The 121,896-nt window shown below is 42.1% G+C and overlaps 8 protein-coding genes across 21 annotated transcripts in view; 4 read left to right on the plus strand and 4 right to left on the minus strand.

Moving 5' to 3' along the window:
• LOC133465435 (myosin heavy chain, fast skeletal muscle-like) overlaps nt 1-4,897 on the plus strand; it is a 10,600-nt gene extending 5,703 nt beyond the window's left edge. Inside the window, exons 24-41 of the mRNA XM_061748254.1 lie at nt 2-178; nt 310-455; nt 554-644; nt 738-1,127; nt 1,212-1,338; nt 1,417-1,535; nt 1,717-1,913; nt 2,026-2,209; nt 2,285-2,450; nt 2,637-2,761; nt 2,890-3,198; nt 3,267-3,470; nt 3,575-3,700; nt 3,884-4,054; nt 4,178-4,282; nt 4,367-4,462; nt 4,555-4,686; nt 4,788-4,897. Coding sequence (XP_061604238.1) covers nt 2-178; nt 310-455; nt 554-644; nt 738-1,127; nt 1,212-1,338; nt 1,417-1,535; nt 1,717-1,913; nt 2,026-2,209; nt 2,285-2,450; nt 2,637-2,761; nt 2,890-3,198; nt 3,267-3,470; nt 3,575-3,700; nt 3,884-4,054; nt 4,178-4,282; nt 4,367-4,462; nt 4,555-4,686; nt 4,788-4,805 — 2,883 coding nt within the window. The 3' untranslated portion in view covers nt 4,806-4,897. The remainder of the gene's footprint in view (nt 1; nt 179-309; nt 456-553; nt 645-737; nt 1,128-1,211; nt 1,339-1,416; nt 1,536-1,716; nt 1,914-2,025; nt 2,210-2,284; nt 2,451-2,636; nt 2,762-2,889; nt 3,199-3,266; nt 3,471-3,574; nt 3,701-3,883; nt 4,055-4,177; nt 4,283-4,366; nt 4,463-4,554; nt 4,687-4,787) is intronic.
• A 2,438-nt stretch (nt 4,898-7,335) lies between these two features.
• On the plus strand, nt 7,336-17,480 carry LOC133465442 (myosin heavy chain, fast skeletal muscle-like). Its single transcript, XM_061748270.1, has 40 exons — nt 7,336-7,391; nt 7,480-7,702; nt 7,889-8,032; nt 8,113-8,269; nt 8,353-8,380; nt 8,464-8,578; nt 8,639-8,731; nt 8,844-8,907; nt 9,037-9,135; nt 9,242-9,345; nt 9,445-9,583; nt 9,685-9,803; nt 9,894-10,043; nt 10,118-10,288; nt 10,382-10,688; nt 10,856-10,926; nt 11,011-11,098; nt 11,182-11,299; nt 11,380-11,503; nt 11,602-11,738; nt 11,865-12,120; nt 12,264-12,506; nt 12,599-12,775; nt 12,907-13,052; nt 13,151-13,241; nt 13,335-13,724; nt 13,809-13,935; nt 14,014-14,132; nt 14,314-14,510; nt 14,623-14,806; nt 14,877-15,042; nt 15,225-15,349; nt 15,478-15,786; nt 15,853-16,056; nt 16,154-16,279; nt 16,470-16,640; nt 16,764-16,868; nt 16,953-17,048; nt 17,141-17,272; nt 17,374-17,480. The coding sequence occupies exons 2-40, from the start codon at nt 7,499-7,501 to the stop codon at nt 17,389-17,391; spliced, it is 5,814 nt and encodes a 1,937-aa protein (XP_061604254.1). The 5' UTR covers nt 7,336-7,391; nt 7,480-7,498; the 3' UTR covers nt 17,392-17,480.
• Nucleotides 17,481-27,348: 9,868 nt separating this feature from the next.
• LOC133465434 (myosin heavy chain, fast skeletal muscle) lies at nt 27,349-39,014 on the plus strand. Its single transcript, XM_061748253.1, has 40 exons — nt 27,349-27,396; nt 27,531-27,756; nt 27,892-28,035; nt 28,143-28,299; nt 28,389-28,416; nt 28,509-28,617; nt 28,849-28,941; nt 29,033-29,096; nt 29,182-29,280; nt 29,357-29,460; nt 29,567-29,705; nt 29,779-29,897; nt 29,982-30,131; nt 30,206-30,376; nt 30,465-30,771; nt 30,845-30,918; nt 31,020-31,107; nt 31,193-31,310; nt 31,402-31,525; nt 31,606-31,742; nt 31,831-32,086; nt 32,220-32,462; nt 32,573-32,749; nt 32,820-32,965; nt 33,915-34,005; nt 34,113-34,502; nt 34,601-34,727; nt 34,819-34,937; nt 35,026-35,222; nt 35,333-35,516; nt 35,596-35,761; nt 35,857-35,981; nt 36,113-36,421; nt 36,563-36,766; nt 36,919-37,044; nt 37,128-37,298; nt 38,067-38,171; nt 38,255-38,350; nt 38,428-38,559; nt 38,638-39,014. Exons 2-40 carry the CDS (start codon nt 27,550-27,552, stop codon nt 38,656-38,658), a joined length of 5,817 nt encoding a protein of 1,938 aa, XP_061604237.1. The 5' UTR covers nt 27,349-27,396; nt 27,531-27,549; the 3' UTR covers nt 38,659-39,014.
• On the minus strand, nt 39,013-46,581 carry LOC133465438 (uncharacterized). 8 transcript variants are annotated; one of them, XM_061748263.1, is made up of 14 exons: nt 46,242-46,580; nt 45,416-45,553; nt 45,186-45,329; nt 44,950-45,109; nt 44,066-44,226; nt 43,791-43,952; nt 43,354-43,480; nt 42,423-42,589; nt 42,179-42,340; nt 41,459-41,549; nt 41,232-41,380; nt 40,740-40,913; nt 40,098-40,136; nt 39,013-40,010 (listed from the first exon to the last, which is right to left on the minus strand). In XM_061748263.1, exons 2-14 carry the CDS (start codon nt 45,515-45,517, stop codon nt 39,561-39,563), a joined length of 2,088 nt encoding a protein of 695 aa, XP_061604247.1. In that variant the 5' UTR covers nt 45,518-45,553; nt 46,242-46,580; the 3' UTR covers nt 39,013-39,560. The 8 variants fall into 8 exon arrangements, with proteins under 8 accessions (XP_061604247.1, XP_061604246.1, XP_061604243.1 ...); XM_061748262.1 differs by having other exon boundaries at nt 41,459-41,600; XM_061748259.1 differs by having other exon boundaries at nt 41,232-41,600; nt 46,388-46,581.
• An 11-nt stretch (nt 46,582-46,592) lies between these two features.
• stxbp2 (syntaxin binding protein 2) lies at nt 46,593-56,512 on the minus strand. Of its 2 annotated transcripts, none has more exons than XM_061748267.1 (19): nt 56,405-56,512; nt 55,431-55,480; nt 55,254-55,335; nt 54,982-55,058; nt 54,777-54,852; nt 54,589-54,692; nt 53,615-53,766; nt 53,456-53,540; nt 52,251-52,381; nt 52,057-52,164; nt 51,902-51,959; nt 51,733-51,798; nt 51,223-51,303; nt 49,979-50,120; nt 49,785-49,891; nt 49,126-49,224; nt 48,966-49,051; nt 47,904-48,061; nt 46,593-47,061 (listed from the first exon to the last, which is right to left on the minus strand). In XM_061748267.1, exons 1-19 carry the CDS (start codon nt 56,439-56,441, stop codon nt 46,946-46,948), a joined length of 1,815 nt encoding a protein of 604 aa, XP_061604251.1. In that variant the 5' UTR covers nt 56,442-56,512; the 3' UTR covers nt 46,593-46,945. The 2 variants fall into 2 exon arrangements, with proteins under 2 accessions (XP_061604251.1, XP_061604250.1); XM_061748266.1 differs by having other exon boundaries at nt 47,904-48,064.
• A 287-nt stretch (nt 56,513-56,799) lies between these two features.
• LOC133465440 (protein PET100 homolog, mitochondrial) lies at nt 56,800-59,226 on the minus strand. Of its 2 annotated transcripts, none has more exons than XM_061748268.1 (4): nt 58,899-59,226; nt 57,817-57,903; nt 57,666-57,698; nt 56,800-57,288 (listed from the first exon to the last, which is right to left on the minus strand). In XM_061748268.1, the coding sequence occupies exons 1-4, from the start codon at nt 58,989-58,991 to the stop codon at nt 57,199-57,201; spliced, it is 303 nt and encodes a 100-aa protein (XP_061604252.1). In that variant the 5' UTR covers nt 58,992-59,226; the 3' UTR covers nt 56,800-57,198. The 2 variants fall into 2 exon arrangements, with proteins under 2 accessions (XP_061604252.1, XP_061604253.1); XM_061748269.1 differs by lacking the exon at nt 58,899-59,226 and adding an exon at nt 58,040-58,845.
• Nucleotides 58,874-86,716, plus strand: brd4 (bromodomain containing 4). Of its 2 annotated transcripts, none has more exons than XM_061748255.1 (19): nt 58,874-58,980; nt 73,100-73,505; nt 74,238-74,375; nt 74,474-74,609; nt 74,694-75,034; nt 76,029-76,412; nt 76,503-76,631; nt 77,674-77,904; nt 77,997-78,223; nt 79,258-79,583; nt 79,654-79,749; nt 79,904-80,275; nt 80,509-81,303; nt 81,382-81,488; nt 82,044-82,197; nt 82,286-82,410; nt 83,001-83,206; nt 83,666-83,951; nt 84,982-86,716. In XM_061748255.1, the coding sequence occupies exons 2-19, from the start codon at nt 73,236-73,238 to the stop codon at nt 85,048-85,050; spliced, it is 4,392 nt and encodes a 1,463-aa protein (XP_061604239.1). In that variant the 5' UTR covers nt 58,874-58,980; nt 73,100-73,235; the 3' UTR covers nt 85,051-86,716. The 2 variants fall into 2 exon arrangements, with proteins under 2 accessions (XP_061604239.1, XP_061604240.1); XM_061748256.1 differs by lacking the exon at nt 58,874-58,980 and adding an exon at nt 63,836-64,543.
• Nucleotides 86,717-89,429: 2,713 nt separating this feature from the next.
• pbx4 (pre-B-cell leukemia transcription factor 4) lies at nt 89,430-119,310 on the minus strand. Of its 4 annotated transcripts, XM_061748848.1 has the most exons (10): nt 118,292-119,310; nt 115,010-115,123; nt 112,452-112,525; nt 98,734-98,978; nt 96,948-97,138; nt 96,679-96,814; nt 95,499-95,655; nt 94,227-94,297; nt 92,970-93,056; nt 89,430-92,067 (listed from the first exon to the last, which is right to left on the minus strand). In XM_061748848.1, exons 1-10 carry the CDS (start codon nt 118,474-118,476, stop codon nt 91,978-91,980), a joined length of 1,350 nt encoding a protein of 449 aa, XP_061604832.1. In that variant the 5' UTR covers nt 118,477-119,310; the 3' UTR covers nt 89,430-91,977. The 4 variants fall into 4 exon arrangements, with proteins under 4 accessions (XP_061604832.1, XP_061604833.1, XP_061604834.1 ...); XM_061748849.1 differs by lacking the exon at nt 115,010-115,123 and having other exon boundaries at nt 118,292-119,308; XM_061748850.1 differs by lacking the exon at nt 94,227-94,297 and having other exon boundaries at nt 118,292-119,307.
• Nucleotides 119,311-121,896: the final 2,586 nt, after the last annotated feature.

The following is a 121,896-nucleotide window of genomic DNA, read 5'->3' on the forward strand; positions in this document are numbered from 1 at the left end:
GGTGAAAAACCTGACAGAGGAGTTGGCAACTCAAGATGAGTCCATTGCCAAGTTAACAAAGGAGAAGAAAGCCCTCCAAGAGGCCCACCAGCAAACACTGGACGATCTTCAGGCAGAGGAAGACAAAGTCAACACTCTGACCAAGGCCAAGACAAAGCTGGAACAGCAAGTGGATGATGTAAGAACACCATTGTGTTGACTGAAAAGAGTTGCCTTGTAATGACTTACTGAATCTTGAGCAGTATCATCGGTGTTATGTCATTTAAAGATCATAACTCATTTATATAACCAAAATATGGCATGTGACAGCTTGAGGGCTCACTGGAGCAAGAGAAGAAGCTCCGCATGGACCTTGAGCGATCCAAGAGGAAGCTTGAGGGAGATCTGAAACTGGCTCAGGAATCCATAATGGATCTCGAGAATGACAAACAGCAATCTGATGAAAAACTCAAGAAGTAAGACAGAAATATATGGTAACCTCTAAGAGTTTCCTGCTGAATCCTAATGCAAACAGAAATATACCGTAACATGTATTTTTCCTTTCTCCTCAAAGGAAAGACTTTGAGAACAGCCACCTTCTCAGCAAGATTGAGGATGAACAGTGTCTTGGTGTTCAACTCCAGAAAAAAATCAAGGAACTCCAGGTAAATTTATCAACATATTAGACTTGACATATGAAGATCTAATACTGTTTGAGGTAATACACTTTTTTTTGTCAATACTATCATCAAACCTAGGCTCGGATTGAGGAGCTGGAGGAGGAGATTGAGGCTGAGAGGGCCGCTCGGGCCAAGGTGGAGAAGCAGAGAGCTGACCTCTCCAGGGAACTAGAGGAGATCAGTGAGAGGCTCGAGGAAGCCGGTGGAGCAACAGCCGCTCAGATTGAGATGAACAAGAAGCGCGAGGCTGAGTTCCAGAAGCTGCGTCGTGATCTCGAAGAGTCCACCCTGCAGCATGAGGCTACAGCAGCCACTCTCCGCAAGAAGCAGGCTGACAGCGTTGCAGAGCTGGGCGAGCAGATCGACAACCTCCAGCGTGTCAAGCAGAAGCTGGAGAAGGAAAAGAGCGAGTACAAGATGGAGATTGATGACCTCTCCGGCAACATGGAGGCTGTTGCTAAAGCAAAGGCAAGATTTTTTCATGAGGGGGGAAATATATCTGAATGATAATATGCTAAATACTGAGAATCCATTACGCTTTTTTCATGACAGGGTAACTTGGAAAAAATGTCCAGGACCCTAGAAGACCAGCTGGCAGAGCTCAAGTCCAAATATGATGAGAATATCCGTCAGCAGAATGACATGAATGCACAGAGGGCAAGGCTCCAAACTGAGAATGGTAGGTCACCCAAAATACATCATATTATAGTATAGTGAGCCTTCATTGTTATGAACTGATTGTCACTTTGCCTCTTAGGTGAGTTTTCACGCCAGCTTGAGGAAAAAGAAGCTCTGGTTTCCCAACTGACCAGGGGCAAACAGGCCTATACTCAGCAGATTGAGGAACTCAAGAGACTTGTTGAGGAGGAAGTGAAGGTATATGTGAATGCATGTCAAGAATCCTTTAAGATACAGTACTTGTTAACCATCAATGCTTTCATTAATTTGACCATAAATTCACAAGCTATGACAAAAAGGGCTACATGAATATATTATTAGTACACAAAAAAAATCTTACTAATTTTAACAAAGTCCCATTTCTTTCTCTGCTTACCAGGCCAAGAATGCTCTGGCCCACGCTGTTCAATCTTCCCGCCATGACTGCGATCTGCTCAGAGAGCAGTACGAAGAGGAGCAGGAAGCTAAAGCTGAGCTGCAGAGAGGAATGTCCAAAGCCAACAGCGAGGTCGCACAGTGGAGATCTAAGTACGAGACTGATGCTATCCAGCGCACTGAGGAGCTGGAGGAGGCCAAGTAAGTAAAACTTAGACACCTCTCTACAATACATTTACTGTATGTCTTAAGTGTTTTCTGAGTAGCTAATTTTCTCCTTATAAATGACAACAAAAATTATTGCCCGTTACAGGAAGAAGCTTGCCCAGCGTCTTCAGGAGGCCGAGGAGTCCATTGAAGCTGTGAACTCCAAGTGCGCCTCTTTGGAGAAGACCAAGCAGAGGCTGCAGGGTGAGGTGGAGGACCTCATGATTGATGTGGAGAGAGCTAATGCTCTGGCGGCCAACCTTGACAAGAAGCAGAGGAACTTTGATAAGGTAAACTAACAATTAAAATTTAAATGATCCAAGTGAAACACAGTGCCTCATTGCTAAGCCTAAAAAAAATTGTAGGTTCTGGCAGAATGGAAGCAGAAGTTTGAGGAGGGCCAGGCAGAGCTGGAAGGATCCCAAAAGGAGGCTCGTTCTCTCAGCACTGAACTGTTCAAGTTAAAGAACTCCTATGAGGAGGCTCTGGATCAGCTCGAGACCATGAAGAGGGAAAACAAGAACCTGCAGCGTGAGTCATTCCTACATAGAGGATGGACCTCATATTAATTAGAATCTTTATTTTGACAAACAAAAATCACAATAAATTTTAATTTCAATGTCATCTTAAGTTTATGGTATTTTTTTTAAAAATAATTTCAAAGACAATTTGCCAAAATTAATTTTCAATGAATGTATTATGTTTATTAATATGCAGAGGAGATCTCTGACTTGACTGAACAGATTGGTGAGAGTGGAAAGACCATTCATGAACTGGAAAAGGCCAAGAAGACCGTCGAGAGTGAGAAATCTGAAATCCAGTCAGCACTGGAGGAGGCCGAGGTAAAACAAAGTTCGAGTCTCTCTAAACTCTTGATTTGATGGGATTACGATACCAAATAGATTATTTTTTCAACTGGATAAAATGTAACTTGGGGAACCAAAGGTACTATCTGAATATTTCCCTTCAGGGCACACTGGAGCATGAGGAAGCCAAGATTCTCCGCATTCAGCTTGAGCTCAACCAAGTCAAGGGTGAAGTTGACAGGAAGCTGGCCGAGAAGAACGAGGAGATGGAGACGATCAAGAGGAACAGCCAGAGAGTCATTGACTCCATGCAGAGCACTCTTGATGCGGAGGTCAGGAGCAGGAATGATGCCCTGAGAATCAAGAAGAAGATGGAGGGAGACCTGAATGAGATGGAGATTCAGCTGACCCACGCCAACAGACAGGCTGCTGAAGCCCAGAAACAACTGAGGAATGTCCAGGGACAACTCAAGGTGAGCTTCTCATCATTGCATCAGAAATGCTGATGGCCATAGAAATGATTAATTCGTTTATTTGTCAGGATACCCAATTGCACCTTGACGAGGCTATCAGAGGACAGGAGGACATGAAGGAGCAGGTTGCCATGGTAGAGCGCAGAAATGGCCTGATGCTGGCTGAAATCGAGGAGCTTCGAGCTGGTCTGGACCAAACAGAGAGAGCACGCAAAGTGGCTGAGCAGGAGCTGGTTGATGCTAGTGAGCGTGTTGGACTGCTTCACTCACAGGTGCATGCTCAGTGATTCAAACCGAACTGTGCTTCTTAAACAATAATATATATATAGACGGTTTCGGGTAAAACAGATCTAACATTACTCTTTTTCACATTCAGAATACCAGCCTTATCAACACCAAGAAGAAGCTGGAGTCTGACTTTGTCCAGGTTCAAGGTGAAGTTGACGATGCTGTTCAGGAAGCACGAAATGCTGAGGAGAAGGCCAAAAAGGCTATCACTGATGTGAGTTACCATCTGCACCAGCTTGACAGAAATAAGAAAAAAAATCTCAACATTGAAATTATGGGAAAGACATTCAATTAAAAAAGCATTCTTGGGCTGGACATTGCATTTCATTTACAACTGGGATTCCTTTGCAGAGGTTTGCCATCAGTGAGGTAATTTGAGTAAAATGTAAATTTTCAGGCTGCCATGATGGCTGAGGAGCTGAAGAAGGAACAGGACACCAGTGCTCATCTGGAGAGGATGAAGAAGAACCTGGAGCTCACTGTCAAGGATCTGCAGCATCGTCTTGATGAGGCCGAGAGCCTTGCCATGAAGGGTGGCAAGAAGCAACTTCAGAAACTGGAGGCTAGGGTATGACTTGTAACCTGCATCCATCTAGCTCCAGAAATACATCACACTCTCAATGTGATGTAGGATTTATGTTAGTTCCAATAGAGCGTAAAATACAGATGCACATCATCATGCGCCCTATAGGTGCGTGAGCTTGAATCAGAAGTTGATGCAGAACAGAGACGTGGAGCTGAGGCTATTAAAGGAGTCCGCAAATATGAAAGGAGGGTAAAGGAGCTGACTTATCAGGTACTGTACAACTTGCTCGATAAAAACTAAACTTGTAGCTCATGAATGTATTTCATTGCTCACTATGGAATGTTTTATCTACAGACTGAGGAGGACAAGAAGAACAGCATCAGGCTTCAGGATCTGGTGGATAAACTGCAGATGAAGGTCAAGGCTTATAAGAGACAAGCTGAGGAGGCTGTAAGTGAAATTGGGTGCCTCTTACCATCCTCAGTTGCAGCAATAACTTAACTTTACTGTAACTTTGCGAATGTTACCCTTTTAAACCACAGGAGGAGCAGGCTAACACTCACATGTCCAGGTACAGGAAGGTCCAGCATGAGATGGAGGAGGCTCAGGAGCGTGCTGACATTGCTGAGTCCCAGGTCAACAAGCTAAGGGCAAAGAGCCGTGATATAGGAAAGGTAATGTTTGTGCAATTGCAGTGATGTAAAAAGCAATATTTACGCATTGTTGTTGTTTTGAATTAGTTCCTTAACAGACTGATCTTTTTCCTTTTTTCTAGAGTGACTCTGCCGAGTAAGACTGCCACGAAGATACCTTTAAACAGTGCTCATAAAATATGATGCAAATGATTAAGGGTCTCCTCAATAAAGAATATATTTATCATCACTATCCTGAATCATTTTTCTGTTTTCTGGAAACTTTGTTTTTACTAAAACATTCAGTTGAAACAGTTGCCCTGTGATTGGCTAGCAACTATTCTAAGGTGTACCCCGCCTAACTTAAGTTAACTGGGATAGACTCCAGCTCCATCTGACTCTAATGAGCATAATGAGGATACGCGATGTATAAAATGGATGGATGGATTGAGGAAAGTTATGACTGGAAGGAAGATACACCCTGTTGAGCTTGTTGTCTTTTAGCATGCTATTGAATTAACAAAGTGGTATAAATACATTGTTTTGCATTTAGACTTAATTGAAAGGCATACTCCAATTTCACAAATGAATCCAAAATGAAAACTAAAAACAAGAAAACTCACTTCCCATTGTTATGATTAGTCTGTATGCTGAAATCTCACTCAAATTGCAGTTAAAGTCTCAATGAAGAATCTTGGTTTAATTTACATCGAGAAAATACCTCAAAAGAGGCAAATTTTAAAAAGTAGTAAGAGCAGGTGCCAATGAAATGCAACAAAGCCAACTATATTTTCGGTCCTCCCACTCTTTTCTTACATAAGGGCTAAACTGTACCAAAGAGAGCAACAAACATACAGTGAAAGTCTGCAGAATTAACAGATGTCAGCGCCTTAGAGTATCATATGCAGCAAGAGGATTAAGTTCAATTGGCTTGTGTAGAACTTATTTTGGGCCTGATCTCAAATGAGTTGCCAAGTGTTCACTTGTCCATTTAGGGACACACATAGGTGGCTTACTTAGCATGTATGGGTTGAACCACATCTTTAATTTTATTGCAAGAATTTGAGATGCACGGGAGGCAGGTAAGTGAAGACCACTAATGTCTGGGTGCTGTTCCAAAATTAAACCTGATGCAAGGCAATATGGAACCTGATGGAAAAATAGGTGACGTACATATTTATTCAATGGTGCACAAAAGATGGAGACACTAATGTAATTTGCTTAATACTAACTATCATATACTACAAAAGTAGTTTATTGGTCATACTGGCTTGAAGAGATGTTATAAGCATATAAAACCTTTAGTTAATATAGATTTACAATCAAGCCATAATTCTTTACTAAGTATTGCATATACATTTCAGTAAGAAGTAGAAAATAGTTTTCATGAAAGATGCCAATGAACTCTTCAGGGAGGGTGGGGGCAACTTTCTTTCATTACAGAAATCTCAAACATGCAAGTGTCCTGCAACTGAACACCAGTGGAATTTGGATGAGCCTTCCAGCCATCAAGATATCCTATCCTTCAAGATATCCCAGATTAGAGATGGTTGATGTTACTGACATGTTGTAATGTCCTTTTAAATCAAGAACTACATTTATTGGAAGCATACACAAACAATATTCTGGCTATTTCATGAATGATATCAATGGACATCGGCAGTGACATCCCTTTCATGCCTGCACTCGGTGGCAACAGAGATACTACATCCAGAGCTGCTGTACATTTTTTTTCTCAATAAATGTCTCAGTCATAATGATTTTGTCAATTTCTCATGAAATAGTTTTTAATATACAGACTTAAATATGTAGGGTGTTATTTCTTCATTTCTGTGTAGTGTATTTTTTTCACTTTGATTGCTCATTTAATCTTTGTGTATAAAACTAGTTGTATAAATGTTATCCCTGCATTCCTTAATATATGCCTTGCATACATGTATTTCCCTGGAACCTGCACATCCCATAAGCAACAGTGTTTAAAAAAATGTGTCCTTCCGGCACGAAGGTCACTTTTTTTAATTAACTTGAACATTTTATGTTATACTTGTGTTTGAACAATACATTAGGTCTTTTAGCTATTTTCCCCCCAATAATTAATGGTCAGATGTTTTGAAGATTTACCACTTTTTCTTCATTTGATTTGTGTGTGAGTGCTGTGGGGTTGGACTTTCAACCGGGATTGGAACCATTAAAGCAGGTGGTGTAACTTCATACTACATTTTTCAAATTCTAATTACAAATGTCCCAGTCACAAAATAGGCAACAGGTCGAAAAGGAGCCATGACCAAACTTGAATGAGAGACTCATGCTGACCAGGCATTCCAACCCTCTATAAAAGAAGCAGCCCTGCGCTACTGCATGAACTGATAGGCTTCCAACACAGGTAAGTGTGTGGACGTGGGTTTCAGTTTGAATTCCTCTTGATTAGTGAGTTGATATATTGATAATTGGTTTTAGGTCAGTTCAGGTCCATACGCCCAGTTTAAATGTTTTTTTTAGGACATCATTTAAATCATTAATTGATATTACACAAATGCATGTGGGGGATTCAGCTGATTACAGATAATCTAATATATAGTTGCATGTGCAATGACTCCCTCAGTCTCAATGATTTTCTAAATTATTTATGCGATTCTGGAACTGTGTGTATAAAATGATTGAAAGTATTGCACTAAATTCTAAATGTGTTTTCATAGCATCGCGAGACTTCATTGGAGACATTAATTCATTTCTTTGACCGAGAAGAGGTAAAACGGCATAAAAACGTTAGGCTCATTCATTTTTAATGTGTATGGAGGAAAGACCAAAGTCCCTGACATTTGAATGCTTTCGCAGTCTCCATTAAAGTGCCACCATGAGCACCGATGCAGAGATGGAGCAGTATGGCGCTGCAGCCATTTACCTCAGGAAGCCAGAAAAGGAGAGGATTGAAGCTCAGGCAGCTCCCTTTGATGCCAAAAGCGCATTCTTTGTGGTTGATCCAGCTGAGATGTACCTCAAGGGTAAACTCACGAAGAGGGAGGGTGGAAAAGTCACCATTGAAATTGATGGTGGAAAGGTAGGCGACTGATTGTACGATGTCCTTTAACAACTTTCCATTTCACGAAAAAATTCAAGACCATTTTGATAATATGAGATGTTCTTATTTCTTTAACTTTGTAGAATTGTTTTCGTGTTTTTAGACTCACTCTACATAATCTTCCAATGAATACATTATGTAGACTAATACTGTATCGTTATCCAGACTGTCACTGTGAAAGAGGATGACATTCACCCTAGAAATCCTCCCAAATTCGATAAAATTGAGGACATGGCCATGATGACTCACCTCAATGAACCTTGCGTATTGTATAATCTCAAAGAGCGTTATGCATCATGGATGATCTACGTGAGTTTTCACATGATAGCACCCAATATTTATTGGTCATATGTATTTACAATGCTAACATTGTATCTCAACCTTCTCAGACCTACTCTGGGTTGTTCTGCGTTGTTGTGAATCCCTACAAGTGGCTTCCAGTGTACGACGTGACATGTGTTGCAGCATACAGAGGAAAGAAGAGGATTGAGGCACCACCCCACATCTTCTCCATTTCTGATAACGCTTATCAGTCCATGCTCACAGGTAAGAAATGACTTAAGGAACTAGATGTTGACAATATTCAATGAATGCCAAGTGAATTTGTGTATAATATGCTCATATTGCAGATCGTGAAAATCAGTCTGTCCTGATTACGTGAGTATAGCAAATAATGTTGGCTTGAATTTCTATTCATAGAAAGTAACGCCAAAAACTTATTTTTGTATTATCTAACGCAGTGGAGAATCTGGTGCAGGAAAGACTGTCAACACCAAGCGTGTTATCCAGTACTTTGCAACAATTGCAGCTATTGGATCCAAGAAGGCAGAAGCAGCATCAGCAGGCAAAATACAGGTAAAGAGGTTACTTGTACATATTAACAGGATATTCATCATGTGAAATTATCTTTTGCAGGGCTCCCTTGAGGACCAAATTGTGGCAGCCAACCCTCTGCTGGAGGCCTATGGTAATGCTAAAACTGTGAGGAATGACAACTCATCTCGGTTTGTAAGTAAATCAAATCTTTTTTTTAATGCGTTATTATGCTGCAGATATTAATTGTACCAAAAAGCTTCAGCTTTTGTTGTCAAATTTCAAGATATATATTTTCTTTTTTTAGGGGAAATTTATTAGGATCCACTTTGGCTCCAGTGGAAAGTTGGCCTCAGCTGATATCGAAACATGTGAGTTAAAACTGTGACAAATATAAATAAATCAGCGCAGCCCGCGACCCTGGTGAGGATAAGCGGTCAAGAAAATGGATGTATGGATGGAATATTACACCAGTCTCACATTTAATTTGCTACTCTAAGATCTCCTGGAGAAGTCCCGGGTCACCTTCCAGTTGTCGGCTGAGAGGAGCTACCATATCTTCTATCAGCTGATGACTGGACACAAGCCTGAACTGCTGGGTAAATTAGGATTATGAGAAAAATATGGATTGAAATAATGTTGCAAGAAAATGGCCCACTTCAAAATAGTGAATTATCTTTAATCTGTGTTTTTCAACCTTGGCAGAGGCTCTTCTGATCACCACCAACCCATATGACTACCCAATGATCAGTCAGGGTGAAATCACTGTCAAGAGCATCAATGATGTTGAGGAGTTCATTGCAACAGATGTAAGGATACAATTCAGATGCTATTATTGAGTTTTGTTCAATGATGAGAACTAGAAAGAATTAATAAAATCCAATAATTGCGGCTAATGTGCATTACAGACAGCTATTGACATCCTGGGATTCAATGCCGAAGAGAAACTTGGCATCTACAAGCTGACCGGTGCTGTGATGCATCATGGCAACATGAAATTTAAGCAGAAGCAGCGTGAGGAGCAAGCTGAACCTGATGGCAATGAAGGTAGGTATGTCTTGGATATTATACGAACTGTATTAAGGGGTTGACTATAATGCTGCATCCTGTACGTCTTAACTTATGGTTAAATCACGTCTTTTTGTTAGTGGCTGACAAGATTGCCTATCTTATGGGCCTGAACTCAGCGGATATGCTGAAAGCATTGTGTTACCCCAGAGTCAAAGTTGGCAACGAGATGGTGACCAAAGGTCAGACCGTTCCACAGGTAAGTAAAATAAAATTGAGACTCCATAAGTATTTCCATATTGAGCTAAACCTTTTTAAACAAATTGTTACTCTAACGTCTCTACACCAGGTCAACAATTCTGTCTCAGCTCTTTGCAAGTCCGTCTATGAGAAGATGTTCTTGTGGATGGTCATCCGCATCAATGAGATGTTGGACACAAAGCAGCCAAGACAGTTCTTCATCGGGGTGTTGGATATCGCTGGATTTGAGATCTTCGATGTGAGTCACCTGACATATTTTAGGTAAAAAATCTGCATATGAGATCACTCACTTAAATCATCTGTGTACTGCAGTTTAACAGTTTGGAGCAACTGTGCATCAACTTCACCAATGAGAAACTGCAACAGTTCTTCAACCAACACATGTTTGTCCTGGAGCAAGAGGAATACAAGAAAGAGGGCATTGAATGGGAATTCATTGACTTTGGTATGGACTTGGCTGCTTGCATTGAGCTTATTGAGAAGGTGAGACAAATCTCTGACAAAATTCAATGTAATTCAAAATCTTTATTTGTAAGTATCTGTCAAGTAATACATTTATTTTTATTGTTAAATTAGCCATTGGGCATCTTCTCGATCCTTGAAGAGGAGTGCATGTTCCCTAAGGCCTCTGACACAACCTTCAAGAACAAGCTGTATGATCAGCATCTTGGCAAGACCAAGGCCTTTGAGAAGCCAAAGCCTGCAAAGGGCAAGGCTGAGGCTCACTTCTCACTGGTTCACTATGCTGGTACTGTGGACTACAATATTGCTGGCTGGTTGGACAAGAACAAGGATCCACTGAATGACTCCGTTGTCCAGCTCTACCAGAAAGCAGCAAACAAACTGCTGGCTATGTTGTATGCTTCCCATGCTTCGGGTGAAGGTATTATAATCTGAAATATGAATGCATAAAAAGGTGAACTATAGCCTATAGGATCCTATGTAAATAGAACAAATTAAACCACCAATGTTTACAATCCACAACTATTGGGAAGTTAATTGTCAAGGATACACATAACAGATTTTCTACTCACACGTTTTGATACACAGATGCTGGCGCAAAGAAGGGTGGTGGAAAGAAGAAGGGTGGTTCCTTCCAGACTGTGTCTGCTCTTTTCAGAGTATGTTTTGCATAAGAGTTTAAAAAGTCAGCTTTTGGTCAATTTGGAAAGAGGTTACCCAGTAATCTGTTGGCTGATCCGCAGGAAAACTTGGCCAAGCTAATGAGCAACTTGAGGAGCACTCATCCTCACTTTGTGCGCTGCCTGATTCCCAACGAATCAAAGACCCCAGGTTAGATGTTTTATGGATGAGGCATAATCCTTAACTGTTAACAGTAAATAGAAAGAGAATTGACTAAAATCTTTTGCGTTCAGGTCTTATGGAGAACTTCTTGGTCATCCACCAGCTGAGGTGTAATGGTGTGCTTGAGGGCATCAGAATCTGCAGAAAGGGCTTCCCCAGCAGAATCCTCTATGGTGATTTCAAGCAGAGGTAACAATATTTTTTTTTTCAAATGTCTCCACTCTCCACTTATCAAAGTGAAAGACACTAGGTCCAGCCTTCATTTGCAGATACAAAGTATTGAATGCCAGTGTCATCCCTGATGGTCAGTTCATTGACAACAAGAAGGCTGCAGAGAAACTGCTGGGCTCTATTGATGTGGATCACACTCAGTATAGATTTGGACACACAAAGGTGCATTTCCAGAGTACAAAATAGAGATGGCATGGATATATTGCGCGGTATCCATATTTCCAAATGACTAATTTCCTTCAATTGCTGACCGACTGTAGGTGTTCTTCAAAGCGGGTCTGCTGGGTACCCTGGAGGAGATGAGAGATGAGAAACTGGCTGAGCTGGTGACCATGACTCAGGCTCTCTGCAGAGGATTTGTTATGAGGAAAGAGTTTGTTAAGATGATGGAGAGGAGGTATGTCTATGCTCTTTAATATGCAGATGTTCTCATTTATTGCAGATAAAACCAAATGTTAATATTCTTCAACAATCCCAAAGAAAACATACTTCAATGAAATACCAATGTTTCTTTTTTTTCCAGAGAATCTATCTTCAGCATCCAGTATAACCTCCGTTCCTTCATGAATGTGAAAAACTGGCCATGGCTGAAGCTGTATTTCAAGATCAAGCCTCTCCTAAAGAGCGCTGAGACTGAGAAAGAGCTGCAACAGATGAAGGAGAATTATGACAAGATGCAATCAGATCTGGCTACTGCGCTGGCTAAAAAGAAAGAACTGGAGGAGAAAATGGTTTCCCTGCTGCAGGAGAAGAATGACCTGCAACTGCAAATAGCAGCGGTAAGTCAAAAGTACAGCACATGCTTTGCAAGGACCTGCTCTAAATGCAGTCGCCAACTGTGCCAACTATCTTTTATAATATATAAAATATAAATATTAAATATTATGATGAATAATTGGATGAATTCTTGGTTTACACGTAGGAAGGGGAGAACCTTTCAGATGCGGAGGAAAGGTGTGAGGGGCTCATTAAGAGCAAAATCCAGCTCGAGGCTAAAGTCAAAGAAACAACGGAGAGACTGGAAGATGAAGAGGAAATCAATGCTGAGCTTACAGCTAAGAAGAGGAAGCTGGAGGATGAATGCTCAGAGCTGAAGAAAGATATTGATGATATGGAACTCACCTTGGCTAAAGTGGAGAAGGAGAAACATGCCACTGAAAACAAGGTTCAAGTTTTTTTTATTGTGGACACAGAAATTCCAAATGAATCAATTAACTAAATAAAGTACATTTAATGAACAAAGTCACAATATTTCAGGTGAAAAACCTGACAGAGGAGTTGGCAACTCAAGATGAGTCTATTGCCAAGTTAACAAAGGAGAAGAAAGCCCTCCAAGAGGCCCACCAGCAAACACTGGACGATCTTCAGGCAGAGGAAGACAAAGTCAACACTCTGACCAAGGCCAAGACAAAGCTGGAACAGCAAGTGGATGATGTAAGAACACCATTGTGTTGACTTAAAAGAACTGCCTCGTAATGACTTACTGAATCTTGAGCAGTATCATCGGTGTTATGTCATTTAAAGATCATAACTCATTTATATAACCAAAATATGGCATGTAACAGCTTGAGGGCTCACTGGAGCAAGAGAAGAAGCTCCGCATGGACCTTGAGCGAGCCAAGAGGAAGCTTGAGGGAGATCTGAAACTGGCTCAGGAATCCATAATGGATCTCGAGAATGACAAACAGCAATCTGATGAAAAACTCAAGAAGTAAGACAGAAATATATGGTAACCTCTAAGAGTTTCCTGCTGAATCCTAATGCAAACAGAAATATACTGTAACATGTATTTTTCCTTTCTCCTCAAAGGAAAGACTTTGAGAACAGCCACCTTCTCAGCAAGATTGAGGATGAACAGTGTCTTGGTGTTCAACTCCAGAAGAAAATCAAGGAACTCCAGGTACATTTATCAACATATTAGACTTGACATATGAAGAGCTAATACTGTTTGAGGTAATACACTTTTTTTTGTCAATACTATCATCAAACCTAGGCTCGGATTGAGGAGCTGGAGGAGGAGATTGAGGCTGAGAGGGCCGCTCGGGCCAAGGTGGAGAAGCAGAGAGCTGACCTCTCCAGGGAACTAGAGGAGATCAGTGAGAGGCTCGAGGAAGCCGGTGGAGCAACAGCCGCTCAGATTGAGATGAACAAGAAGCGCGAGGCTGAGTTCCAGAAGCTGCGTCGTGATCTCGAAGAGTCCACCCTGCAGCATGAGGCTACAGCAGCCACTCTCCGCAAGAAGCAGGCTGACAGCGTTGCAGAGCTGGGCGAGCAGATCGACAACCTCCAGCGTGTCAAGCAGAAGCTGGAGAAGGAAAAGAGCGAGTACAAGATGGAGATTGATGACCTCTCCGGCAACATGGAGGCTGTTGCTAAAGCAAAGGCAAGATTTTTTCATGAGGGGGGAAATATATCTGAATGATAATATGCTAAATACTGAGAATCCATTACGCTTTTTTCATGACAGGGTAACTTGGAAAAAATGTCCAGGACCCTAGAAGACCAGCTGGCAGAGCTCAAGTCCAAATATGATGAGAATATCCGTCAGCAGAATGACATGAATGCACAGAGGGCAAGGCTCCAAACTGAGAATGGTAGGTCACCCAAAATACATCATATTATAGTATAGTGAGCCTTCATTGTTATGAACTGATTGTCACTTTGCCTCTTAGGTGAGTTTTCACGCCAGCTTGAGGAAAAAGAAGCTCTGGTTTCCCAACTGACCAGGGGCAAACAGGCCTATACTCAGCAGATTGAGGAACTCAAGAGACTTGTTGAGGAGGAAGTGAAGGTATATGTGAATGCATGTCAAGAATCCTTTAAGATACAGTACTTGTTAACCATCAATGCTTTCATTAATTTGACCATAAATTCATAAGCTATGACAAAAAGGGCTACATGAATATATTATTAGTACACAAAAAAAATCTTACTAATTTTAACAAAGTCCCATTTCTTTCTCTGCTTACCAGGCCAAGAATGCTCTGGCCCACGCTGTTCAATCTTCCCGCCATGACTGCGATCTGCTCAGAGAGCAGTACGAAGAGGAGCAGGAAGCTAAAGCTGAGCTGCAGAGAGGAATGTCCAAAGCCAACAGCGAGGTCGCACAGTGGAGATCTAAGTACGAGACTGATGCTATCCAGCGCACTGAGGAGCTGGAGGAGGCCAAGTAAGTAAAACTTAGACACCTCTCTACAATACATTTACTGTATGTCTTAAGTGTTTTCTGAGTAGCTAATTTTCTCCTTATAAATGACAACAAAAATTATTGCCCGTTACAGGAAGAAGCTTGCCCAGCGTCTTCAGGAGGCCGAGGAGTCCATTGAAGCTGTGAACTCCAAGTGCGCCTCTTTGGAGAAGACCAAGCAGAGGCTGCAGGGTGAGGTGGAGGACCTCATGATTGATGTGGAGAGAGCTAATGCTCTGGCGGCCAACCTTGACAAGAAGCAGAGGAACTTTGATAAGGTAAACTAACAATTAAAATTTAAATGATCCAAGTGAAACACAGTGCCTCATTGTACAAAAAAATTTTTAGGTTCTGGCAGAATGGAAGCAGAAGTTTGAGGAGGGCCAGGCAGAGCTGGAAGGATCCCAAAAGGAGGCTCGTTCTCTCAGCACTGAACTGTTCAAGTTGAAGAACTCCTATGAGGAGGCTTTGGATCAACTTGAGACCATGAAGAGGGAAAACAAGAACCTGCAGCGTGAGTCATTCTTACATAGAGGATGGACCTCATATTAATTAGAATCTCTATTTTGACAAACAAAAATCACAATAAATTTTAATTTCAATGTCATCTTAAGTTTATGGTATTTTTGTGTTAATTTCAAAGACATTTTGCCAAAATAAATTTTCAATTAATGTATTATGTTTATTAATATGCAGAGGAGATCTCTGACTTGACTGAACAGATTGGTGAGAGTGGAAAGACCATTCATGAGCTGGAAAAGGCCAAGAAGACCGTTGAGAGTGAGAAATCTGAAATCCAGTCAGCACTGGAGGAGGCCGAGGTAAAACAAAGTTCGAGTCTCTCTAAACTCTCGATTTGTTGGGATTACGATACCAAATAGATAATTTTTTCAACTGGATAAAATGTAACTTGGGTAACCAAAGGCACTATCTGAATATTTCCCTTCAGGGTACACTGGAGCATGAGGAAGCCAAGATTCTCCGCAATCAGCTTGAGCTCAACCAAGTCAAGGGTGAAGTTGACAGGAAGCTGGCCGAGAAGGACGAGGAGATGGAGACGATCAAGAAGAACAGCCAGAGAGTCATTGACTCCATGCAGAGCACTCTTGATGCAGAGGTCAGGAGCAGGAATGATGCCCTGAGAATCAAGAAGAAGATGGAGGGAGACCTGAATGAGATGGAGATTCAGCTGAGCCACGCCAACAGACAGGCTGCTGAAGCCCAGAAACAACTGAGGAATGTCCAGGGACAACTCAAGGTGAGCTTCTCATCATTGCATCAGAAATGCCAATGGCTATAGAAATGATTATTCGTTTTTTGTCAGGATACCCAATTGCACCTTGACGAGGCTATCAGAGGACAGGAGGACATGAAGGAGCAGGTTGCCATGGTAGAGCGCAGAAATGGCCTGATGCTGGCTGAAATCGAGGAGCTTCGAGCTGGTCTGGACCAAACAGAGAGAGCACGCAAAGTGGCTGAGCAGGAGCTGGTTGATGCTAGTGACCGTGTTGGACTGCTTCACTCACAGGTTCATGCTCAGTAATTCAAACCGAACTGTGCTTCTTAAACAATAATATAGATAGACGATAAAAAACAGATCTAACATTACTCTTTTTCACATTCAGAATACCAGCCTTATCAACACCAAGAAGAAGCTGGAGTCTGACTTTGTCCAGGTTCAAGGTGAAGTTGACGATGCTGTTCAGGAAGCACGAAATGCTGAGGAGAAGGCCAAAAAGGCTATCACTGATGTGAGTTACCATCTGCACCAGCTTGACAGAAATAAGAAAAAAAATCTCAACATTGAAATTATGGGAAAGACATTCAATTAAAAAAGCATTCTTGGGCTGGACATTGCATTTCATTTACAACTGGGATTCCTTTGCAGAGGTTTGCCATCAGTAAGGTATCGTTTAATTTGAGTAAAATATAAATTTTCAGGCTGCCATGATGGCTGAGGAGCTGAAGAAGGAACAGGACACCAGTGCTCATCTGGAGAGGATGAAGAAGAACCTGGAGCTCACTGTCAAGGATCTGCAGCATCGTCTTGATGAGGCCGAGAGCCTTGCCATGAAGGGTGGCAAGAAGCAACTTCAGAAACTGGAGGCTAGGGTATGACCTGTAACCTGCATCCATCTAGCTCCAGAAATAGATCACACTTTCAATGTGATATAGGATTTATGTTAGTTCCAATAGAGCGTAAAATACAGATGCACAACATCATGCGCCCTATAGGTGCATGAGCTTGAATCAGAAGTTGATGCAGAACAGAGACGTGGAGCTGAGGCTATTAAAGGAGTCCGCAAATATGAAAGGAGGGTAAAGGAGCTGACTTATCAGGTACTGTACAACTAGCTCGATAAAAACTAAACTTGTAGTTCATGAATGTATTTCATTGCTCACTATGGAATGTTTGATCTACAGACTGAGGAGGACAAGAAGAACAGCATCAGGCTTCAGGATCTGGTGGATAAACTGCAGATGAAGGTCAAGGCTTATAAGAGACAAGCTGAGGAGGCTGTAAGTGAAATTGGGTGCCTCTTACCATCCTCAGTTGCAGCAATAACTTAACTTTACTGTAACTTTGTGAATGTTACTCTTTTAAACCACAGGAGGAGCAGGCCAACACTCACATGTCCAGGTACAGGAAGGTCCAGCATGAGATGGAGGAGGCTCAGGAGCGTGCTGACATTGCTGAGTCCCAGGTCAACAAGCTAAGGGCAAAGAGCCGTGATATAGGAAAGGTAATGTTTGTGCAATTGCAGTGAAGTGAAAAGCAATATTTACGTATTGTTGTTGTTTTGAATTAGTTCCTTAACAGACTGATCTTTTTCCTTTTTTCTAGAGTGACTCTGCCGAGTAAGACTGCCACGAAGATACCTTTAAATAGTACTCATAAAATATGATGCAAATGATTAAGGGTCTCCTCAATAAAGAATATATTTATCATTACTACCCTGAATCATTTTTCTGTTTTCTGGAAACTTTGTTTTTACTAAAACATTCAGTTGAAACAGTTGCCCTGTGATTGGCTACCCCACCTAACTTAAGTTAACTGGGATAGACTCCAGCTCCATCTGACTCTAATGAGCATAATGAGGATACGCGATGTATAAAATGGATGAATGGATTGAGGAAAGTTATGACTGGAAGGAAAATTCACCCTGTTGAGCTTGTTGTCTTTTAGCATGCTATTGAATTAACAAATGTTTTGCATTTAGACTTAATTGAAAGGCATACTCCAATTTCACAAATGAATCCAAAATGAAAACTAAAAACAAGAAAACTCACTTCCCATTGTCATGATTAGTCTGTATGCTGAAATCTTACTCAAATTGCAGTTAAAGTCTCAATGAAGAATCTTGGTTTAATTTACATCGAGAAAATACCTCAAAAGAGGCAAATTTTAAAAAGCAGTAAGAGCAGGTGCCAATGAAATGCAACAAAGGCAACTATATTTTCGGTCCTCCTACTTTTTTCTTACATAAGGGCTAAACAGTACAAAAGAAAGCAAAAAACATACAATGAAAGTCTGGAGAATTAACAGATCTCAGCGTCTTAAAGTATCGTATGCAGCAAGAGGATTAAGTTCAATTGGCTTGTGTAGAATTTATTTTGGGCCGGATCTCAAATGAGTTGCCAAGTGTTTACTTGTCCATTTAGGGACACACATAGGTGGCTTACTTAGCATGTATGGGTTGAACCACATCTTTAATTTTATTGCAAGAATTTGAGATGCACAGGAGGCAGGTAAGTGAAGACCACTAATGTCTGGGTGCTGTTCCAAAATTAAACCTGATGCAAGACCTGATGGAAAAATAGGTGACGTACATATTTGTTCAATGGTGCACAAAAGATGGAGACACTAATGTAATATGCTTAATACTAACTATCCTATACTACAAAACTAGTTTATTGGTCACACTAGCTTGAAAAGATGTTATAAGCATATAAAACTATGTATAATATGCTCATATTACAGATTGTGACAATCAGTCTGTCCTGATTACGTGAGTATAGAAAAACATGTTGGCTTGAATTTCTATTCATAGAAAGTAACGCCAAGAACTTATTTTTGTCTTCTCTAATGCAGTGGAGAATCTGGTGCAGGAAAGACTGTCAACACCAAGCGTGTTATCCAGTACTTTGCAACAATTGCAGCTATTGGATCCAAGAAGGCAGAAGCAGCATCAGTAGGCAAAATACAGGTAAAGAGGTTACTTGTACATATTAACAGGATTCACCCCCCCCCCCCCCCCCCCCCTCAAATAAGAGCTTTGAAGCCACATTGGTTAAGTTTTGTTACATGTGGTTTTCATGAATTTGTCTGAGCAAAAAATGAATAAAGGTGGTTTGCGATAAACCAGTAAAACAGCAGGAAATAGTCAAAGATTACTCTTGCCTTCTGACCTTGATCACTTCATTTCCATTCACAAAGTAATACATATACGAAGCAAGATTACAACATAGAAGGACAACGAATATTAGATGAGTATTCTGCTAGAAGTCCTGCTTTCAGGGCTACTTATAAATGTAACCCCCTATTAATGGTTTTACAAGCCAACTGGCAAGAACCCAATCCCATTTATTATTTCTTTATACTGTACTCTTAATTAGGGTTGCCTGAGATCCTCAAAACAAAACTAAAATAACAACACATCAAGTGCAACACTGACTATCCTACCCATAATAAACCCTGCAAGTCTTTGCAACACTCTCTGCACTTGTGTTGTGCTGATTGATACCAGTCATGCAATCTGCTGCAAATGTTAAACTCGGAAACTTAACCTACAGCTATTCCACGACAGTAACAGTCATCTGAACACACCATGTTGCACCTTGTTAGAATCAACTTTCACCTCTTTCGGCAAGTTGACACACAAATTATCTGTCACCCACTCTGTAAAACACATAAGCAGTTCATGCTAAATTCACAGCATGTTTGTGACTGCCACGTATTGAAGAGGCACGACACGCTGGTAGAAATGGATACTGAGCCAGCATGAAATCCCTTATGAGATGCTATGTATGTAACCTCTGATCACTTTAAACCTGATGGCACCGGGCCAAAATGGTTAAAATGCCTTTCTATTTTTAAAGACGCTGCCTTTTCTGAAAATGCATGCACTCAAAACTAATTTCACATGCAACATATAGTGTGATATGTTTCTTAAACTCACATTTTACCATGTTGACTACATTGATTATGTACGTCACTAGAATTCAAAGTAACATTACTGTCTTGTGGGCGGCACAGCGGCCTACTGGTGAGCACACCTGCCTCACAGTTCTGAGGACCCAGGTTCAAAATCCGGCCTCGCCTGTGTGGAGTTTGCATGTTCCCCCAGTGCCTGCGTGGGTTTCCTCCCACATTCCAGAAACATGCGTGGTGGGTTAATTGAGGACTCTACATAGCCCGTAGGCGCGAATGGTTCTTTGTTTACATGTGCCCTGCGATTGGCTGGCGACCAGTTCAGGGTGTGCCCGGAGTCAGATGGGATAGGCTCCAGCACGCTCGTGGCCCTAGTGAGGATAAGCAGTACAGAAAATGGTATACTTGTACTGTATGAATTATTGAATATTTGAAAATTTGTTTTTGAATTCATTAACAATTCACCCTATCTAGCGTGCTGCTCACAGACCTGGCACTTCCCTAGCCAAAACATCTATTTTAATCCATCCATCAATTTTCTGTACCGATACCTATACATTACATAAGAACGATTGAAGAGCAAAATAAAAGGGTGTAGTTGCACCATCTAGTGGAGGAATTATTTGGCAAACTTGTTATAAATTATTCAAAATTGAAGATAAAGGCTATGAATGAATGAATGAACACAGAACAATCCAGTGGAATTCAATTAAACAATACTTTTAAAACTGTTTTTGTAGTTCAGCCTTTTTGGAGGATGAACCTCGTGCGCATGTTGTAGATCAATATAATCCAAGTGACTGGAGGTCGTTCTTGTTCAACCAATGTTATTTTTGGATGTAGACTACTTAATATGGTTAGCTCATCAAGACCTTAAAGACACCAACAATCTACTGTACATTTGTACACACATCATAATGCAAAACAATACATACAATAATAAAATGTTTAGTTTTTTGCAAAAGCAATTCTAACCTTTATTGGTTTTATGTTTATAAAATATGACCCCAGCCCAGACAGCTAAATTGTTATTCTACCCACCAAAATAACATCTGGTTTTGTGATCCTGTCATTATGTTTAAGTTGCCCAACCCCTTGTTTGCTCCCACAAGATTACACAACAATAACACTTGCTCATCCTTAATGGAAACAAATGAGACTTAATTTTACTTAAGAGACTGGAGATAAACAATTGTACGCAAGTGATATTCAGTTCTTCTCCAAATGTAAAAGAAATTACTCGAAGGAGTATCAGAATATGTGGCCTCACCTGTGTGTAGTACTGTATGTATAGCTTCCACACCAGCAGTCTGACAGTGCAACCAAGAAAAAAAGATGGGGGTTAAAGGTTAATTGAGGACTATGAACCCCCCACCCCACCCGACCCTACCCTACCCTGTGGTCAGGTCACATAGCAGCGGTTGTAGGGGCAACTCAGTAATGAGGAGCTGCAGGAAGGCTTTTCTAAGTTTCGTGATATAAGGACAAACTAAAATACCAACTCACCTCTGGAAAGCTGTCTTGAAGGTTTGAAGACCATGAGACCCAGTTCTCTGACTGCCAACCTCCAATTAAATGACTGTGTTTATTCCACATTACTTTATTATGTAACATAATTATCACCTTTTCAAAAAATAATTAATTGTATAACACTGAGGATAAGTGCCATTGTGAAATGTTTTTTTTTTTGCATTATTATTTGGTGGGTTTAAGTCAGGGCTCTGGCTGGGCCATTCAAGAACAGTCACAGAGTTGTTCTGAAGCCACTTCTTCGTATTTTAGCTGTGTGCTTAGGGTCGTTGTCTTGTTTTTCAGGTGAACCTTCGGCCCAGTCTGCGGTTCTGAGCACTGTCACTGCGGCTGAAAAACACCCCCACAGCATGATGCTGCCACCACCATGCTTCACTGTTGTGACTGTATTGGACAGGTGATGAGCAGTGCCTGGTTTTCTCCACACATGCCACTTAGAGTTAAGGCCAACAATTTCTATCTTGGTCTCATCAGACCAGAGAATCTTATTTCTCACCATCTTGGAGTCCTTCAGGTGTTTTTTTATCAAATTCCATGGCAGCTTTCGTGTGTCTTGCACTGAGGAGAGGCTTCCGCTCTGCCATAAAGCCCCGACTGGTGGAGGCCTGCAGTGATGGTTGACTTTCTAGAACTTTCGCCCATCTCCCGACTGCATCTCTGGCGCTCAGCCACAGTGATCTTTGGGTTCTTCTTTAACTCTCTCACCAAGGCTCTTCTCCCCCAATTGTTCAGTTTGGCCGGACGGCCAGCTCTAGGAAGGGTTCAGGATTTCATTTCAGGATTATGGAGGCCACTGTGCTCTTAGGAACCTTAAGTGCAGCAGAAATTGTTTTGTAACCCTTGCCAGATATGTGCCTTGTCACAATTCTGTCTCTGCGCTCCTCAGGCAGTTCCTTTGACCTCATGATTCTCATTTGCTCCGACATGCACTGTGAACTGTAAGCTCTTATATAGACAGGTGTGTGGCTTTCTTAATCAAGTCCAATCAGTATAATCAAAAACAGCTGGACTCCAATGAAGGTGTCAAACCATCTCACGGATGATCAGAAGAAATGGACAGCAGCCGAGTGAAATATATGAGTGTCACAGCAAAGGGTCTGAATACTTATGGCTGTGTGATATTTCAGTTTTTCTTTTTTAATAAATCTGCAAAAATTTCAACAATTCTTTTTTTTTCCTGTCAATATGTGGTGCTGTGTGTACATTAATGAGGGGGAAAATGGACTTAAATGATTTTAACAAATGACTGCAATATAACAAAGAGTGAAAATTTTAAGGGGGTCTGAAAACCTTCCGTACCCACTGTATATTCAATAAAATGGGGATACTTCCTCAAATATTTAGTTGTTTTTTGTTATTTCTAAGAAGGCAGCATTGCATATGAAACACAACAGCGGTAAGACCTTGGATTTAAGACAAAATATTCATAATAATATTTAGGTAGCACCTAAATGTTTATATTCTTTAAAAATAAAATTAAAACAAAGTAAATGGAGCTAAAACTGTCTTTCTTGCTCACTAGCTACCCCAAACTTACTAGCCTGCTAAATAATAGCTAACGCTAAGCTAATGGGAGTTATTGTAAGAAGGTATTTTGTCTCCTTCATTTTTATATAAGTACCATTAAGTGTGTTTGTGTGCGATAGTATGTGTGATAAAAGACAAAGCTTACCACTCATAATTTTAGACGTCTTTTGTTTACATTTTTCCACACTTGATGTCTCCCACAGTCTTGGTGATGCTAGCGTTAATGCTACACTAGCCAAACCTACCAGGTGCAATAATTAATCATTCGCTTCTGAATTGGAATTGACGTTAAGAGCTATTTTAAAACAGATATTTTAAATGTCTAGACTGGCGTTGTAGAACTATACAAGTCTTTAAGAAATCCGTTAGAAAGGTATGAGCAATTTTACACTAAAATTGTGGCAACGCAGATAACTCAAGTAGGCCCAAGTTTATTGAAAAACAAATTCATTTTGTTGTTTCTTGTTGGTTAAGCCTCCCTAATACTTAATGCAATTTACTGGATACACATCTTATGAGCTAATTGTCAAGATTCTTTCACTATACAAATATTCATTACAGATATATTGTATATGTTCTATGTTATTAAACGCTCTTTTAGCATTAATACTGCCTTTACGTACTTGGTAATTTCCAATTACAGGGGCAATACTATGGAACCATTCATCACTGATGCTTGCTTGCTTTTCAACTTTACAGTTAAAGACTCAATACCACTGACAAGTTGAGTATAACAGTACATAATTTTAGGACTGCTGTGTAAGTGATACTTGTTGTGGAATGACAATAGGCTTAATATAAACTCAGAACCATTCCAGAAATTTTAAGTACTCTTCCTCTCTGGTGCCACTTGATTTACTTACGAGCTCTAACTGACCAAGAGATGACAGGATAAATTAACAGTAATCCCTTAACCAGTCAACAGGACCATCCATTAGCAAATCTCAACAGCCTCAGTCAGACCATATTTGAAACACAAAAGTTGTTGTATAGCTTGATGAGACACTGGTGAACACATGTGCATTTCCTCAAATACTGTGCATCCTAATTAACCCTGTGCCCCAATTAGTCGTCTCCCTGGGAAAAAAAACATGTAACTCTAATTACCTCAGTTCATAGACGCTATTACTTCGACCATAAATTTCAACAGTTAACCACTGAACCCACTGAAACTCTGCAAACCAAAACAGCAGCAGCAAAGTAAACAGTTGCTCAAATATCTGAGTAAATAAATGCCCTGAGCACTGTGTCTGCATAAGAGCACAGCTGGGAGCGGGGCTTTAGGTTAGCAACTACACATACACACGTAAACGCGCACATGCGCACACGCGCACGCACACACACAGAGAAATAAGAATTTTAAACATAATGCCATGGTGGGCATTGTTGGGAAAATAAAATAAAGCTTAGCTTTAGAAGAGTTGTAGGTGGAGAGTGCGGGCCCTTTTCTATATGAGACATTGTCCTTCCACTCATTTGTGCATTTTGGGGTTATCCATCCATCCATTTTCTGAGCCGCTTATCCTCAGTAGGGTCGCGGGCATGCTGGAGCCTATCCCAGCTGTCATCGGGCAGGAGGCGGGGTACACCCTGAACTGGTTGCCAGCCAATCGCAGGGCACATACAAACAAACGACCATTCGCACTCACAGTCACATCTACGGGCAATTTAGAGTCTCCAATTAATGCATGTTTTTGGGATGTGGGAGGAAACCGGAGTGCCCAGAGAAAACCCACGCAGGCACGGGGAGAACATGCAAACTCCACACAGGCGGGGCCGGGGATTGAACCCGTGCCCTCAGAACTGTGAGGCTGACGCTCTAACCAGTGTCCACCGTGCCGCCCATTTTGGGGTTATGTTTCTCAAAATTCCAGCTGAACCAACAGGGCCTTTTATTTTATGGAGCATTGTGCGCCTCTGTTCTGAAAACACAATTCTCGCATATTGCCGTGGAAGTGTTTATATTATGTTTGGCCAAGTTGGAAAGCTGTCAGCTCACTTGACATCGGTATCAGATGCGTGTGGCACAGTATTTTCACAGGATGTGAGCAATACTGCTTTTCTTACATAGTGCCGTACTTACATTCTTTCAAGGATTCATGATGAACACAAAGATGCTCTCGTCTTTGTGGCTACATTTACAATGGAAGCACATGTGGGAACACTTGCTACGTTGTTCTGCTTAGAGATAACGGCAGTGGACCACCCATGAAGACATACAAATAATGACTGTGTTGATAATGACGAAGGGAATGAGTCAGTGATGATGATGAGCAAAAAAAGCTACTCCAGAATCGTCCACCATCGTTAACCAAAAGCGTACTCATTTTCACCAACAATTATCTTCTACTTTTGCTTGTTGGGACGCTCACATTAACTGAAAATACTCCACTGTCAGGAACTTAGATGTGAAGCAATACATTACTATATTTTTGGTCGCAGAGACTGATCTCCTCCTATGCGCCATTCTAAATTATTGTTTTGACCTTTAAAAAGCACTTTCTACACCGAAGAGGTGAAAGTCTAAAGACGTCAGAGAGAACTTGGCCACCTTTGTTCTTTTAAATGGTGTCAGACTCCTCCTCTCCAAACTTGTTGGGCGTGTTTTATTTTGGTTCAAGGACTTGATGTCGGGGGAGTTGGTGTGGGGGGACACTTAAAAAGGATCTACCGACACAAGGACATACTCAGGAGAGAACAATGTTACCATAACCATTCAGACAAGTATGATTAGTTAACAAGAAAATATAATGAAGACTATAACCAGTTTCTGACAAGGTTGAGTTCAAGAGTCTGGATTTCTCTACAAAGCAGACATGAAAAGCCGTCAAGAATGAGTTAATTTAGGTCCATTATGACTCACACTATATATAACTTGACAAATTGAAGAGGTTCTCGAGTCAAACAGTGACGCCACCTTGCTGCAAGTGTGATCTGGGGTGCAACATTGTCACATTTTGTCACCGCTCTGAACAATGGGCAGGCAGTGTGTTTGCAGCTCAAGTCAAGGTGACCCAGGAAGCAGTCATGTGCAACATTCGCGAACCCGCAACTTTATTGGAGATGAACGGTAGGCAGAGAGGTGTCAAACAACTGGACGCATGCATCTCACTGCCAGTGAACTGGTGCTTATTTACGAGACTGCCTATAAACCTTTGCTATTTCAAAAATAGACCCTAATGGAAAACCAGTGCAATAGGAAGGACTCATATAAGCCCAATAAAAGCACTGATGATGAACTTTGATTCAAGTTGAGTAGATGTCAGGACCAATTCTATTCAGGCCAGCTGAACAAACCTTTAACCTTTTTTGAAATACCTTGTGTCCAACACGTTTAAACACTTAGCTATGCTTCAAGGTCATCTCCCTTTTGGAAGAAAGCTGAGCTGGGATAACACTTTGTTAAACCCATTCTTCAAAAGTTACATTCATCTTGCTTTATGATTTTATTGATATTGTTGTCTTGGCGCCGGCACGGTGAACGATTGGTTAGCACATTTGCCTCACAGTTCTGGGGACTGGGGTTACCGGCCCTGCCTGTGTGGAGTTTGCATGTTCTCCCCGTGCCTAGGTGGGTTTTCTCCGGGCACTCCTGTTTCCTCCCACATCCCAAAAACATGCGTGGTAGGTTGATTGTGGACTCTAAATTGCCCATAGGTGTGAATGTGAGTGTGAATGGTTATTTGTTTCTATGTGCCTTGCGATTGGCTGGCGAGCAGTTCAGGGTGTACCCGGCCTTCCCCCCGAAGATAGCTGGGATAGGCTCCAGCGGCCCGCGACCCTAGTGAGGATAAGCGGTAATGAAAATGGATGGATGGATGGATGGATGGATGGATGTTGTCTTGGCATCTCTAACATTTTGTTTATTGACACAGGACTAATTTGGGGCCTTATCCCAGTCTAGATGCCAACTGTTCATCCATCGCATTCCAAGGGGATATGTAATCCCTCCTCAACTTTTATGGAATGGCTCTCAGCCTAACTTTTATTTCAGACATGTGAGATGTGTGGTGCTTCTGCAACTGTATACCAATGACATTTGTGTGCTACTCCAAAATCACAGCCAGTGCCTGGCATGGTGCACCACACCAAGATGATCATATAATGCCGATGATTAGTTGGAAACAACATTTGCACATCATAGATCCCAAACAACCTCAAATTTGTGGGCCTGAATTTTATTTATCTGAACATTTTTTTAGAGAAAGGACAAGATGTAATTCACTTATAAATGAATTACACATAATATAAAAACATGTAAGTAATTCATTTTCAACAATAATATAACACATGGTGTTATTTTTTTCCATTAAGCGTGGGCACAGGGGGGCAAACACAAGGCAGCCATAAAACTAGGCACAAGGCAACACAATCACGGTAAATGTCAATGTCACAGGATTAGCGACAACATGACAAGAATACATGACCAAACTGAGCAGGTCACACCTACCAAGCAGACAGTGGTCCTCTATAAAAGACAGTACCCTGGACTCTGACAATAACTGATAGGCTTCCAACACAGGTCAGTGAATAAATGGCATGGCATATTTTAAAAATAAATACACAAACCTTGACTCATCTGTGATGTACCCATCTATTCCTTATTTATAGGATCATAAAAACAGATCTGATTTTCATCTTCTGTTGGGACCTTAAGAGGTAAAATACAATTTCATGTAATTTAAAACATTTGGTAAGTGATTCATTCAGGTGATGAGCACACTGATGACGACTTCGAATGAGACAGAAATGGGAAATGGAGTAGTAATCATATGAATTGTGCCTTCTTGCAGTCTCCATTAAAGTGCCACCATGAGCACCGACGCGGAGATGGAGCAGTATGGCGTCGCAGCCATTTACCTGCGAAAGACAGAGAAGGAAAGGATTGAGGCTCAGACAACTCCCTTTGATGCCAAAACCGCCTACTTTGTGGCCGATACTAGTGAGATGTACCTCAAGGGTAAACTCATGAAAAGAGAAGGGGGCAAAGCCACTGTTGAAACCCTAGATGAAAAAAAGGTAAGCGTATCGAGGCTCCAAATTAAACCTACTTGACTACCTTTCACCACAAAATAACTCAATTATCATTGTGTTACAGCCAGTAGATCATTGTATTAACAAATTTACTCTCTACCCTATTTACTTGCCATTCAGACAGTCACTGTCAAAGAAGACGACATCCATCCAATGAACCCTCCCAAGTTCGATAAAATTGAGGACATGGCCATGATGACCCACCTCAATGAGCCTGCTGTGTTGTATAACCTCAAAGAGCGTTTTGCATCATGGATGATTTACGTGAGTCGATACCAGTGTACTGCTTTTGTACTCTGTCGAGTTGGAATTGAAGTAATGGGTTTGTCACAGGCATGGGGCTTTATGAGAGTAATACAATCTCTTTCCAGACCTACTCCGGCCTGTTCTGCGTTGTGGTGAACCCCTACAAGTGGCTTCCTGTGTACGATACCAAGGTTGTTGTGGCCTACAGAGGCAAGAAGAGGATTGAGGCTCCACCCCACATCTTTTCTATCTCTGACAATGCCTATCAGTTCATGCTCACTGGTAAGACCACAATAGACTTGTGCAAAATAATTTTCTCTATTAGCTCTGGTTTCAATGTAATGTATTTATTTTCCCTTTCAATCACACAGATCGTGAGAACCAGTCTGTTCTGATCACGTGAGTTTTACACATCTTAACAAAAAACCTGACAATTTCATAAAGTACAAAACACAACATAAGTATTCAATATCATTCTTGTGTTCCCAAAGTGGAGAATCCGGTGCAGGAAAGACTGTCAACACCAAGCGTGTCATCCAGTACTTTGCAACAATTGCAGTTGCTGGAGGCAAAAAGGCTGAGGGAAGTGGGAAGATCCAGGTAAAACTAGAATGGCAATCAGAAGAGCATAGACCCAATTCCAACTGTTGTTCACAGATATCCGCCTGCATATGACTGAATTTTGACATTTAAAATGTATGCATGATTAACAAAGAAATGTCCAGTGTTATCAAAAATACAAAAAAATCACAACAACAACAAAATACCGGTGGAGCTCAATTCGTAAGTCAACTAAAAATCTTTGGTGATAGCATACTTATACCCTTGTAGGGTTCCCTGGAAGATCAAATCATTGCAGCTAACCCTCTGCTGGAGGCCTACGGTAATGCCAAGACTGTGAGGAACGACAACTCCTCTCGTTTCGTAAGTTGTCAAATTATAAGGCTCAACCTTTTAACGCTCGCATATTGACTGTTAACAAGCCACACTGACGTGTTATTGGTAATACATTTAGGGTAAATTCATCAGAATCCACTTTAGCACGACTGGCAAGCTGGCCTCAGCTGATATTGAAACTTGTGAGTTTTCAGTTGACCACATGAATGACACAATAAACAAAATGTTGGCTCCATATGAATTTCTTTTTGTCTAACAAATGGTCAGATCTACTGGAGAAGTCCCGTGTCACCTTCCAGTTGTCTGCAGAGAGGAGCTACCATATCTTCTATCAGCTGATGACCGGACACAAGCCCGAGCTGCTGGGTATGTCATGTTAAATAAAACAAAAACTTAATTAAAATAGCAACGCTAATTTATGTTCCCTCAACTTTTATTACAGAGGCTCTTCTGATCACCACCAACCCATATGACTACCATATGATCAGTCAGGGTGAGATCACTGTCAAGAGCATCAATGATATCGAGGAGTTCATTGCAACTGATGTGAGTCAGTGATGATGATGAGCAAAAAAGCTACTCATAGCTAACAGTAACCTCATTACAAACTATATTTATGTGATAATTCTGTCATTTTTTCAAATAAATGCAGACTGCTGTTGACATCCTGGGTTTTACTGGTGAGGAAAAGATTAGCATCTTCAAGCTGACTGGTGCTGTGGTGCATCATGGCAACATGAAATTCAAGCAGAAGCAACGTGAGGAGCAGGCCGAACCTGATGGCACTGAGGGTAAGCACACTAATGTTGTCATGTCGCCACACACAGTACAAAAGCTTCAGAAGATTTTTATTGTTCTCATCAGAGGCTGATAAAATCGCTTACCTGATGGGTCTGAACTCAGCTGATATGTTGAAAGCGCTGTGCTACCCTAGAGTCAAAGTTGGGAATGAATTTGTGACCAAAGGTCAGACTGTCCCACAGGTAAATAACTTACTCAAAATATCAATGTTGCTTTTTTTTTTTTTTTTTAATGTGACATTTAAAACTACACGAAACTGCTTCTAGGTCAACAATTCTGTCTCAGCTCTTTGCAAGTCCGTCTATGAGAAAATGTTCTTATGGATGGTCATCCGTATCAATGAGATGTTGGACACAAAGCAGCCAAGACAGTTCTTCATCGGGGTGTTAGATATCGCTGGATTTGAGATCTTCGATGTGAGTCACCTGACATACTTTAGGTAAAAAATCTGCACACAAGATCACTCACTTAAATCATCTGTATACTGCAGTATAACAGTTTGGAGCAACTGTGCATCAACTTCACCAATGAGAAACTGCAACAGTTCTTCAACCACCACATGTTTGTCCTGGAGCAAGAGGAATACAAGAAAGAGGGTATTGATTGGGACTTCATTGATTTCGGTATGGACTTGGCTGCTTGCATTGAGCTTATTGAGAAGGTGAGACAAATGTGCTTGCAGGTATCTAAGAAAATGTGTGTGAATCTCAGAGTTCCTACGAAATGACTGATATAATTTCCCCCAATAGCCAATGGGCATCTTCTCCATCCTTGAAGAGGAGTGCATGTTCCCCAAGGCTACAGACACATCTTTCAAGAACAAGCTATATGATCAGCACCTTGGAAAGACCAAGGCCTTTGAGAAGCCAAAGCCTGCAAAGGGCAAGGCTGAGGCCCACTTCTCATTAGTTCACTATGCTGGTACTGTGGACTACAATATTACTGGCTGGTTGGACAAGAATAAGGACCCACTGAATGACTCAGTTGTCCAGCTCTACCAGAAGTCTTCAAACAAACTGCTGTGCATGTTGTACGCTACCCATGCTTCCGGTGAAGGTATGAAGCTCATACTGTTACTACTGGAAATGTTGTTTTGGTATGTATACAATTATAATCATTTGTAAAACAGAGACCGGTGGTGGTAAGAAGGGAGGTGGAAAGAAGAAGGGTGGTTCCTTCCAGACTGTCTCAGCTCTATTCAGGGTAATTGTTATATATATATATATATATATGAGAACAATTTACCTCATGAATTCATGTTCTGAAGTTGATGGTTGTTAGAATGACAATATTTCACCTCAAAGGAGAACCTGGGCAAGCTGATGACCAACTTGAGGAGCACTCATCCTCACTTTGTGCGTTGCCTGATTCCCAACGAATCAAAGACCCCAGGTTAGATGTTTTACAGATGAGCCATTTTCCTTAACCATAGCCAGTGAAAAGAAAGAGAGAATTGACTAAAATCTTTTGCATTCAGGTCTTATGGAGAACTTCTTGGTCATCCACCAGCTGAGGTGTAATGGTGTGCTGGAGGGCATCAGAATCTGCAGAAAGGGCTTCCCCAGCAGAATCCTCTATGGTGATTTCAAGCAGAGGTAACTGCAAAAATCTACATGTTGTTTTCAGCAGACCTACAGTATAATGGCGCAACACAAAAACAAATATTTTTTTCTCTTTCTCTTGCAGATACAAAGTATTAAATGCCAGTGTCATCCCTGAGGGTCAGTTCATTGACAACAAAAAGGCTGCAGAGAAACTCCTTGGCTCAATTGATGTGGATCACACTCAGTACAGATTTGGACACACTAAGGTGGGTCACCAGTACTACATGTTGTTTGGGCACTCTTGGGTGTAGATTGGCAAGTTACAACTATTATTGATACCACTCAGGTGTTCTTCAAAGCTGGTCTTCTGGGTACCCTGGAGGAGATGAGAGATGATAAACTGGCTGCATTGGTGACCTTGACTCAGGCTCTCTGCAGAGGATTCCTCATGAGGAAAGAGTTTGTAAAAATGATGGAGAGGAGGTAGAAATACTTTTCATTTTGAAAAAAAGACAAATGACTTAGACCAACACAGGAGTTAATTAATATTATTTCATGCTGTGCTACATAGAGACGCAATCTTCACCATCCAGTACAACATGCGCTCATTTATGAATGTGAAAAATTGGCCATGGATGCATCTGTACTTCAAGATCAAGCCTCTCCTGAAGAGTGCTGAGACTGAAAAAGAGCTGCAGCAGATGAAGGAGAATTATGGGAAGATGCAAGCTGACCTGGCTACTGCTCTGGCTAAAAAGAAAGAGCTGGAAGAGAAGATGGTTTCCCTGTTACAGGAGAAGAATGACCTGCAACTCCAAGTAGCATCTGTGAGTGATCACTGAGACATGTTTTCAGCTCAGTCAAACAGCTGTTATTTATCTCTCTCTTTTTTTGGACAGTTACATTTGTTTTAAATATTGTTTTTATTCCACAACAAACAATACTAATTTTTAACAACAGGAAAGTGAGAACCTCTCAGATGCAGAAGAAAGGTGTGAGGGGCTCATTAAGAGCAAGATCCAGCTTGAGGCCAAACTCAAAGAGACGACGGAGAGACTGGAAGATGAAGAAGAAATCAACGCTGAGCTTACGGCTAAGAAGCGGAAGCTGGAAGACGAATGCTCAGAGCTGAAGAAAGATATTGATGACTTGGAACTCACCTTGGCTAAAGTGGAGAAGGAGAAACATGCCACTGAAAATAAGGTAAACTTTGTTTGATTCTATTTTGATTCTCACTGAACAGAAACATTTTAAAAGTATGTATTCGATTAGGAAATGTGTTCACAGACATTAAAGTAATCACAATATTTCAGGTGAAAAACCTGACAGAGGAGATGGCATCGCAAGATGAGTCTCTTGCCAAGTTAACAAAGGAGAAGAAAGCCCTCCAAGAGGCCCACCAGCAAACACTGGATGATCTTCAGGCAGAGGAAGACAAAGTCAACACTCTGACCAAGGCCAAAACAAAGCTGGAACAGCAAGTCGATGATGTAAGAAAACCGTCCTGTTTACATTAAAGATCATAACTAATTCACATCCAAAAAAATTGTCATGTCACAGCTTGAGGGCTCCCTGGAGCAAGAAAAGAAGCTCCGCATGGACCTTGAGAGAGCCAAGAGGAAGCTGGAAGGTGATCTGAAACTGGCCCAAGAATCCATCATGGATCTGGAGAATGATAAACAACAATCAGAGGAAAAAATAAAAAAGTAAGTGAAAAAATATCGATACATACACACTGTATATACCACTCCTGCTGTAAAGCAAAGCAAATGTATTTATATAGCGCATTTCATACACAAGGTAACTCAATGTGCTTTACATGATTAAAAGCATTTAAAAACAAAGAAAAAAACAGCTTATAAACATTTAAAACAAAGAGAAATTTTTTTTATACAATTCTAAAAGCGTACAGTGCAAGAAATATCATTTAATAGTAGAAACGCTCTAAAAAGCGTGGGGGAAAAAAGAAGCGTTTTTAACCTGGACTTAAAAACATTCACTCTTGGGGCTGACATCATTTCTGTTGGCAACTTATTCCATTTGTCTGCAGCATAACAGCTAAATGCTGCTTCACCATGTTTGCTTTGGACTCTGCGCTCCACTATTTGACCTGAGTCAGTCGATCTCAGAGCACTACTGGGTTTATATCCCATTAGCATTTCATTCATCTATTCAGGACCTAAACCGTTTCGTGACCAGTAGCAGAACTTTAAATGTATTCTCAAACTGACTAGAAGCCAGTGTAAAGACTTTAGAATAGGAGTAATACGCGCTGACCACTTTGTTCTGGTGAGAACCCGAGCTGCAGCATTCTGAATGAGCTGCAGCTGTTTAATGCTCTTTTTAGGGAGTCCAGTACAGCAATCCTAACAGCAATCCTCTTTTCTTTATTGCCAAAAACAATTATCGCAGTTTTGTTGTGGTTTAATTGAAGAACGTTTTGGCTCATCCAGTTATGTATCTGTTTTAGACAGTGACACAACACTTCAATTGAACTGTAGTCATCTGGCAACACTGCTAGATATAACTGTCTCATCTGCATAGCTATGATAGTCAAAATGAAAGTTCTGAAGAATTTGACCCAAGGGTAGTATATGCAGGCTGAAAAGGAAACAGAAATATACTTTAGCATGTATTTTTCCTTTCTACTCAAAGGAAAGACTTTGAGACCAGCCAGCTCCTCAGCAAGATTGAGGATGAACAGTCTCTCGGTGCTCAGCTCCAGAAGAAGATCAAGGAACTCCAGGTAAATTGATCATCTTATTAAACTTGACATACAAAGATCTCATTGTGTACTGTACTCTACTGTAATACACTACTTTGTCAATATTGTCATATTATCATCAAACCTAGGCTCGTATTGAGGAGCTGGAGGAGGAGATTGAGGCTGAGAGGGCCGCTCGGGCCAAGGTGGAGAAGCAGAGAGCTGACCTCTCCAGGGAACTAGAGGAGATCAGTGAGAGGCTCGAGGAAGCCGGTGGAGCAACTGCCGCTCAGATTGAGATGAACAAGAAGCGCGAGGCTGAGTTCCAGAAGCTGCGTCGTGATCTCGAAGAGTCCACCCTGCAGCATGAGGCTACAGCAGCCGCTCTCCGCAAGAAGCAGGCTGACAGCGTTGCAGAGCTGGGCGAGCAGATCGACAACCTCCAGCGTGTCAAGCAGAAGCTGGAGAAGGAGAAGAGCGAGTACAAGATGGAGATTGATGACCTCTCCAGCAACATGGAGGCTGTTGCTAAAGCAAAGGTTTGTTTCAGTCTTTGCGAAAACTCCATTTTAGATCTAATCAAATTTAAGATTACCTGATTATTGCAAGAAGATTTGAAATGAATTACTCTTTGCAGGGCAACTTGGAGAAAATGTGCAGAACTCTTGAAGACCAATTAAGTGAAATTAAGTCCAAAAATGATGAGAACGTTCGGCAGCTGAATGACTTGAGTGCACAAAAGGCAAGACTGCAAACAGAGAATGGTGAGTCATCCACACATTCTCAATTTGTACATATTATATACTGTTTGTATTTGTATATATTCTTAAAATACACTACAAAACCATTGCTCAGGTGAGTTTGCTCGTCAGCTTGAGGAGAAGGAAGCCCTTATTTCCCAGCTAACCAGGGGTAAGCAGGCTTACACTCAGCAGATTGAAGAGCTGAAGAGACATATTGAAGAGGAAGTGAAGGTACAAGACCTGATATTTACAGTTATCCTTCCCAAGACCAGTATCCATTGTGTCTAGGCCAGTTTTACTTCTTGTTTTGAATGTGTAGGCCAAGAATGCCCTGGCCCATGCTGTTCAGTCTGCCCGCCACGACTGCGATCTACTCAGAGAGCAGTTTGAGGAGGAGCAGGAGGCTAAAGCTGAGCTGCAGAGAGGAATGTCCAAGGCCAACAGTGAGGTGGCACAGTGGAGATCCAAATATGAGACAGATGCTATCCAGCGCACTGAGGAGCTAGAGGATGCCAAGTAAGTATTTTAGATACCTCTCGACGCTATATTTATACTGTAAGTGTAGAGTAGTAGAGTAGTTCACTTTCTCCACATAAATGACAACAAAAGATTCTCACCCACGTCAGGAAGAAGCTTGCCCAGCGTCTCCAGGAGGCCGAGGAGTCCATTGAAGCTGTGAACTCCAAGTGCGCCTCTTTGGAGAAGACCAAGCAGAGGCTGCAGGGTGAGGTGGAGGACCTCATGATTGATGTGGAGAGAGCTAATTCTCTGGCAGCTAACCTTGACAAGAAGCAGAGGAACTTCGATAAGGTAAACTAACAACTCAAATTTAAACGATCCAAGTGAAACACATTGCCTTATTGCTAAGCCAAAAAAAAAAAAATTCTAGGTCCTGGCAGAATGGAAGCAGAAGTATGAGGAAGGTCAGGCAGAGTTGGAAGGATCCCAAAAGGAGGCTCGTTCTCTGAGCACTGAACTGTTCAAGATGAAGAACTCGTATGAGGAGGCTCTGGATCAGCTGGAAACCATGAAGCGGGAGAACAAGAACCTGCAGCGTGAGTCAATTTGCAGTCTACATTTTGACCAAATGATCAGTTCGTGTTTTGAAAAGTGATTCAAAAAATATTTGTTCTCATTTTTTTACCTGTAGAGGAGATCTCAGATCTAACTGAACAGATTGGGGAGACCGGAAAAAGCATCCACGAGCTGGAAAAATCTAAAAAGGCAGTAGAAAGTGAAAAGGCTGAGATTCAGACCGCTCTCGAGGAGGCAGAGGTATCACATTATAGTAGCATTAAGTCAAATCAATGTGGTACTCTGTGTGAAATTTACATTTGTGTTGCTGATATGACAAAACTGTCACCTTCTGTATTCAGTCTTACTGAGGTAACGTTTCTTGCACTAAGGGCACACTGGAGCACGAAGAGTCCAAGATTCTCCGTGTGCAGCTCGAGCTCAACCAGATCAAGGGTGAGGTTGACAGGAAGCTGGCCGAGAAGGACGAGGAGATGGAGCAGATCAAGAGGAACAGCCAGAGAGTGATTGACTCCATGCAGAGCACTCTTGATGCGGAGGTCAGAAGCAGGAATGATGCCCTGAGAATCAAGAAGAAGATGGAGGGAGACCTGAATGAGATGGAGATTCAGCTGAGCCACGCCAACAGACAGGCTGCTGAAGCCCAGAAACAACTGAGGAATGTCCAGGGACAACTCAAGGTGAGCTTCTCATCATTGCATCAGAAATGCTAATGAGAAATGCTTTGATCATGTATATTCTATTTTTCTATCACAAAAATTACGTTTACTGAAATAATAATGTACATAAATAAAATTGACTTCATTCGACTTGACTGTCAGGATGCCCAACTGCACCTTGACGACGCTGTCAGAGGACAGGAAGACATGAAGGAGCAGGTAGCCATGGTGGAGCGCAGGAACGGCCTGATGCTGGCTGAAATCGAGGAGCTGAGAGCCGCTCTGGAACAGACGGAGAGAGGACGCAAAGTGGCCGAGCAGGAGCTGGTTGATGCTAGCGAGCGTGTCGGACTGCTTCACTCACAGGTTTGGTTTTCTTTAGTTGACATAATGCGACAAACATGAACATATATATTTATTTACCTATTGCTGGTGGGTCTGGAACTTATCCCCTGCAATAAATGAGGGTTCACTGTACTGTAAATATGTCTAAAAAATAACTTCCCCTAAATATTCAGAACACCAGTCTGCTGAACACCAAGAAGAAGCTGGAGTCTGACCTTGTCCAAATCCAGAGTGAAGTTGATGATGCTGTTCAGGAATCAAGAAATGCTGAGGAGAAGGCCAAAAAGGCTATCACTGATGTGAGTCTACTCCCAAACCCAGAGACGTTACAAGGCTTCAGAATAGAGTGTGAATGACTCCCATTAACATTTAATCACTTCAGGCTGCCATGATGGCTGAGGAGCTGAAGAAGGAGCAGGACACCAGTGCTCACCTGGAGAGGATGAAGAAGAACCTGGAGATCACTGTGAAGGACCTGCAGCACCGTCTGGATGAGGCTGAAAACCTCGCCATGAAGGGTGGCAAGAAGCAACTTCAGAAACTGGAGGCTCGGGTATGACCTGTATCCTGCATGCATCTAGCTCTTGGGTCTAGGGTACGAACTGCACGTACATGAGCTACACAAGAGTATTAATCTGTTTTTACTGTTTAATCAAGTCGGGTTCATTTGTATTCCCCTTAATCACTAAAGAGTCACAAAACACTTTGTGGGCCCACAGTTCACGGGAGGAGAAGAGCGAAGAAGCAGCAATAAAAACAGGATAAAATCCCAATGCCAGGGGGTTAAGCAGGGTGAGAGACTAGTTGCATACTAGGTGTGGTTTAACCAAATACGAGGGTAGGAAAAATCCTCAAGTTGAGATCTAAACATTTTCAGATGTAGCTACTCTAATTTCCACAGGTAGGGTATTTCAGAGTACTGTATCCCGAATAGAGAATGCTCTAGAACCTGCTGACTTCTTTTTAGCTGTCACAGTCAACAGAAAGACCAGCATATTGTGAGCATAAGGCTTGGTATAGAATATAAGGTACCAATAGGTCAGCAAGCTTGGAAGGCACTAAGCCATGTAATATTTTATGAGTAAGTAACAAAACGTTGAAATCACATCTCAGGTGCACCAGGAGCCAGTGCAAGTTGGCCAGTATAAAATCATCAAACTTGCTAGTCTTCTTGCAGCAAGCATTTTTTAATAACTGCAGACTTTTAATACAAGTTATAGGAAGCCCAGAAGGCAGCATATGTTACTGTAGTCAGCGGCTATGCAACCTATCCTATTATTTCTCTTAAGGTTAAAAAATGCAATTTGTGTTCATTTTTCAGGTCCGTGAGCTTGAAACTGAAGTCGAGGCCGAGCAGAGACGTGGAACTGATGCGGTTAAAGGTGTCCGCAAATATGAGAGGAGAGTGAAGGAGTTGACCTACCAGGTATGTTCCATTTCACTACAAACACTCACAGCTCTCCTTTTTGAAATCAGCGCGGAGACAAATTCACACTTTTACCAATGCAGACTGAAGAGGACAAGAAGAATGGAACCAGGCTTCAGGATCTGGTGGATAAACTGCAGCTCAAAGTCAAGGCTTACAAAAGACAATCTGAGGAGGCTGTAAGTCCAAGACATAGTAATCTGACATATATGACATTGATTCACCAAATGTAAACAACTTTCATTTTCTTTCACAGGAGGAGCAAGCCAACACTCACATGTCCAGGCTCAGGAAGGTCCAACATGAGCTGGAGGAGGCTCAGGAGCGTGCTGACATTGCTGAGTCCCAGGTCAACAAGCTGAGGGCCAAGAGCCGTGATACTGGAAAGGTAACGCGTTGATTTCGAGCATCAGACACGTACAGTCTCTCAAGGAGGATTTATAATCTTCACACTCTTCTTTTTCAGGGAAGTGACTCTACCGAATAAGGTTCAACGGAATCGTTGGAGGGATCCATACAATATGGAGCCTGTTATGTGTAAATTAAATTAAACGAATAAATGTAAAAAAAAAAAAAAAAAAAAAGTTTTGTCGTTTACTAAATCAAAAGTGTGTCATACCACAATGTTTGAAAATGCTCATGCTGAGGAATCACCACACAAGTTAAAATGCATTTTTTGTGTAACTAAATACATTACAAATACATTCATTAGATCAAATTCTGTTCCCCCAGAACACAAACTTACGAAAATATAATGTATTGCCTAAACATCAATTAACATGAATTAATAATAGACATTCATTTAATACAGCAAAAAATAAATTGCGATTGTCCACAAGTGTACATTTCTAGTAGTTTATTTATAGTTGACTGTCAACCGTATGGTAGGTTAATACAAAAAAATTGATGATGCAGAGGAGTGGAAAGTGCAGTATTTTTTTTCCAGGTAAAAGTATATTGTTAGTACTAAATGATGAGAAAAGAAGTGATTGTAATTAGGATGAGTTGATGTAAGTACAACACAGTGGGCAGCACATCGAAGGAGTGGTTATCACATCTGCCTCACAGCTGAGAGGTTCTGGGTTCGAATCTCAGGCGCTCCTGTGTGGAGCTTGCATGCCCCTATGGCTTTATCACACATTCAAAAAAAAAAAAAATACACGTTAGGTTCGTTAAAAACACAATTGTCCACAGGTGTGAGCGAATGTGAGTTCTTGTTTGTCTCTACGTGCCCTGCGACTATCTGGCGACCAGTGCAGGATGTACGAGGCCTAAGGTCAGCTGGGATAGGCTCCTGCTCACCCAATGAGGAGCTATAGAAAATGGATGGATAAAACACAAAGTAATTACTATAATCCAACAAATTATTTTCCTCAGATTACATACCGCCTAGTGTTTATTACCACCATCCTTCCTATCTTTCGTCGCACCCCTTTTTCCATTTCCCCTCCCTTTAACTGGGTCCCCTTTATGTTTCTGCCCCCCTTGAGTCGCTCGCATTTGCAGGTGCGCAGTGTGAACCTTCTCGATCAGAGAAAAGCAGTCTTCCTGCGGGTTGATCGGACTGGCCGCAGAAGCCCCCTGTTCTGGAGGGCCAAAATTAACCGGATGCGCCTTCCTGGCCGCTTTGGGCTGGGGCGACGACGGCCTGGAGCGGGGTTTCCTGGGGCTGGCGCAGCTCGGAGACTTGCCGTCTTCCTTGAGGATGAGGTTCAGGTTCAAGGTTACGGGTCTCCCGGGCCTTGAGCTCAGAGGGATCATGAGATTTTCTCCCGGAGCGCCAAGAGTGAGGAAGACCTCTGGGAACGTGCAGGGCTGGTTGAAATTCTTATGTCCCTTCAGCAGGTGATGAAAGAAAAGAAAAAACAATGAAGGTGGTGATTAAAGTGATTTAAAAATATATATTTCATATCAAGATGCGCTTACCATCTGTGGTGTGAAGCTCATTGACACCTTTACAGTCACCTGAAAAGAGACAATATATTGTCATTGTCTACACTAATGAAATCCAATACAAAAAAATGTCCAGTCATGCAGACACAGACTAAGAAGAATAGTAGTTCTTATTCTACTACTACTGTAAGTGACACAGTATGATGCTGTTATATTAGTCATTTTTCATAGAGGAAAAGAATATATGCCTGTGACTAATGGTATATTGACTGGCTACATGTGTTGGGTTTGCGTTCAAATATACATTGCTTGAAGGCGTCTAAAACTGCGACTATCGATGTTAAGTGTCAGCATGTCAATAGCGTTTTCCATTGTTAGGTAGCATTAAGCTAAGTGGACTTTTCCTGAGGCAAAGCTTTGTGGTTGTTTAAAATGCACAACATGTACCGTAATTGTCTTTGCTTTATGCTTAGTTTGACACTTGACAATAAACTTCAACCGGGAGTGGCATTAAACAGCTTGAAGCCTATTTCTTTTGGGAGGAATTGTTCACCATTTGCCCAGCTTCATGTGAAGTGAGTTCACTGCTATCATACAGCGCTTGTAGTCATATCTCAAGGCGACACCCAAAGTTTTTGTGAGTGGTCTATGTTGTTGATAATGATTGTGGCTTACCTGAGCTGCGGAATCAAGGGACCTCTGGTGTTCTGTCTCGCAGTTGAAGGATGCAGATTTTGGCAGGCTGCAGCCCGATGGTGCCGTCGCCATTTGGGCCTGAGAAGCAGGTGCTTTAAGCCTTTGTCTTCCAGATGGTGTGCGTTCAGCCACACTGACTTGCGGTGAACTAATCTGGCAGAAGAGGAGAACCATGGACGCTTATAAGTACAATTAATTAGGTACTTGTCTAGCATGGATAAGTAGGACAAATTAAATACCAACATTTATAGAAGACATGAAAAGTATGTACTGTAGCTCCAAATTTGGTCTTTTCTATCAAAAAAAGTTAGTTTACAATATGTAGAAAGGAGATGCATTCTTTTCCACTGGACAGTGATGATTATGCTGTGCATTACATGCCAACACTTTAATGCAGAGATTCTCAAAGTGTGTTACGGTTTGCGTTCTTATAATTTTAAATTTTCATTTTCATTCTGATTTAATACATACCGGAATTGCAGCTTTTGCATGACTCCCGTTGCGTTTTCCCTCCGTCGTCCTGCTGATCCCCGGTAAGGATGGCAGAGCGACCCTCTGGTCGTCCAGCCTGCGGCCCTGAGTGCAGGCCACCATGCGGAAGAGCTCGTCCGCTTCCGGACCTGCACCAAAGACTCCCATCTTAGAGAAAGACCACATACTTGATGACCCCCGTGTGGCCGTGTGGTTTGTTTTGCTACCCGCGGGAGCTTCATTTGGGCTGCGCGTGGGGGTCGTGGGCGTGCTTCTGCTTTGCTGCAAAGTGCAGCGCTGCTCCTCCATGCGTCCTCTCTGAGTGTGAGTCATCATTTTTAGGAATTGCTGCTGCTCAGCTGGAGAGATCTTGGACAAAAAGCCGAACAACAACGTGGAAATTGCTACACCGCCATGCTGCGATAAATTCCATGCATCCGTCCATTTTCTATACTGCTTGTCGTCGTTAGGGCTGCGGCCGGTGAGCTTGAGCCGATCCCAGCTGTAAACACTGGGCTGGTCGCCAGCAAATCGCAGAGCACATACAGCGGTGCCCTGATTCACGAGTTGAATTCATTCTGTGACCACGCTCGCAACTCAAAGCGCTCTAATCATCTTTCCCCATTGAAATGAATGGAAATTCCATTCCTGTGTGCACCTTAGCCACCAGGGGCAGTACAACACAGACATACAGACTAAGTGACTCAGTAAACTGCAGTAACATTTGTTGGTTTTTGCAGAGGATAAAGAATATATGCGAGTATTATTGTAGTGTCTGTCTAGATATGTTGCTGCACTTTTGTGCTTAAATATCCGTTGCGTAAAGGTTTATAACTGCTGCAACATCGATGCTAGTTTCATTATCCCATATATGGCATTTTGGATTGTGTGTCAGGATTAAGATAGCGGTCTCTCTGTCTCTCTCTCTCTCTCTCTCTGAGCCTCACCTGCTGTTGAGAGTTACTTCTGTCTCGGTTTAGGGAGCCGGACCTCCTTGGAGTTTTTTCAGATGACTCTGAAGCGGGCGAGACTTTGCGCCGGGGGGCCGGGGTGCCCAAATTCTGGAGGACATGAGGCGCAGCGCATCTCTGATCATCAAACCTGGAGCCCTGTTGTTGGAAAACTGCATTGATGGATATTGAAAAGCGTTTTAAGGTCACCTGCTTTAGTTTAGCCGAGGTGTCAACCAACCTGGACTTTGGAGATCATGTAACACAGATAGCTTGCGTCTGCATTGGAAGGTTGGGATGCGCCTCCATTTTGGATCCCCGGCAAAGATGGAAGTGACACTCGCTGGTCATCGAGACGTTTGCCTTGTGAGTTGGCCAGCATGTTGAAGAACTTGTCAGAATCTGGGCCTGCCCCGTACACAACGAGACATATTAGATGTTATGACTATCAATAAATGACCTTGAATTTCCTCAGAAGTTGCAAGTGAGCACTTAAGATTTTCTCTGAGCCAAAATGCCCAAAACTCCCACTAAATGTCAGCGGTTGAACTTCAGTTCAGGAACCAAGTATTTTTTCCAAGTATGCTTTTAAATTGTTTTTGTAATGCCACCACCAAAGGCTACCGGAGAGGGAAACAAAGGAAAATGGAAAAGACAAAATTGATGAATGACAGATTGACAGGTACAGGTGGAGAGATGGACAGGTAGCTAGAAATTGAGAAATGGAGAGATCAATAGAGAGATAGTGAGTGATTGTTATATTGCTAGCGCGGTAGCGATAGATAGCAATAAAGATATAGGGAGAAAGAGATAGCGACACTGCCAGAGAGAGAGAGCGTTATTTTGATGGAGAGAGAGAGATATATAAATAGAGAACTTGGGAGAGAAATAGATCGAGATATCATAGCGTACATGAAGAGAGATAAAGATGGCTAGAGATAAAGATGGATATAGGTAGATATAGCGAGAGAGCGAGGTGGAGAGTAGTGATACGAACGAATCAGTGCTAGATCCAGTTGATTCGTGAGTGTGGCAAAAACAAAATATCCCAGTTTAACAGAATAACAAAGTACGACAAGACGCTGGACTGTCCCTGCGATTAAAGGTGTTGGCTCTCTCTGCATTCCCACAATTAAAGACATTGAAATATAAGAGATGAGAGAGCCTCTAACCTGCGGGCTCGTGTTGGGGAGTAGCCCGGGGGCTAACGTTTAGGACACATCGCTGCTCTTCCATGCGCCCTCGCTGCGCGTGAGACATTAAGGTGAGCAATTGCTTCTGCTCAGTTGGATTCAACACCTGCATGGTAGAGAATGTGCGGTGGGAATTTAGTAACCAAATACTTTGTTCCAGTTCGTAAGTAGATTTTCTTTTCAGTATCTGTACTTTTAAGTCTGATGACTTTCTACTTTTACTCCTTACATTTGAAAACACTCTCTTTGCTTTCTACTCCTCACTTTGTCAAAATACGCTTGTTACTTTTTTAACAATACTAAAACAACAGTATATGTAAATCTACTGAAGTACAGCGTGAGTACTTTTGCCACCGCTGATGATTTTGTGTTATTAAACGCATACTATCAATTCACAATTTTGCTCGTTATGCTACCTTTTTTGGGGATGTCTTAGCTTGGCTCTTGGGGCTTTCTATGTCTGAACCGGGGCTGAAGGAGGCCGAGCGTGGCATGCCGGAAGCGTCGTCATCCTCCCGTGCCGGCTCCGCACGCTGGATTTGAGGTAGGGAGCACCTTTGGTCTTCCATTCTGCTCCCCTGAACATGGATCATGCTATTATTTCATATTTAATACTTAGAGCTTAGAGTTATAAAGAAAATACCGCCTTCTGGATTTGGGGTTTCTATCCACTGATATATGATCAAATAACCTGGACTTTGGAGACCATGTAGCACAAGTAGCTTGAATCTACGCCGATCGATGGCTCCGGCTCCTTTTTGTCTAATCCGGGTAACGACGGCAGAGACACTCGTTGGTCGTCCAGCCGTCGGCTCTGAGTGTTGGCCAACAAGTTGAAGAATGCGTCAGAATCTGGGGAAAGTGGGGGGGGGGGGGGGACACGTCATCTGTCGGAAAGCAAACTAAACATGCTTCGAGAGTAGCGTTGAATATATTATATATTATTCTCAAACATTTAACAAAATTCTAAATGAATATTAATTACAATTGTAAGGAAAAATAATGATTACAAATTTTAAAATATATATATTAAGAAAATATATAGACTGGATACAAAAATTTAAACATACAGTAATACTATTCTCAAACATTTAACAACATTCAAAATGAATATTAATTACAATTAAAAGGAATAATAATGATTAAACATTTTAAAATATATATATAAAAAAAATATAGACTGGATAAAAAAATAAAGAATATACAGTATACTTATAAATTATATTATATATGAACATTACAAAATAGGAATTCAAATCACAGTTAAAATAAGGATTTAAAAAGAAAAGCACATAAAATTGTTTAAATATGTAAATTGATCATACAAAGTTATTACATAATAGAACACATTTAAATAATTATTAATGCATTATTAATGAATTAAATAAGTATAAATATGTAATTTTTTGATCATTGAAAATGAATAATAATCATATGTAAATATTTATTTAACCAGGAATTATACATACACGAGATCAAATTATGTATAATTAATATTAAATAGATAATAAATAAATGAATAATTGATAACAAAACAATGAAAGACTTTGTAGGATAGTAAATATAGCCATTCACCTTTGTTGGATGTATCAGTAAGGGGCTTCCTGTCAGAGAGTCTCGGGGTGCAGGGGGCACTCTGGCAAGGATCCAAGGAGCAGCACTGGTCCTCCATGCGCCCACGCTGGCCGCGATGGACGAGATTCATCAACTTCTGATGTTCCTCGCCCGAATGCGCCTGTCGGGGGCCAAAACATTGCAATTAATACTCGGTCTCATTAGACCTGGTCAAACATGCCAGGTAGCCCGTTGACCTTGATGGAATTGACGTGGGCTCGCTCAATGGGGATCTGCAGCTGGTTGCCCGGCAACAAGAGCAGCCTTCTGTTCATATTCGGAGTGCTCTGGGTCACTGAAATCTGAGGGGCCGAGCCGTGATGTTGAAAACCTCTCATCTCCTGAGAAGAACACAAATTATTATTATTTTTTTTTAAAAGCTCTAGAGAAATGCTGACATCACACAAAAACGTATGTTTTCAAGTACCTGATACTTTGCTGCTGCCATTAACACCTGCTGCTCAGCAAAGGGTGGCTGTTGCGTGTAAGTAGAGGCATCTTCCATTCGCCCTCGCTGTGATGAACTCATGATGTCCAGTGCCTACTCCGATCTTCCTATGGAATTCTGAAGAAAAAACATCACACATCGTATCTTCTCCTTGTGCATTTCTACAGTAGAACCACATCAATTACATTAAAAATGTAGTGTTATCAAATATTTTGTACGTTGTTTGTATTTGTTTTAGAAGATAGTGCGGGTGTACCTAATAAAGTGGCCTGTGGGTATCTTGCAAATATCCACCCATGACCTTACAACTCAATAAATTAGAATAGCAATGAAACCCCCAATTAAAATGTTATACAAGAAACAATCCCAATGAATTTTAATATAGAAATTAAGTAGGAATTGTTCTTCTTTAAAGTATTTTCCAATGTGTTAAATAAATCTGTGTTTATAGAATTGAACTACTAAATTAAATGAACTTTTCTACCATATTCTAATACATTAAAATACACCTGCATGTTAATAAGGGACAAAATATTAGAAACAGCAGTGCAGCTTTAATCCTCTGCGAAGTACAACCACAAAAAGAAATCTATTGTAAAATCAATACCTCTGATAGTGTCAATAAAAAATAAGCATGATTAATAAAACTAACCAGGTTCAACTGAATCCCCTTGGATTGTGCAGGCGTAGCTCATAAAGTGTTATTTGGGTGCCTATGCCTAAAAAAATAAGCTTCTACTGCAAATACTAGACTGTATTAAACTATTATGGCATTATTATTTCTAAGAATGAAAGTTTTGCTCACCATCGCAGTAAAACTACATCAAAAGTTTGTCGATGACGAATGGAATCCTTCTTCAACGGTCGTATACGCCGACATCCGTAGCGCCGTCCAAGTGATCGTAGGAAATGCTTTTAAATAGAGTTAAGTGCCGAGTATTAACCCCTCACCATTAGGACAGCGTCCTGTGGCCTGTTCTTAATATTGTCATCTGTAATCCTAGATGAAAACATAATCCTCGGCACGGAGAGATGATGTCTTTCCCACCCCCCTCGTTGGTCGGTAGGTGTACGCTTCCCCCTCACTTGCAATTAAGAAGTCTCCGCCTGGTCAACACATTTCACCAAAGGGGCGATCTAATGACGAAAAGAGCCGTTATAATGTGAATATTGCTCCTTTTATTACTTCTTTTATACAGGACAAAGAAACACCACATTCCAGCATTATAAGTCATGTGCAAGATTATTAGAGACAGCAGTTGTCAATGGATTTACCTGGACAATGGTATTTGGGGGGGGGGGGTTAATTTAAGGTATCTTCCAAGGATCATACAGTGATGTCATTCACGGGTTGATGAGGCTAGTCGTCGTTAAAATACCTTCAAATGAGCACAGAACTAATTTCAGAGCAAACTATACGGACAACACCAAAAAAAACTTCAAATACAATATTGCCGTGCTGTACACGTATGACCGGGAGCCAATCAAAAGGAAGAAGAGGCTCGTCCTTCATTGTGCCCGCCCATTGTTAGGGTCCACGTTATCTTCGCAATTGGGATTAGGAACCTGGTCCAGACTCTTGAGGTCGTCCAGGAAGCCGGTTGGCGTCAGGATGTGAGAGGAGCCTGTCGAGGACCAGATCAAAAATGAAAAATGTCAGTCACAATGTTAAGCTAATGATAATTACTTGATTTTAATTTGAACACCATTGATCTTAATTCATGCTACACGTCAAAAAACACATGAACAAAATATATATACAAACGCACATATCTTTAACCCAACGAGATTTGAATATATCTATGCATATACACATACAGACATATTCACATATACACATACTCCTACACACTGTACACATTCAAGCATATACATATAACCTATTTTAAGAAATGTTTTTCCCTTTCCTTTGTTTATGAAGTCATTTCCAAAATGAATGTGTGTAAATGTGTTTACACCCAATCTACTGTATACAGTATATCCATAGTATGCACAATATTCACACACACACATCCATTAATATGGCTCCTGCTCCGATTGGCCGGTTAGATTTACTACGTGGTTAGCTGAGTCTGAGGTGTCTTCTCCATGCTCCTTGCAAGTGTTCTCATTTTGCATTTGTGTGTTTGACTGTTTGTCCTCTTCGATAAACGGCTGAAAGGGCATTTGCGACGACGCTCCCTTTTTTCCACTCCACTGGAGCGGCGAGCAAAAAACATGACCAAGTTGCAGCTAATCACTTGGAAAAACTCAAGTAAGCCAAGGTACCACTTTTTTTTTTTTGTATATGTTGTTGTTCCTATTTTGCATCTTTTGAGTTCCATCTCTTGTTCTATGATATCATCACTCGGGATGCGCCGATACCGTTCAGTGTCTGTACATCACAAGTACTCATAAAAAATGATACCGATACCAGTTCATTTGCGTTTTGACTTTGGAAGTTGGGCTGAAGGAAAACAACGCTTACCAATCAGCACTTCCCATTTCCCGGCATAAGCTCGGGTGACTTCATAGGCCGAGCGCATCTCCGAGTGGGTCAGCCCGCCAATGACAAATATAATGAGCCTGGGTCCAGTGTGATACTCTGTTGGAGGTCTGTTGTTGTGCCACTGGCCAAGGCGAGCGCTGCTGGAATGGAAGTGTACAAATGAGAACGTGGAGGACACACTGTGTGGCTACATAAATCAGAAACGATAACACACTTTTCAACAACCCGAGTCGTTTTAATGACTACTGAGTTTTATTTTCTGCACTTTGCGGCACAGGAAGGACAAGCATTGTGCATTACGCAGATTACGAGCGGAACCCGCCTGGTCCGCAAAATGCCGCAGAGATGGGAATTCCCTGTAGGATTAAAGTATTTGACGCAAAACTGGCTCATTTTCACCTTTTAAACCTTCCACTCACTCGAGTTTTGTTCCCCCAAAAGAGCTCCAGTAGGACTTAGTTACACGGATAAAAGCTTTTATGACAAAAATAATCTGTCTGTGACCTCCCGCCCCGTTCAGTTTGTTTAAACACAGATGGCAGCATTATGTCGTTTCCTATGAATGTTCTAAAAATGGACAAATGGAAAAGGTCTGCCTCGCAGCTCCGAGGATCGTTTGAATCTCGACTACGGCCTTCCTGTGTTAACGTGGCTCTGTTTTTTTTTTTACTTTCTATTGCATCTATCCATTTTGCAAATGTGTTTACTGCCGTACACAACTTTAATGTTTTGCTCCTTATTAGCATGTTGTGCTAGTGGTTAGCACGTCTGCCTCACCGTTTTGATATTCAGGGCTCAAATCTTCCAGTGTGGAGTCTGTGGAGTTTTCATGTTCTCCCCGCACTTGTGTGGGTTTTCTCCGGGTAATCCCACATTCCAAAACCATGAACATTAGGTTAACTGACAACTCTAAATTGTCCGTAGGTGTGACTGTGAATGGTCGTTGGTCTACAGCATATGTGCCATCCGGAAAATGGAGAACGGTAAAAACGCAACTCAAAATGGGCTAAAATTACAACGACTACTCCTTTTGGGACCCACCTGACAGCCGTTTGAGTGGTACTAATGGGGGCGGGGTCCGATATGAAGGGCCAGTGGCGCTTGTCCAGCTTGTCTTCTATGGCGTACTGAGAGAGAAGACTCAATTGAGATTGGATGTTGGGGGAAAAAAATGCAACATATTTATTGAAAACTCTCATACCTCCATGATGTCCTTGAGGATGGGCGTCCATCTGGAGAGCTGGTACGTGCTATCTGCGCGTTGTTTGCGATCTGGCAGCGTTGTGGCGGCATTGACACCCTAAAACACAATCCGTGCAAATTGCAATTCTTAGTTCATGAGGTGTGGGTGCGGACAAACGCCAAAAGAAATCGATCCGCTTGGTTAATGGGTCATTTCACCATGATGTCACACGTTCTTCAGAGTGACAAAAGCCAAACTTTTCTCTTATTCCAACACTACTAAACCAACCCTTAATGTCATTTGACCAAAGCAGAACGATTGCGAAAACAGGGCGAATGGCTTAAATGATTATTTTACACTTCTTCTTTGTCGCCATAGTGAAATATGTGAAGTGTCAGTCGAAAGGAAAGTGTTACTTGAGGTAAATTGCTTTCAAGAGAGACACAACACCGGTTGTAATTTATATTTCAACGGGGAAGTTGAAACTCAGATTTAAAGCAGAAAGTTAATCCTGTGTTATTGGTTTTGATTATTAACAATGGTTTACTTTTTTCTTTTTTTAACACATGTTAAAGAAATAAAAAAAATATCTTACTTATCTTTGGCTAGGGCCTCTTACATTAAAGCTAAGACTATTTTATGGTTTACAATACTATTAACGGTGTCTAAATAAATACCCCAGCGATGATGTTACAGCCTAGGTTCTGGAAGTTGGTGATGATGTTTCTGTCGGCCGTCACGTTGGCATGCTGGATGAGTTTGTCCAAGTTCTCCTCCCCGATCCCTGCGACCATTCACACAATCAGTCAAACTCGTGAGGAAAAAGGAATACACGCAGCAGTTGATTCTGGAATCAGTAAGTACGTTGTACCTTTTTTCTTGTGGAATATGAAGAGCAGGATGATGCGGATCTTGTTGTAGGCTGAAATTTCGTTGTCGAGCAGCACGGGCACGATGCTCTTCATGGCGTCTTTTAGAGCCTCCCCCTCTGCGTTGACACCCATCACGAGGTCCTGTAGGGAGATGAAGAGGGAAAGTGAAATCTACTCTTCACGTCACAACGTAACCACCATGTTTTCATATGGTTCCAAAAGTACTCTACCTTTACTAGAGTTAAAAAAATTTAATAAAATAAAAAAAATATCAGGAAAACTGAAATGGTAAAAAAAACACTTAACCCTATCGCTCCACAAATCTCTGAATTTACTTACAGGGTCTTTAAGGAAATGTTGAAAACATAAGAAATGTTATTACAAATTTACACAAAAATGGAATCAATTTAAAAACTCGTTCACTGCCAGCGCTCCCAGTTAACATGGATATTTGACTTCTAAAGCCGTCAATGGCAGTGAATGTGTTTTAAAAGGAAAGCCCCTTATGATTCAGTTTCTCATTATCAAGAGGATCCATGGGAATTATTATGTGTTCTTCCTTGGCCCCCCAGAGCTTTGTGGAAATTGGTCAAGTCCTTTTCGCAGTGAAAACCTAACCTCCCTGGCAGAGGTAATGGCTATACTTGCTCAGCCAAACAATGCAAAACACTTTTAGAGGCGACAGGTGCTGGGAGCGGTTGGCCATCCTTATTAAAGCCAAAACAAGCCCGTGGGATTTATGAGGTGCTGGCATCCAAACATGCTCATAATCCAACGATGCATCACTTATAAAAAGAAAAAAAAAAATGTAAAAAAACTCAAAAAGGACACGGCTCAGTATTTCCTGTGTGGACACAAGAGCAGGTCTCGGGCCGGGGCTGTGGTGTTATCTCATCCCTGACAAATCCAGGCCACAGACATGTGCTTGGAAGGATTTTGACATTACCAAGTCATTAAATGTTATGAAGGGTCCTAACAGTTCGTCGTGACATTAGAGCTTCTTGTGCGTTCCTGCACATATGCGGGTGTTCACGTCTGGCTACAAGCTCCATAGACAATATAATGACCGCTATTCTCCATTAAATACCACGAACCGTGCCAGTGGGATTTTGAACGCGCGCGCACACACACACACACACACACACACACACACACACACACACACACACACACACACACCAGCGGCGCTATAAATATATATAGACTGCAGCAATATGTGCCGATACGTTCACAAAACACTGACCTGTTCCACTTCGCAGAGCTTATCGAGGGAGGCCTTGAAATTCTTCATACAACCATCAGCCAGGTGTAAGTGAGTGGAGTACTGTGGGGGAACGAAGAGAAAAAAAAATAAAATAAATAAAAAGAGCGTTCACTAAGAAATGTGTACATTTTTAAAGAGAAAACCTCCCAAAAAATGTAAGGTTTACGAGAACATATTTTGAAATGAACGAACAAACCATGTAGTTTGTAGTGTTTGTGAAACATATACTCGTTTACCTTGAGATCCTCGACACACCACAGCCTAACGCATGTATACGTTCATGATCATAATATTACGACGTTATTCTTTTAGAATTATAGATATCTTTTTTGAAAAATTACATTTTTCCCCCTCGTAAACTAATTTCTAAATATTTTTCTTTTTAGTTTGGCACTAATATACCTTTGTAAATTTATTTATCAATGTAAATCTTATTTTGAGACTTAGTTTTCCTAATGTGTCTAAAGGTTTGACACCCATCACGCTTACCATGCTCAGCTCCTTCTGATACTGTGGCATCTTTTTTAACATCAGGGACAGATCTTTGATCTTGGCCTAAAGTACAAAAAAAACAGCACCACTAATTTAGCCAAACAGCACCAGAAAAAAAGTGATTTGCGTCGACAATTAGACCAAAAGTATGAACACAGTCATTTACATTGTCAGTGCACATCCTTTTGCTCTCACAAAAGGTGTTAAGCAGCTCCGTCACCTTCCTACAACAACAACAAAAACAATTTTACGGAAGTCATGTGGAATAGGCAGTCGCATATGTTTGTATGTTTGAGGTGTGATAATTACTGCCATACTCACGTGGAGACATCAGCGATGTGAAGGTGCCTGAGTTGAACCCAGAGCTCGTCGTCTTCATCCAGCAACACTTCTCTATCCTTGGAAATCCCAATGCCGGTCGTCTGATAACTAAACAAAAACAAGTTACACTTTAGACAAAAACACCACGCAGGAAAACGAAACAAGCGGCATTCCCAAGCTGGGTGTCTACCCACGTGTAAATGTCCTTTTGGATATCCAGCAAATCGTAGGCCATCGCCTGGAAGGTCAACTCGTGGAGGAGCGGTGAAATGGGATCGAACCCGCGGTCGACGATAAGGAGTTGGGAGCGCCCCTTGTTTACCCCCTGAAATCAATTGAAGTACATTATATATACTAGTTTGAAGATTGATTTTTATTCCGCCATGCAAGCCACATCCGATGCACTTTCATGTGTGTGCGTGTGTGGGGAGGTCAAATTTTCAAACTGATGCAGTATTCTGTAGTACAAGGGGTCCTCGGTTTACGACTGTACTACCATCACACAATGTTTTTGACGTTACAAACGGTATTAAATTTGAGGCATTGAAAGGATACAGTATTGTAATATTACCCGTCTACATGTATTGCGCCACCGTTCGTGGTTAAATATCCGCTGCATAAAGTGTTATAACAGAGCAACACCGATGCTATTCCTTAGCCCGTCTATAGCATTTTGCATTGTTTGTTAGCACTGAGCTAAATGGACTTATCTAAATCAAAGCTACGTGGTTGTTTTAAATACACAACGAGAAACTATCTTTGTTTTATGTTGCGTTTGGCAGTAACTTCAACTGGGAGTGGTAATAAACAGCTTGAAGTCAAAGCAAAACAGATCAGCCGAATGACAACAACAACATGTCAGTCAGGTCACTTTTGTGACGCTAGTCCTGGAACCTTTCTGACACCTTGCATCTATATTTACAACAACAAAATGTACAGGCTAGCAATGTTTCTCATACAAATATTTACTGCAATAATGACTTAACCGCATACATTAGTGGTAGAATTTTGCACGTTCTGACATACGTAGGTACAAATTCGAATTCTTTGTTGGAGGACACCCTGTATTCTTCCCCTCTCATGCAAATAACAGAACATTCTCAAGGCAACACCAAACAAATGAACGCAGAAAATAATACATGCCTGATAAGACTCATCCCGGAGCAATGAAAGGTGAGCTGAGAGAAAGAGGAAAGAAGGAAAAAAAGAAGAAAGTGGCAGTGAAGAAAAAAAAAAAAAAGACACCCACAACCTGTAGAGGTGAAAAGCTGCACCATCCGAGTGGATGTTTAAACTCTTGTATGGGAAAAGCTGCTCGAGTAGAACAAAAGGAGAATAATAATTCACTTCTCAACAACATGTCGTAGAAGAGTATGTCGTGGTAATAATGCACTAGAACCTCTCCCATGCTTGGGTTGTCCGCTTTGTGGGCGTTCAGGCGCTGGTAAACCTCTTCGGCCAGTTTGGCGTTCCTGTCCGGGCCGCTACGGGGGACACAACACAATGAAATTAGCGGACCTCATTCAGCTCATATGGAAGCTGCGAGGCAGGTGCATACTTGCGGTATCGGATGGCGGGATACTCCTTAAGCGTGTCGCACACGGTGGCGATCTGCTCGGCGAGACTCTCGATCATTTTGTCCCTCGTGTCATTATTGGACTTTGGGCTGTAGAAGGAGTGGAAGGAGGTTGGATAGTCCAGGGAGAACACCTGCAGGGACGACAGGGAAGAAAATGACACTTCGTTGGGTACATTTGCACAGTCACACAGAGACTGAATTAAAGATTCTGATTGGATTTTGATTGACGCCTCACAGAGAGGTACAGTGGCTATAAAAAAAATAAAAAATCTGCACTCCCCTGTTCAAATTCCAGCTTTTAGAGATCATGATAAATCATTTCAAACATTGTTCCACCATTAATGTAACCTATAACCAGAACAACTCAGTTTATTTTTTTTTTTATATATAGCTTTTCAAAATGGGAAGTAAAAATAAACAACTGAGATAATGTGGTTGCACAACTGTCCACACCCTCTTATAACTGGAATGTGGCTGTGTTCACAATTAACCAATCACATTTAAACCCATGTTAAATGGGAGTCAGCACACACAGTTGTTCTACTAGGCTTTTTGTGACATTTGTTTTTTCTTTCAAGCATAAGCCTGAAGGTTTTGCGCTATTTTAAACAGTTTATAACTGCTTCCATCGTCTGTAAGTTTAAAACAGCCCCAAAACAGGCTGCTGCCACCACCATGTTTCGCTGTGAGAATGGTGTTCTTTACTGCTTATCCTCACTAGGGTCGTGGGTGTGCTGCTGTGCATATCCCAGCTGACAGCGCCAATCGAAACGTACGATTATTAAATCACATTATGCCGGGGCATTCAGTTTTTATAAAGTCCTCAGAAACTTTCAAGTTAGATTTTATCTGTGTTTGGACTTGCATGGCAAGCCAAATCAAGTGATCTGCCCTCACCCCAAACATAAAGACAACATTTAAAAGGAAATTGAATTCTAGATATAAACGCCTACCTGAGACTCATACGGTAGGAAAGCGACATTAATCTCTTTCAACGTCTTGATGGCCTTGGAGACTCTCGATCTCGCAATTTCGTTGAACAGATTATCCGGGCAAGCTGGTGGAGTACAAATAATAAATACATAAAATGACTTGAGTGAACATTTGGATTGTTTCTCAACATCCCAACACAGTGTCTTACTGTCGGTGAAGAAGATGTGAGCGGCTTTGTAAGTAAAAGCGGTGTCCTTAAAGTCGTTTATGAGAGCGCGAACTGACTGCAAGTCAAAGGAGACACAACAATCAATTCCACACAATCGACCAAATTATTAATAGTTGATTAATCAATTATTATACCCATCGCTATTATTACACTTAGTGAGTCAGTTAAAAGGGTGATGGCGGACCTTTTCCACTGGTGTGATCAAATATATGGCCTCCAGACACGTGATGGGTTCCCTGTTTTTATTGAGGTCCTCCACAACTGAAAGCATAAGAGACCTTAACGATCTCACATTATAAACATCATCGCTACATGAAACCATCAGTGTGAAATCACATTTAGAGAAGCATTAATTCATCCCCCGATGACAAGAATTATGTCAAGCACGGCCATTTAAATACTTTCTGCATTGCGCTCAGCAGGATCCGTAAGCAGCACTTGACACTGAACACTTACTGGTGACCCCCTCTGCCAAGATGTCCGACATCTTGCAACAAGACGACAGAATGCGCATGCTCATGTGGTCCACGATAAGAACCTGAAGACATTTATTTGACAAAAAAACAAAAAAAAACTATTAATAAATGCAAGTCAGAGCAAAGTTTTTTAAAATTAAGTTTGGCCCATGTTTACCTTCCACTCTCCATCCTTCCTTACACTCTTGATGACACCGTTTAGAATTTCTGTAGAGGCAAACAGAGAGTATATATAGTTGGGTTTTTTTGGACCAACTTCAACCACAATTGCATTGCAGAGTTACTGTACATAGTAAGAACAATAAGAAAACCTTACTCATCAGATTGTATGAGACTTCATTGTCTTGTTATGGCGTGAGTGCAAATACGTGGTGCAAACTGCTCTTCTGAATGAGGTCAGATTTAATTAAACTACCGGTAAAACACAATGAAAGAATACTGCTTTTTATCATTAAATCAGAAGGATGTACCTTTAAATATTGCTTCAATGAATGGTTGAATAACTAGGCTAATTGATTCCACCGAGTACAAAATAGATTTGTGAAAGACATTCATTTTCATAATAAAAACAATAATGCAACATGATAGGATATTTTAAAATTCATGACTCTAAATGACAGCATTGGTGTTTTTTTTAGTTGCTGAGTAAAATGAGACGAATGAGATTTAAATATAGAAGTGACACAAACTTTAAACGAAGCAAAGAAGTGATATTTGTTGAAAGTTAGCTTTTTTTTTTTTAACCTTTATTACTTTACGTGTCAATCGGAAAGCAAATTCGCCGAACTTCCCCATTACGTAAGCTAGCTGCCATTAGCCTTCAACTTCCCAGTCATCTTGACGTTACTCTACAAACGTAACGACTTCAGATAAAGTTATTATTGGGAAATTTCACAAAATCACCATTTGCCCCTCGTTGCAAATTACGTAGCTCGGGTGACATTTGTTTGAATTCGGTATTTTGATTTGAGATTTGAGCCCGGAAACAGCATCGAAGAAACAACTTCTCCTACGTTACGTTCACCTTAGCGATTCATCACAGCGCACTACTTTGGAAATGGAATCAAAATTCTACAGCCGCTAGCGGGGGACGCGTTCAAATACCCCGAGAATGGAAAATATGTTACTTACTTTCTCCTACTATTGTTTTTAGCCCGATCGGTGCCATCTTAACTTAGGTCGGGTGACTTGTTGGTCACTTCCTTGTTATTGTTAAATTCTGCCCGAACGATCGTCGTCAACATTTCCTGGGGAACAGTGCCCCCTACCGTGTCCTGGCGACATGACACGTCTGGAGTTTTTTTTTTTTTTTTCCCCCCACCATTGCTAAATGAAAGCAGTACTGAAAATGGATGACAAATGGAACTTTGCTAAAGATCCATTGCCATATACGGATAAAAAAAGGCAATTGTGAGAATGTACTAATGTAAAAAAAAGTCTGCTGTGGCTCACAGTGTTATTGACTATCAGAACACATTTTCATATTCCATTGGTATGTCTTTGAAAGTGAATCTGGCCATCTCATGTGTAGATTTGGTACACACTGTACTTTTATTAATGTCATATTAACAAATGATTTATGAGCTCCTCCCTCTTAGCATATGAAAACAAGCAGTCACACACACAAAATCATGACAACCTGTGTCAAATTTATAGGTGATGGTTGCAAGAATATTACGGAGTCCCTCTCATCACATCTGATATAATTCAAAGTAAGGAAACAATAAAAAGACCATACATAAAAAAGCCCAGTGGCATGTTCAATTGGTGAACCCCCATATAACCTTAATTACATCACATGCATGCGTAATCAAAGTTCAGTGGGAAAAGTCTCATGAAAATTCTAATCTCTCCACTCCACTCCATACATTTTTCCCTTACATACCATCATCAGTTTTAGTATAAATATATTTCACAAAATATCCTTAGTTCTCTGACTCCATACAGATTTGTTTCAGTTCCCGCTGCTCCTTCCGTGTTCGCATTCTCTCCTTAAAGTCCTCCAACTCTTTCCTCTGCAAAGTAACATGATAAAAAATAAATATTAGTCGAGTCGTGCAAGAACTTCCGAAGATGTTCTCAAGCCAAAGAGCACCAACAACAACCAAAAAATAATAATAATAATAATTGGTGGTATCTGGAGTATAAATTCTAACTGATTGTGGTCATAACTTACTCCCTGATGTCTAACATCCTAATGTGTTTTTTTAAACCTTTTTTTCCCCCAGAAACTTGTAAAAATGTAAATATGGTGGGAGGGGGGGGGGGGGGGGGGGGGGGTACAGGCAGATTGATCCTATCTTTAATAGGATAAAGCTAGAGGATCAAACAAACATTTTATACTCTAAAAGGTGTTGGTAAATGACTACAAATTAGATATATAGACACTTACATTAAGTCTCTCGTCAGCGGGGAAGATTTCCCTCTGTGCACCACAAAAGATTCCATCATAGAAAAGAGAAAGATGAAGATGAATGAATGAATTAGTGTTGCAACATCGGTAACGGTAAGAGATCGTGAATTTAGACGACCGGTTTGCAAACCTTCCTCTTTACGATGTATTCCTCAAAATATTCCGCTTGATTCGAGATCCAGAACATGGTAACGGGGAAAGACAAATACAACATCATCTGTTCCAACACAACAAAACATGTCAATAGCCTGTTACAACATAAACGCCACTAACTTGGCGCTAATGACTTGAACCAAAATGACACGGATATAGTTACACAGTAAGCGTTTTAACAAAACGACATCTTAACTTACTCTGAACATCTCTATTTTTACGCCCATTTTGACTTCAGTTATCCAAACTCAAAACTGCAGCCAAAGACCTTCACACTACTTCCGGGGTACTCAGGCGGGCCAATCACGAGACAAACAATGCGCATGCGTAACCTTTATGGAAAATGTAAAACCTCAAACATGATTTTTATTTGTATTTATACGTTCCTGTGCTTCTATCCACGACTTGTGTCTCATTATTATTATTCAGAAATTAGTTTTTATATCGCGAGCACTGAGCGTTTACTGTTACAGCACGCAGCTACGTTCTTGTCCACTGAGGGGCGCTGCAAACCAGACGATTTCCATTGTGGCGCCTGTAACGTCGTGAACGAAACTGCAACTCAACTGTATAAAAATCAGATTTTTGTTTTGGGTGTGTGTTTTTTTTCGGGGGGTGGGGGTCAATAATAATAATAATCACTACGGCTCTCTAGGGTTTTATTTTATCTAAGGAGACCTCCCGATGGCACAGAGTCACAGATTTAATTATAATCTATAGTTGCAACTCCTGTCACGTATTCCAGCGAAAACGAAAACTAAATAAAACAGAAAAGAAAATGTTATTATCAGATATGTACGGAACAATTAATTACAGCAATTATATAAAACAATTTCCAGTGTTGGCTACCTGTTTTGATGATCAATGTGCTAGTTTATTACATTTTGAATGACTATTTATCCTTACAGTGGACGTTTCAAATGAATCAAATACCCTGTATCAGTTTACCCCCAAATGTGTGTCCCTTTTTGTTGTTGTTGTTGTTGTTGTTATCGCTTCACTTGCACATCAAACGTGACCCTGTTCACGCTCATGACGTCGCCGACGAAAAAGACCTACGTGTGACGTCACCGACCAGGAGAGGTGTTCACGATCCTCGGAGAGAAAGAGCCCGCGCGCCCTGGCAACCTGATAAACCCAGGTAAACGCCATTGTTTCCACCGCTAATCCTCTCGGTTGTGTCGTGTCCGTCAACTGTGCGAGTGAGCAGTGCGGAACACGGCGACGGCGACGGCGGCGCAAAAAAACAAATGAAAAAAAAGAAAGAAGAAGAAGCCTTTAAAGCGGGGGACGTTGATAGCCGGCGCCCGTTGGCGAGCGTTGGCTTGCACGGCGGCGGGCCTGCTCTGGCTGGGGCTAGGCTAGCTTGGTAGCCAAACGCTCGCTGGCAGTTGTCTGCAAAAAAAAAAGAGACACAATAAGCGCACCCGGCTTGTGTGTGTGTGTGTCCGTCTGACATCCCGTACACCTATTAAACACCGTTAGCCCCCACTGTGCCACCCGTAGGCGAGCAAACGCCCTTCAGAACACCGTGTTCGGCGGCTATGGCTACTTCGCTCGTCGGCTGTCTTCTGTTGTGGGGGACGCTGACGCCGTCACGGTGATGATGGCGCACACTTAACACAGTCTGAGGCTATTTGATGAAAACCGGAGCCAGTGAGGCGAATGACGGGAGTCTGGGCTCCTATTGCCCTTTGTTAAACGGTCAGGATTGTGGATACTCGCGCTTTTTTGTGCACGTTAGCTAACCTGGTTTCACTTTGTGTTCATCGGACTTTCCGTTGCGAAACTGCTACTAATGCGTGCCCTGGCCTAACGTTAGGATCTCGGCTGCCCGACGATGCCAAATACTTAGCCGTTACCCTTTGACTTCATCACAATTAGTAATGACTCCACTAGAAGGCAACGGACGACGCCAGTCGCTTTGTGCCTGCTTGTGTTTGTGTGCAAACAGCTCGACAGTGCCCAGGCCGTGCTCTATTCTTAGAAACAGCAATTCTGATTTATGCACACATATTGTACTTTCTCACGGTCGACTGTTGTTGTAATAACACGACACCCAAAGTGCAATGTGATGGGGCTTGCACCGATTAGTCGACCACTCAACGAGTCGACTTTGTGTCGATGTTTAAAGCTTGAAGTCGACTAACCGCTCGCTAATCGTGTGTACCGATAAGGTGTATGTGCAACTAACTAACGCGTTCGGCAAAACAGAACAAAGCGCTTCCTTCTGCCTCGGGCAGACCAATATCGCAGGAAACTCGCAAAAAAGTTTAAACGTTTACATCTTTTGTTTTATGTCTTCAAGAGCTACCAAATATCCCATTTTTGTTGTCTTTACATATATCATATCATATTTGATCAATCAATGATATACATGTATTTAACTTGTCCAACAACACCAGCCACAAAGAAACTAAAATTTTAGCAAGTTTGGGGTCAAACCATTATGTCATCAACCCGTTGTGCTAGTTATCGCGCCAGACGCGGGAAGTCCGCTAACCTGTTTTCCGGGTTTGGTCACGTTACGTTTTGCTGGATTGACTAATTTACAGAGGACCTCCGTCTCCGTACCACAACGCCCTGCGGCGCCCCGAAATGTCTGGCCAACAAGGCGACACAGTCTTCGTACTTCCACGCGGGGTCAGAGAGTACGAAATAAACTGGTGGTGGATGAGAATAGCGGTTATCTACGGCTATTCCAATCGTCGCTAGTCTTAAAATATGCATACAAGTGAGACTACGGGACCGGCAGCAAGGAACAAAGGCAGCGGCGCAAAGTGAAACTCCATCTTCGTCGCAAAAAATGTTATGTGTGTTGAAGAGCACTTCAGGAACTCCAAATTGTTAGTTCGCTTTGCTCAGTCTTGATGGAGTTTGCATGTTCTCCCTGTGCTTGCGTGGGTTTTCTCCAGGTACTCCGGCTTCCTTCCGCATTCCCAAAACATAGTCGTGAGTTAGTTGAAGACTCTTAAATTCTCCACAGATGCGAGTGTGAATCATCGCTTGTCAATACGTGCGATTGGTTGACGAGCAGTCCAGGGCGTACTCCCGACTCTCGCCCAAAATCAGCTGGGATGGGGCTCCAGCTCAGCCGTGACCCTAACGAGGACAAGCGCTGTAGAAAATGGATGGATGGATGGACGTTGTCATCTTGTTACACTGTTCAGCAGAATACAGCACTGTTTGGATTGCTTCATGTGACAAGCAATAACGTAGTGAATCTTTGTAACTCAAGGGAAAACCATAAGTTTAAAGGAAGGGAAATTATTTTTATAGTGTCAAACAAGGAATTGAATGCTTGAAAATGGTGGGTTTCTGGCCATTGACTTGATGGTTTAGTCTGATTAACTATCTTAAACAAACATCGTCAAAGGCGTTTGTGAAGCAGGTGAGACTGTCAACGGACACCTCCCCCCCCCCCCCAGTTATGATGCTGTTTTTTCTTCTGCTCTCCAGTTGCTATGGAGACAAATTTTTGGCCTAGTTATGAGTGACCTCGAGAAGAAACGGACAGTTCAGTCGGTGAACAAATGAGTAGGCCAAGCAAATCCATTTACAGCCTTCATGTGAGGGTGTAAAGAAAATTTTTAACCTCTTATTGCCTCTGAAACACACAAAAAAGCTTTTGTTGTTTGGTTTGTTATAAGCCAAATGAAACAGCTTTTTAGGACACATTGATTCAGGTTTAGCGTCTCATTTGTTGGTGACCACATTCTAACTAAAATCAAGTACCAAACAAAACACACAAAGCCCCCCCCCCCCCCCCCCCTCCATTATACAGCGCTCAGGCTGCAGGTATCAAATATTTTCAGAATCTGTTATTTCGTCGATTTGCATTAAAGTCTTTTCCGATGACTGTTTATTAGCTGATTATTGTCGTTTGTTTGGTATTGTTTAATGATTAAATGAAACCAAAGACAGAGAAGGTGTGATGTTGAACTTACGAGCCTCTTTGAAACAGAGGTACGTCTTGTAAATCAAGGACCTCCCGTACTCAATCACAACATTGCGATGATGAGTTACCAGCGGTGTTGGACGTCACCCGAACTGAAGCATTTTCAACCCCAACTGACCGGCGTCCACAAGTCCTACCTCGCAGTTCCTTGTAGTGTCTGGTTTAGACAATAGAAACGCATCCAATAGCCAGTCCAGGTATGATGAGGCGAGTGGCTGCAGGACAAACTACATTACAATTGACTGAGGAATGTTGTGTAAAACCATGGTCAAATTGTCAATTTCTCTCTTTTGGAAAGCAAGAGTCCCCTTAGGTTTGAGTTCCTCAGTGGTGCTATGATTAATGGAGGCTCTCTCACACTTTCTGGCTTCTTCTCATCGCCGGCGCTGTTTCATCTGGAGAAAAATACCACTGTACAATAATGACATAAATAGAACGAAACCCTTTGTTGTGACCCATTTTCTCAATGCACATAATGCTGCTCATTCTGGTGTGGTTAACATGGCCACCTGAGGGCGGTATAAGACAGCCCTCACCCCCTCCTCTCTTATCTTCTCAGTACGCTAGTAATATTAGTCGTTCTTCACAGTGGATAAAGAATATATGCCAGCATTGTTTTCTGGTCTGTCTACATGCGTTGCTGCACCATTTGTGTCCAGAGAGCCGGTAACAACACTTGCTACACAGATGCTAATTGTTTGCCCATGTGCCTATGGAGTTTCCCATTGTATGTTAATGTTAAGGTAGCAGAGGCTATGTGGTTGTTTTATGGTTAGTTTGACAGTAACTTTCAGCTGAGACCGTAGTGGCAACAAACAGCTCGGACGCTCTTTTTTTGAAGAATATTTCTTATTAATTGTATGTGCCAAACTGCCGCCGGTTAAGTGAATTGAGTCACCTGCCATCATACAGCGCTCGTATCTCAAGTTTGCGCTTGCAAGTCTGAGCAAAAAAAAAAGTCGCCAGATCGACGGCTCGTAAAACTCGTCAGTCGGGTCACTCGTGTCTCAAGGCACCGCTGTATTCCAAATGGGACATTGAAAGTCAGCTATGTGAACTACTACACTACCATTGCGAAACACGGAGTAAGTTTGCTGCTGCTGAGTAACGTTTTCACTGGTTGTGCGAAAACGCTCTCTCTTGGATGTTAGGCGTTGAAATAATGAGTGACGTTTAAAAATTACTTGTTGTCGTGGAACTGAGCAGATGGCTCACAGCTTTTGTTATTTTTATTTTGTGTGTGTGTGTGTATATTTAACATCTACCCCTTTAATGAATATGTCCCGCCTGTGTTGTGAATCTTGGACATCATTTTTGCAACATTCCGGGCTGTTGTCGTTGAATAAAAATAAAATCTAGGGTTTGATGCCTACAGTTATTCCACACCCAACATTGTTTTTGTGTTTCTTCTGAACAACGAACAAGACATTGTGTTCTAGAACAAACGTTTCTCCCGGTGCCAATTTGCAGTATTGTAAATCACATACGCTCTCTTCGCAATTTCTCCCCTCGACTTTTTCTTATTAATAGACTCCCACCCACTGCATTTCCACTCCAGTGAGGGCAAAGTTTGCACAAACTCAATTATTTTTTTTTCAATTCCTTGCACTAGTTCTCTCTTTCACATTTCACGCAAGATTACTTTAGGTTCACACTGGTGTCAATTACGCCTCACGCTGTTTTCCGATCCACTGGCTTTGCATACCGGATTTGTCACGTACATGTCTGTCAAAACGGAGGGTTGACCTCAACTTTGACAATCGTTCTGTGTACTGTACACTTTGCTCTATGTGGCTGAAGGATGGGCATCCTTCAAGTGGTTTGGGAAGCCAAGAATCACCCAAGGAAGAGGGTAAGTGCGGGTGGAGCATAATTAAACGGACAGAGGAAGGACAGGAAGGGGTGGGCTGTTAAAAGGTGTAGGAGGAGGAGAGAGAGAGAGAGGGGAGCGAGCAAGAACCTCACGCTATTGATGGGGAAACAGGGAGGGGTGGAATGAACAAGCACGTAGGGCAGCCAGAGGAAGGGAGGGGTGTGTGTGGGCTGTCGCTCTGGTGAATGAGGAAGCAGCAGAGCCATTTTTCCTGTTGAGAAACTGCATGCTGGTCTGCCTCTGCTAGAGAGGCAGAGAGAGAGAGAGAGCAAGGGAGAGGAATAAAAGTCCTCTCCGGGAGTCTCTCCGGGGTCCTCGCCGGCCTTGTGAACCTCCCGCTCGCCGCTGCTTTTCATTGAAGTTGGGGAGGCCCCTGAAGAGGACACAATGGAGCGGAGAGCCTTTGGCAACTGGGCCGTTGTACTACTGAGAGGGGGATGGGGTAGAGAGAAGACCGGTTCACACAGCTAACACAGCCTGCCGGCTGCAGGCTTCCGTGGCCTCTCCTCAGCTCCTGAACCAGCTCTTCCCGTCTCCCGGGCTATTTTTTCCTGGAACAGACACCCCCACCACCACCATCACCCCTCCCCAAACTCCACTTGGACTACGCAATGGATTTACTCATCATGTTCTGTGGGATTTTAGGAAACGCACCAGAGCCTCAGGCTTAAATCTGTGTTCTGGATGACAGAAAAGGAAAGAGAAACTTTCCTAATCATCTTTTAACCCGTCTTTTGGGATTGTGTCTTGTTTCCGTATCGCGGGGTTTATTTAAATGGATTACAAGATGCATGCCAAGTCCAACGATTTGCTGGATTTCCAAAAACTGGATGCCCTTCTGGAAAAGATTGCACATTCAGTCTCTGTGAAAAGGTAATTGTGTTGACTACGTAACTTCTGCTAAGAACTTCTTATCTTAATCATACAGCCAGTATTGTTGTTGTTGTTTTTTTCCAAACTAAAACTAATAATAACCAGTTCCACACAATGCGTGATATGCTGAGGACAAGGCAACGTTCGGAACGGCCTGGAGTTTTGGCTCTCGGGACTGTCATGTGGCGAGCACTATCTCTTGTGTCCACATGGCCTGACACTTTTCCCCTAGTTGTTTGTTACACTCTTGTGTTGAGGACAGTATTGTTATCCACATTTTTGCCAGAAGCCAGGAACCTACCTCCTGGTGAGAGAGGGGGTGTGGGGGAAGGGGGACGACAGAGGAAGAAGGGGGTTGTGTGTGATTCATGGAGTTTGGCTTGCATATAGCGGCCAGCTGGAAGTTAAGCGTGAGAGAGCCTTCATTTTCTTTTTGGTGTCTATCTTGACTCAAGGTTAGCCTTTTTGAGTCACTTCGGGCACTGCCTCAAACAGTCGAAGCTGATAATAACCATGGTAGGAACTCTTTATTTTGGATGTCTTTGGATTATTGGACATTATCCAGTTCTGGTCTTTGTGTGTGTGTGTGTTTGTTGGGGAAACTCAATTTGTGGTGCAAAGAGGTGGCTCCCATTTGCATACAAAAACAACATGAACCTGTCTGGCGGAGAAGCAGCTGTAATACCTGGGTGGGAGAAAATGTTACGTTCAAAAGAAATGGTACTACTGAATTGGTGTAAATAATTCCAAATGCAAGTAGTGTTTACGCTCAGAATTGGGACTATTTCTTACTATTTTCAGTCTCGTGATGAAGAGACAGTGATTGCATCATTGCACCCCCTTTTATCAATGTCCCAATGATTAATCACTCATCATCACTAATCCAATCCTCTTAATGACCCCACCTGTATTCCTCTCATTGACCTCGTTAAGCAATGATTGAGAGTCCCAATTTGCTTTCATTCAAACCTCATCCTCTTTCCCGTGGAAATCTTGCAAAATTGCTGCGCCGGAGCCGTAACGGAACTGAAATTAACATTATTTCTAAAGCACTTTAACAACAACCACAGCTGTAACAAAGTGCTGTTCATAAATCAGAAAAGAAAGTAAATAAAATAATTATACAAATACAATAAATACTAACAAAAAATATTATTTTCTCATTAAAATATATAAGAGCTCCTTTTACATTGGCATCTAGCATACCGGATGTTGCACATGTTGGATGATGATGTGAAGCTGTTAGTAGATGAGAGAGGAGCAAGATTGACCGGTATGAGTGCGCCGGATCATGTCTACTGAAAATGTAATCTCGCAATCACAGCGTGCATGTCGTCACTCATGTTTGTTACAAGCTGAGTTTGAATGTAAACAAACAACTGCAGTTATCCAGCTTTTTAAAAAAATATTATAATTTTTTTTTGTACTAAGTTGGTTGTATGTGGTGGTCAGAGGGGCCTAAGACGCAAAATGGAAGCCACACTTCTGTCAGATTGCCCCAGGCCAGCTGTGTAACTTACCACCACCAGGTGTGACTGAGGAGTGAATGAATAATGCATGAAATTGTAATCGTCTTTGAGTGCCGAGGAAAGCGCTATGTGTAATGCATTATTATTATTGTTATGGTGGAAAATGCCAACTTTTACTGGCAATGTGACGAGGGCTTCCAGATAACTGGTTAGCACAAAACCCAGTCACATTAAAACATTCAAAGGTCATATGTGTTACTGAGATCAATAGTAATCCGCTTTATCAGCATAAATCAATAAATCAGGGAGAAGCAGCTCCTGTGGTAAATTTTGAGGTCGGTTGTCGGAAAGTGGAAAATGGCTTTGTGAATCAACAGGGATGGGTGCTCCTAGCCTGGGTGCAATGAATTATTTAACCATTTAGCTTTAGGTTTAAGACCATTCTGATACTTAAGATGGAGACTGCTGTTTGACATCTTTACCTGAGCTTGAACCCACTCCCCGTACATGAATGATTCATACTTTCATGGGAGATGCCGGTGACATCTTGCAATTATGTTCTTTCCTCTTCAGTCGCTGTAGGACCAAACACAAGACCACATTTCCTGGTGTGAGGTGCCCCCCCCCCCACACCCCCTCACCCCAGTAACTAAAGCCTCTTCCGCTCTTTTCAGCATTCCACAGCAGTCTGCAGTGATGTATGTCCATGTCAAAGTTCAACTGGTCTGCCAGAGCTTAAGGCAATGTAAGACATGCAAGCAGCAGGAAGTGCACTTTTTGATTGCCCTTACTTTTAGTGCTTGTGAACACTTGATTAGTCTCACATCCCAACACCGTTCGTGGTCAGGGTCAGGAGGTCACTGAGAAGAGTCATTTATCATATTGGTTATAAGGGCGCAATGGTACACGAAAGCCATGAGCATTTTGACTCCTCTTTCAAGACCCAAAAGAATATTGTGATCTGCGACAATATAATAACCAAACTTACTAAAAGAAAGAGTAGACTCACTTTTTTATTGAAAAAAAGATTGTTTATGTCTTTGAATTCTTTAGTAATCAGCAGTAGAGCATGAGTTGGTTTCACCGAGCAATGCACCGAATTTTCAGCCACCGAAACTACAATAAATAATACAGTAGTTTGAGATATGTATAACAAATTGGAACATACAAAAATGTAAATAAAAACTGTATAGTCAGTGAATTAAAACGTCGTTAAAATGTACTACGGCAGGGCACGACATAACATGACCAGATCGTTTTCACAGCTTCGGCCACATTCCAGAAAAGGGCTGCAAATCTTTAACTGGAAATGATCCCACCCACGGCGTGGGTTATTTTCTTGCGCTTGAAATGTGGTCAAAAGCGCTCTATTTAATAGATGCTTGTGGTTTCACTTGTGTTACGTTTTCGGGTTGTTCGACTGTCCTGTGTCGATAATCAGGATGCTTGGACTGGAGATGTCTGGTTTCCTTTTAAGTACTTAAGTATGCGACTGCCTCAACAGTTTTCACTCCCTCATCGTTGTATTCAATGGTGAAACCAAAAGCAATCCACATAAGGGATTTGAATGAAGACTGTGCTGCTTCAAATTTTCCGCTCTGGCAGTGCTTTACATTTTACACACCTCAAGTCAGCAGGGATGGGCTTCACCTTACCCGCCACAGTAACACAGTACAGCATAATCGACCCCCGCATACTTGCGATTTGGCACCCACGGATTTACCTATTTGCTTCCCCCCCCCCCCTCCCCATTTTCTTTTGTTTTATTCTTTTGTTTTTTCCTGTTTTGGGGTGTAAGCAATCCTGAAAACTTATTGGCCATTTATCCTCGCTTATTCAATAATATTGTGGTTTAAAAAAAGGTTTTCTTTGTTGTTGTTTTTGATGATCATAATGGGTGTAAATTATCTGCGGATTTTCGCTATTCGTGGTTCGGCCTGGTCCCTGTACCCTGCGTATATATCGGGGGTCCACTGTATATTGTATGCGGACTCTGAGCCTCAAAACCGGATACAGGGTTGCAGTTGCAGCGCATCCATCGATGTGTTGTACTTAATTACTTCATGTGCAGCGAAGAGTCACTGAATTTTTTTTTTTAAATTTTTTTTTTGCGATGGTCGACTTGCATTTAGCCGCGTCGCTCGGTGGGCGCCGGGCGATGTCTGTGGATGTCATTATGAATACACTTCATATAGTTAAAGTTAGCAAAAGTTCATATCCAGGCAAAAGTAGAATCATTAAATTCTGCACCAATATTTTCATATAAATGGTGACTGTCTTTTTATTGTTGTTTTTTTCCTTAGCTTTATTTTGCTGTTAGAAATGACAAATATCCCAGAAATGTTTGAGTGCAATTTTAAACTTGGACTCCTCAGCGACTTGGCCAAGAACTGCTCATCTGTGGGCCAAGATTTGGGATTTCTTGACATTGTGTAAGCAAAGCAAAGCCTCAGTGCATCCATGTGTAAAAGGCAACTTTACTACCTGGTGATAGTAGTTTGACAGTTTGTCTTAGTAATCACTGTTTACAATCTATTTTGTTTAAACCATTTGGGATGTTTCGTGCCAATAATAAGCCAACATTTCCTGTTTGGATTCCCTCACTAGTTGTGGGTGTTGATGGCAAACTAACAGAGGCTTTAAAGCGAATTAAAGCTCCTGGTCTAACCATGGATCTGCCAACGTTTTTCACAGACACACACACAGACGAGCCATCAGTTTAAATGTGTCTAACTAAAACACGTTAAACATGAAAATGTATTGGCAACCCCCGCTTTATTTGTGAACATGCTTGCAGTCTCAGGCGTATAAACGTGAATAGACACCTCCACAATTTCAAGCTAATACAATCATGAGTACACAAACATGGTAGAACAGGAACATTTTTGTTGGAGTGAATCATTCCCACAATGGGGCACAGATGCACTTTCTGCTCGCTGCCACGGGTGTTCCCACAAGTGGCAGTTGCCGAACTTTATAGCTCAGCTGCTGGCCTAGCAAAGACTGTCCTCTGATGAAGCATGTTGGCACACTTACTACTGTATTTACAAAACTTGCGTTATCAATTAAAACTTGCCCGAAGTTACAAGAATATGCGTGTCACGGACTTGAGGACGGTAACCCGAGTTTAGTATTGAATTACCCCAGACTCCAACAATACTGTCTGATACATTCGTATAAATAGACTGAGCATGAAGCGTGCCACGTGGAAACGTTTGTGAGCCATTTTCCAAGTTGAGCTTGTCTGGATCTGTGCCGGTAACAGATGCTGGAAGCCTGCAGGAGGTCTTAGTTCATGCTCCCACTTTTATTGCAGATGAATGCGTTCCGCAAGTTTGTTTACACATTTCATTGTGAAAAACTGGCACAGCGTGCGAGGACGCGTGTTGCTGATTTTAACGAGCGGTTGAGTACCATCTGGCAATATTTATTTGTATGATAAGTGTTTGGCATGCACTGCAACCGAAGTCAGCACATATTGTTGTGGCTACAGTATTTTTTACGTTTTCCTAAAATTAGCTGTCTTTGATGCCCCAAAGTCAGCATAACCATTATAAACCCGTGTTTCAGGTTACTGTGAAACAGTTATGCCTTGATTTCCGAGTAACCTGAATTGCGAGTTTTTGCAAGATACCAACTGTTGTTCGGCCATTTATTTGTGCTTTGATTTCCGAGCGAAAATCTGAGATACGAGCGCTGTATGGAGGCAGTGAACTCAGTTCACGTCACATCCAGCAGCAGTTTGGCAGATGGCGAATAATTCGTCAAGAAGGCTTCAAGCTGTTCCTTGCCACTACCAGTTGAGGTTTACTGTGAAATTGAGCATGAAACAAAGAAATTGTGTATTTACAACTATATAACTTTGCCTTAAATCCGCTAGCTTAATGCTAACACAAAATAGGAAACACCATAGATTGGCTAACGAATAGCATCAGCGTCGTGGTGGATATGGATATTTGAACATGAACGGCGGAGCAAAATGTATACGGATACTATAACAATACTCACAGGCACGTTCTTTATCCTCTGCAAAGAATAAGTCGTATTACTGCAGCTTACTGAGCAGCCGAGACGTCTCGATGTACATCCGTGTCTGAGATGGCCAAGGAGCCCACACCAGTAGGAGCAGCACAATGTCCATTGAATTGAGTACTATATTATAGGGTTCATTTTTCCTTTTAGAAAATAATTTTTTGGGGGGCGGCTAGAACAGCTAAATGGCATTTCTGTTTATTTCAAGAGGGAAAGATGATTTGAGAGCCAAATGTTTTGCGTTACAAGCGTGGTCACGGGACAAATTAAACATGCACCACTGTAACACGTTTACCACCATCATGAGGATTCTTCTCTCCCAAAGGAAGCTTCAGACACATTTCAAAGACTACTAGAGAACTCACTGACGGACGACAGGATTTGTAATCTAGTACGGTAGAGAGCATTGCTCACCTTGCCCTTTGCCCTCTGCCCTACAGAGGTTGTTTGTTGAGTCACCATATCGCACGCGGATACTTTGGAATTAGTCGTTTGTTCACGGCTTGCTTGACGTATGAGAGCTCCCTTTCTATGAATTCATAATGTTTTGGCCCTTGACAGGTTTATATCACTGTAATGTAGTAATGTTGCTCCTGTATATTGCAACTACGTTTCCTCTTGGGAGCCTAACTCAGTCTTTTTACACCTACTTACAGATGACTGATAAAAAATACATGTTTGTACAGCAATATGACAGCCACAAACAAATTACATAATGCTTAGTTTGACCTGGCGTGACTTTTCCCTGTGTTGAAATTCATGTAAGCTCCACGTGACTCCCATTGGGTGCCGTCAGGCATCTTTCTCCCTTTGCACCTCTGGGCATTTGCTGAAGGTTTTGATTTACCACAGGTATGTTGTCTGGTTAGTCTTTGATCTGTGCATGACAGTAAATCCGATCTTTCTGCTGCTTCAAGCTTATACTGATAACCGGTTGGTAGTATTTGTAAATCCAAGCAGAACATTGCGGATGAGCCACATTCTTATCTATGATTAAGCATTATTGGCATTATCTATGGAAAGAGGTTACACACTACATTATTTTTACCCCCTTCCACTGCTCACTAGCTAATCTATGTTCTTAAACTAAAGCGATAGTTTCGAGCTTTACAGCATTCAAATCATGAAAACGTTTTTTGACTGCGTACCTGTTCAGACGTGCAGCAGCCATTACGTACTGGTATCACGCGTGACCTCAAGTTAGTCAGATTCTCGGCTTTGTGTTTGAATGCCCAAAGGAGGCCCGACGCAGTGTCATGTCTTTGCACAAACTGCTTCCTTGTTCCCCATTAAGTGACTCATCAAGAATGGGATTACTCACAGACAATCATGTTTAATCTTAAATGGGTTCCGCTATATTGTTTTTGCTATATTGTTGTATGCGTCCCAACCACACTAGAGTTGTTCTATTTGTTTTGATGATGATGATGTGAAGACTTAGAAGGCGGCCAAGACATGAGCTGATGATAGTTGTAACTTTTGGACTTTTACTACCAACTACCAGTTCATCATTGAAAGCCATACATACATTCATATACATTTAGACGCCAATATTGTTGTAACTCTTCTTGAAACATTTAAAAAATAATACATATAAATTGTGTAGGCAATATATACAGGAAAATTTGTATTTCTGGTACTAGAGCAGGCCAATAACAGTTGTGTGCAATATGTTTTTACAGGTATTGGTATCGGTACAGATACGGTCCGTACTTGAATTCGGACTCGTAAAAATGCTCTGATACTATGACTCCCAGTGTCAGCCTGTCATATACGTACTATAATATTCTGTTCTCCCAGCGTATGTGGTGTGAAGTTTGGCAGATAGTTACCTGTTATATTGATACTTAAAAAAAGTTGGTGTTGGTGGCTTAAACTGGAAAAAATAGGCTTTGTGGTGCAAATAATGTTTATTGTTTTTAACCTGAAAGCAAAGCAGAATTACGCTCATGCCTCGGTCAGACTACAAGAACAAATTTGGTCGCTCCCAATGGCACTATGTCAGACTATTGCCATCAAATCTTGCCGTATCTCGGTTAAACACTAGCAACACTACACGACATATATTACGATATCACCCTATCCCTTCTTCTACGATCATCGAGCTACATACATCTTGTCAAATCAAACACTGTCGGGGGAGGCCGGACGGGAAAATATGTCACAAAGGATAAAAACGTGCGGTGTCGCCACTGGGTGCTTGGGAGAGGTCTTTTTGGGCTGTCCATTTTTCAAGGCGAGCTTAAGTAATGTTCACTTACTAGTAATACCACTTACGAGCAGGCAACATATCGTTATCTAACTAGGTTAGCACTAACGTTTGTATGTAAACATGCCAGTGTTCTGTCGATTGATGCGCTAAAGCGTCGGTAAACATTGGTTGTTGGCATCGGCGAGCCGCACTACACGGAAGATATCCCCAAAAATCTAACATGTGAGACTTCTGTTTTGCGTCGTTGGGCTATCGTAGGACCAAATCGTTGGTCGTGGATTACGCTGCAAGAAGTTTTGACGTTCCCGACAAAATATTTGGGCCGATCTGAGAAATTGTGATAGCAAATCGGGCCAATAATGGGGCTCAAGTCCTGTAAGTATGATCAAGGCATAAAAAAGGGAAATTATTGTATGGCAGCTATTTTAAGACACAACATTATATATACAGGTCCTGTGGGTATTCAGTGTCAAATATAGCACAATTTTACTTTGTGCGCTTTATATGTTTGCTTGATGATTTAACCTCGGACTTCTATTCAGGTTGCTGCGGGGTGTTCCCCAAGGATTGGTGACTATGACTGTACATATACATCCACTGTATTCTGTATCACAAATCCATAATTATGGTCTGCTATGCTACAGTTAAAAAAACAAAACAAAAAAAACAGCAGGTATTGATCGTCTGGTAGTCTATTCAGACAAAAGGGCTGCATACTGTAAGTGCTCTTCTCTATTATTGGGTCCGTTAATGGCATTTATTGCAGATTGTGAAAATGGCAACATAAACTGAAATATTGGCGAGTGTTTAAAATGAACATCTGGCCTCTTTTCTTCCCCCCAGAGAGTCCAGCGAGGAGTGCAATGGGATCAGTGGTGCTCTGTCAGTGGAGTCTGTGCCGGGGCCAAGATTGAACTGGTGCACTGCCAACACCGCTCCCCCTGCCCTCGCTCCAGCCCCCGCACCGGGGCCCGAGCCCATGCCAAACCCAGTCAGAATGGGGGACGGCCTGGACGCAGCGCAGATGTCGGGCAGCAGCAGCAGCAGCAGCGGCAGTGGCGGCGGCAGCCAGGGGCAGCCCCAGACAGTTGGCAACCCTGTGCCCCCGGAATACGTCAACCTTGACAGGCCCAAGCGCCAGACCAATCAGCTGCAGTACCTGCTCAAGGTGGTAATCAAGTCCCTGTGGAAGCACCAGTTCGCCTGGCCCTTCCATTCACCAGTGGATTCAGTCAAACTCAATCTACCCGTAAGTCATGTCTTTTTTCAGTTTTTTGAATGCACACATAGAAGCATAACACATTTTCGATGCATTTTATTTCTTGCATGCTTATACTTTCCAGCCTGGGTTTTAATAACGCTCTGCAAATAAAGCAACGTAATCTCCCACATATTTACGGTTCACTACTCAAAAATTCACATTCATGTTTTGTTTTTTTTTGTCTGTGCAACCTATACCCAGCTCTTTGCAAAAGAAAATCACTTATTTGAGTTTTTAGCTTTCTGAAAAGCCCAAAGCCTCGTCTAAATAGGAAAGTAGTGCTGTAATTGGTGTTAAGGAAGTATGTTGAAGTAATACATCTCTACTGAGAGACAACATTTGTATCTTGGGGAGGAGCTAAGTTTAGCCTGGGTTGTTAGTGGAAATTAGAGAGTATTGGCCACGTGTGTATGTAAACTGCTAGTTGTTATATAGTTACAGTTTAAACTATTAGTATAGGCAATTACAAAAAAAAACTTTAGTTGGCATCAATTACGCTTGGGGCTGCGGGAGATTACTGTACCAGGAACATCTTTTAACTTGACCAGCTTAGTCATTTCACTTCACCCTTACTAAAACACTTTTTTGATGAATTTTCTGCAATGATGATGTCATAAGGCCCTTACATGATTAGTCACGGAAGTGTCATTTGCTTCTGTTTATCTTGGTGACATAAATGAAAGACCACTCGATATCTGATTCTGATGATCTGTTTTGCAGGACTACTACACTATAATAAAAAGTCCTATGGACATGGGAACAATCAAGAAAAGGCTTGAAAACAGCTACTACTGGAATGCCCAAGAATGTATCCAAGACTTCAACAAGATGTTTACCAACTGCTACATGTACAATAAGGTATTACTGTGACGCTGTTGCCAATTAGGTGAAGAGTACAGCGCAAATACAGAAGCTGATGAGTCTTCATAGTGCCCCATGTTTGTCTGTCACTCCAGCCTTCAGACGACATAGTCTTAATGGCGAAGGCTCTAGAGAAGGCTTTCCTCCAAAAGGTCGCCGACATGCCTCAGGAAGAGATTGAGATTGCGGTCATGACAGGGAAGGGCCGGGGCCGAGGTCGGAGAGACGCCGGTACGTGCTTTTAAGCCCATGTCATAATCACGTGTTGTCCTGTCGTTTGTCCTCTGCGAGACTATTTCTGTATCCATTATCCAGGTCTCAGCTTGAAACCAGGGGCTATAATCGACCCTTCGTCCACAACTCCTCAAACGCGAGGCCTGTCGAACCTCTCGGCGGCACCTCAGACGAGAGGACCGGCGCAGGGCCCGCCTTCACTACCTCCTCAGCCTTTAATGCAAGCCCTCCCGTCCCACGTTCCCCCGACGTTACCAGGCCACGCGGCACAGCTTGGCACGCCCTACTCTCTGGGCCAATTGGATTGCACTCTTCAAGTTCCCATGATGACCTCCGTGCCTCCCCCTGCTCAGACCGCCCTTCCCCCAGCATCCATCCAGAGCACTGCCCCCATGCTGCAAAACCCTATCACCATGACCAAAGTGAGTGTACGATTGACATGGGGGAATCATTAACTTTATTTAATAGCTTAATCTCGCCGACATCAATATGTTTTGCAACAGAGAGGTCAAAATTAAGCAAAATAAATACGAGCAGAGGTTAGGCACACTAGAGATCTGCACAAGGCCACAGACAAATACGTTCAGACAGAGGCCCTGCATTATTATACAATACAGCGAACCCCTCTTTACTGTGGAGGATGCATTCCAGACCCAACCCGCAATAGGTGAAAATCTGCGATATGGAGACATGAAAACATTTTTTTAACACATTGGAAACGTATTTGAACACAACAACGTCTGTTGCAAACATAAAATGTACTGTACAGTATTGATAAGTCCTATGTGCTATGAATACACCTAAATGGCAGTAATGCCTAAGGTACGGCATTCAGGGTCCATCACGTGCTTTTCAGCTGATCGAGATCGGGTGAAAAAGATCGGTTTTATTCATTTTCTGACCTTTTAAATGTCACAAAGTGACAAAATAGTACTGAGGTACAACGATCTTGCCAAAAGAAATAGTAATAGCTTCATTTTATATTAAACAATATAACTTTTCAGTGTTAGCACCCCAAGGAATGCTTTTATAATACCGTACAGAAAGAAATAAACACATTCACTTTTATTTACAAATCCTGTACCTGAACGCAGCTCACGGAGCTGTTTCATGACTGATAGTGTAAACAAAAATGGCGGCTGCACTGAACAGCAAGCCAGCAATAATAACACGACAAATGGATGAAAAATGACAGAACCAAACAAAATACGATGAAACTGAAAGATATGCATGGAGTTTCATCAGCACAACAAACGCACCACCGCAAATTAGCTCAGAAAAGTACATTTCCGTCTGCAAAATGTCATTTTAAAGGTGATAGATCAGTGTCAGTCAGTTAAGGAAAGTTATTCAACTGTATGGTCATAGTTTCTCAGGCACCAATTTCCCTCCTTTGTTGCATTTGTTACAATCCAGCAAAGAAAGAGCCAGAAAAGAAAAGCAGACACTACAACACCCACGGCTAACGACCAGCTCAGCGAGTCTTCCCCGGCCGAGTCCAAGTCGGGGAAGACTCTGCCCAGGCGGGAGAGCACCCGCCCCACCAAAATGATCAAGAAGGAGGCGCCGGACTCGCAGCATCAAGTAGCGATGGGCACGGGACACGGCGGCCCAAGTAGCGGCCATAGCCCCGTCCCGCAAGATCAACTGGGATACTGTTTAAGTCTGGTCAGGGAGATGTTGTCCAAGAAACACACGACGTACGCCTGGCCCTTCTACAAGCCCGTCGACGTGGCCGCGCTGGGTCTGCACGATTATCACGACATTATCAAACATCCCATGGACCTAAGCACCATTAAGGTGTGTTGCAGGCCAGCATAGATTCTGCTTGTGCACCGCATGTGACAGTCAGAGTAATTTATTTCCTGGAGTGTTTTTCCTTATTCATAGGCCAAGCTGGAGAACAGGCAATACCGGGATCCACAGGAATTTGCTGCCGATGTGCGGTTAATGTTTTCCAACTGCTATAAATATAACCCACCTGACCACGAGGTGGTGGCTATGGCACGCAAGCTGCAGGTAAACCTTCGATTTTGTTAACGCTGTGTCAGGGTTGTGAAATATTTCATCTTTTTTTTTTCGATTTCATTATTATAATTTTAGCAGCTGTTTTGAATGCCGCTTAAAACTATACTGATATGGGTTGTTAATAGCGAATAGAATCTTTGTAAAGCCGCATTTCCACTGGGGCTCGTACTCGCCCTCTAAATCCCGATTCGTTGTTTGTGTTGACAGAAACCAAATGACTTCCGACTCAGAATCGAATCGTTACTCCTTGTCCTATTCCGAAATAAAGTTGGTTTTGCGGCCTTCTCTGTGCAAGAAAATGCGTCCATCCTCGCTGGCTGTGACCAGTGTGTGCCTGCTTTCTGGCTAGCTCTCGTCGTATGCCACGCTGTGTTCGATCTCGCACAACTTTCTCCCGTTCATTCTGCTGCGGTCGCTTTCTGCCATAAACGTCCCTGCAGCTCCTCTGGCTCGGCTATCGGATGCCTCTTTACAGCCTCGAGTTGCTAGTTGCATCCATGATCAACTGCACGAACGAACTACAGCTCTGCACATGCGCAGAAGCTATGCGCAGTAAGTCAAAATGGCGTTGGCCATAAGCGCAGGCTCCAAATCATGAAATATTTGATCTGATTTGATAATCGTTTTTTTCATGCCCCTCGAATGGTTGTGCACAGCCCCTCTGTTCAGTGCGCCCCCTAATGGTTACGAATGATCTAGCTTGTGTGATCACCGCAGGCGGTGTTAAATTCCTTTAAATCGGTGGAACGCCACAACGTAAACAAGGAATAACAGTGGAGGAAATGCAGCATTTTGTGTTTTATGTTCCTTGCGCATCGCTCTTTGTCATCGTAGTTTTTTAACTCCAGATATTTCTTTTTCATTCATTCGCCTTATAACTTTTGACAGTGACTGTCTAGATTGACTGCATAGCTTGTTGGTAACAGCCCGTAAACATTTGTTCTGAATAGAACTCCTGTTGTAGCTAAAAGAACAGAAATATGATCTGCTTGTTGACCTTTCTGACCCTTTTGTGTTCTCGTCATTTTAATAGGATGTATTTGAGATGCGCTTTGCCAAGATGCCCGATGAGCCGGAGACCAAGGCCCTTGCCTCCGTCCCAGCTCCTCCGCTCCACCACCCTGCCCCGGTGAAACCCCAGCCTCCGATGGCTCACGTCGCCTCCTCCTCCGACAGCTCCAGCGACTCCTCCTCAGAGTCCGAATCTTCGACCGACGACTCCGAGGAGGAGCGAGCTCAGCGGTTGGCAGAGCTCCAGGAACAGGTCAGTGTGAAACGGGGGAAACGTCGCCTTTCGATGAAATTACAACGCAGTCCTTGCTTGTGATAAGAAAGTAGTCCCTTGTCTCGGTGTAGCTGAAGGCTGTCCACGAGCAGCTGGCTGCGCTTTCCCAGCCTCAAGCCAGCAAACCAAAGAGAAAAGAGAAGGAAAAGAAGGAGAAGAAGAAAGACAAACACAAGAAGAAAGTTGGCATGCCCAGCCTTGTTGACGAGATCCAGGATACGACACCTGTTGCCCAGCTGTCTAAAAGGACCAAGACCAGTACAAATAACAACAAAGAGCTTCCCAAGAAGAAGTCCAGGTGGGTCCATTTGGTCCTCTATTCACAGACAGACGGCGTATGTAAAGAGTTTATAGTAAAGTTTATAGACGGAAGAAAGTACAGTGGTGCCTTGACCTACAAGTTTAATTTGTTCCGTGACCACGCTCAACTCAAAACAAATCATCTTTCCCCATGAAAATAAATGGAAAGGCCATTCATCCGGTCCAACCCCACAATAAGCATGTTTTTTAATAAGAAAAATAGCACTCTACACTGCTTTACTTTCTAAATAAGAATAAGTAATAATTACATAGAATGTGAAGAATGAAACAGTTTGGGCATCATTATTTCATCCTTTAATGCCCATTGACAGTGTTCTCCCTTTGGTGTATGCATGTTGGCCACCAGGGGGCAGGCAAATGCAGACACATAATACATGAACAGTTTAACTACTGACTACTGACATAACTACTGACTCAATTAACTGCAATAATATTGGTCATTTTTCACAGATGATAAAGAATGTATGCCTATGACTATTGCTATATTGTCTGCCTACAAGTGTTGCTGCCCCATTCGTGTTCAAATATCATTTGCTCAACATGGATGTTAGTTTTGTTAGCCCATTTGGCCTTGCGAGCTAGCAGACGTTGTAAGTTATCAGAATCATCTTTATTTGCCAAGTATGTCCAAAAAAACACGCAAGGAATTTGTCTCCGGTAGTTTGGTTTGGCACCGCATCCACTTGGAATGCAGTAAAGCAAGCACTTTGCCACTTTTTTGAATCATTTTTATGTGTTCACTGTTCACTTTCTGCTGCATGTTGTGAAGTTTGCTGCTACCATCTAGCACTAGCACACACAAAAAAAACTTTGCAGATGAACGCCTTGCATCCCGAAAGTGGAGGTACCACTATAAATGAATATTATTGTATGAGGTAAGGTCATCCATATTTGTCCCATTTTTGCAAATTGTCTTCCTTGCGTTTGTCTGCTGTTGACTTTTTATATTCCTTGGATCCCAGTTTCTTGAGGGCTGTTGCTTAACATGCATATGCATCTGTGTATTCATAGTAAAAAAGAGGTGATGAAAAACAACCAACCCCCAAACCTTCCACCTGTTCTCGGTCTGGAAGATGACCTGGCGGGTTCGTCGGCTTCATCGGACAAGTGCAAGCCCATGACGTACGAAGAGAAGAGACAACTAAGTCTGGACATCAATAAGCTTCCTGGTGACAAACTGGGCCGCGTAGTCCACATCATCCAGTCGAGAGAGCCCTCGCTCAAGAACTCCAACCCCGATGAGATCGAGATTGACTTTGAAACGCTCAAGCCTTCCACTCTGCGAGAGCTGGAGCGATATGTGTCCACGTGCCTTCGCAAGAAAAAGAAGGGCGGAGGTCAGCTTTAGTCGCATCTCATGACAAAGTGGCATTCTGATGTTGAGGTTTACACATGATTGTTTTGCAGCTGAGAAGTCTATGGAGTCCATGGTCACCGCCAAAAAGATTGGATCTTCTTCAGGCAGCAGTGGATCCAGTTCAGATAGCGAAACTGAGGCTCCGGGTATGTCCCTTTTTGGTTTAGCCAATAAAAATCCTTTTGTTAACACATTCACTGCCATTGACGGCTTTAGAAGTCAAATATCCATGTTAACTGGGAGGGCTGGCAGTGAATAAGTTTTCAACAAATCTCACACACAATTTCTTCATTCTTTCAGGGATGATAAAACCGCAAAAGAAGAAGGTCCAATCTCTGAAGGAGGGGAAGAAAATGCATCATCACGTACAGGGTGCCCCCACTCAGCCTGCGCTTCATCCGCCAGCGGCAACTTTTCAGGCTCAGATGAAGCAGCAGCAAGCCCCTCCTGTGGACTACATGGCTCCTCCCGTAACCGCCCTGGAGTCTTCGCAGATGTTGGAGAACAGCTTTGAGTCTTTGCCGTCGTTCGGCCAGCCCCTCATGCATCTTTCCCACCACACGGGAAACTCCTCGTCACCTGCACCGCCTCAGCTCAGCGCCAACTCCGCTGGCCCAGTGTCCCCTGAGACGCACCCCTTCCTCAACCAACATCCTATTCTCTCCTCTCCAGGTAGGGTTTAATTACAGCAACAAAAAAAATTGTGACGCGGACACGGCGATACAGTAGCCAATCATATTGCGTTGCATCTTGTGTTGGAGAGAAGAGATACCGTCTCTGTAGAAATAGTAGGTTGAACTGCCAGAATTGGCGGCAGTTTTTTTTTTTTTTTTTTTTAAATGATGACAAAGAAATGCGGTGAAGGCCCTGTATATTAACGGTACGTTTTGTTTCTTGTCATTTAGCCTTGCACAGTTCCATGCCTCAGCAGCCGTCTCGACCCAGTCACAAGGCAGCGCCTCTTCATCCCAAACTTTCCCAGCAGCAGCCAGCGCCTCCCCAGCAGCAGCAGCAGCAGCAGCCAGTGTTGCGGCAGCCAACTTTGCAGCAACATCCGCCGCAGCATCAGCAGCCGCTCCAGCAGCCCCAGTCGGCGCCTCCGCCGCATCAGCTCCCCCCGCAGATCCTTCACCCTCCTCAGCCCATGCACCAGAGGCCCCTCTCCCCGCCGACACTCACGCCGCAGGGCTTGCTGTCTTCCCAGCCTCCCCAGATGCTGCTCGAGGACGACGAAGAGTCGGCCTCCGCGGCGCCCCTGAACCAAGTGCAATTGTACCTGCAGCAGTTCCAACAAGCCCGTCAGCCCCAGCAGTCAATGCAGTCGCTCCAGGCGCAGGCTCGTCAGCAGCAGCAGCAGCAGCAAGCGGGACAGGAGTCGCTGCTCCAGTCGGTCCAGGGCCAAGCTCAGCTCTCCTCCCAAGCCACGTTGCCCGCTCCCCAGCTTCCGCTTCAGGTGCAGGCTCCGGCGGCCCCGCCGCACCAAGCCCCACCCCAACAGATGTCCCTCCACCAGAGCCGCCACCTGCCGCACGGTCAGCCGCAGCAACAGCAGCTGAGCTACCAGCAGGTTTCCACGCTCGTCGGTCAGCCTCAGGGGCCTCCGCACAAGGTGGCCGTGCCCAGCAACAAAGCCCAGCAGATCATCCAGCCCCCGGAGGAGCTGTCCCCTCGGCCGCCCAAGCCTGACCTTTTCATTGCCGGTGAGTGCGGAGGCGGAAAACGAGACAATGTGCCCACGTTGGCTGGTGAGATTTATCGTTTCTTTGTGTGGACGACAGGTCACCTGAGGGATAACCCATCCCCTCTCATGATGCATTCCCCACAACTTCCTCCGTACCCTCCCGTGTCCCAAAAGTCTCCGCCTCACAATATGCAGCCCAAAAAGGTGAGCAGTAGTTGATGTAGAAGTTAATCTAACTTTCCTGAGTTAAAGGAGACAGATGTGTTATGCACTTCCCTAATGTTTTGTGAACTTGTTTGTGACATGCTGTCATCAAAATACCCCAAGGGCAGGGTTCCTACGCAAGAATGGAAAAGTAGGAAATTTGTAAAGTGTGGAAAATGGAAACGATTGTATTGAAAATATTCATGTTTCCAAGACTGTTACAACACATTGCAGTATGCGCTACTGTGCCTAAAAATGTCTGCATTTCAGCCTACAAGAACTCCACTCCGTAGTGTTTCATCAGTGTAAACAAAGTTAGTTAATGTAAGACCATTGTGGTTGAATTTGCCGCAATTTATGTTTAAAAGATTTCATTTGTTTCAGTTAGTTATATTGTACTTATGTTCTACTTACTCTTAAACAAGGGCTTATTTGGATAATATTCTAAAAACAAAGAACAGTATCGTGAAGTAAAACAACTGTTGGCTGCTGTGCTCACCCGTGTTGAAACGGAAAGAAAAATAGATGACCGTGGCTGTTGTGCTTGTAATGCAGCAAAGGGCTTCTGGGAATCAAGGAGTGCTCAAAGAGGAGAAACTTTCTCTTTCGCCAGCGATGAGAGGAGAGCCTTTCAACCCCGCCGTGAGGCCGGAGCATCACAAGCATCCCGACAGCAAGCCCACTCAGCCAGGCCTCGTCGGCCAACAGAGTAAGACTTGCCCCACCCCCCCACCGGCCCCTCTCTTCCTTGGAAATGACGCACATTTATTGAGTGAGGTCCTGCTCGTGTTGCTTAGATGTGAAGTCTATGGACAGCTCTCGGCCTGTCGTCCGCTCCTCTGAGCCCAGCGGACCGCCGCCCTCCCTGCAAGACAAGGACAAGTTCAAGCAGGAGGCCAAGGCATCCGCTGCACCCAAAAAGGTACATAACCCTTGCATGTTTTCTTCCGGGTGACAGAAGTTCACGTGAGGTCAGTTGGTTCACAGCGAGACAGAACGCCGGCCACGGTTCACATTTCCACGGGTAGATTAAAAAATAGAAATAGTTTGTGATTATTGCGGGTACCGGCTAGTTAATTACTTTTCTGTCGCTGTTCTGTTGTTGATTAATGGCACAGACGTTTTCTTTTGACGGTGGAATGGATAGTGAGCTGCATCGCTGCTGCTAGCTAGCAGGCTTGCCATTATCGTTTTGCTAAAACAGTCAAAGATAAGCAAACCGAACATTTTATAGACATAATAGTGAGAAAATGTCTTCTACAAACTTCATGGTGGAGGTTTGATTTGCACTCTGTCCCTTTAAAAGTAACTAGTCTTGCTATCTTGTCTGTACAAGTATTTAAAATTTTTTTAAAAAAATTAAAAAAAAATACTTTGGGCGTATCCGGTGAGACAACTCCAAACACGTTTTTATCCTTTTCTGTTGATGTCACTTGCGTTCTGCCGCCCTTGTGCCAATTGTCGAACGATTATGAAACAGGTCGACTCAGTAACCTTGCCTTCTTCTGTCAGGATGTGAAACTGAAGAACATGGGCTCGTGGGCCAGCCTGGCCCAGAAGTCCACATCGACGCCGATGTCCGCTGTCAAGTCCTCCAGCGACAGCTTCGAGCAGTTCCGCCGGGCCGCCCGCGAGAAGGAGGAGCGGGAGAAGGCCCTAAAGGCGCAAGCCGAGCAGGCGGAAAAAGACCGCATGCGGCGAGAGCTGGACAAACTACGGCAAGTACCGAAGGACAACCGCATTTAGCGTTTGCATCGCAGGGTAAACGCATCCTGATTTTCAACTTCTTAACCCATTTTTAAATGTGAGGGACCCCACACGGGCCAAGGAAAAAAATGGACGTGTACTTCTGCTCTTATAGTGTGTGACGGCACAGCACAGCACACCACAAACACAAAACAACAAAGTATTCATGGAATTCAAGGGGTTGTTTTTCCTCTAAATTTGAGCCTTAAAATTAGTACATTTTCAATGGAAGAGTCAATAAATGTAAACCTAAAAATTTAAATATAGTCACTTAATACTTTTAGCTAGCTTAATGCTAACATATAATGCAAAACGACATAGACAGGCTAAAGGAAATATTGCGGTGATTGTAAACTTTACAACAACTGCTACTTTAACAGTGAACGCAATATAGTACACACATAAACCTTTCTCGGTGGTGAATGTTCCAGAGGTCGGGATGACGACGACGTCCTGGAGACGAGCAGGCGGGTGCACGAGGAACCGCGCAGACGTCCCGAGCAGCAGCAGCAGCAGCAACACATCCAAGTGCCCCCACATCAGCCCGAGCCTCAGCCAGCTGCGATCCAAACGTCACCGCAGCAGCAGCAGCAGCCGCCGCCGCCGCCGCCGCCGCAGCCCCCCACGCCGCCGCAGCCCGCCGCCGTGCACAGCCCGCTCGACCAGCAGAGGGAGCTGGCGCGCCGGCGGGAGCAGGAGAGGAGGCGGCGAGAAGCGGTAAGAGTCGTGTCCCAAAATATATAATTGCATTTGTATTTTCAATGAATTTAGCATTATTTATTTATTCATGCTCCTCTTGTGATTGGCTAAAATGGCCGTAGTCAGAGATTTGTCAGGCCAACAGCTGCTTTTTAGAATAAGTTTCATAATTTTAGGAGAGAAAAAAGCTTATTTGTACAGTATTAACATTTATTCTCACCTTTATTCAGATAACATTGCAACTTTATTTTTGTATTACTACTTTTATCATATTGCTTTTTAGCCATAACAGGACTTTTTTGGCGCTTTTTTTCTCCTATCTTAACAAATTTGTTTTTGTAATATTATAGCTTTATTCTTGAAGCATTACTACTTTCTTGTTGTGATATTAGGACTTTGGTCTCGTAGCTGTACAAACTTTTTTTTCTCGTAGTATTACAACTATACTTGTAACTTTCCGAAATTGTTCATGCATTTTTTTTAATCTTGATATTACAACTTAATACTCTAACTTTACTTTTTGTTAAATGTTATTACGATTCTATTCTCGTAACTTGACACAAAAAAATGTCCTTGAAGCTTTACTACTTTTTTTGTATTATTAGGATTTTATTTTTGTAGATTCACTAAATTTTTCTCATAAGATTAGGACTTTCTTTTTAAAATTGATTCTTGTAACTTGACTGAATTTCTCCATACTATTACGACTTAAGTGTCACCATTTTTAAAAAAAAATAAAAAATTCTGTCGTATTATTACAACTTTATTCTCATAACGTTACTATTTTCTTTCTTGTGATATTACATTATACTCTTAACTTTACTCCTTTTTATCCTAATATTTCAACCTTTTTGTATTGTTACAAAGCATAATGTAGGTAATTTTACTTTTCTTGTCGGTGTGACCTGTGTTACAAAGGAATATTAAGTAACAAGAAATGATTCAACTATTATTCTGTCCACATGAGGAACTCTGATCTCTGGAAATAATGAAAATAATAATAATAATAGTAATGATTGTTCTTGTTGTTTGTTCTGTGTCTCCTCAGATGGCGGCAACGATTGACATGAATTTCCAAAGTGACTTAATGGCGATCTTTGAAGAGAACATCTTCTGAGGAGCCGACAAAGGAGGAAGGGTGGAAACTAACTGCAAAAAAAACACACAAAAAAAGACAAAAGACCCCCCACCCCACCCACCCAACGGGGGGATGACTTTTTGAGGGACGACTAAAGCGAGCGCCACATCATCATCATCATCATCATCACCTCCTCTTGGGAAGTGGACGCCATTTTGGCACTCTTTGCCTTTTTGTCTCCTCCCTCTTGGGGCGGGGGGTGGGTGGGGGGGGGGGGGGGGGGTCGTAACGACAACAATAATTTGAACTCGAAGCTCTGATGATTTACTGACACAAGACTTGAGCGCGCTTGTTTCTGGAACTGAAGTGGAGAACAAGACTTGCTCCCTTTTTTTTTTTTTTAAATGTTTTGTTTCTTGTATGTGAACACATGAAATGGTCCGGGGTGGGGTGGGGGGGGGGGGGGGATTTTCCCACACTGTAAATCATGTCTATTTCTCTATAGAGAAGGTACACTTTGCCTTACACATCTCTCTTTAAGACCATGAGGTTCTGTGGCCTGCACACACGCGTTGGAAAATGACATTTAATACAGCTACAACACGTAGGGGCAGTCATCCTCTTAGTATCTACTGTAAAGTATTTTCTTATACTACAATAACTCTTTATTTAGGAGCTTTTATTTCTACTTTTCTTTACCGACACACTCCACACAAACACACACATATCTATGCCAAACAACCTTTTATGCTCTGTCCTACATCACATAATAGCAAGCTAGTTTGAAAATAAATAAAGTAAGATATATGCATTATCATAGCTCCAGCAAGTATTGAATTAACGGACGGTTGAAGTCGTATTTTGAAATCCCCGACGGGACGCGGAGGTTCAGCAATGGTATTGTCATTGTTAGAATGGTTTCACTACAGAACAAAAAGCTCGCTCGCGCCGCTATCCTTGAACTCCGTATCGGCAGTCACACTACTGGATTCAAGTCTTGACACATCCTCCAATTTAGAAGTTCAAAAAAAGACCGAAGAGTCCATCTTTAGTTCTTTTTAATGGACATGACTTCTTTGAGACAACGTCGTCTCTTCTGGTGTTTGTTTTTCTCCAGTGCCTGTATTATTATTATTATTATTATTATAATTGCCCGTAGGTGTGCATGTGAGTGCGAATGGTTGTTTGTATGTGCTCTGCGATGGGCTGGCAACCGGTTCAGGGTGTACCCGGCCTCCTGCCCGACGATAGCTGGGATGGGCACCAGCGCGCCCGCGACCCTAGTGAGGAGAAGCGGCTCGGAAAATGGATGGATGGATTATTATTGTTATTATTGTCTTGCAATTCTCCTTTTGGCTTATGTTACACTTGGAGGGTGTAATATTTGAACAGGGGTGGTGTGAATGTTTTTTTTTTTTTGTCTGTTTATGAATTATTTTGTGTATAAAAGAGAGGGGTGTGGAGGAAAAAAAGGACCGTTTTCTATTTGACCCGACCTCGGGGGTTTTAAATGTGTTTTTAGCTGGACTTGTAAACAAGCGCGCTGTCATTTTAGTCTCAGCGTGGACACATTTGGCTTTGGATTCTGCTCGCGTGTGATTGTGCACATTTAAATGGCTGCGCGATTGTGTGTGTGTATTCTTTTTTTTTTTTTTTTTAAGATGTTCGCGTTCTATTCAAGACAATAAACAGTACTTCAGGAGAATTATTATTATTATTATTATTATTTTTCCTCTGTGCTTAAGTCAACTTGTATGAATTCCCACGAACTCCACCGTATATGAATATATATTACGTTTGGCTTTGAAAGGATAAACAACTGAAGTCCTTCTTGGCTTTTCTCTCTCTCTCTCTCTCTCTCTCTCTCTCCTCTTTTTCACAAGAAATGTCGTGCCATGTGTTAAACGGAGAATGTGCTGACTGACTCAGCCCCAAGAGTTTGCTTTATTCAGGTATCTTATTTTGTTACATGCGTTGAGCTTTTATGGAGGAGGGGAGGGGGGGGGGGGGGGGGGTTGTTCACAAACAATGTCCTCAATTTATTGTTTGCTATTATGTGAGTGGTCTATCGAGATCTCTTGACTCAGTCTGTTCTGATCATTGAATAAACTCATCTCTTTTATAGAAAACAATTAAAAAAATAAATAAACAAAAATCCGTCTCTTGGATTTGTCTAAGATTAACAGGTGTACAATTTACACTTTGAAAATTAAGCAAGCTGCAGTTGAGTGATTATTCAATTAGAATGAATTGCACACCATAGTTACAATACTTGCATGAATGTAAAACATTTGTCTTGGATTCTAATTTAAAACATTTTTTCATTTGGCCACAGGATATGGATGATTTTTTTTTCTAAAATACCCAGAGGACAAGACGACATTTGCTATGACTCACAATTGCCGCAACCACCGTGTTGGACCTGTCAAAACATTTTGCACAAAGTCTGCATTCAGTTAAATCGGTTTTGAAACACTATTTTGGAACCCTGACCCTATTTTTAAACCCTACCCGATTTGAAACCCTACTCTGAAACTCTAACCCCGTTTAAAATCCTAATTTGAAACCATAACTCTGTTTTGGAACCCTAATTTGAAACCCTAACCCAGTTTTGAAAACCTAACTCCGTTTTGAATCCGTACTTTGAAATGCTAACCCTGTTTTGAAACCCTAATTTGGAACCCGAACCCTGTTTTGAAACCTTACTCTGAAACCCTAACCCTGTTTTGAAACCCTAACCCTGTTTTGAAACCCTACTCTGAAACCCTAACTGTTTTGAAACCCCAATTTAAAACCCTAAACCTGTTTTGAAAATGTACTTTGAAAACCTAACTATGTTTTGAAACCCTAATTTGAAACAATAACTCTGTTTTGGAACCCTAATTTGAAACCTTAACCCTGTTTTGAAACCCTACTTTGAAACCCTAACTCTATTTTTAAACCCTAATTTGAAACCCTAACCCTGTTTTGAAACCCTAATTTGGAAACCTAACCCTTGTTTGAATCCCTTCAAATTAGGCTTTCAAAACAGGGTTAGCGTTACCACCCTAACCATGTTTTACAACCCTAATTTGAAACCCTAACCCCGTTTTGGAATCCTAATTAGAAATACTAACCTTGTTTTGAAACAGTTTTTAGGTTTTTTTTTAAATCTTACTTTGAAACCCTACTTTGAAATCCTATCCCGATTTTAAAACCCTAATTGAAACACTCACCCTATTTTGAAACCCTAATTTGAAATCCTATCACAATTTTGAAATCCTAATTTGAAACCCCTAACCCTGTTTTAAAACCCTAATTTGTAACACTAACCCTATTTTGAAACCCTAATTTATGAAAATCAAATTCCATACATTTCCATATTTGCATAGGAATATATGATTATTCAACTGTATTTCAACCGTGAGATTCTATCAAACGATTAAGTTAACTGGGCTATTTCCTATTTTACGAACGCAGCATAAACTCACAAGGAAGCGATGCCTCATGCCACAGCGCCCCCTGCCGTCACTTTCCATTCCAGTTTTGTTTTGTGCTCTTTTACGTCCAGAGCCCTTCCAGAAATAGAACTGGTACTTTTAAACACTATTTAATGCTTGTAAACCTGTGCACAAATAAAGTTGAATGAATTGGTTATTCTTAACATAATTGCATTATATTCAATAATTATACAATGTCTATTTTAAAATTGTATATTTTTTTCAATTTTAAATAATTCAGACATTTCAAATGTAATACATTGCACTCACACTGTATGTTATGGATAAACTGTATTTAATATATTGAAAGTATTATGAATGCAAATCAAATAATTTAAGTATTAAAACAGAATGAGCTATATATTCAATATGTACATATTATAGTGTGGCTAAAAATATGTTTACATATTAAAAGTATTCTTAGATCTTAAATCTAGAATAATTACAATTATGCATCTATTATAAATAAATATCTATGTGTATATATATATATATAAGGTTAATATAATTCAACTAGTAACTGGTAAAATCTAACGATATACATGTGTTATAAATACATATTTAATAATTACATTAAAAATAAATGTTAAGTTTAAATATAACAACATATTTAGTTAAAAACAACAATTTACATTACTGCATATAAACAAAATTATATTTCCTACTAAAATAATAAAAAATATTATATATTTAAATTCATGTCTTATCGTCTCAAATTACGGTTTTTAAGTACTGTACTAAAAAAATTAAGATTTGAATACAATTGTTTGTAGCGTTTAAATTTTTGGTTTCCTACAGCAAGTTCAAAGTTCATAAATTCCACATTGCCCTGGCTAAATGTTCGAGAACCTCCCATCATCTTGAAATCATTTTTAACATCTTATAATAAAATCCATCACGTGGAAGACCTTGTTATTAGAAGACTGACATGATTCAGAAGATGGTGCAATCTCTCCTTTTTATTACATTTGACTATCACAAGAGCATTTTGTGACAACTTATAAAATGAAACACTCCTAAAATCTGAAATCAAATACTGGAAGAAGAAAAGGAAAAAAAAATAAAATGAAAAATCACACTAAATTTTTTTTTTTTATTAAGTTTCTAATAAGAACACTACAATTTGTCATTCTTCCTTTGTTTTTAACTCTTTCTTTCTAGAACAATTCTAAAGTTGAGGTATAAAAGGAGTTCAGACAGAGGCGTGGGTCTGAAAACAGCGGTGGTTTGGGGAGATTTGGGGGGTTATATATACAACAGAGATGGAAAGACAGAGGTAGAGAGGGGTAAATACAAGGGAAAGAGAGGCGATACAAATATACTAAGAGAAGACAAAAAAAAATAAGAATAATAATCAAAAGGGCTTTTTAGGGGGGACATTTGAGTCTGTGGAGGCCTTTTTTTCCCCCCCATCACTTTCTTCAATATGGAAACATCATTTTCCACAGCAGCAAATGTCCCACGGAGTAAAACCCCACATTTCCACCCGGTTATGTAACAAAAAGCCTAAATAATAACAATAATACAAAATAAAGTTGACAAGAGTTATATAGCGAGTCCTGTGAGTGTGTGAGAAGAGTTACAGGGGGACAAAACGGGCCAAAAAAAAAAGTAGCATTTGAGCCGAGCGTCAAAAGTTTATAAACGAAACGGTGAAATATTACACAAACTGTACAGTGACATCCATTACACAGGTAGAAAAAAGAGAGGGGAGGGGCAGGCAGGAGGGAGGGAGGGGCTTGATGACATTTTGGTGTTTTAGAAGTAACAAAAGTAATTACATATCGGGATATCACATCAGTCATTTATTCTGTTTTTTTTTTGCTCTCTTTTTAACTCATTCACTGCCATGGACGATTAGAATCGTCAATTGAAATCCAACGGCTTACCGCCGCTGTCGAATATACTCGTCAAGTATGTTCGTTTTTCGACCGGTAAGATTGGAAGAACAGACGCCAGTAGATGGCAGTGTTGCATTGCTTTGGATTTGATTTGCTTGACGTTTCTTACACAAAGCTCGTTTTCTCGGCTTTTGGTGAAACCAACTTACGTTCTACCTCTGATTCCTAAAGAACGGAAAAGGCAAGAAACCCACCCGAAAATTCTGTTGCATGAGGAGAATCTACTTTCGTTTGGTAGGTTCGCTGCATATTTTGTCACAGAACACAATATTCTGTGGGTCTTGAAACATCGTTCAAAATGCTCTCGAACAGTTGGCAATACGGGGAACTTTTGAAGTCGGAAGTGAATGAGTTAATTTGAGTTCATTAATGAGTTACTTTCTATCTTCATAAGGCAACGACCTAACTTGAACATTAAAACTCGTGTTAAAAAAATAGCTAAAAAGTCGTTCCAGAGAGCGGAGTCGTTCCTTTTTTAGTTTTTTGGTAACAAGGGCAATAGAGAAAGTGAGACAGAGGAGCCCTCGTCTGATTGGCCGGTGGGGAGGGGAACACAGGGAAGTCCGTATTTGTAAACATTGAAAATAAAAATATGTTTCTACCTCCCTCCTCCCAAAAAAATACAGCAAGACACACAAAAATAGTGGGTGGCATCATCATCATCATATGATTACTGACTGTGGTATTTTTGGTTTTGGTACAACAGAAGGTAGTCGTGCACGTCGCCATGACGACGCACACAACTGAGCGACACGTGACGCTCATGTCTTTTTGTTTTTTTTTGGTCTGACTGTAATATTTATACCCTTTTATAGATTTTTTTTCCTCCATTTTTCTTAATTAAAAACCAAGCTAAAAAGTGAGAGGGGGCAACGAGAACACACATCTAGAACGAGTCCTAACATGCATAGAAGACAAGTTTCGCTAGATTCGCGATGGTCGCCCTTGCCGTCACGAGCCCCCTCCTCCCTCGCCCTCTCCGATGCGTTATTGGCAGCGTGTGTGGATTTTTGGTGGCGGCTGGTGCATTCTTACAAAAAAAAAGAAAGACACACACAAAATTGGCTACAATCAGAGAAACTAGCGAATGGAAAAAAAAACAAAGAGTTAAATCTAATGACCCAAAAACAAAGGGGGCAATTAGTTCCATCCACGCTTTCTTCTTCTTCGCCTGCTAACTGGTTAGCCACGCTCATAGCACGGATGCTAACAGCGCGACGCGGTGATGTTGATGACGAGCCGGGCGGCGCTTTTGTGAGAGCCTGCCGGGCCGCACGTACAGGCGACCAATTGAACGAAGCCAGAGGGGAAGAGCGTGTGTGTGTGTGTGAGAGACAATAACGTGCATATTCACAATTATGTATGGACATCATGACACAGGGTGGAGGCAAGGGGGAGGGGGGTGAAGTCCAGGGTTGCGTTGCTGTCCTGTGTTCCAGCACAGTGTGTTGTGTTCATGACGTGATCCCGTTGAGTCCAAGATGGCGGTGGGAGAGGGCCCCCCTGAACCCCCCTCCTCCCCCCCCCCCCCCCCCCCCTGCCCCAAGTGGAAATGGCGTGACGGCGGAAGGTGGAGGCCACTCGGATCAGTTGGAGGTGTCGGAGTGGACGCTGCCAGGAGCTCCGGAAGGGGAGGTGACGGAGGGGGGGTTGGTTGGGTCCTGCCAGCTGTTAGCCTGTAACAACAACAAAATGGGCTTTAGAAGAACAATCATAACCTTTGATGTCCTTCTATCGGGTTTGCAAGATAATGGGTTAAAAATGTCCAGGATGCCGTTTTTCAAGCGATTCTCAGAATCAGAATCAGAAATCTTTTGCTAATTATGTCAAGAACGCACAAGGAATTTGTCTCCGGTAGTTGGAGCCGCTCTAGTACGACAATAGACAATAATTTTGAGACATAAAAACACACTACGGAGTGTCACAAAGCAATGACATTGCAGTTGTGCAAATGATGCTCTGAGTCCTCTAGCAATGTAATGGCAAGAGTTTTGTGGTGTTTTACACCTGGCAATTGAGACAGCCAGATTTCTCATTGATATTCGATATGTAAAAAGGCTTTGGTCTGATTGGATCGCAGTTATTCTTATGTGATTGTCAAAACTTGGAACGCGTTTCCTGTCACATAGCACAGAGTGCAGCGTGTCACTATGCACGTATTGAACATGTATGGCTCTACGTATGCATGCGAGCAGTCGTTCTCACGTCTAAAGACCAACCTACGATCACGTTTTAACGGATGGAAGCCTCAATGCACGCATGAAGCTTAACCTCACCTGGTATCACGCAGACTACAAAGACTGACATCAGCAAAACCATGCGGCACCAGAAGTCACATTAATGGTTAGCTTCAGTACAACAACGCTATTAAAAAGAATAAACATTCTAAAATTGCTAGTCTTGCTTTAAAAATGCACACTTTGAGTTGTATTCGGTGTTTAAAAAAAAGATATGGTTCTCACGGAAGGCACTTGGGAGCAGTTTTAAACTGTAAACATTTTTTTAAAAACGTGTCCTTTCAGCGAAATTGAAAAGGAGGCCTGCAGGCAGTTGTGTCGCGTTCTGATAAGTTACTCACATCCAGGCGATGAGGGGTGTAGAGGCCGCTACCTGACAGCTCCTCATAGCCGCCCGTCAGGTGTGTAGCACGGTGCAGGGTATCCACCTGTCAGCACAACACACACACACACACGCACACAAAAGTCAGTCACGGCGACTACACAAAGTCATTACTTTCCAACGCCACAACCAGACAACAACATCGCCGAGTGAGTCTCCACAATCTTGTCATGCGTATATATAATCGCTGCCCCTCTTGTTGACCACGGAATGTTCTGGTTGGTCTTAATCACAACTAAGGTGACCACCACGTTTGTGTTTCTTTCCGTGGCAGGAAAGAGGACGAGCGAATAACGGCTTGAGAGCGAGACGCACGGAACAAAGCTCACTCAGACAAGTTGTGTTCTGTTTGCACTGGTGAACATACAAGTCGCAAAAGAAAAGATCGGAACCTTTGGAATTTTCTGAAAATTTTCAAACAAATACGTCATCAAATGTGATCTGATCTTCAGCAAAGTCACAACGAACTCTAGCTGCTTCAAGCAGTCTTTGCTCACATTTGTCAGATAGAAATGTGAAAATATCGTTCGCTTTGGCTCACAATATCGAATTGTTTGTGTGGCATTAGTTTTCAGTGATTGTTAAAGAGGAATTTTGGACTGCTCCTTCCTATGATACGCTCTCACAATTCTTCTTCAGAATACTAATAACTGCTGTGGGCTTTTTATAGGTCCTGGCAGTTCCATTCTCATCACATTGATTGGATTCTAAGTTGGTTGACTCCTGACTCCGATTAGCTCTTGGGGAAGGCATTAGCCTGTACGGTTTCCACCCTGCCTGCACTGTAAAACATAGAATTATTTGTGTGGTATTAGTTTCAACTGCCCGTGTCTGTCTGTTCTTGTGACTTAGATGAAGACCAATTCATGCAGAAATCCAGCTAAATCCAAAAGGTTCATATACTTTTCCTTGCAATTGCATATGGACATAGAGAGGGATGTTTGGAGGAGCGTGGCGGGATCAATGAAGGCAGGAAGTGTGTATCGTTTCTCTGCACCTAAGGGTGGAAGCTTCAGCAGCGAGGAGGGGGACACGCTAACACAACTAAAGGATTGGACACTGGAATTATTCTACCAACTCCTCAGTGGTCCTCGTACAAACTTTCTTGGGAAGAGCGGGAACCGGGGGGGAGAGGTCGGGGGTCAACAGGAGCTAGGCTAAAGGGAAGCTGTCCCAGGACGTGAGGTCAGCGGACGCAGCCGTCCTCAGTGCGTACCTGCGGCTGTAGAGAGGGTGCGATGCTGATGCCCTCACCGTTGAGCAATCGCAGCCCAAGGTAGCTGTCGCCTGCGTGAGACAAACCGCATCACCCCGGTGACGCCACAGGCAACACATGAATAAGAGCCCACGCTTGTTATTGGAGGGGGGAAAAGGTCACCACTGGTCATGTGCAAGACAAGAGGATGAGGAGGAGGCACAAGAGCAGAACTGCCAGCAGTGGTATGAAACATTATTAAAAAAAGGTTTTTAAGGGGACACGTAGACCAAACATGATTTTGACTGTTACTTCACACATTCAAACTATTGCGATAGAGAATTGGACTACAATCCTCATCCGAGCCATTTTTGCATTTTTCTCAATTGTTTGGAAACAAAAAGTTGAGTCTCCGTATTCCCTGGCCATCCATTAAATGGGAAATTAAACCGAGCACATTTTTGGGGTTATCTGACTTTCTGAAAATGTGTCTATGAGCGAGCTCTGGCGCACTTGCGCCTCATTTAGTAGTCACAAAACTCAGGCTCCATCCGCTCAGGTAGCTGTGGCAACAAAAGCCGGACTTGGTACCGGCCCAGCAGTTATACGGAGCCGGGTGGGAGCTGGCCCACTTGCATGACACAGGCTGACCTCAGCTAGACAAGAAATAGGAAAAGGTACTTTAACTCTTGACCCTGTTGGAATTGTCCAATGTTAAGACACCTGGGAACAGTTTCAAATTATTGAACAAAAATAATCTCTCTCCTTTATAGATGTCAATGTGAGATGTCCAATGAGAACTGCTAACAATTTGTGTGGACGCGGGCTCCCTCTTGTGGAATGTAAAAAAAAAAATACAAAAATATATATTATTTTAAATCAATTATTTAAATATACAAACTGTGCATAAAGTTACCCTGCCTTAAACTTGTTCTTAATCCAGTGTTAAATTGTATTGTATTTGTTAAATATAGTTGTTTTTAATTGGCGAACAGTTTGTTTTCAAACAATTTGGGTCGGTAAAATTTGTATTTAACTTCTATGTGCAATACATGTTCATTGAATCAATGAAGTACAGTTTGTTACTTTTTGAATATTTAAACACCGTTAATGTTCAAAGTGTGAATAATGTTTCAGCTGTTTACATTAATATCAAATATATTTTGGGGGGAATTAAACCTCTGCCTTGTTTTTGATGAAGCACTTGTATAAAACTAAAAAACTTCAAAAATGAAGTGTAGAGTATCTGCTAGCCCGTCTGGATGACTCGTCAGTGATGGGAAGACGTGCTACCTGAGTTGGGCGTCGCCGGTGAGTTGGCCTGGCTAGCTTGCGCCGACACATTGGCGGCGTCCACCGCTGTCTTGACTGCGTAGAGGTTGGCTTCCTCCTGGAACTTGCCGATGTTCTTCTTGTAACGTATTCTCTTGTTGCCGAACCAATTAGAGACCTGGAGACAGGCGGACAATGGAGTGTTCAGACGACAATCTATGCGGGACGGTAGTCGCTCTAAGGCTGGATTTAAACTGCAGGTCCCATGTACCCAATTTCAATTGAATGCCTATATTTGACTGAGTATTTCCATGTGCGTTTCAATTGACACATATCCGACATGGCTGTTTTTACACTGACCGTACACACAAAATAACCCAGATACGCAAACACCTAAATTGCACATAAACAACTCCACAAGTGTCAACACCAAGCCGTGACAACACAGAAGTAAACAATAATACAGGAATAACAGAAAAATTTTAAGTTACACAGTGTTTAGCTAGCCTCTTCCTAATGTGGGTCACCTCCACATTACGTCACTTTCTGCTGTCAGCACTTAATTTGCATATTTAATGTCCTCACCTCTACTGTAGCATATTCACACCACAATTGTGTATCCTTTGTTGCTCTTAGCTGTGTTTATTTGTGTTGTTTCAACAGGCGCGGGTGCGTATACGTCACCACTTCGATGACATCAAGCTGGCAATGACGGGCAGATCTGATGTAGCCCTTTCCACTGCGCTCGCATCGGTATATAAAATGTTGCCCAGCTATATTGCCTTTCATCATTAATCATCTTTATTTATGGGTTTTTACATTACACTTACTTACTGTAATGCACACGCATGTGGCAAAGGACACCTATTCGGCAGTTTATTGAATGCCAGGTGGACAGTAAAACACCCGTGAGCACACTTAACGCAGAAGCTGCTGTCAGCCACAGCTCTCACTATACCGTTTCTCGATTGCAGATTTTCACCTATTGCGGGTGCATCTGGACCGTGTCCCCCGTAGTAAATGGCAGATCGCCTTATTCGATTTTCAACCACATTTGGAAGAGGCCTGATTCGGATTCCGTGTGTTTTTTTTCTTCTAATTACACTGCCATGAAGCATATCTTAATTGTGCCAGTTCCGAGTGAAAGAAATGTGTCACCTGATCCATGCAGAGTGAATCCATCCTTGGTGGTTGTATTTACCTGAGACACCGTGATCCCACACTTTTTGGCCAGCTCCTCCTTTGCCTCCTCACTAGGGTAAGGGTTAGACAGGTGGGAGTAGAAATACTCGTTGAGCACCTCTGTCGCTTGCTTGTTGAAGTTGCGCCTCTTGCGTCTGACGTGGAGAGAGGAAACAATCAGCAGCATGCTCGGAATGCGAGTTCAGCCTTCCGGACTATTACCAGCAATCAGAGTCACACACACAAATAGACACAGTGCACGCGTCGAAGACGCGAGCGCACACAGACCTGGCGTCAAGGAAGCGCGAGCGCAGGATCATGACGGCCTCGCAGGTGCTCTGCTTGAGCTGCATCTGGATGGAGCTGAACTTGCGGTGGATGATGGCCACCATGCGCTCGATCTCCTTGGGCGAGATGGGCCGTGTTCGAGACTGCTCTCTCAGCAGGTTCATTACATGGTTGGTGAACTCGCTGCATGCCTGCGGAGAGAGAGAAGACCAGTCTTGAAAGCTACTGCTGAGATAAAGGAAGACAAAGTAGAGAAGCTGTCAGGTGCTACGAAAGAGTCGGTGGATATGAAGAGAATGTCTCGGCTCTAACTCTTTCTGACTGGATAATCTGCTTGTCATGAGGAACTTTAACAGAATAGTGCGTTGGGAGATTTTGGGGTACCCATCCATCCAAACACCATTCACACTCACATTCGCAGCAAAGGACAATCTAGAGTCTTCAATCAACATAAGATGCACATTCTTGGAATGTGAGCGGAAGCAGCCTGAACTCAGATTCGAAGCCGGGACATCTCGCCTTTGAAGCAGACTTGCCAAACATTACGACACTGTGCTGCCCTTTATGGACATGACAACAACTATGGAGAAAAGAAAGTCATTTTATTTATACCTCTATAGAGTGACTCTCTAACACGGACATATAAAACATATAACATATAAAACTTTCAATTTCATTTCAAATAACACCTTGGTTTTGTCCTACATGTGTCCAGAAAGGCCCATCTGACCAGTTTTGTATCAGCCTTGTCCATATTTGGCTAAGACCTCCCCCTTTCCTCTGATTGGTTGCCTCCGTGTGAGCACACGTATTTATGTTGACAGCGCTGGCTCGGAGGTAGGCGGAGATCTTCTCTAGTGACGTAGATAAGCTCGAGAAACTCGAATAACCAGATTTCTGGGACTCAGCAATGCGTGGATGATTTTAATTCATATTTCACGTTTACTGAGGCACCACAGAGCCAATATTACATCCCAAATGCAAGGAAAAGTTGGTTTGGTAAAACACAGGCCCTTTAAGTAACAAAAGAAAAAAGGATGTGTATGTTCAAAAGTTAACTTCGATTTAATGAATTTGAACCATTGAAATAAAACATATCACTCTGTGTGTTAAATCCTAATTCCTTACTTAAGAATTTAACATGTCAGACTAACAGAATAATTGCCAAAGTCATTTGTCACAATATTCAAATCTAATAGTAATGTGCTTGCTAAAAATAGCTTTTTGTTTTGTGTGGATTCACAGTCAACCAGGTTATAGTAATCTGCAAAGGAAGAATTGAGGCAACTCGACTCTTTTTGTTTGTTGAATTGGTTGTTTTTCTTGTTTATGCTATAATGCTATAACGCTAACGATAATGTAACACAGTTTGGAATGGTACACAAATTCTTGTGCTTCCCCTGTCTAAAATAACTGGTGTACGTTTGGGTACCAACCACATTAGTCGGCTGAGAATCATCAGTTCATGTGTGAGACAAAGAGTAGGAGGAAAACAAAATATGTCTTTTTCTCAAAGTAATCTTGTCCTGAATGGATGATATTGTTTGAACAAGCATATGCTCAATTTATTGGTGGCATACACTGTTTTGCCACACGATTAGGCATAGCGGATACAGTTATGGCCATCCCGTCGCCTACGTTTACCCTACTGTGGAAACACAAGCCAATCAGGATTTATTGTTCCAAATCACACTCTTGCAAACAGAACTGCACTACTTGATGGAAACATGGCTTAAATGTGACTGACAGGTTTGTAAATGATTTTAAAGGAGGCTGAGGACCACACCTGTTCATACTTCTCCAGCTCGGAGTGGTATATCTGGCGTATCTGAGCCAGCTTGGCTCTGTAGTCGGAGTGTTCGATGCTGCTGTCGGTAGGCGAGCCGCCCGCCGCCGCTGCAGCCGCGGCCGCCGCGGCCGACCCTCCGCCTTTCTCTGGTCCGGATACGCCCTCTGCCAGCAGCATGTTGTCCAGGCGCATGATTTGCGGATCTGGGGGGTCTTCCTCCTGCACGCCTCGTATACTCAGCACTGGATGGAAGAAGAGAGACGGGAAAATGTAGTTAGTACGGGCCAGGTGTAAAATTTTAGTACAGGCGGACCTTGGTTTACAAAGGAGTTTGATGTTTGTTGCGGCCTAAACGTCAACTTCAGAGGTTACTCTATATTTTGATGATGGATGTATTGTTTGTTCTAGTGGCCCGAGGCTTCAACCAAGGCCTCGTGTATCTTTTGGGGTTGGGGAGTGCGGGGTGATTATGCGGGGGTAGTATACATGTATACATACAATTACCTGATTATTAGTAAAAATATCTATATATATTTGGGTTTTTTTTAGGGTGGTTTGACGCATTACTTGGTTAGTCGACAAACTATCGATAGGGCAATCGATTCTAAAAAGATTCGACAGTGACAGCGCTACTTTTGACGCAGGAGATTGTGTTTCCCCAGCGTGGCTAACGTGGGCAACACTCGCTTCGCCACATCCTGTTTCAAGTAGCCACTGGCGAGGTGGAAAACGGGTCACGCGAACCCTGCTCGTTGACTAGTTTACGAGTCGGTTCTACCCCAAATGCTAACGCAGCGGTCGACTCATAAGTACAGTAAATATGTGAATGAAAAACCTTGTGCCGTGTGACGACATATTCTTACAACGCCTGTAACCTCAAAATGTCAAATGTCGGTATCGGCATACATCAGAGACCCTGTAAATACAATTAATCAAATTGCCTTTTTGTGTTAGACCTATTCATGTTTTTTTGGTAAATAGAACACACACTTAGAGATAGGCTCTCCCGGCGGGTGCAATGGAGGATGAACCCTTCTCTCTTCTTAAATTCCAAGAGGTGCAGCTCTGTCAAACCCAGTCAGGTTTTGCTCCACCCACCCCGAGTGGTTGCCGACTGAATTGCCAATGAACCCCAACTTGTGCTCAGGATGCACAGCAGAGGGCAGTGTGGTCCCTCGGTGGCAGGCTGCCAGAGATAAGGGCATGAGGCATGGGACCAGTAATGGGAGTGCATGTGCTGTCACTATGAGCCCCAGTGGCCATAAGTATAGTTATCAGTCGCTGCTCTCCACCACTGTATTATACCAGGACCTCTGTCAGCCCGCAGCCCCCCTCGCATCTCTCTCTTTCACACATACACAAACCTCCAGATAACACTATGTTAGTGGAAAGTTTCTGGCGCAGACAACTATCTTTTAGTTCGCCACCTCCGACATTTTACATCTTTCACACTGCAGGAAAGGTACAGAGACGAAGGCCACTTCTTGGAGAGATTGTCTCTGTTCTCTGAGCATACGAAGACTATAACATAAACATGGAAACATCTCTTGGTTCACATGGACATATTTGAGGGCTAATAATATGTCGAGGCAAAATTGACCAGTTTATTAAATTAAGGCTAGCGTGACAATTTTATTTAACTCCCACCAATATTCTGAATGACCTCACCTTTATCAAGCAAATGCTCAGTGTTGTTTTTAGTGATTTAAATTTGTCATATTAAAAAAAATAATAATAAATAAAAAGTTTGTTTTAAACAGACACCAGTAATATGAATGACGCGATTGATCTCGCGGAAACTGGATGCCGTTACTTGGTCCTCCTCGCGGATTATGCAAGTTAGTCAAAGCTCACCGCCAAAGGTTACGGAGCGCACAAAATCGGTCGTTCGAAGCGTCTCTGCTTCGTGCGACTTTTGTACGATTTTTGTACGACAGTGCTGTGAGTCATAGTGTGGTTGTTTTACCACGGAGAGTGAGACAGAAAAACAGGTTAGCAGCTACAGAGCAGAGTGTGGGTTGTTGTGCTAACAAATGTGGAAAAGAAAAAAAGTTTTGCTCAAAACATTCCAGATGCCAAAGACCGAGCAGATGAGTTCAGTTTTTTTCCTCCAACGTTCATTTGATAAATGAGTGTTCCAGCATTTGTAGCAAAGCGTCCAACTCCCACCCTCCCTTTTTTTTCTTTTCTTGTTCCTTCTTGCCTGTTTCTTTCTCTCTGCTTAGGTCTCTTCTCTTTCCAAGGCGCATTCCTGCTCTGCTGCTCCCCCATCTTAGGGCTCAGGAATGCAGCAGACCCTGCCGCCTGAACTAATGACCCTGATTCGCCCATCGTTTTCCCTCCATTTTTTCTTCCCTCTCACTCATTCACCAGCAGGCTCTCCACTACTTAGCCAGATAAAGTGAAGCTAATTCAACACACAAAAAGTACTGTTTTTGGACCTATTGTACTGCTGAAATGGACACCTCTGGTTTGATGTTTCGTAGACGCGCGAGTTGTGTCCACAGACAAGAATTAGGCCGTACTGCCGCAGGCCACGTGGAATGTCCATCGCGGGGGTCAGGGGTGCTTTTTTACTGTCCATTCATGGAGAAATAGAGCTGATGTACAGTACAGAGGGCAACTGTAGAACTCCAAAAGCTTCTCACCACTTCGCCCCCTCCCCTTTTTGCCCCTCCCCACCTCATTATGGCCCCCAGCTGTAGCCTAATGCCCCTACATTCCCCTAATTACTCCAATTAAGCCGTGATTACCCACAATTGCACTCAAGCACAGTCTAGTGGTCTAGTGGTATTATAGCAGATGCAGAGATGAGTTAGGATTGTGCATACATATATCTGTGGAAATAAGTTAAGTTTATTTTATTTAAAAGAAACATTCAGACTTTCTGGCTTACTACTTGTTTGGTTGTTGCTTAATTTGCATTACTTGTTGCTGGTAGACTTTCTCCAAGCCGCCACAAATGCTGTGAAAAATGACAACAAAAGGGAAAAAAGCTCTTCTTGAAAGCACACGCACGACGGTTGAGTTACTGAGAAGCGACGCTACTTAAATTCGTCTTATTCCGATAAGACGAGAGAGGGCCTACAGTACTTTGCACATGTTCCCACCCTCGCTGTGGCACCGAGAGATGGAGCGAGCAACATATACTATGAAATATTCAGGATATCCAGCTGGGCTTTCGCTGCATACATAATCATTCTCATTTCTGCGCTGCTGCCAGTGTGGAAGCCGTTGAGCTGTGCAGACACAACAGCGGGCTGCGTGGAGCGTGGCTGTAAGTTAGGGTGAAGAGCCTAACCAATACTGTGTCGTGATGTACATTAACTGTAATGCCGTCCACACAGGGGCGCAGATAAGACTTAAACGCAGTCAGTATATCATTGCTCAGCTCACAGCACAAGCTTTATCCTTGTCTCTCTTTCCCCTCGCTAGCATCTCCTTTTTCACTCTGTCTCCCCATAACACACATCCCCTCCCCCCTCTCCCTTTCAGCGCACCCCCACCCCCTCTCCCTCCCCCCCTCTGTTCTCCATTTCAGTCGAGTTCTCCATGTGAGCCGCAATCCCTCATGCTGTCAGCCCCCCCTCTCCCTCTCTCTGTAGACAGACAGGATTAGCATTTTAATTGCATCAGCTCCCTTGGGTATTCTCAGCCTTTCACTGGGAGAGAGCAAGGGAGCGGGAGAGAAGGATAGGGGAAGGGGAGGAAGAGGGAAAAAAAAAGGTGAGGAGAGAGGGGAGGGTCGAAGGAGAACCAAGGAGAATTGCAAAAAGGAGTCACAGGAGAAGATGCGTGTTTGTGTGCGTGTTTGTGCAAAGCGGGGAAGAGACACCGAGCGGTTACAGAAATATAAAGAATCCAGAGTCGAGGCATGCCAGAAAGGGAGAAAAGATGGGAGTGTGAATGCATCAGTTATCCTTTCATTACACAGATAAAGAGAACTGGGACACAGAAATCTTTCCACAATAATAAAAAATGATGTATAGTAAAAGAATGTGCACATTGACCTTACAAGAAAAGAGTGCTATATACCTTGATATGTTAGTGCTATTTATGGATGATGTTCATAATTATTATTATTATTTTTTTTTAAAAAGGTCAGGTTAATGTCATGCTTGTAGGTAGGAAGGTTAAAGGAAAGGAGGGGTTCTGTTGACGCGGACACTGTCTGACATCAACACTGAAGCGCCTGCATTACAAATTAGATGTTTCCTTAATGGGGTTTAAGTAAATCAAAATGTAATGTCAACATTAAAGCACTGTTACATACTCCCCCACATTTTTAGTTTTTTTTTTTTTTTTTTATTAAATAAGGTGATTTTTTTGTGTGTGTGTGTGGAGTACAGTCAACTTAATGAGCACAATCCATATGTTCATTGCTACTTTAAGCAGCTCACACTAATCAGCATCTGTTTGGGGAGCTCACTGGAGTCCTGTTGCACGCAGCCCTCCACTCCCCTACAAACAAACAAACACACACATCTATATATACAGTACTGTATATAGTAAACACGATGTGGTCTGATTCAGTTGTGGAATTGGACAACTCACACCTTGGGCTACACTTCAGCCACAGCACATCATTAATCAGCACTTAATTAACTAAAAGGGAGAGAATTGGACTCCAGAGCGATGACGACGGCGAGCCCCCCCTTGAACGGTCATACGCAAACACCGTCTCACCCGAGCACAAACACACACACACACACACACACACACGAGCGCATTAAACACTAATGAGGGATAGATCAATTAGTGTTGTCAGGTAATAGCGGCTTTGCTATGTCTTAATCATTAATATGCATATTTTGGGTTATGAGAAAAATGGAAGAGCAAAATACGTTTTAGTATCAAAAACATACAACAGAATTTAAATAAAATCCAAATATTTACATTATTGCACCTAATTTAGGCGATAAATCATTCGAGTCCAGAGAATTAATTTCTCTTTAATTACCAGTCACTAAAATGGAGGCTAGACTCCATAAAAGAAAACACACAAAATTGTAATTACAACTACTTTAAATTTAATTGCAATTATTTTCCTCATAAAAACCTAACAACGTTTGTTTCGGCTCTTAAATGAAAGAGGATGTGATGACAGAGGACATGCAATTATTTTAAGTGTAGGCGGCGTGAAGGCTGAAGTACTTCATTTTATTTACATCAGAATAGTTTAATAACTTTAAGACTTGAGATGCCATTAAGTTTATTGGCTGCTTTACGAAGCATCAAAATTAAAAATGTATAAAATACATTTTGTCCTCGAGGAATATGCATTTGACAACATTTCCATGATCGGGAAAATGAACAACCAATTAATTGATCATTTTTAATATTTAAAAGCTTTCTAAATTCCTTTTAGACAGTGGATATAAAAGTCTACACATTCCTGTTTAGACAGCAGGTTTTTGCGATGTAAAAAATGAGACCAACAGAAGTCATTTCAAAACATTTTCCACCATTCATGTGACCTATAATCCTTACAACTCAATTGATATATTTTTTATCTTTTCGAGATTGCACATAACAATAAGCAAATGAAATTACATGGTTGCACAAGTGTGCACACCCTCATAACTGGGATGAGGCTGTGTTCAGAATTAACCAATCACATTCAAAATGGGATCAAAGCACACTCCCACCATTTAAAGTGCCTCTGATTAACTCCAAACAGATATAATATATTCTAGTAGGACTTTCCTTACATTGTTTTGCTTTTTAGCAGAAGCCAGAAGATTTTGTGGTAACACTGAGTGCTATTTCAGATTGTTGATAATTCTTTTCACCTTGTCTAAGGCCCCAGGTCCAAGTCTCCCAAAAATGTGGGAAAATGTGTAATGATTGCAAAGAAAGCTAATTTGAACTTGTTGGCCATAAATGCAAAAGCTATGTTTGGCACAGACACAACACTGCTCAACACCAAAAGAACAACGCACCTGCAGGGAAGCATGGTGGTGGCAGCATCATGAGCAGGGGCTGCTTTTCTTCAGCTGGAACTGGGGCCTTAAGGCTTCTTTATACTAGCGCGGACAGCGACCGCGCTGACGTCGCTGCGGCTATCCCGCACACAGTTTGCCTTTATACTCGAGCGCAACCCACGAGCGCTGTTTTGAAAGTGTGCTGCAGTTCTCCTCCAAGTCGGGCGGTGTCGCTACGACTGGCATTGGCAAAGACGCCACAGTGTGGAGTTTCCTCTGCATTTTTTGGGCCATTTCCGGTAGCCGTTTTTACTTTCCTTTCTGTAACAAGGAACCAAGCAACAACAATGGCGACCGTGGAACAGAGTCTGCTAGAACAAATGGACTTAGATGACCAGATGATACGTTTAATTATGCTGCAAACTCGATCGAGAAGGCGGCGGCATAGGTGCTATGTGGAACCGGGAGGAACGCTGATTACATTATCACAGCATGTGACTAAAACGGACCAATCACGAGAGACGATCTCCGCGGAATTCTCCATGCAGCAACAATTTTTGCCGTGTGCGCGTCAAGCGCCGCAGAGGGGCCGCGCGGGCCAATTCGTTAGTCACATGATGCAATGCGGGAGCGTTGTCGGCCGCGCGAGCATAAAGAGGCCTTTAGACATGGCGGAAGGACGTTTGAACAGTATGAAATAGCAGGGTTTTGTTAAGAAAAAAAGAAACACCTACTAGAACAGTTGAAATTTATTTGGGGTTACGCAGAGGCACATTCACTAGTGGCAGATGTGTGCTGACTCCCATTTAACATGAGTTTGAATGTAAGTGGTAATTCTGAAACCAGGCATATCCCACTTACAAGAGGGTGTGCACACTTGTGCAACCATATTATTTCAGTTTATTTTTACTTCCCCTCTCAAAATTATATATTTTTTTGGAGTTGTACAGGTTATACCTCACATTAATGGTGGAAAAGTTTTAAAATTATTTATCTTGGGCTCATGTTTTTATATCACAACAACAAGGTGTTTGAACAGGCCTGTGGAGACGTTTATATTCACTCTATGTTGCATTGCAGTGGTCTGCATGGATCTCGAAAAATTTCCTACAGCGTACATTACGTTGTTCTTCTGTGAGACTGCACACTAGTTGCGACTAAACTCAACAGCGCACCTTCCGGTTGGAGCCAAGTAGTGAGCTTCATTTTGCCTCTCTTGCTTCAAAACGTGATTCATCAACAATAAAGGAATAAGAATCACAAAAGTTGGCCTCCAGTGTAATATAAAGTCCACTGCCGTTGTGCACGGGGAAAGAGTGAAAAGCAAAGGATTGTGAAATGTCACGAGAGGAAGAGGAGGATGAAGAACGCGTAAAAGCAAAGCGGCAACGGCACGGCTCGGCTCTTCCCCCCAGTCGACTCTCATCAGGCCAGCTGCCTCCTGTGCTCATTAGTGCAGACTCTTAAGGAGCTCCTAAAGACTTTGTGAAAAATGAACGCTCATTTGAGAGGTCGTTAATTTGCACTGTTATGCAAATGATGCCGCAATTAAGCGATAGATCAGACGCGTGGTCCTCATTTATAACACGTGAACAAGCATTATGACACAGTCAGATGGTGTCACAGAGCTGAGGCGACATGTTTGGCCTACACCGGTTGATATACCTCAGAGGAATAAAGCCACTTTATGGTTGGTCAAAATACCATTGCACTCATGCTTTTGCGAGAGGTTATTTAAGAGCAAGCACATCTGTTAAAAAATAACGGACATATCTTTGCAGAAGAGCTTACAGAGCTGTATTTCAAAATCACAGACACAACAAATCAACAAAACCAGATTTCATTTTTATGATTTTTTTTTTTAACCCAGCTGTGTTTAAATAAAAGGCCCAGTTGCTGTGGTCCACACCTGCACACACAAAAAACTGCACCAAGGTGTGAAAAAAAATGAATGCAGGTTTAAAAACATCACCACAAAATTAACACATTGGTGCAAATTTAAACCCACTTTCAGAGGAAATGCACTAATATCAATAAATTTGCTTTGCTTTGTTTGGTTAAATGTAACCAAGCAGAGCGGCACAATGATTGTAAACTCTTTGTATAAGTAGGTTTAAAGTGGCTCCTATAACCACTATATCACTGCCAATCCCTGCATTTATGACGCGGTGTAAAACGTACAAACAGTCTGGGTTAGCGACGTGAACAATTGCAGAGGGGTGGAAAGCTCCCATCAATTATAATTAATCCTTAATTAGTCAGGATTAAGAGCTGGGATCCGACACTCTCCCACCCCTCTGCCACCAACCTAGTGCAATCCATCTGAGACCATATTTACATGTCTCTGATTAAAGAGACCTTGCTTTAATGGAGCAAGCCTTTAAAAGCAGTGTGAGAGGGCCAGGACATGCTGAAAAGGAGACCAGATGAGATGAAGAGGTCAGGGTTCACTGTGTGGGCGATGTTGGCCCAGTACTGACAGGTCACACAATATTTCCGTGTCTTGAGACTTACTCAGAAGTAATCCAATGCAACTGGACACAAATATATTTGAGTAGTCAATCACACATCATGGTAAGGTGACAGGGTGTGTACAGGCAAATAATAGTCAACGAGTCAACGATTATTTTTGCCATTAGTCACCTAATCGGATCATATGTAAATTGCATCTTCTCGCAGCTGCTCTTGCAGAACCATCATCAGCTTGAAGTGTTTAAAGTATGTGCAAAAGATAAGATAATAGTACATTCAAATTTTAATAAACTTTGCACCTTGTACCATAATTCCTGACATGTTTATATATGATAGCGAAAATTAAAATGAACGTGATACGCTGGCCTTTAAGATTTTTAGTTGTAAATGTAAAGTGCACTTTAAAATGGAACCAAACACTCTGCACAATCATGTAAATCAATCTGGGAATAACCTTTCACATGTTCTGTATTAAGAGCACATGCTTTGACGTAAACAGAAAGTAAACATCATGGAGGTCAGTTAAGAAATTAGCAAATTCTGATGTATTTTCAATAAAAAATGCATTGGCTTTAATGGGAACGTTGCCCTCCCTCAACATGGCTGCCATGTAGCTTTTCATTTCTGTAGGTATAACGTGACATCAAACGCATAACTTGTATGCTAAGGCTAATTAAATCGTCATCGTTAGCCTTAAGCTAATGTTAATCTTTATAGCTTTAAGCAAGTAGTTCTTTGCTGTAGACGCTAATATTAGCAGCTTGCTATCTAAATAGCTTACCGAGATGACTGTCTCTCTTCATCAAAAATTGAATCAGCCACAACATACTTTCTTTTTAGATGCTCATGTATCGCTGTTGTGCCGGTTAGCCGTGGTTCTTCCGGGTACGTCACGGGCAGGCTCGAATAACCACTACTGCGTATGCGCGTCACAGCCAGAAGGCAGACAACAGATTGACAGTAGGAGGATTCAGGTACTTATGAGAGAAAAACAAACAACGACATCGACTATTAAATTGTCGATGAATTTGATTATCGACGTACTTGTGACTAGTTAACTAATCTTGGCAGCCCGAGTGTTTCTTCCATCAGTGGTTACCCCAAAATAAACAAAAATCTTATATGATAGACACAGAAAAATAATGATACAATTGTAGTGAGTTTAAGACTTTTGTTTTATATAATGATGGGCTGTTTGAATTTACTGGATTCGTGTGCTGCAAGATAGGTACTGAGAAGCACATCACGTTCAAAATTGAGTGACATAACAACCAAAACAAAAATCATATGGCAGTGAAATATTCCATGGAGATGTCCTCATTTTACAACTCCAGACAGCCTTGTCGGTAAACAGGCATCCTGTTCCTGTAGGAATAATGTCACATGGGAAAGTCAGCTGGCCCACACACCATTAGATCTAGGCTGAAGGTTGAGTTGCCTTGCTTCCTCACTTTAAATTGGGGGGGGGGTGGCAGTAGAGGTTGTGTGTGTGTGCGTGTGTGTGTTGTGGGGGGCGTCTGTCAGGGCGAGGGGTCTGTGTGATATTAGCCGTCTGCCAATCTGGCTTGGGAAATGGACATCGAGTAATTACTCCTGCTCTTACTGCCTCATCAATCTCCTTGTATCACTCCTGCACATACCCCCCACCCCCCGCCCCTCCAACACCAACACACACCATCTTTTTTTCCATTCTCTTCTGCAAGAAAGGGGGGCTGGGGAGTGACAGGACACCACACATCGCAAGTGAGATTCCTCAAAAAGCCAATGAGATAATCCTACTCCACTGCATTGCATTAATATAAATTGAGAGGTTTCAGGAAGTAATTAAAAAGATGAGAATTTGTCCATATGAGGATCCGGGGATATTTTTGCTATAAAGCTTAATAAAAGTACAATAATGACGACAGCCCATAGGTTCCTAACAACAATAAAATTTTATAGCTTTTCTAAATTGGGCTCTTTAAAACTTGTAATAATTAAGCTGCTTTAATGAGGCCCGTGATTCATAAGGCTTCATGTGCGCAGATCTATTAAATTAAGAGCATTAACATCTAAGTTAAGTGATGGTTAAAAAAAAAACTGTTGAAATTACAGGGTAACCTCCAAGATTAGATTTTATGCCAACAAATAACCACCATGACCCCATCATTAAAAGCATTATTATTATTATTGCAAGATACGGCATCTTTTACTTATCTTTTACTAGTCAAATCCTTGAAATTACACAAGTCAAAACAAGCCACTATTGACTACTGTTGTTGTGAATACACAAGTGGGTAAATTAGCAGTCTGTTATGAGTTCTTACAATTTTTTAGTATGTTGCAATTCAATTAACATGTAATTGAGGCCATTTGGTGGCTGAAATAGTCCAGTATTGTGATGCATGCCACAAGGGGTTGCTGTGAATATACCGTGATTGCTAATGCTAACTAAGAGGGGGGTAGCTACTGGAGTGTGGCAAGAGTACTTTTAGCAAGATAAGGATTAAGCATAAAGTCCTACAATGACCATCTTTTAGTTTTTAACACTTATTGACAAGACCCCACCCTAGCTTCGCTCTCTGCTCACCAAGCATACCAGCGTTTTTATTAACCTCTTTTTTCCCTTCTTTTCAATTTTCTGCCTCAAACGACTGGAATACTCAGCAACAAATAATCATCGTTAAAAAGTAAATAGTGAGGGATATTGTAAATGATCACTGCACCTGATTTTAGCCTAGAACCTTTAATTCACCATGTGCCATGATGTAACGTAATGTATTAAATAACTACGCAACTACATCACACTGTACAGTTTTTGTATTTGCTTTTATTTTGCTTTGTTTTACTCTGGTGTGTGCTGCCAAGTTGGCATTGCAAATGAGGATCTCTTCTCCATTACCTTACCTGGATAAATAAAGCTTAAATAAAATCAAAATGTTTAGCTATGAGTGCAGCTTCTCGAGCTAACTGGCATATGTAAAATGTGCGCTCGTCTGGGGAGAAAGGAAGGAGAAGGTACTTAACTATATACTTTGTTGTCTCCAAGGTACAACGTTGCACACTGTCACATCAATTCCTCATGAAAACTATTCAAATCCCATTCGAAACACATCCGAAAATAAATTGGCAATATTGGCAAGTGTAATAAAAGGAACTTCGGGGTTGTGACAGAACAGAGTGAGTGACAGGCTCATGTTATTTACGTGTACAGCAAAAAGGAGAACATGAAAGGTAAACAGAAAACGCCTAAAAAGATGCCCAAACTAAATGTAAAAACTTCTGAGGGTAACTGTGGTGGCTTGTGGGAGATTTCTGGCATATGCTGTCCCGTTGCACTACACATGAGCTATTTTTAAAGTAAATACCCATGAGAGCGAGGGAGACGAGAACAAGAGTTGAAGCAAAGCCCCTAACTCTTCACTCTGATCATTTCCCGTCTCTCCTTTCTTTCTTCCTCAAAGTGTGTGTGTGTTTTTTTTTAATGAACTATTAAAGAGTATCACATTTCATGCTGATGTTTAATTTGGTGGTTTGGGTGTGGGTGTGGGTTGGTAGGGTGACGTAGCGAGAAGGGGGCACTGGCATTTGCGCAGAACATTTCCTTTACAATGAAAACAATCTAACCAACTGCAGCACTCAGAGGAATTCACCTCCCCTCCCCCACGGCCCTCCTCCCCTCCTCCAACAGCACCATTACATTACCATATCAAAGCCCCGAGTTCAAAGCGAGTCTTCTCTTTCAAGAAAGGGAGTGAGGCTGAGGCAGAGAGGAGGAGAGGACAACATAGAATCAGTAGGAGTAGACCCAAAGACCGAGTTCGCTTTTATCCTCCTTCAATGCGCTTGCACTGTATGCGCTCAAGAGAGAAAGTGTGTGTGTGCTGACAAGTGCATGTCAGTGAGGGGGGGGAGACCGCATAAAATGTGTGGAGATACAAGAGGGTTACTGATTGGGTCTTCCAAAAGCAGAGCCAAAGAGAAGTCAATTCCCATTCCGACAGCACATAATGGAGCCTGCAGGGGGTCTTATGAGGCGCAGAGAAATGCCAAAGCAGGTAACACAGTGCAACGGGGAGGGCGCTGCGTGGCAGATGGCCGGCAGCTAACCAGCAAAGACAAATATTTCTGCATCGTACTGTTAGCATATTCACCTCCAGTATAAATCTATCATTTAACTACCTCCATGAACCCCTCCTACATTGCATACTGTATGAGTACTAACAGAGCTTCTCTCTAGTTGGCTGTGAGACTAAATGTGAAAATCAAAGTGAATGGCATTAGGGTAAATAAGAGGACTGGTTGCCTGGGAAACGGTGTACCCTGCCCCACTCACTCAAGCCTAGCCTGTACTTTTCTCCAATCACTGGAGAGCAATAATACATTATTGACAGAGGGCCACGGCAGGCAGCAGTGCAGCATTTTCAAATTGTATTCGAACAAGAGAGGATATTTCGGTGAGAAGACACACAAGTGAGAGGCAAGCACACAGAGGGGGGGAGAAGATTCAAAATCCCACCCATTCACAGTACCATAACCATCAATCTGCCAGCCATCCCAAGCCTTCGTCCTTTGAACCGCACTTGAATCTGTCAGATAGCTGACTGGAATAGCTAACAAGATGGGGATAACCAGCTGGTTTTGCTTAAAATAATTGTGTGACTGCGATCAAATTCTAAATAATTGCATGTGTTCAAACATAGCTTTCCATCGGATCATGTTTATGTGCGATCCAACAACATTAATAGAGAGAGAGTTACATTATTTTTAGTTAATCTGGTCGAGCCACATGCTACGTTTGGCTGAGGCTGCTGCATTGATATGCATAGCAATTTATTACCAATGCATAATTGCATTATACTGCAGTGAGTGTAGACGTTCTAAGAGTGCGTCGGAAAATAGCATGTCGAGATGCTATAATACACTTCCTGTGAAGCAATAAGGTCTTTTCATATCTGCCTGCTGTCAACGAGTGTGTGAATTTTTTGTCCAGATTACGCAAGGCTATTTTTTTTGTCTTTCTTATTAATTTGAGCAAGATATAGTTGATGTAGAGATTGCAGTATATGTTGAGCAGTTACTCGTGTTTGCTTTTGTGTGCGGAGGTTTTTCAATTACTTTTGAAACCAAATCTCGATAAATACTGAGAATCTGCATGGCCGAGACGAAACAAATACAATCAACACTCGATCATTTGCGAGTTCTGTCAGGCCAGGAAGGAAGTAGCTTGGATGCAAGGAAGCCATTATTGGAGGGAAGGCGCGACAGCGCACCTCCAAACTGGGTTTCAACTTGCGTGGAGTGCAGAATAAAAAGGAAATGAGCGAAGTTGAAACTCACCTGTCTTCTCTTTGATCTCACAGAGAACACTGAACAGGGCTGGCTTCATTCTGTGACAGTTAAGGGCATGCTTCCTGCACGAGAGAGAAGAGGGAATGAGAAAAGGGGGAGAGAGCGAGGGGGAACACAATAAAAAATAAAAAAGACCCCCCCCCCCCCATCTCAGGTTGTACCACGTCTTCCTCTTCTTAAAACTTACTCGAGTCTACCGCGGTATGTGCGTGTGTTTCAAAAGTGTCGAGCAGCACGGCTTCATGGCATTCTCAATGGGAAATGCCTTTGTCTGTCATAGCAGAAATATATCTGATGCATCAATGTGAACACAAACAAAAAATGATGCCATTTCAAAGATCTGTACTGTGAGACAAGTCAAGGAGCCTAATAGTCATCGCTAATGAGTTAGAGTTATAATTGCTGGGTGCCAGATTCCAGTTGCTTGCATGTTCTGTAACTGTAGTAAAGCAGTCCCCTATGCCTCATCATACTGTCTGCTGTATGCCTGACTTGCACACTACAGATTTGTGCTTCTTCTCCTAAAAAAAATACATTATGATTATCATTCTTCTCCATCTTCCATACAGTCCATTTGTACAAGCCCACCAGTCGTTAAAAAGACTAAAAGTGAAAAGAAGTTTGGGACTATAAAGTAGTAGTGATGAGTAGAGGTGCAAAAATTAATCGCTTAATCAACAACTAATCGAACATCAAATTATTCGACAACTATTTTGATCATCGATTATTCGTCTGGGGACCTTGTTTAACTTTCAATTGTCCAAACCTGTGATGTTTCAGCCTCTCAACAGTATATATTGTCAGATTTCTGTAGTCTTCCATGAAAGCAGACTGATTTGCAAACATCTGCTTTCACTTCGGAAAACAACGATCAACATTTTTGCTAATTTTCTGAAGTTACGGCCCAAACCAGCAACTGAATTATAATATAATATAATAAGTCATGTTCATTTTATGCACTGTCAATTTGAAATGTCCTGTTTTTAATAAAGGAATGGGAAAAAAAATGTTTTTTAAATTCAATATACCAACAAATCTAAAAAGTAATCAAAAGATTAATCGATGATTGAAATAATGTTAGTTGCAGCCCTAATGAGTATACTGTATTGCTATAATTGTTAGTTAATTTGTGCCAAAACCATGAAAATCACAGTACTGTCCTGCAACAGTCAATGAGTAATGAGTTTCGATGAGGCCCAAAACTAATTAATTTCACATTATTAAGACTTCCAACCGGGTGTCAGATTCATTAAAACTACCCCTGTGTATCTCATTAAATCCAATCACTGTTGAAGTAGTCAGAGATGTGTCATTTACATTAATGGCAACTGTCTGTTCATGATAGAATAAACGCAAGCATATTATGACATCACAACGAGTGTATTATGAACATGTTTGAGTGGCAATAAGTTTTGCCGCCCACATTCAGTGTTGAGATGAAATAAAACAAACACAACTTTGAATGTGATGAGCGTGGACTGAAAAGGATGACACCATCTTTTCCATGAAAACAGCACAGTCAAGACAACCACAAATGAATATGACTTGGCTACACCTGACCACAACACCAATTCCAGTTGTGAAAGCCCCGTGGGTAATTAAAGAAGGGACTACATAGACGAACCTAAATAATATGCTTTGTGCTCCGGCCTCAATGTGAGAGGAATCGGGGCCGAGTGATAGGGCTGCAGCTATCCAATATTTTTTAAATCGAGTATTCTACCGATGATCCCATCGATTAATTGGATAAAAATTGATCTTGAATTATTGAACACAATAACGTGTGAGGTTCAGGTATTATTTTTGTCCACTTGGCATCGCCATCCTATCGTTCAACTGTAGTTATCTGTAACTTTAAATGTTTGTTGCTTCAAAAGGCGGAGCCTGGGTTCTGAGCGATGTGGGCGTCAGCGAATGAGTCTAGTGTTGACCGGCTGTTAACTGGCTAACCCATTAGTCAATCTGTGTGTTGAGAAACTCGCCGTGAGTTGTGACCATCGGACGTGCTTCTTACGTGTTTGTTTTCTTACCATTTGTTCAATAAAGCAACTCAAAGTACTCCGCCGTCTGCGTCTCTCCTTGACAACTTGCAAGGGCATTACAATACTGTCTAACTAGCGATGGTAGGCTATATTAAAGTAGCTTACACTGTTACATTGTGTTGGCGATCGTAGACGTGCTGTTGTGGTACACATTATACTTTAGCTTCTTTTATTAAGTGTGAAATGATCCCAAACTTTGGACACACACTGTCTTTTACAGACTCTTCCTCCTGGCTTATTTTTACAGGGAGTAGTGCGTGCAGTAACATTAGTCCATGTGAAAAAAATTATCCCTGCGAAGTTCGAGCCTGAGGTTTTGCTACGACCATTTTTGTAATCGAATTATTTGATTAATCGTTGCAGCCCTACGGAGTGATATAAAAAGTTTTTGGATGTGGCATTAAACGCATCACGGCTGGATTTGAGTTGGGGGAGGGCTGCCGTCAGAATGGAGGGTATGAGCAGGAGGGGGAGAGGGAGGTGCTCATGCGGTCCTGTACTGACCTGTACTGGAAGTTGACTGGCAGGCCACCCCCTGCTGTGCCCCCCCCTGCTCTCCCTCCCTCTGTGGGGTCGTCTGATCCACCCCAATGCGCCGGCGAATCTTCTGGCCAGCATCTAAACATATGGCGACAGGAGGGGTGGGGTGGGGGAAGAGGATGAGGGCGCAGGGCAGGCAGGGTGTGCAGGAAGGGCACAAAAGTTTTTGCACTGCCCTGACCACTCCCCATTCCAAAACACCCTCCACAACAAGAGTGTCATGGTCACGTGTCAGCCTTGTCACATGTTCTGTTTGGAGATCATGACTGAGGAGTGGATGTTGGATGGAGAAGCTTGACCAGAGTAAGAATTACGACAATGGCGAGCATACAGTTTCAGTGTGGCCTTTGGAAAAGGACCAAACCCATTTGTAACGAGCGACCTCCGACAGGCCTGAACAATCCTCCTTTGGATTACCACCACACTGCACCTTCATAGATACTAACCTACCGCAAATTCCATCAGTTTTGTTTTCAAAATATTTACGCATATTCACAACAGTTCAAAATTACCAAGAAAGCAATGTGAAACAATCTTGGATCGGCAACTAAATTTGATGTAAGTCAAGACCATGTTTTTATTTGTAAAACTTTTTTTTTTGAAGTTTTACATACAGACGTTATCAAATCCTGTAGAAATTACTGAAAACTGCCAGTTGCGGCAGTAATTGGCGATTTAGACCAGAAGCGTATCCTCTCGGACAAAATCATTGATGGCACATACTGTATGTCGGTGGTTCTCAAACTTTTCTACCTTTTTTTTTTTTGCCAACTACCACCATCATGACCAACAATAAAACACAATAGCATAGTAGGCAGAGGTTTTATTACAAAAAAAATATTTGTAATATTATTGTAAGCCACTGTAACGTTATGCAGTTTGAACATTAAATACAGGATTTTTTTAAAGTCCTTCAATAATCTTACAATTAAAATGAATTGCAATTCTTAAAGATTACAGGAAAACCTATTAAACTGAAAAGTTAAATACAACTGAACTATACTAGGGCAGTGATTTGTTTTTTTTTTTGGGGGGGGGGGGGCGCATACCACTAGAGGGAACCCTAGTGCGACAATTTGAGAATCACTGCTGTACATGTTATGTGAATGAAGGCTTGGGTAAGTAATGTGACACAAATGAGGTCATAAGCAACTGAAACTACAATTTTGACTGTGGTGTATTTGGGCATGCCAAGAACACCTAACATGCATGCCCTCCGTTCACAACACACTATTCGCACTATCCAGTTTGGAAACGCCCACTTTAAGATTTTAAAATGTCTGCATTTCAATCCATCAATTTTTTTGTACTGCTTATCCGTTGTCAAAAATGCTTTTATGTAAATGAACAGCCAAAACAACACACACATAAAAACTGTAATCTGTCCCTTAATGGGTATGCCACAAAGTAGCAACTTTTAAGCATACTCGGCAACTTAACCACCTCAGAGGAGGTAAAAACAGGTGCTGCAGGGTCCTGGAAATGAGTTGCATTTATTTTAATTTTATTTTTTATTTTTTACCTTAACTAAACAAGAGAGGCCAATTAGCAAGCACATAAAGGGTCTCTTACCTCAGGCAAGTCGAGCCGTCAGCTAAAAACAAACACCCACTGTTCAATGGGTGAATATTTTATCAAATGGAATGGAATTGCCTTTATTGATTAAATACTTTGCATATACAGCCTGCTTGTGTCAGAAAGAAGTGCCCTCTTGTGCACAAAGTGGACATTAGAGCAATACTTACATAGGCGTTACTATAAGGGGTATGACTATAGTACTCCAAAAGCAGACACACCTTTAGTTACACACTGTATATTTGTAACCTGTTAAGCCTGTTACATACACTGTAATTGTGCCGCTTTACAACCAAAGCACTATCATTTGGTCTATGATGATTCCCAGCGGTGTGAACATATTTACGAGGGGTAAAGCGCGACAACAACAAAACTTCACAGGCCCAGACTGTATTCTCAAAGTTGCACGTTAGAAAAGCTAACAAAAACAAACAATCCCAGTTTGCGCTTGGGTATATAACATCATCCCTCCCCCTCAACACCACCTCATTAATAGAAACTCGATTTGCGGACAGCTGCACTCGCGTACACATTATAGGAGAATTGATTGCACCCAGCACACAATGAAAAGGATGAACACCAGGGATGGGTGGGGGGGGGTGGGGGGGGGGGAAAGGGGAGTGAATTAATTAAGAGAACCAGGTGGTCAAATGTTGGGTGGAAAATCACTAGCTAATGACACATCACACTGTGGCCACGGTCTTGCAAGTGGACGCCTTCCTATTGTTGAGATACCGAGGCTTTATCTGAAAACTGACCTTATGCTCCCTGGTCCACATGGCGCATGAGTGCTCACTGTTTTCATTTATTTGCCCTTCACTAGGAATAATGGAAACACCGGAATGCCTCTGTGAAATGAGCATTAAGTGAGGAGTCGTATGAATGAATGGCTGCTGTCATCACAGGGAGCTCCTGACTGGATACGCGAGCCAATTGAGTAATCCCTGCATTCATTTGCATTTCATCGGATAATGACATCGACTATCAATTGATGCAGAACGCTATTCAGAGACATTGGGGTTCAATTAGACAAATCTCATTAGGCGTGAAAACCAATGTGATGCAGCTTTAAAACCTTTTTGGGAAAGATTGTGCAGTCACTGCCCTAAATAATAATAATAAAAAAAAAAAGATTTATGTCAACGACTGTATTTACTTGACAGGTCTCGTCAAGTGTGATAAATATGTTTTTTACAGTTTTATACAGGGGTTAATAAAAGGCCCTAAAATGTTACTACTAGTGCTGCTGTAATGTAATGAAGCAGTTATATGAGCCATGCAAGTGCAGTTTAAGTGGCAGCCAAGTGGTTGGGAAGATCATTAGCAGTGCAACAACCATTGTCTCGCTGTGAAAACTTTCGCAACTAAAAACAAAAATAATCAGTCGACGTGTGCCGGTGGTTTCTTACGATATAGTAAATGTGTTTGCAAAGTCAAAAAGGCAGCCGGCCACAATTGAAGTAACAAAGAACCGCCTTGTATTTTTTATACACTGGTGAAATACGAGCGTTGTGGTGGTTTGGGATAATAATGTATCACAGAGTTGATCGATTAATACAAATAACGGTGGTTATTTCTTTTGAAAAAAGAATCGTGTGGGTCCGTGGTTTTACATTTAAGATTGAGAATAGCGTAGCAACGTGACGGAAAATGGCTCTTGGGCGCTCTTACCTGGCCTGTGCTTCGTCCAGGCTCTCGTCGGTGATGGCCATTATTTGCTGGAGGATATCCCCGATGTCTTGTTGGGGCTGGCCGAGGGACTGCTGTTTCCGAACCGAGTCCGGGTCGCCCACGTCCCCCGGCTGTAGTCCGCCAAGTCCGGTGAGACCCGTCAGCATCCTGGTCTGGTCATCCATACTTTGTTAAAAAAGGAAACTCGGCGTTTTCCTTCCTTACGCGAATACACGCACGCACACGCACACACGCTCACACACACAAATAGCTAGCCTGTTAGCTAGCCCGCAAACTAGTTTCCGCGACAAACATACAAACAGGCTTCTTTGACGAATAGTAAGATCGTTCGGAACTGTTCTTGTCATAAAACAGTTCACGCAAATACCCTAAAACATTGGTGTGTTGTTTTTTTTTTAAAGAAAACGACAGGGGCTGGGGGAGTGCTAAAAAAAAAAAAAAAAAAAAAAAAAAAAAACGTTAGCTAAGCGCCGTGTGAAAAGCGGCTAGGTTAGTAGCTGCAACCCAGCGGCCGAGAAGAAGCAGCAGCGGCGGGGACACACACGCACGGTCCGTGTGGGCTCGCCTCGAACATTGTGGGATGATTCCAAACAAAAACAAAAAAGCACCGAGGCCAATATCCCCGCGCGGGTTCGTTTTTCGCCACCGTGGTGTGAAAACAAAAGAAAGAAACAAAACAAAAACAAAAAAATCGAGTGAAATCGGGGAGGGAGGACTCCGACGAGAGAGCGAGACAGAGCTCCTACCGCCACAGACTACGCTTGGCCATTGTTGTTGCGGAGTGTCGCGCGACTACGTGGGATGTGCTCGCTGCTGCTGTGGGCGAGCTCTGCTTCTTCCACTCACTCAACAGCAACACGACGACACGGCTTGCTAGCGGGTGGCGAAAAGTCCACTTCCCCGACGACCGAGCACGCTACTCCGTTCACACACAGGTGGAATATTGCTATGCATGGAACATGTTTGTACCGCGACCCTAAAAGGGGTCCCTAAATATTTGTCCAGGTAAAAAAAAAACAAAAAAAAAACACGACTCCCTCATGGCAGGCGGTACACATCTATCCACTGACGTCATCAATATGTTAGTCATTAAAGACGAAATTCATCCCAGTAAAGACACTTTCTCGAAAACACTGGGAGACTTCATGTAAATTAAAACAAAAAAAACATTTGAAACTTTGGAAGAATTTGCAATGTACAATAAAAGAAGTTGCACTACTGAAATGACTTTTCATGGTCAGCCTAATAATGTAACAACATGCTTATTATTGTGGATGTAGTTTACAGTGGTGTACAGTACTGCACTGCATTACAGTATACTGTGTCTAACATTTGGGACAGTCTCAGTATGCTGCAGTACACTTCTACGCCACTGCAAACTAAAACCAAAATAATAAACATTTTGCATAAACATTGTTTGGCTATACTGTAGTTGTCCTGCGGTTGGCTGGTCTTGCAACTGGCGACCAGTCCAGGGTGTGCCCTGCCTCACACCCTCAACTGGGACAGGCTCTAGCTCACCCTCCACCCTAAGTAGGACAAGCTGCAGAAAATGAGTTAGATTAATACCTCTATTAATGACAATGTCAGTCAACAGCAATGCAATGCTTTTATACAAAACCGAGGCGACGCCAAATAATGACATTTGCTGTGGGCTAGCTCAAAGAACAAAATGCACACAACAAAAGTACACAGTTTGGAGTTCAGTGGCATTTTTCAGGAGTCATATGCGTCAAGAGTCAAACAAAATTTGAAGTCGTCATCATGAGTGAGCTCAAGGGAGACTTGAGCTCAGTGAGCATCTAAATGATTTAACTCCACCACTGTGCTGTGCTGTGTTGTACATGGAATTTACTGCTTACATGGAATTTCCTGCAAAACAGGGAGTGGTCCGACTGCTCCGAAAAATGACAATTAATTAAATATCAGTTACACGTGCAAATTAGTTTCACAAAGCCGATGCTAACATAAATAACATGGAGGTGAAAGCATAATGGCTCATGACTTCCATGACAATGAGAGCGTGCTAACTGTCAATTACGCTCCCTGAAGCGGCGTGCAAGGGTGAGAAGTTTTACTTTTAGTTTTACTATTTAGCGACGATCGTGTCTTTATACTTTATGCAATGTTGCGCCCCATTCGAGATTTTATATGGCGCTCTCCTCCTTTGGCAATTTACATATGCATAAGAACCAATACCATTGCTTTTACCAATTTCTTTAAATGATAAGATAAAATCTCATCAAATTTAAAATATAAAATAACATTATAATAATTTATTATAATTCAAAATATAACAATGAAAAACCTAATGTTGATTCTTCCCATTCATGTATAATAAACCATTTTTTTCTGATATGTACATTGGGATTAGACACAACTTTGTCATTACAGTGAAATGTTGATGAACAGATGCAAAGAAGCAATAAACTGCAGTTTAATATGGCACGTGGCAGCGCTAATTTACAGAAAAACTACGACTACTACTACTACTAATAATAATAATAAATAATGTGTACTTTTAACTCTTTTTTTTCTCCTGACAATCCAAACTGCAACACAACAAACAGCTAAGGTTAATCATCTCATATATATCAAGGGGTAAGCATCATTACGACAACATCATTTGTAGTAATATAAATTGGGCATTGCTTTACATTTGAATCTAGGTTAGCGTTTCCATTTTCGGGGGGGTTAATAGTATTAACTAGTTTTGATAGAAGCGCTGGATTGTGACAGTGAACTCAACTGATTTCACGATAAACAGCAGTTTGGCAGATAGCGAACAATTGAAAAAAAAAGCTATTTATTGTCACTCCCAGTTGAAGTTTACTGTCAGACTAAACGTAAAAAAAACATGGGGGAAACTGCAACGAATTAAAGGTATTTCTATTCATTTTAATTAGGACAGATGATTTGAGATACGAGTCTATTGCGTTCCGAACAAATTATCGTCTCTCAAGGCACCGCTGTAATTATTTTTCCCGACTTTGAGGCGCCCCCTGGAGGCCATGGAGCTCTTTGCGTTTGCCTCGATCCCCGCATACTTGTGGTTCGGAATTTGCAGATTTTTTTCCCCAATTATTTTTTTTTCTCTGGGTTTTATTATTAATTTTGGGGGGGCAGGGGGAACCAACCACAAAAAACACTTTTTGGTGGTTTTTGCTATCTTATTCAAGAATTGTTTTGGTTTGGTTTCAAAGTAGTAATAATGAGCGTCAATAATCCGCAGATTTCCAGTATTCGCTATCCCCCGCGAATAGCGGGGGTCCACTGCCCATAATGCGTGAGTCAGCTCTCCAGTTGAGGAAGGTAAAGCGTTACTTACAGTAAATGTCATCTCTACAGTTAATAAATGTTTTATGATGCCGACAAATTGAGCCTCGAACCAGTTAATTGACTTAACAGCAGAAGAGTGGCGTGACGTGTGTTTGACTTTGGAGGTTCCACCGTACACTGATCTAGCCCTGACAAATTATAATAATGATGTCCATAGACTACCTGCTAAATGAGACCTGTCATCCTTCTACAATTCACAAATGTCATTTGAAGACTACCAGTGATGTGTGATGGCTTCAGACTAA

This window comes from Phyllopteryx taeniolatus, chromosome 16 (assembly GCF_024500385.1).
Source record: "Phyllopteryx taeniolatus isolate TA_2022b chromosome 16, UOR_Ptae_1.2, whole genome shotgun sequence".
NCBI classification, from domain to species: domain Eukaryota; kingdom Metazoa; phylum Chordata; class Actinopteri; order Syngnathiformes; family Syngnathidae; genus Phyllopteryx; species Phyllopteryx taeniolatus.

Bases quoted from the DNA above. Each gene is read 5' to 3' on its own strand.
- LOC133465442 (XM_061748270.1), top strand. From the start codon at position 7,499: ATGAGCACCGATGCAGAGATGGAGCAGTATGGCGCTGCAGCCATTTAC. The intron at 15,043-15,224 runs GTGAGTCATTCT...ATTAATATGCAG, and splicing joins GGAAAACAAGAACCTGCAGC to AGGAGATCTCTGACTTGACT. The intron at 15,787-15,852 runs GTGAGCTTCTCA...GTTTTTTGTCAG, and splicing joins ATGTCCAGGGACAACTCAAG to GATACCCAATTGCACCTTGA.
- LOC133465434 (XM_061748253.1), top strand. From the start codon at position 27,550: ATGAGCACCGACGCGGAGATGGAGCAGTATGGCGTCGCAGCCATTTAC. The intron at 29,097-29,181 runs GTGAGTTTTCAG...ACAAATGGTCAG, and splicing joins CTCAGCTGATATTGAAACTT to ATCTACTGGAGAAGTCCCGT. The intron at 36,767-36,918 runs GTTTGGTTTTCT...CTAAATATTCAG, and splicing joins TCGGACTGCTTCACTCACAG to AACACCAGTCTGCTGAACAC.
- LOC133465438 (XM_061748259.1), bottom strand. From the start codon at position 45,517: ATGAGTTCATCACAGCGAGGGCGAATGGAAGATGCCTCTACTTACACG. The intron at 41,601-42,178 runs GTGAGGCTCAGA...TTTTTGTCCAAG, and splicing joins GAAGTAACTCTCAACAGCAG to ATCTCTCCAGCTGAGCAGCA. The intron at 40,914-41,231 runs GTATGTATTAAA...CTCTTCTGCCAG, and splicing joins ATGCAAAAGCTGCAATTCCG to ATTAGTTCACCGCAAGTCAG.
- stxbp2 (XM_061748266.1), bottom strand. From the start codon at position 56,441: ATGGCACCGATCGGGCTAAAAACAATAGTAGGAGAAA. The intron at 53,541-53,614 runs GTATGCACCTGC...TGTCCCCCGTAG, and splicing joins CCCGCCATCCGATACCGCAA to CGGCCCGGACAGGAACGCCA. The intron at 49,052-49,125 runs GTATGAGAGTTT...CTTCTCTCTCAG, and splicing joins TCCTCAAGGACATCATGGAG to TACGCCATAGAAGACAAGCT.
- LOC133465440 (XM_061748268.1), bottom strand. From the start codon at position 58,991: ATGGCGTTTACCTGGGTTTATCAGGTTGCCAGGGCGCGCGGGCTCTTT. The intron at 57,904-58,898 runs GTAGGTCTTTTT...GTGTTGGAACAG, and splicing joins CCTGGTCGGTGACGTCACAC to ATGATGTTGTATTTGTCTTT. The intron at 57,289-57,665 runs GTAAGTGTCTAT...GTTACTTTGCAG, and splicing joins CCGCTGACGAGAGACTTAAT to AGGAAAGAGTTGGAGGACTT.
- brd4 (XM_061748256.1), top strand. From the start codon at position 64,446: ATGGATTACAAGATGCATGCCAAGTCCAACGATTTGCTGGATTTCCAA. The intron at 75,035-76,028 runs GTGAGTGTACGA...GTTACAATCCAG, and splicing joins ACCCTATCACCATGACCAAA to CAAAGAAAGAGCCAGAAAAG. The intron at 82,411-83,000 runs GTACATAACCCT...TTCTTCTGTCAG, and splicing joins CATCCGCTGCACCCAAAAAG to GATGTGAAACTGAAGAACAT.
- pbx4 (XM_061748848.1), bottom strand. From the start codon at position 118,476: ATGGATGACCAGACCAGGATGCTGACGGGTCTCACCGGACTTGGCGGA. The intron at 97,139-98,733 runs GTGTGGTCCTCA...CTCTCTCCGCAG, and splicing joins AGCTGGAGAAGTATGAACAG to GCATGCAGCGAGTTCACCAA. The intron at 92,068-92,969 runs GTGAGTAACTTA...TTGTTGTTACAG, and splicing joins ACACCCCTCATCGCCTGGAT to GCTAACAGCTGGCAGGACCC.